This window comes from Acipenser ruthenus, chromosome 3, assembly GCF_902713425.1.
Source record: "Acipenser ruthenus chromosome 3, fAciRut3.2 maternal haplotype, whole genome shotgun sequence".
Taxonomy (NCBI): Eukaryota; Metazoa; Chordata; class Actinopteri; order Acipenseriformes; family Acipenseridae; genus Acipenser; species Acipenser ruthenus.
In genome coordinates this window covers 51,709,361-51,853,539 of record NC_081191.1, presented here as the reverse complement: position 1 = coordinate 51,853,539, position 144,179 = coordinate 51,709,361, and the positions used below count along the sequence as shown (strand labels likewise).

General features: G+C 40.9%; 1 protein-coding gene across 2 annotated transcripts; it reads right to left on the bottom strand.

Annotated features, from left to right (window-relative positions):
* Positions 1–27,869: 27,869 nt before the first annotated feature.
* On the bottom strand, positions 27,870–87,738 carry zbtb10 (zinc finger and BTB domain containing 10). Of its 2 annotated transcripts, XM_059013623.1 has the most exons (5): positions 86,697–87,737; positions 60,301–61,195; positions 34,973–35,056; positions 29,152–29,327; positions 27,870–28,549 (listed from the first exon to the last, which is right to left on the bottom strand). In XM_059013623.1, the coding sequence occupies exons 1-5, from the start codon at positions 87,441–87,443 to the stop codon at positions 28,163–28,165; spliced, it is 2,289 nt and encodes a 762-aa protein (XP_058869606.1). In that variant the 5' UTR covers positions 87,444–87,737; the 3' UTR covers positions 27,870–28,162. The 2 variants fall into 2 exon arrangements, with proteins under 2 accessions (XP_058869606.1, XP_058869615.1); XM_059013632.1 differs by lacking the exon at positions 34,973–35,056 and having other exon boundaries at positions 86,697–87,738.
* Positions 87,739–144,179: the final 56,441 nt, after the last annotated feature.

Sequence of the window (144,179 nt, the reverse complement as noted above, 5' to 3'; positions counted from 1 at the left end):
ACTGCTTACAGACGACAGCTGACAAAACACATGTCTTTGCTGAAGCCACCTGTTGCTGTAGATCAAAATTTAATTTCATCATCCCGTTGCCCATCTGCAGTTTTTGTAATAACATCTGTGAACTGATTGCCTCTGTAGCAACTTGCACAGTCACACGGCGTGCATGTGGTGTAATCTCTACCCCCTTTGGTTTCAAAAATAAACACAGATCACCTATAGTTTCATTAAAAAATCTGCCCCCACCCTTTTTGTCAGTTGCTACCATATTGATTAAGAAAATCTTTGACAGAGATAATAATAAATTGCCCTTTTACTTGGAGGTTAAATAACAAGATATGTAATAGTATGAGACTTGCAATCACTATAGTGCTGTTCTTGGCTTGTTATGGCCATTTGAAAGAGGTACATGATGCTATCACAATATTGTACATAGAGTATGGAACATGTTGTTTAAAGTTAAAGGATTTAAAACCAAAAAAATGTATCTTGTAAATCTTCTTTTGAATACAGTGCCATCTTCTATCTTACATTATTTACTATGGAAGAACCACTATTCATGAAACTAATATTTCATAGTAACAGGAAAATCTGAAAAATGACCAGTTTTGTATGAAGTCCTGTTATCAGTTTCCATGTTGTTTCTGCATAATTTTCTGGGATATTCGATATAAGAGTTCCAAAAAGCTGAGGGGAGTTCCATCAAAATGTGTGACAGCCTCTCCTTAATATGAACACTTGGTATCACCATATTAATAACCAAAAAATGTACTTATTTCTGACAGAGACAACAGATTCACAAGTGCCACAAGTACACTGTAGCCCAGAGTGCACGACTCTGTCCATTAAAATGATTCTTTTCTGAGCTATACCAATAAACATGTATTTGGAAATGTGGTATTACATGAGCTTACCCTTGCAGTTTGGGGGTCACCTTTGGTCCTGATCTATCATTTGAGACTGATATTAGGGAAGTTACGAAAGTATTGTTTTACCATTTGAGAAATATAGCCAAACTTAGACCAAATAGACTAGAGACTAATGCATGCCTTTGTTTCATCTAGAATTGATTATTTCAATGCACTTTTTTCTGGTATCTAAAAACTTGTGGTATTCCAATTGCAGTTTGTTCAGAATACCGCCACTAGAATTATGACTAAAACCAGGAAAAGTGAACATATTACCCCTGTTCTGGCCTCCTTACACTGGCTCCCTGTGCAGTATATAATTTATTTTAAGATTTTGCTATTAACTTACAAGGCCCTGAATGGATTAGCACCTAGTAATTTGCAGGAGTTACTGACCCTGTATCTTCCAAACTGCACTCTGAGATCGCAGGATGCGGGCTGCTGGTTATTCTTAGGGTCAACAAAAGCAACATGGGAGGTAGGGCTTTTTCTTGTAGAGCTCCTAAATTATGGAATTTGTTTGTCAAGGAAGCTGGGGCCGTTAAAGTTCAAGTCAAGACTAAAAATGCACTTTTATAAAATGGCTTTCTTATCTTAGTGAGTTTTAATGTAACTTTAAAATTGCCGCTTTTGTATACTGTATATACTGCCGAAGCGAGAATAAAATAACGCGGGGCACAAGGCCGCAGTGGGACGTAACAAAGAGGCTGTAGTGCACAATATATGTGTAATTACACATATATACAGTCACCTCCAAAATGATTGGCACCCTTGATAAAGATGAGCAAAAAAGACTGTATAAAATAAATAATACCAGTACTGAGCTATATTGTCATTTTCCAACATGTGGAATATATTTGACTTTATTAATGATTCAATGGAATCAACCAAAATTGCACATTTCTCAAATTATAAATTTATTTCCAAAAAAAATGGTGTAACAATTATTGGCACCCTTGTTTTCAGTACTTTGTGCACCCTCCCCTTGCAAGGATAACGGCACTGAGTCTTTTTCTATAATGTTTAATGAGATTGGAGAACACATTGGGAGGGATCTTAGACCATTCCTCCATACAGAATCTTTCCAGATCCTTGATATCCTTTGGTCTGCGCTTATGGACTGCCCTCTTCAATTGAAACCACAGGTTTTCAATGGGGTTCAAGTCCGGAGACCGAGATGGCCATTGCAAATGTTGATTTTGTGGACAATTAACCATTTCTTTGTGGATTTTGATGTGTGCTTGGGGTCATTGCTGGAAGATCCACTTGTGGCCAAGTTTCAGCCTCCTGGCAGAGGCAACAAGGTTTTTGGCTAAAATGTCCTGGTACTGGGCAGAGTGCATGATGCCGTTGACCTTAACAAGGGCCCCAGGACCAGTGGAAGCAAAACAGCCCCATAATATCAAAGATCCACCACCATATTTTACAGTAGGTATGAGGTTCTTTTCTTTCCTTCTTTCGACGCCAAACCCACCACTGGTGTGCATGGCCAAAGAGCTCTATTTTCGTCTCATCTGACCATAGCACCCGGTTCCAATCGATGTGCGAATGCCGTTTAGCAAACTCCAGGTGCTTACGTTTGTTGGTTGCTCTCAATAAAGGCTTTTTTTCTGGTAACCCTTCCAAATAACCTATTGGCATGGAGGTGACGTCTAATTGTAGATTTGGAGACTTGGTGACCCCAAGATGCAACCAAGTTCTGTAATTCTCCAACTGTGGCCCTTGGATTTCCCTTTGCCTCCCGAACCATCTGCCTCACTGTGCGTGGGGGCAAGATACACTTGCGTCCTCTACCAGGCAAGTTTACCACTGTTCCAGTGGTTTTGAACTTCTTAATTATTGCCCTAATAGTGGTAAGTGGTTGTGATAGAGAGAGAAATGATCAATGCTGTAAATCTCCCTCCCGATTAGAAAGAACGCTGTGTAAGGGGGAAGGTAAGCTGCCTCCTAGATCTCCCTCCATATTAGGAGGAGCGCGTAGCTGCAAGTACTCAGGATGATTCCATTGCAGTCAGCTGCGGGGCAGCCCTCTATTGGAGAAACCATGGCGACACGTTGACTGCAGGGAGGAGTTTGCTGGGTACAAAGGGGAAGCAGCTATATCAATTCCTCCTCTTGCGCTGAGAAACTGAGCCACCAGCCGGAGCGTTGTGTTTTTTGGATTACGTGTTGTTTTTTTTGTTTGTTAGATTTGACCATTGGAAGTCATACCCGCCGCGTAATCGTGACTGTGGCTGAAAAGTTGCCCTATCCAGTTATTTTGGGTCAAGACTGGCCACAATTTGATAGTATGATTTATAAAACGGTAAAACCAGTCTCCTGTAAGGCCATGGGAGCAGCAGGGGAAGCTATTGGGAATATTTTCCGCTGCACACTGACCTGTTCCATTCCCGATTTCACCCGAAAAAAACAAAAAGAGAGCGAAGGGTTGAAAAATGGGAAGGAACATCAATAAGACAAGGTTGGGGCTTGGTGGGGGATACTGCTCAATCAATCAAATGTAGGGGAAAGGGGATTGGGACTCAGTGTGATCTGCGGGGGCAGGTTACTGAGACTCTGTGGCGGAGTGTCCCGCCCCTATATATATATTTATTATTATTTGTATTTTTGTTTGCGGCGCAGATCAAAGCGCCACATATTTATTGTTGTGTTTATAATTTAAAAACCCAGTGAGGATCCGTGGCTGATCAGCTACTGATTATTTAACTAGCTGACAGTCACGCATCCTTACTAAACTCGTGCAGACTCTGGCCGTGGGGTAATAAGATAATTAACAGCTAGTTAACCCCTCGACCAGAGTATAAGAACCTGCAGCTGTCCGTGCTGCGGGGGAAAGTGTACAGAGGAGAGTACGGGGAGCGGAGAGAGCAAGGAGAGAGAAAGATTAAAAACAACTGCTAAGTATCGTGCTGGTGCTAAAACCAGCACGCTTATTTGTTTGATTATTTGTTTGGCCAACATGCCCTTTTGTTTTGTAGCGTTTTGTTGTTTGTTTGAATCTTTTGTTTTGTATTATTATTTATTAAATACGCTGACCGCAGTAGCGTTCAGCTTCACCCGCCCATCCACTGTTTTGTTTCTGGTACTTCCTGGTCCGTGACGTCACCACACCTCACCACTGCAAGCCTTCCTGCCACATATGGTGTGCGTGGGACAAACAACGCCTCCAAGAGCCGGACCAGGAAAGAAAAAGAAATAATATAAATAAAATGGAAAGCTGGAGCTGGAGAAACGGCTGCGGGGAACTGGAGGACCTCCTCGGTGGTCTGGAGGACCAAGGCTGGTGCCTTGCTTATGGGGTCTACGGGCACACCGTATCGATCTGCCCCTTCCAGGATGAGGAGGAGGAACTGGCCCAGGAGAGGAAGGCAGGGAGAAGGAGCAGGAAGAGAAGGGGGAGAGGTAAGCTGCAGCAACAGCAACCGCAGCAGGAGGAGATCGGGGAGGATGGCTGGGAGGTTTATATTGTGAACCTCGTGGGGGAGTTGTGCCCTGGCTGTGGGGCATATGGGCACACGTTGGCCATATGCCCCATGCAATACGAAGAGGTGGAGCGCGAGCATCCAGCGCCCAGAAGGGGGGAGCGCGAGCATCCAGCGCCCAGAAGGGGGGACCGCGTGCATCCAGCGCCCAGAAGGGGGGGGGCCCGTGCATCCAGCGCCCAGAAGGGGGGAGCCCGTGCATCCAGTGCCCAGAAGGGGGGAGCCCGTGCATCCAGCGCCCAGAAGGGGGGAGCCTGTGCATCCAGCGCCCAGAAGGGGGGAGCCCGAGCATCCAGCGCCCAGAAGGGGGGAGCGCGTGCATCCAGCGCCCAGAAGGGGGGAGCCCGTGCATCCAGCGCCCAGAAGGGGGGAGCCCGTGCATCTAGTGCCCAGAAGGGGGGAGCCCTGGCATCCAGCTCCCAGAAGGGGGGAGCCCGTGCATCCAGCGCCCAGGGGGGGGAAGCCCACAGGTCCAGAACCTAGGCCTCCAGCAGCAGAGGAAGAATACCTGCTGCCTCCGCCTCCGCCACCTCCACTGCTTCCGCCGCCAGGAGCAGAGCAGTGGGAGCTGCCTCTGCCTCAGCCACCTCCACCGCCAGGAGCAGAGCAGCGGGAGCTGCCTCTGCCTACACCACCTCCACCGCCAGGAGAAGAGCAGCAGGAGCTGCCTCTGCCTCCGCCACCTCCACCAGCAGAGGGTGAATACCTGCTGGTTCTATCTCCACTTCCACCAGCAGTGGGTGAATACCTGCTGGTTCCCTCTCCACTTCCACCAGCAGAGGGTGAATGCCTGCTGGTTCCGCCTCAGCCACCGTGGGAGGCAGGAGCAGAGCAGCGGGAGCTGCCTCTGCCTCCGCCACCTCCACCAGCAGAAGATGAATGCCTGCTGGTTATGTCTCAAGCGCCGTGGGAGGACAGCTTACCGCTCCCAGCTCCACCAGCAGAGGGTGAATGCCTGCTGGTTCTGCCTCAACTGCCATGGGAGGACTGCTTGCCCCTCCCACCTCCACCAGCAGAGGGTGAATACCTGCTGGTTCCATCTCCACCTCCACCAGCAGCGGGTGAATACCTGCTGGTTCCACATCCACCGTCATGGGAAGGACTCCTCCTGCCCTGCCTCGCACCGCCCAAGGATGCCTGCCTCGCACCGCCCAAGGATGCCTGCTTCACACCGCCCAAGGATGCCTGCTTCGCACCGCCCAAGGATGCCTGCTTCACACTGCCCAAGGATGCCTGCTCCGCATCGCCTGGTGCTGCCTGTTGCTCCAGCATTACCTGGAGAGCCACCAGTTACAGGGTACGAGGGAGAAGTGGAGAGCCCGCTGCCGCCTCCATGGCCAGGGGCTCCCCTCCCGAGTTCGCCTCCGGAGGGTCCACTGCTGCTGCCGTCGCCTCTCGAGGGTTCGCTGCTTCTGCCATCGCCCGCCGAGGGTCCACAGCTGCTGCTGTCGCCTCCCGAGGGTCCTGCTTTGCCTGGGGTCGCTATCAGTCCTGCCATGCGGCAGGAAATACTGTGGCTGGAGCCCCATGAAGGGGAGCTGCCGGCCACGAAGAAGGGGGGGGAAGTCAGGAGACCAACTTCTCCAGCCGCACTTTCGCGGCAGGAGAAATTGTGGTCGGAGCCCCTCGGAGGGGAGCTGCCGGCCATGAAGAAGGGGGGGAGATCAGGAGACCAGCTCTCCCCGCAGCAATTTCGCTGCAGGAGAACGGGTGGTCGGAGCCCCACGTAGGGGAGCTGCCGGCCATGAAGATGGGGGGGAGGTCAGGAGACCAGCTCCCTCCGCAGCAATTTCACTGCAGGAGAATGGATGGCTGTAGCCCAACGGAGGGGAGCTGCCAGCCATGAAGAAGGGGGGGAGGTCTGGAGACCACCCCCAAAATTTCCTTGGCCGGAGGAGCCGGCCTGTGCGCGGTCCACCGGAACGCTACGGCTGTTTGGGTGGGAGGAGGACATCCCACCTTGGCCGACACCTTTGGCCCGTTGCTGCCCTGTTCCTGGGCAGGGATTGCTAGCCGGGACTTTGGGGACTAAGGGGGGAGGTGGCCGAAAAGGCCATGTGTGCTGCGCACAAGGGGGGGGGGCATGTGTGGTGGAATGTCCCGCCCCTATATATATATTTATTATTATTTGTATTTTTGTTTGCGGCGCAGATCAAAGCGCCGCGTATTTATTGTTGTGCTTATAATTTAAAAACCCTGTGAGGATGCGTGGCTGATCAGCTACTGATTATTTAACTAGCTGACAGTCACGTATTCTTACTAAACTCGTGCAGACTGTGGCCATGGGGTAATAAGATAATTAACAGCTAGTTAACCCCTCGGCCAGAGTATAAGGACCTGCAGCTGTCCGTGCTGCAGGGGAGAGTGTACAGAGGAGAGTACGGGGAGCGGAGAGAGCGAGGAGAGAGAAAGATTAAAAACAACTGCTAAGTATCGTGCTGGTGCTAAAACCAGCACACTTATTTGTTTGATTATTTGTTTGGCCAACGTGCCCTTTTGTTTTGTAGCATTTTGTTGTTTGTTTGAATCTTTTGCTTTGTATTATTAGTTATTAAATACGCTGACCGCAGTAGCGTTCAGCTTCACCCGCCCATCCACTGTTTTGTTTCTGGTACTTCCTGGTCCGTGACGTCACCACACCTCACCACTGCAAGGCATCCTGCCACAGACCCCCAGTGCTGAAGCTACTTTAGCTCCGCTCGATATCCCGAAATTCTGGGACTGAGATGTGGACCTAGCATTGGAGCAAAAGAATGATCATTCGCTGGTAACCGGCCGTTGACATATCCCCACAACATTATTGTCGGGCATTTACTATATAGAGTATCCCAAGCCACGAGCACAAGTCAGATTGTAACACAATTACTTGTTCCCCAGTCTTTTCGACGTGAGATCATGCGGTTGGCTCATGATGTCCCCTGTTTGGGCCATTTAGGGATCGAAAAGACTCGGGAACGAATATTGGCTCGATTTTATTGCATGGGGGTGTTTAGTGAGGTGGCGTGATATGTAGCGGAATGCCCGGAATGCCAGCAAGTAGCGCCAGGGCGAGTTCGCCCGGCCCCGCTTGTCCCACTGCCCCCGATCTCAGTTCTCTTTGAACGCATTGCTATGGACATAGTGGGTCCATTGAGCCAGTCTGACTCTGGATATACGCACATTTTGGTAGTGGTGGACTAGGCGACTCGATATCCAGAGGCAGTACCATTGAGATACACTAGTGCCGCAGTAGTTGCTCGAGAGTTAGTACAGATTATAGCAAGAGTAGGGATTCCAAAAGAAATCCTCACTGATCACGGAACTAACTTCATGTCACAATTTTTGAAAGAATTATATAAATTAACCATTTGCGGTCCTATGTCGGACCTGGTCCGACATTGCAATTATTCCTATCCGGTCCAATGTCGGACCATGTCCGACGTCATCAAAAAAACGCAAAAAACTGGTTTCTAGTCGGGTTTTTTTCCCGGAAAAAGCTGAGAAAACCATTCAATGGCCGAGTGGGAGCGACAGGAGCCGAGACAAGCCGAAAAAAAGGGCGTATCTCATGAAGAGTCATACTTGCCCCTGGCATCAGATAGGGGCTGTCATAAGGAAACAAGCTGGCTGATACTGCATCCGCGCTCAGAGAATATTTGCAGAGCTTTCTATGAGATGTTATAGTAATAAAATAATGACTTGGATCGCATTATTGAGGAGTTTGGTGATAAAACGAGTGATCAGGAGATGATTGATTGGTATGTACGACTATTATTATTATTATTATTATTATTATTTATTTCTTAGCATATGTGAAAGCGATAGCGAACAAAAGGTTGGGGTGGGGCTGGAGATGCCTAGTGAGTGCTTTGTTGATATGCAGGGCCTTTTAAACCTGTTTGACTGTGAACAAAATACTTTTAAACAGCACGTCTAAAATTAACTGCGCGTGTGAAAATAAATTGGACCTGATGCGCCTGACACGCACTTAATAAATGGACTGCAAAGGGTGAAGAACATAGGAATATAAGAAAGTTTCCAAACGAAAGGAGGCCATTCAGCCCATCTTGCTCGTTTGGTTGTTAGAAGCTTATTGATCCCAGAATCTCATCAAGCAGCTTCTTGAAGGATCCCAGGGTTTCAGCTTCAACAACATTACTGGGGAGTTGGTTCCAGACCCTCACAATTCTCTGTGTAAAAAAGTGCCTCCTATTTTCTGTTCTGAATGCCCCTTTATCTAATCTCCATTTATGACCCCTGGTCCTTGTTTCTTTTTTCAGGTCAAAGAAGTCCCCTGGGTCGACATTATCTATACCTTTTAGGATTCTGAATGTTTGAATCAGATCGCCGCGTAGTCTTCTTTGTTCAAGACTGAATAGATTCAATTATTTTAGACTGTCTGCATACAACATGCCTTTTAAACCCGGGATAATTCTGGTTGCTCTTCTTTGCACTCTTTCTAGAGCAGCAATATCCTTTTTGTAACGAGGTGACCAGAACTGAACACAATATTCTAGGTGAGGTCTTACTAATGCATTGTAAAGTTTTAACATTACTTCCCTTGATTTAAATTCAACACTTCTCACAATATATCCAAGCATCTTGTTGGCCTTTTTTACAGCTTCCCCACATTGTCTAGATGAAGACATTTCTGAGTCAACATAAATTCCTAGGTCTTTTTCATAGTTCCCTTCTTTAATTTCAGTATCTCTGTCACAAAGACGGCCAGAGTGGGTGGCGTCAGACCGGAAGTAGGAAGGAATTCAAACAAAGACAGTGGTTGTGATGATGAGCTGAGTGCAATGGCTGCACTCAGCGTTTATTAACAAAATAAAAAGGTTTAACAGTACAAAAACAGGACACGGCACTGGTAGCCAAAATAAACAGACAGACAAAACGACTAGACACTAACACACAGGTGAAACGGAGACGAACAAACACGGTGAGAATACACTTATTATATTTATAATTACGCTGACGATTTTACTCCTTCTCTCTCACCCGTTCTCCACTCTCTGAACACCTAACCCTGAGTGCAAGAAATGTGCGTCTATATATACTATTGTGCTGGGATTCAATTACTAATTAATTATTCACTTGAATCCCAGCACGTGAATTAATTACGTGCAACCCCGTGCTCACATATTACATTTAACCAGCACGTGAAGTGATTTGTGCTCTCCTCGTGCCTAAATACAAATCTACACTTTTTAAATACACGTGAAACACAGACCCGTTTATATCCCGTGTACCAATCTATACACCAACATTAACACACGCAACATACAACACAAAACACACAAATGCACACAGGGGCGGGGCGCATTGCCACATATACCCCCCCTTGTGCGCAGCACACATGGCCTCAACGGCCACCTCCCCCCTTAAAAACCCAGCAGTCCAGGACAAAGTCTCGGGCTGGGAAGGGAGGCTTCAGTGGGCCCATGGCTGGCCATGCTGTCAGCACCCCTGCCGGTAGTGGCACGGCTGACAGCCTGTTGGTCCCGTCCTGCAGCGAAAAAGCTGCGGGGGCAGGTGGTCCCCCGACCTCCCCCTTCTTCGTAGCTGGCAGCTCCCTCCTGTGGGGCTCCGGCCACAAGAACTCCTGCAGCAAAACTGCTGCTGGGGAAAGTGGTCTCCAGACCTCCTCCCCCTTCTTCGTGGCCGGCAGCTCCCCTTTCTGGGGCTCCGGCCACCGTACTCCCTGCGGAGGTACGGGCAGCAGAGGCAGCTCCTGCTCCTCTGCTCCGGGCGGTGGCGGAGGCAGAGGCAGCTCCAGCTCCTCTGCTCCTGGCGGTGGTGGAACCAGCAGGCATTCACCCTCTGCTGGTGGAGGTGGGACCAGCAGGTATTCACCCTCTGCTGGTGGAGGTGGGAGGGGCAAGCAGTCCTCCCACTGCGGTGGAGGTGGAACCAGCAGGTATTCACCCTCTGCTGGTGGAGGTGGGAGGGGCAAGCAGTCCTCCCACTGCGGTGGAGGTGGCGGAGGTAGAGGCGATGGGGCTGATGCTGGCCACTCAGAGGGAGGCTGTGGCGGTGCTGGCTCCCTCTGCTGTGGCGGCTGGGCATGTGCGCGCCGTGCTGCCTTCAGCAGCATAGCTAGAGGCTGCTGGGGGACACCAGCATCCTGCCCTTCTCCCCCCCAAAAATTTTCAGGGGGTTGAGCCTGTAACTCCTCCCCTTCTGGCTCTTGGGACGGCACCAGCAGGTATTCACCCTCTGCTGGTGGAGGTGGAACCAGCAGGCATTCTCCCTCTGCTGGCAGCTTGGGTCCTACGGCTGTGGAAGCCCCGACTTCCCTCTTTTTGGGCTGTGGACGCACCGACTCCTCCCTTTTGGGCTGTGGACGCACCGACTCCTCCCTTTTGGGCTGTGGACGCACCGACTCCTCCCTTTTGGGCTGTGGACGCACCGACTCCTCCCTTTTGGGCTGTGGACGTTCGGGCTCCCCCCACTCAGGCGTAGGACGTTCGGGCTCCTCCCACTCAGGCGTAGGACGTTCGGGCTCCTCCCACTCAGGCGTAGGACGTTCGGGCTCCTCCCACTCAGGCGTAGGACGTTCGGGCTCCTCCCACTCAGGCGTAGGACGTTCGGGCTCCTCCCACTCAGGCGTAGGACGTTCGGGCTCCTCCCGCTTGGGCTGTGGACGCTCAGGCTCCTCCCATTTGGGCTGTGGACGCTCAGGCTCCTCCCGCTCGGGCTGTGGACGCTCAGGCTCCTCCCATTTGGGCTGTGGACGCTCAGGCTCCTCCCATTTGGGCTGTGGACGCTCAGGCTCCTCCCATTTGGGCTGTGGACGCTCAGGCTCCTCCCGCTTGGGCTGTGGACGCTCAGGCTCCTCCCCATAACTGCGGAAGGGACAGTGGGCGAACAGGTGATCCTGGTCGCAGAGGAGGCACCCCGGCGATGGCTTGTTACATCGCCGTGGATGCCTGGCCCTTAGGCGGCACTCCTCCTCCCTGTCCTTCACCTCTTTATCTGTCTCTGCCTCCCGCTTGGGCTGTGGAGGCAAAACCAGCAGGCATTCACCCTCTGCTGGTGGAGATGGGGACAGCAGGTACTCCTCTGCTGGTGGTCCTGCTACCTGGGCTGCTGTTCCGTTTATCGTTGCCTCCAGGTAGCTGAGGAGAAACTCCACACCTTCCTCCAAGGTGTTTGGGGTGTGTTCCTGCTGATAGGCCTCCCATCTCTCACTGTCCATCATCCACAGGGCCCGAACGACTATGGGCAGAGCCTGGGCCTCCAGCCCAGCATTCTCCAGGAACCAGTCCCGCCATTTTGTGGCGTCTTCTGCCATTATATATATATATATATATATATATATATATATATATATATATATATTTTTTTAACAAAACCCCTCCTGGTCTGACGCTTGGAGGCGCGGCTGTCCCACTTCTGACACCACGTGTCACAAAGACGGCCAGAGTGGGTGGCGTCAGACCGGAAGTAGGAAGGAATTCAAACAAAGACAGTGGTTGTGATGATGAGCTGAGTGCAATGGCTGCACTCAGCGTTTATTAACAAAATAAAAAGGTTTAACAGTACAAAAACAGGACACGGCACTGGTAGCCAAAATAAACAGACAGACAAAACGACTAGACACTAACACACAGGTGAAACGGAGACGAACAAACACGGTGAGAATACACTTTTATATTTATAATTACGCTGACGATTTTACTCCTTCTCTCTCACCCGTTCTCCACTCTCTGAACACCTAACCCTGAGTGCAAGAAATGTGCGTCTATATATACTATTGTGCTGGGATTCAATTACTAATTAATTATTCACTTGAATCCCAGCACGTGAATTAATTACGTGCAACCCCGTGCTCACATATTACATTTAACCAGCACGTGAAGTGATTTGTGCTCTCCTCGTGCCTAAATACAAATCTACACTTTTTAAATACACGTGAAACACAGACCCGTTTATATCCCGTGTACCAATCTATACACCAACATTAACACACGCAACATACAACACAAAACACACAAATGCACACAGGGGTGGGGCGCATTGCCACAATCTCCCATATGATATTTATAATGCACATTTTTATTGCCTGCATGCAATACTTTACACTTTTCTCTATTAAATTTCATTTGCGATGTGTCTGTCCAGTTCTGAATGCTGTCTAGATCATTTTGAATGACCTTTGATGCTGCAACAGTGTTTGCCACTCCTCCTATTTTTGTGTTGTCAGCAAATTTAACGGGTTTGCTACTATACTAGAATCTAAATCATTCATGTAGATTAGGAATAGCAGAAGACCTAATACTGATCCCTGTGGTACACCACTGGTTACCTCACTCCATTTAGAGGTTTCTCCTCTAATCAGTACTTTCTGTTTTCTAGATGTTAACCACTCCCTAATCCATGTGCATGCATTTCCTTGAATTCCTACTGCGTTCAGTTTGAGAATGAATCTTTTATGCGGGACTTTGTCAAAAGCTTTCTGGAAATCTAAATAAACCATGTCGTATGCTTTGCAATTATCCATTTTCAATGTTGCATCCTCAAAAAGTCAAGTAGGTTAGTTAGACATGATCTCCCTTTCCTAAAACCATGCTGACTGTCTCCCAGGATATTGTTACCATATAGGTAATTTTCCATTTTGGATCTTATTATAGTTTCCATAAGTTTACATATAATAGAAGTCAGGCTTATTGGTCTGTAGTTACCTGGTTTGGTTTTGTCTCCCTTTTTGTGGATCGGTATTACGTTTGCTATTTTCCAGTCTGTCGGTACAACCCCTGTGTCAAGAGACTGTTGCATGATCTTGTTTAGCGGTTTGTAAATAACTTCTTTCATTTCTTTGAGTACTATTGGGAGGATCTCATCTGGCCCAGGGGATTTGTTTATTTTAAGAGCTCCTAGTCCCTTTAACACTTCTGCCTCTGTTATGCTAAAGTTATTTACAATTGGATAGGAACAGGTCGACATGTGGGGCATGTTGTCCATGTCCTCCTTTGTAAAAACCAGTGAAAAGTAATCATTTAATATATTTGCTATTTTTTTTTTCTTCATCTATGAATTTGCCATTTGTGTCTCTTAGACATTTAACCTCCTCTTTGAATGTTCTCTTGCTGTTATAATATTGGAAAAACATTTTGGAATTGGTTTTAGCCCCCTTAGCAATATTGATTTCTATCTCTCTCTTGGCCTTTCTAACTTCCTTTTTGACTTGTGTTTGCAGTTCCAAATACTCTTTCTGTGTACTTTGTTTTTGGTCCCTTTTAAATGCTCTATAAAGTGCCTTTTTTCGCTTATTATTTGTTTTAATTGATCTATTAAATCATTTTTGCCATTTTGTTTTAGATTTAGATTTGTCTACTTTTGGGATGTAATTGTTTTGTGCATCTAGTATTACATTTTTAAAAAACAGCCATCCTTTTTCTGTGGATGTTTTCTCTATTTTACTCCAATCTACTTCTGTTAGTCTCTGTTTCATACCTTCATAGTTTGCGTTTCTAAAATTGCAAACCTTAGCTTTAGTCATTACTTTTGGGGTTTTAAAAAATACTTCAAATGAGACCATGTTGTGGTCTGAGTTTGCCAATGGCTCTCTGACCTCTGTTTTAGTTATTCTGTCTTCATTATTTGAAAAGACTAAATCAAGGCATGCCTCCCCTCTAGTCGGTGCCTTGACAAATTGCGTTAGGAAGCAGTCATTTGTCATTTCCACCATTTCAATTTCGTCCATCGTGCTCCCCACCGGGTTCTCCCATTTTATAGAGGGGATGTTGAAATCCCCCATTATTAGGCTTCTCCTTTTCTACACACATTTCGAATGTCATTGTATAATAGATTATTTTGCTCAGCATCTGAATTTGGCGGTCTATAGCATGCTCCTATTATTATGCCCTTTGAATTTTTGTCCATTATTCTGACCCATATTGATTCTGCATTGTTTTGTCCTGATTTAACACCTGGGCTTCAGGACTATTTCTTATGTATAGCACTACCCCTCCGCCTCTTCTGTCCTGCCTGTCTTTCCTATACAGTGTGTACCCACTAATATTATATTCGTCTCCATCACTCTCAGACAACCAAGTTTCTGTAACACCTATCACATTGTAGTTACTTGTTAGTGCAGTAGCTTCAAGTTCTAACATTTTGTTTCTGAGACTTCTAGCATTAAGATAAATACATTTAATAGTTGTCTTACCTGAGTTGTTGCCCTTGTTTAGATTTGGTCTCCCTTCTGTTTTTTTGTTTTCTCCCCCCTTCCTTTCTAGTTTAAATGCTTCTGGACCGCCTGAAGGATCCTTTCTCCGAGTAGATTGGTTCCCTTTCTGTTTAAGTGCAGTCCGTCCCACCTATATAGATAGTCCTTGTTGTAGAATGTGCTCCAATGTTCAAAAAAGGTGAAGCCTTCCTGTGTGCACCACGATTTCAGCCATGCAGTTTGATTTTGTATTTCCAGCTGTCCATATGGTCCTTTGCAAGGTGCCGGCAGTATCCCAGAAAATACTACAGTTTTGGTCTTGTCTTTTAATTTCCTTCCTTGCTCTCTGAATTTGTTTTGCAAGGTTCTTCATCTGTCTCTTCCAATGTTGTTTGTACCGGTGTGGACGACTACTACCGGGTCGTCTCCTGTTCGTTCTAGGAGCCTGTCCACGTTCTCAGTGATGTGCTTGACAGAGGCTCCAGGAAGGCAGCACACTGTTGTAGTAAGGGGGTCCAAACTGCAAACTGAACTTGCTGTGTTTCTCAATATGGAGTCCCCAACGATCATGACCTCCCTTCTTTTTGCTGCCTGGCCAGCACTGTTTATAGGGTCCTGGATGTTTTTCCTTTCATTCTCTTGATGTTGGTTTTGGTCATCTAAATGTTGAAGTGGCTAAAATTTGTTGGGTGTCTGGATTTCTGGTGGTTGTGTTTGACGAAGTTTCTTTTTTTCCCTGCTTCAAATTATTGCAAATTAAGTCCATTCAAACCTCTGTTTATCATCCACAGACGGACGGTTTGGTGGAACGTTTTAATCAGACTTTAAAACAGATGCTGAAGCGGTTTGTTAACCAAGAGCAGAAACATTGGGCTAAACTCCTCCCCTACCTGATGTTTGCAGTGAGAGAGGTGCCTCAGAGCTCAACTGGGTTTTCTACCTTTGAGCTCCTGTATGGGAGGCAACCACGGGGCATTCTTGATCTTGTGAAAGAATGGTGGGAGGAGCAAACAAAAACTTCCAAAAACATAGTCAAGTACGTAATCATGTTAAGAGACCGCCTGGAATTGGTTGGTCGTTTGGCACAAGAGAACTTAAAACTAGCTCAGCATCGCCAAGAGCAGCAGTACAACAAACAAGCAAGAATTCGGACCTTTCGGCCAGGTGATAAAGTACTGCTGCTACTTCCCACATCGGAATCAGTTGTATGCTAAGTGGCAGGGGTCATATGAGGTGATACAGGGAATTGGTAATCTGAATTATGAAATTAGACAACCCGATTACAGGAACAAGACTGAAATTTATCACATTAATTTGCTAAAACCCTGGAATGAACGTGTTCAAGGATACATATGAGCCTATCTGCAGTATTTAAGGAGATAGAAGCTGTTAAAACAGTCTATTGCCCAGTTTGACCATGAGCGGTCAAAGGTCAAAGTCCAAGACATTTTTAGAAAGCTCTTAATTGGTTTCCTATACATGTCCAATAATACATATCAGTCTATTTGAATTATTTAGGGAGATAGAAGCTGTAAATGCAGTCTATTGTCCAGTTTGACCAATAACGAGAGTTCAAAGGTCAACATCCAAGACAAATTTAGAAAGCTCTTTGTTGGTTTCCTATACATGTTCAATAGTACATATGAGCCTATCTGCAGTCTGTAAGAAGATATAAGCTGTTAAAACAGTCTATTGCCCAGTTTTATCATGAGAGATCAAAGGTCAAAGTCCAAGACATTTTTACAAAGCTCTTAGTTGGTTTCCTATGTGTCCAATAGTACATATGAGCCTATCTGCAGTATTTAAGGAGATATAAGCTGTTAAAACAGTGTATTGTCCAGTTTGACCATGAGAGGTCAAAGGTCAAAGTCCAAGGCATTTTTAGAAAGATCTTAGTTGGTTTCCTATAAGTGTGCAATAGTACATATGAGCCTATGTGCAGTATTTAAGGAGATATAAGCTGTAAATGCATTCTATTGTCCAGTTTGACGAACAACGAGAGATCAAAGGTCAAAGTCCAATACATTTTAACAAAGCTCTTAGTTGGTTTCCTATAAGTGTCCAGTAGTATATTTGAGCATATGTGCAGTATTTAAGGAGATAACAGCTGTTAAAACAGTGTATTGTCCAGTTTGACCATGAGAGGTCAAAGTTCAAAGTCCAATACATTTTTAGAAAGCTCTTAGGTGGTTTCCTATAAGTGTCCAATAGTACATAAGAGCCTATTTGCAGTATTTAGGGAGGTAGAAGCTGTAAATGCAGTCTATTGTCCAGTTTGACCATGAACGAGAGGTCAAAGGTCAAAGTCCAACACATTTTTAGAAAGCTCTTAGTTGGTTTCCTATAAGTGTCCAAAAGTATATATGAGCATATGTGCAGTATTTAAGGAGATAACAGCTGTTAAAACAGGCTATTGTCCAGTTTGACCATGAGAGGTCAAATGTCAAAGTCCAAGACATTTCTAGAAAGCTGTTAGTTTGTTTCTTATACATGTCCAATTGTACATATGAGCCTATCTGCAGTATTTAAGGAGCAATATACTGTCATGTGGCATTTTTGTGGGCACTGCGCCCACATTTGAAATCCGATCACCACAAAAATAGGGCAGCAGTGTGGAGTAGTGGTTAGGGCTCTGGACTCTTGACCGGAGGGTTGTGGGTTCAATCCCCAGTGGGGGACACTGCTGTTGTACCCTTGAGCAAGGTACTTTACCTAGATTGCTCCAGTAAAAACCCAACTGTATAAATGGGTAATTGTATGTAAAAATAATGTGATATCTGTATAATGTGAAATAATGTATAATGTGATATCTTGTAACAATTGATAAGGGCGTCTGCTAAGAAATAAATAATAATAATAATAATAAAAATTAATAGCAACTAAATTCAAACATATTGGAAGAGCTGAGCGAAGAAATCGAGTTGATCGTATGAAAACTGTAGGAGTAGGAGCTGTCCAGTTTTTAGCTGTCATTCTTGAAACAGCTAAATGTCCATATCTAGCTCTGGAAAGGTCAACGAATCCTGCGTTGACTTTTAGAGAACCAATGGTTTTCTATACATGTTCTATATACATGTTCTATGACCATATCTTGCCCCTAAAAGGAGTTATAAGCCGTTTAATTTTTGGGGGTCATGACCTGTTACCCCCAAATCCACCAGTCCGATCGCCACCAAAAGTAATAGCAACTCAAGTGAGATAGAGTGCAGCAGGTGTGCAAAGTTTTGAGTTGATCAGTTCAAAGCTCTAGGAGGAGATGCGTACGGAATTTTGTTGGAAACTGGAATAATAATAATAAAGAAACCAAGAGAAAACAAGATCAGCGTTTTACAACGCAGACAACTAGAATGGAAGTTTCTGGAGAAACTTCATCTGCGTTGTAAAACACGACAGGTCATGGTCATTTGTGGATATGGCATACTTGGTTTTCTATACAAGTTCTATAGTAAACATGACTATCTGCAGTGTTTAAGGAGCACTATACTGTCAAATCAGCAGTTACAAGATTTTGCCACCAGAGGGCAGACAGAGAAAGTTGGAATGTGGCATTTTTCTGGGCACTGCGCCCACATTTCAAATCCGATCACTACAAAATTTAATACCAACCAAATTCAAACATATTGGAAGAGCTGAGTGAAAGAATCTAGTTGATTGGTTGAAAACTATAGGAGTAGGAGCTGTCCAGTTTTTAGCTGTCATTCTTGAAACAGCCTAATGTCCATATCTGGCTCTAGGAATGTCATAGGTCAACGAAACTCACGCAGAATTTTAGAGAATCAATAGCTTTCTATAAATGTTCAATTGTAACTATGACCCTATCTTGCTCCTAAAAGGAGTTATAAGCTGTTTAATTTTGGGGGGTCATGACCTCTTACCCCCAAATCCAACAGTCCGATCGCCACCAAAAGTAATAGCCCCTCAAATGAGATAGAGTGCAGTACTTGTGCAAAGTTTTGAGTTGATAAGTTCAAAGCTCAGGAGGAGATGCGTGCAGACTAGAAAGTTGGAATGTGGCATTCTTCTGGGCACTGCGCCCACATTTCAAATCCGATCACTACAAAAATGTATACCAACTAAATTCAAGCATATTGAATGAGCTGAGCAAAAAAATCGAGTTGATCGGTTGAAAATTGAAGGAGTAGGAGCTGTCCAGTTTTCAGCTGTCATTCTTGAAACAGCAAAATGTCCATATCTGGCTCTGAGAAGGTCAAAGGTAAAGGAAACACGCGTAGACTTTTAGAGAAACAATGGGTAACTATGACCCTATCTTGCTCCTAAAAGGAGTTATAAGCTGTGACATTTTTGGGGGTCATGACCTGTTACCCCAAAATCCACCAGTCCGATCGCCACCAAAAGTAATAGCAACTCAAATGAAATAGAGTGCAGTACTTGTGCAAAGTTTTGAGTTGATCATTTCAAAGCTCTAGGAGGAGATGCGTGCGGAATTTTGTCAGAAACTGGAATAATAACTAGAATGGAAGTTTCTGGATAACCTTCGTCTGCGTTGTAAAACACGACAGGTCATGGTCATTTGTGGATATGGCATACTTGGTTTTCTATACAGGTTCTATAGTAAACATGACTATCTGCAGTGGTTAAGGTGCACTATACTGTCAGAGCTGCAGTTACAAGATTTGGCCACCAGAGGGCAGACAGAGAAAGTTGGAATGTGGCATTTTTCTGGGCACTGCGCCTACATTTCAAATCCGATCACTACAAAAATTAATAGCAACTAAACTCAAACATATTGGAAGAGCTGAGCGAAAAAATTGAGTTGATCGGTTGAAAACTGTAGGAGTAGGAGCTGTCCAGTTTTTAGCGGTCATTCTTAAAACAGTAAAATGTGCATATCTGGCTCTGGGAAGGTCATAGGGCAACGACACCTGCGATGACTTTTAGAGAACCAATAGTTTTCTATGACCCTATCTTTCTCCTAAAAGGAGTTATAAGCTGCTTAATATTTGGGGGTCATGACCTGTTACCCACAAATCCACCAGTCCGATCGCCACCAAAAGTAATAGCAACTCAAATGAGATATTATTATTATTATTATTATTTATTTCTTAGCTGACGCCCTTATCCAGGGCGACTTACAATTGTTACAAGATATCACATTATTTACATACAATTACCCATTTGTACAGTTGGGTTTTTTTTTTTACTGGAGCAATCTAGGTAAAGTACCTTGCTCAAGGGTACAGCAGCAGTGCCCCACCGGGGATTGAACCTACGACCTTCCGGTCAAGAGTCCAGAGCCCTAACCACTACTCCACACTGCTGCCCTTAGATAGAGTGCAGTTGATCACTTCAAAGCTCTATGAGGAGTTGCGTGCGGAAATTTGTTGGAAACTGGAATAATAATAATAATAATAATAATAATAATAATAATAATAATAATAATAATAATAATAATAATAATAATAATAATAAAGAAACCGAGAGATAACAATGTCTGTGTTTTACAACGCAGACAATAATAACTAGAATGGAAGTTTCTAAAGAACCTTTCTCTGCGTTGTATGTTTTGGATAGCATATAATTTTAATATTGCGGTAGAAGTGGTTTCAATAGCCAAAATTGTTTCATAAGCATTCATATCCTGTTATTTAGCATTTGACTTTAAACAAGAGGCCAAAGCTCAAAGTCCAAGACATTTTGAGAAAGCTCTTAATTGGTGCCTTATACATGACCAATTGTGCTTATGAGCATACGTGCAGTATTTAAGGGAATGTAATCTGTTAAAAAAAGGCTATTGTCCAGTTTGACCATGAACAAAAGGTCAAAGGTCAACGTCCAAGACCTATGTGGAAAGCTCTTAGTTGGTTTACAATACATGTTCAATAGTACATATGAGCCTATCTGCAGTCTGTAAGGAGATATAAGCTGTTAAAACAGTCAATTTTCCAGTATGACCAATAACCAGAGGTTAAAGGTCGAAGTCCAAGACATATTTAGAAAACTTTTAGTTGGTTTCCTATTAATGTTTAATAGTGAATAATGGTCTATGTGCAGTGTGCAAGGCTAATTAAGCTGTCAAAACAGTGTATTGTCCAGTTTGACCAATAACGAGAGCTCAATGGTCAAATTCCAAAGTATATTTAGAAAGCTCTTAGTTGGTTTCCAATAAGTGTCCAATAGTACTTATGAGCATATGTGCAGTATTTAAGGAGATAAAAGCTGTTAAAACAGTCTATTGTCCAGTTTGACCATGAGAGGTTAAAGGTCAAAGTCCAAGACATTTCTAGAAAGCTGTCAGTTGGTTTCTTTATACATGTCCAATAGTACATATCAGCCTATCTGCAGTATTTAAGGAGCAATATTGTGAAATCTGCAGTTACTTGATTTGGCCACCAGAGGGCAGACAGAGAAAGTTGGAATGTGGCATTTTTCTGGGCACTGCGCCCACATTTCAAATCCAATCACTACAAAAATTAATACCAACTAAATTCAAACATATTGGAAGAGCTGAGCAAAAAAATCGAGTTGATCGGTTGAAAACTGTAGGAGTAGGAGCTGTCCATATCTGGCTCTGGGAAGGTCACAGATGAACGGAACCCAAGCTGTCTTTAAGGGAACCAATAGGTTTCTATACATGTTTAATTGTACCTTTGACCCTATCTTGCTTCTAAAAGCAGTTATAAGCTGTTTAATTTTGGGGGGTCATGACCTGTTACCCCAAATCCAACAATCCGATCGCCACCAAAAGTAATAGCAACTCAAGTGAGATAGAGTGCAGTACTTCTGCACAGTTTTGAGTTGATCAGTTCAAAGCTGTAGGAGGAGATGCGTGCAGACAGAGAAAGCTGGAATGTGGCATTTTTCTGGGCACTGTGCCCACATTTAAAATCTGATCACTACAAAAATTAATACCAACTAAATTCAAACATATTGGAAGATCTGAGCGAAAAAATCGAGTTGATCGGTTGAAAACTGTAGGAGTAGGAGCTGTCCAGTTTTTAGCAGTCATTCTTGAAACAGCAAAATGTCTATTTCCGGCTCTGGGAAGGTCAAAGGTCAATGAATAGACTTTTAGAGAACCAATGGGTTTCTATACATGTTCAATTGTAACTATGACCCTATTTTGCTCCTAAAAGGAGTTATAAGCTCTTTAATTTTTGGGGGGTATGACCTGTTACCCCAAATCCACCAGTCCGATCGCCACCAAAGGTAACAGCAACTCAAGTGAGATAGAGTGCAGTAGTTGTGCAAAGTTTTGAGTTGATCAGTTCAAAGCTCTAGGAGGAGATGCGTGCGGAATTTTGTCAGAAACTGGAATAATAATAATAATAATAATAACTAGAATGGAAGTTTCTGGAGAAACTTCGTCTGCGTTGTAAGTTGTTTTGGAATGCGTGTAATTTTAATAGTGCGGTACAAGTGGTTTCAATAGACAAATTTGTTTCATAAGCATTCATATCTTGTTATTTAGCATTTGACTTTAAACAAGAGGCCAAAGCTCAAAGTCCAAGACATTTTGAGGAAGGTTTTAATTGGTGTCTTATACATGTCCAATTGTGCTTATGAGCATATGTGCAGTATTTAAGGAAATGTAATCTGTTAAAAAAAAGTCTATAGTCCAGTTTGACGAATAACGAGAGGTCAAAGGTCAAAGTCCAAGACATTTTTAGAAAGCTCTTAGTTTGTTTCTATAAGTGTCCAATAGTATATATGAGCATATGTGCAGTATTTAAGGAGATAACAGCTGTTAAAACAGTCTATTGTCCAGTTTGACCATGAGAGGTAAAAGGTCAAAGTCGAAGACATTTTTAAAAAAGCTCTTAGTTGGTTTCCTATAAATGTGTAATAGTGAATAATGGTCTATATGCAGTCTGCAAAGTTAATTAAATTGTCAAAACAGTGCTTTGTCCAGTTTGACCAATAACAAGAGGTCAATGGTCAAAGTCCAAGACATTTTTACAAAGCTCTTAGTTGGTTTCCTATAAGTGCGCAATAGTACATATGAGCCTATGTGCAGTATTTAAGGAGATAACAGCTGTTAAAACAGTATATTGTCCAGTTTGACCATGAGAGGTCAAAGGTCAAAGTCCAAGACATTTTTAGAAAGCTCTTAGGTGGTTTCCTATAAGTGTCCAATAGTACATATGAGCCTATTTGCAGTATTTAGGGAGATAGGAGCTGTAAATGCAGTCTATTGTCCAGTTTGACCATGAACGAGAGGTCAAAGGTCAAAGTCCAACACATTTTTAGAAAGCTCTTAGTTGGTTCCCTATAAGATTTAGATTAGATTAGATTGTTTATTTATTGACCCGAGTCCCCTATTTTTGTTTCAAAATTATTCATTAAGTGTCAAGAGGACGGACACTAGGTAATGATTAGACGGACGGACACTAGGTAATGGTTCAATTACTTTTTTAACTGAATAAAAAGAAAAAAATAACAAGTTATTTTTTTTTCTCTGTGGGATATGGTCTGCAACACAAGAACATAAGAACATAAAAAAAGTTTACAAATGAGAGGAGGCCATTCAGCCCATCTTGCTCGTTTGGTTGTTAGTAGCTTATTGATCCCAGAATCTTATCAAGCAGCTTCTTGAAGGATCCCAGGGTGTCAACTTCAACAACATTACTGGGGAGTTGGTTCCAGACCCTCACAATTCTCTGTGTAAAAAAGTGCCTCCTATTTTCTGTTCTGAATGCCCCTTTATCTAATCTCCATGTGTGACCCCTGGTCTATACCTTTTAGGATTTTGAATGCTTGAATCAGATCGCCGCGTAGTCTTCTTTGTTCAAGACTGAATAGATTCAATTCTTTTAGCCTGTCTGCATACAACATGCCTTTTAAACCCGGGATAATTCTGGTTGCTCTTCTTTGCACTCTTTCTAGAGCAGCAACATCCTTTTTGTAACGAGGTGACCAGAACTGAACACAATATTCTAGGTGAGGTCTTACTAATGCATTGTAAAGTTTTAACATTACTTCCCTTGATTTAAATTCAACACTTCTCACAACATATCCAAGCATTTTGTTGGCCTTTTTTATATCTTCCCCACATTGTCTAGATGAAGACATTTCTGAGTCAACATAAACTCCTAGGTCTTTTTCATAGTTCCCTTCTTTAATTTCATTATCTCCCATATGATATTTATAATGCACATTTTTATTGCCTGCATGTAATACTTTACACTTTTCTCTATTAAATGTAATTTGCCATGCGTCTGCCCAGTTCTGAATGGTCTAGATCATTTTGAATGACCTTTGCTGCTGCAACAGTGTTTGCCACTCCTCCAATTTTTTTGTCGTCTGCAAATTTAACGAGTTTGCTTACTATACCAGAATCTAAATCAGTAATGTAAATTAGGAATAGCAGAGGACCTAATACTGATTCCTGTGGTACACCACTGGTTACCTCGCTCCATTTTGAGGTTTCTCCTCTGATCAGTACTTTCTGTTTTATGCAAGACTTTGTCAAAAGCTTTCTGGAAATCTAAATAAACCATGTCGTATGCTTTGCAATTATCAATTGTCGATGTTGCATCCTCAAAAAAGTCAAGCAGGTTAGTTAGACACGATCTCCCTTTCCTAAAACCATGCTGACTGTCTCCCAGGATATTGTTAACATATAGGTAATTTTCCATTTTAGATCTTATTATAGTTTCCATAAGTTTACATATAATAGAACTCAGGCTTATTGGTCTGTAGTTACCTCTTTCGGTTTTGTCTCCCTTTTTGTGGATCGGTATTATGTTTGCAATTTTCCAGTCTGTCGGTACAACCCGTGTCAAGCGACTGTTGCATGATCTTGGTTAGCGGTTTGTAAATAACTTCTTTCATTTCTTTGAGTACTATTGGGAGGATCTCATCCGACCCAGGGGATTTGTTTATTGTAAGAGCTCCTAGTCCCTTTAACACTCCTGCCTCTGTTATGCTAAAGTTATTTAAAAGTGGATAGGAACAGGTCGACATGTGGGGCATGTTGACCGTGTCTTCCTTTGTAAAAAGCTGTGAAAAGTAATCATTTAATATATTTGCTATTTTTTTTTTTTCGTCTATGATTTTGCCATTTGTGTCTCTTAGACATTTAACCTCCTCTTTGAATGTTCTCTTGCTGTTATAATATTGGAAAAACATTTTGGAATTGGTTTTAGCCCCCTTAGCAATATTGATTTCTATCTCTCTTGGCTTTTCTAACTTCCTTTTTTACTTGTGTTTGCAGTTCCAAGTACTCTTCTGTGTACTTTGTTTTTGGTCCCTTTTAACGCTCTGTAAAGTGCCTTTTTTCACTGAATATTTTCTTTAATTGATCTATTAAACCATTTTGGCCATTTTTTTTAGATTTAGATTTGTCTACCTTTGGGATGTATTTGTTTTGCGCCTCTAGTACTACATTTTTAAAAAACAGCCATCCTTTTTTTGTGGATGTTTTCTCTATTTTACTCCAATCTACTTCTGTTAGTCTCTGTTTCATACCTTCATAGTTTGCGTTTCTAAAATTGCAAACCTTAGCTTTAGTCATTACTTTTGGGGTTTTAAAAAATACTTCAAATGAGACCATGTTGTGGACTGAGTTTGCCAATGGCTCTCTGACCTCTGTTTTAGTTATTCTGTCTTCATTATTTGAAAAGACTAAATCAAGGCATGCCTCCCCTCTAGTCGGTGCCTTCACAAATTGCGTTAGGAAGCAGTCATTTGTCATTTCCACCATTTCAATTTTGTCCGTCGTGCTCCCCACCAGGCTCTCCCATTTTATACGGGGGAAGTTGAAATCCCCCATTAGTATGGCTTCTCCTTTGCTACACGCATTTCGAATGTCATTGTTTAACAGATTATTTTGCTCAGCGTCTGTATTTGGCGGTCTATAGCACGCTCCTAGTATTATGCCCTTTGAATTTTTGTCCATTATTCTGACCCATATTGATTCAGCGTTGTTTTCTTTGTCCAGATTTAACACCTGGGCTTCACGACTATTTCTTATGTATAGCGCTACCCCTCCGCCTCTCCTGTTCTGCCTGTCTTTCCTATACAGTGTGTACCCACTAATATTATATTCATCGCCATCACTCTCAGACAACCAGGTTTCTGTAACACCTATCACATCGTAGTTACTTATTAGTGCAGTAGCTTTAAGTTCTAACATTTTGTTTCTGAGACTTCTAGCATTAAGATAAATACATTTAATAGTTGTCTTACCTGAGTTTTTGCCTTTGTTTTGATGTGGTCTCCCTTCTGTTTTTTTGTTTTCTCCCCCCTTCCTTTCTAGTTTAAATGCTTCTGGACCTCCTCAAGGATCCTTTCTCTATGCTGCTGTGTACTACATACCCATATTCAATATAGAGATAAAAACACTTTTTTTATTTTTTAACAATGAAAACAAAAACGATGCTAATAACAATAATAATCAGTAAACAGTAATTATCAAATAAAAATCTAACATCAAAACGTGTGCCATTATCGACTTGCTTTGTGCCATTTATTGAAATGTTCAATAGAACAGAACCCGGGGTTGCCTTCGCAACCACTGCACATTTTTCTTTTGTCTTTTCTTTTGTTTTCATTTTCGTAGCAGACCCTGCACCTTTTTTGCGGTCTCTGTTTCCCTTGTGTTGGAGGGATAGTCACAAATGCATGTACACAGCTACTTTGCGCAGGCATTGTGATGGATCTGACTGCCACACTGCCTGTACCTAGTGCTGTGTTTTGATAGTATTTCTTCACAGCACTGCCATTTCAAACCAAACAGCTTCCCGTTTGCAGCTGGCTTACCTGTAAAGTAGGTGCATACTCTTTTGTTTGTACAGCTTGTACTGTTCTTGGCTCCACATCCACTTCATCATCATCACTGTTGAGTGATAACTGTCGCTTGTATTGAAATCCTCTGAACCAACTTCACTCCCGTTGCTCATTATAGAAAGACCATGTACGTTGCCATGTTTCGCTTTCGCTAAAAACTATATAAACTACAACTAAACAAGTAAACAAAAAATAATAATATATATATACTTGTAAAGTTGAATGGCTTCCCGCAGTATATCTCAGTTTTCTAAACACCCACAGGTAGATTGGAATCGCTACATGACACGCAATTTGATACAAATGTCACCTGACCCTCCCGACTTTCATTGCACATTCCACAGTACTAGCACTGCCTTAGAGAATGAAACCTGAAACGCTAGACTGAGAAACCGATCATAGAATAGAATGGGAAACTTGACGTATGCAGGTACCACATGGTACTGTAAGTGGGTTTTCGTTTGATGTACGTGCGTACGTCATGGTGTTAAAGTGGATAATCCATCAAGACAGTGTTAGGAACCCAGAATTGTGTTTAAAGTTATACTGTAAACATAGAAGCTTTGTCACAATTTGTAATTAGGAATACTTTTTTTATTTTACTTTTAGCAAACAATATGAAATGCTAAACTGAAATTGCAAGCCCTTTTGTAGTGTTATGTTTAAAAAATAATACATTGCATACAACGTATAATGAATTACTGTACTCGCTAGTCGTCCTATATTTTAATTCTTTCTGTACATTGTCGACTTTCAACCTTGGGAAATACGTTGTTGTTGACAACAAGCACATTTGTTACTTCTTGGTGCTCACAGCTGCATGGTAAGTGAAAATAAATGATGAATTTAAAAAGCATAAACGTTTTTGGTTTGTTTTTTTCTATGTCCAAAGTAGCCTAGTTTGACACATTTGGGGCTACCCTGATAATAATTCTAACTCAGATCGGTAGTTCAAAGTAATCTCACTTTGACATGAAGGGATTGTCAGACCTTCTGGTTTCGGACCTTCATCTTCAGATTGGCTTTGGTTAAAGTGAATTTTCTGCATCGCGATGGGGTCATGCGCAAGACAACCCCAAGCCGAAACACGAAAAGATTTTGGGGTTCTAAAAATGTCAATTGGGGTCCTGGGAAATGTTGGTTCTGTTTGACTCGATTCTGTTTGGCTTACATAAATGAAACATAAATAGGGCCATAATACACAAAAAATCCACAAATAGATTGTTGGGTCCAAAATTAACACAGAACAATGTATAAAAAGGTGCACATTTTCCATTTAATATATTCAAAGTCTGTCAACATAAGACATCTCACAGGGGACAAAAATTAAATATTGTGAGCTCTTTGTGCCCCAGTAATACTAAAAGCATTTGCGCTACAATGCAATACAATATATATATATATATATATATATATATATATATATATATATATATATATATATATATATATATATATATATACACATATATATATATATATATATATACACATATATATATATATATATACACATATATATATATATATATATATATATATATATATATATATATATATATATATATATTTTAAATTTGCAAATTATATTTAACAGTGACAAGTAGCAATGGACAGTTTTTTTTTGGATCAAATCTTTTAACAAACATCAAACATTAAAGAAAAAAAATTATACTGTTTAATACGTCCATAATATCTGTATTTCTTAAAATAAATAGAACAATTAATTTCTTTTAAGATGATTGGCCTATCATGAATTAAAAATGCATGTATACACCCGATTCAAATTAATTACATCACCAAAATCCTGACTTTTCTTTCCTCTTTTTCCAGTGGGCCCACGATTCCAGTGTCCAACTCTTAATCCTGTGCATTTATTTTGAAGGCCCTTTGTTCAGCATATCTCCCTCAAAGCTTGTCTTGAAAATGTAACCACGATCAGTGTTAGCACTTTTATCATCGAAATTGACAGACATGTCGCCGGCATCAGCTTTGTCCCAGGGAGACTGGTCATTCTCAATCTGCTCTTCACCTTCATCCCCAAGGTCTTCCTCACCCCCCTCAATTTCCTCATAGTCCTCTTCTCTGGAGAACTCTAGATCCTGCATCTGGTCCAACCCCTCTTGTGAACCTTGATGCGAGTCTGCACAGTCTACACACACTCCATAGCGCCGAGACCCATGCCTGATCCCAACACTGGCTGCTAGCATAAAGATCTTCTTACAAACCATGCATTTGTATTTTTTGTCCTTCTTGTGTACCTGAAATAGAAAGTTATTAGATATAACTGATATAAATACAGATTATTTATTAAACATTTCTGTTGTATGTTCTACGTGTATATATTGGTATCAAATCGGATAAAACACGAGACATGGGAAATGACTGTAAAGAAAAGGACTATAACTTGATTTTGTTCAAATATTTCAGCAGAACGTATTAAAATGTTTCACCAAATTATTTTCATTTTAAATTAAACAGACTCAAGGGTCAAGCCACCATGGATATTAGAGACTTTTACAACACTGACTATCATCTTGAATTGCATCAACCACCCATCCATGGTTATCCCAGGATTGTATCTAAAAATAGTTGTTTGATGCAATACAGGGCATGCCCTGGTACTGTAAAAGGCTCTAATAAAATCCATCTCATCCTAGAAGGGTATACCAACTCCTGATTTATTTTTGTTTTTGTAGTATTTATTAACTCATGAATCCTTTAGTTCATCTGTGTGTGTGTGTGTGTGTGTTTGGGTGGTGTGGGTATCTGTATGCATGATGACACCTAGTTACATTGTTAGGTTGTGCTTAAATACATATCTTTCAAGGTTTTTACAAGCTATGGAATTTGAACAACTCACCAGGGAATGTCTCTTCACGTGTTCTCGTCGGGTGAACAGTTTTCCGCATATGTCACAACTAAAAGAACGCACTCCTGAATGTATGATCAGATGCCTCTTTAGTGTTCGTCTGTGTTTGGCGATGTAATTACAATGAGGACATTTCAGCTTGTTTACAGCTGAAGCTGAAGATTCATCTAGACAAAAAGATAAAAAAAAATATTGTGAGACACTTTGCGACAGTTCACTGTCTTTAGTTTTTTTTCCCTTAATATTTTATGGTGTATGCACTCATGTGGTTCTATTTCTCCGCTACGGAGTTGATTTTTTCACAAAATCTGCCTACTTGGCTTTAAGATCCTGAGTACCGGCCCTGCACAACCTTCATCGTTCCATTCAAATCATGTGACAATGTGACCTTTCAACCCCTACATACTCTCTATACCCATAACCACTCAATGATTGAAGACACCATAAAATAGTAGGGGAAATACAATAATTAAAAAGACATTTGAAGGTACTAAATGCACTTTCTACAAGTAGTTTCTCAAATTGACAGAGTGCAAATATTTTAACAGTCCATTCAATGATAGCCTTTTCACACTTGCACAACCGAGCCGAGCCAAGCCGCGCCCACCCATCGCGGCTCTGGTGTGTTCACACTACTGTTCAAAGTAGAAGCTGCACTGTGGAATGTGACGTCAAATTCAGTGGACACAGGCGCACAGAGGAGTGGTGTGGATTTGTTTTGAGAATGGATCATGAGGTCGTACTGTCCGAAACGGTAAAGTCTACCAAAAGATTTCACAGGAATTGAGAAATACGCAGGGCTACTAATTTTCCACGATCACAGAATCGCGGACAGAAATCGCGGAATTAGGCAATGGGAACGGAATTGGCATTTTGGGAATGGAATTCTGCTTTGCAACAGCACCTTAAAAAAATAAATAAATAAATACGCTGTTATTCTCCTTTTAAAAAAATGGTTTGCTTTGAAAACTACACTACCCAGAAGCCCAGCGATGAAGCTTGTATAAAACGTTTGTGTATGTTTATTTGGATCATTGGATAATGAGAAAACAGGTGGTTTTGTGGGTGTTACGCTGATGGACCATGTCTCTGCTGCGGCGCTGCCTGTGTGCTGTGTGAGTCGAGTTGTTTAAAAAAGCATCTAGCTGTTTTGTGAGAGTTCTGTTCTGTGGAATAATTTTGGAGTTGTATATACAGAAACGTGAAAAGTACCAGAAAAAAAAAAAAAACGATCGTCAACCCCCCCCCCCCCATTAAAAAAACGTATGTATTCATTTATTTAGTTATTATCGCAAATCTGTTACTCCGTCACCCGTTCAACACAAGGAAACGACACGGTGGTTGAAGTGAAACCTTTAGTTTTATAACTTATTATTTTTTTTACTTGTGTTGCTATAACATGGCTTTCTTTACTCTAGCTACTGTAGTATGAACAGAAAATGGTGAAAATTGTAAATTCAACAATGAGTGGATCAATAAAGCGCTATTTATTTTACCAACTGTACCGAACGCAAAGCCAATGCGTTTATTGTGCAATGAATGTGTCAGTAGTTAAGGAATACAATATCAAACCAAACAAGGAGCTTTCGGAAATACGTATCCAGAGGGCACAGTAGTTAGAAGCTCAAAAGTAGACTGATCTCTTCTTAACAGTTATACTATTAATATGTCACATACATTTTAAAATGTTTGTAATGATACTCTGTTAAATGTTCACACTGTTTTATTATTAAAGTACTATTCATATGGTAAAATGTGTAAGTCTTGTTCAATGAACATGAAGTTATGTAATATTTATTATTGCTTAAAAATGTGCACAATAAAATACTCTGGCCTGCCTACTCCTAACTTTTTTCCAATCTAGCCCCCTTTATTTGTTGACTGGCCACAGCAGAACATAAGAACATACATTGTTACTAGTGGACGGCTTTAACCCTTTGCTGCCGACACGCTCTAATTTTGTAACTATTGTTACGATGACGAAACATGATATATCTCAGCCGTCCAATCAACTATCTTCTTTTTTTGTTTCATTGGGTCATAGCCATGGCTACGGTAAATATCCCCAATAATTCGTTTAGGGCTGCGGTGGGTGTGGCTTTTTTTTATTTGAGTTTCATTTTAGAATCTGCCATTTTCTGACTTCAATGGAAAATTGTATTGACACTCATCCGTTTGAAACATCTATATCTCCCGTTCTACAAACCCCAAAGTGCTGATCTGTAACTCATCCGAAAGCTAAGAACTTTTTACTTTCGCCTCCGTCCAGAGAAACCTCTGGACGGAGGCGAAAGTAAATACGACATCCATCTGATCTCTAGCTAGCTAACTTAGCATATTTGCTGTTTCAATGTTATTTTTTCATTATTTTGTTTATTATTATTAGTGTACTTCGTTTCTGTGTGTGTAAACAATGTAGAAGTATTTAGCTGTAGTCATTGCTTTTATTTTATTTATTTATTTTACCCTATACAGTATTCGTAAGTTTCTTAAAAAAAAAAAAAAGAAAAATAATAATAATAAATATAATCAACATCTTGTGTGACATACATATTAAGACCTCTACACATAAATAAATAGCTTTAATCACAAACGGAATTATATTACATTTCCAGGTTTCTTCAGTTTCACTTTGTCTACATCCGCCATTTCGGCTCTTTTATGCACTACATTACATTGCATTACAAAACCTTATGTACCTCTGCAACTGTACAAGCAATTTCAATACTGACTAAATATTTGAAATCCTCAAAAAATTGCACATCTCCCATATACTCAAACTTTTTTTCTACATCTTTTGGAAATATATTATTATTAATATTTCAATATTTTTTTTTTGTTGATAAAACAAAATCTATAAAAACACCCTACAACAAAAAAACATGTTATCATTGGAAAGGTCTACTCAATACCTTTCTGTTGATATCTTGGGTTTTAATTTGTGATTGATGGTTATTAAAACTACAAGCGCTAAAATAGAAAGTTGTTGGATACATGCACAATTTATATTCATTCCTAAAACTACAGTATCTCTGGGAAAAATAAAAAAAATTAAAAAATAATAAAAATCAATAGATTTTTACTGTAAAAATGTTATTTATGTTCAAATTACATTGTTAATTCTTAATAAATTGGTAAAAATGGAAAAAACGGAACTGGTCATTTTTGAAAAATGGAAATAAACGGAATTGGTCATTTTGAAAAATGGAATTTGCCATTCCCAAGAATGGAAAATCAGGAGCCCTAAATACGGGACTAAACCGCAGTGCCAGTGCTTAATTTGTAAAGAAAGTGGTGCCGGGGTGCAAGCAGTGACAATAATACCGACCCTAAGAAGCGCATATTCAAAATCGTGACATGTTTATTTGAAAGAGTATTGTACGTACTAGTGTTAGATGTGTACATTCACATATTCTACAATGAAATTATTAAAGGCAACCGCAGGACAAATAATAAATAAATAAATAAATAAAAACGTTTATAGCTTAATGGTTTAAAAAAACAACCAAATTAAAAGGCATTCAGGAGGATTCCAGAAGGGCATTGATAAAAATAAATAAATAAATAAATAATAATAATAAAAAAAATACCCCAACACGAACATTGGTTTGACCCACAGTCTGCACTATTATCAGCAATATGTATGGAACAGAAGCCGCTGGTAGATTACAAAAACGATTAATTAAACTTAGGCTAGGCTGTTGTTAACTTAGTATGTTTTTATTCTCTATTAATTAAATTATATTAATTGAAAAAGGCAACAGAGAACCAGATTGTTATTTTTTATTGTTTTGGTTTAATATAATATAGCAGGCCAATGATCCTATTGAAGTAGGCTACAATATATTTTTTTCATTAAAAAGTTGTCGTTGAAATAATGTTCAGCTTTCATATTGTGTTGTGTACTACTCATTTAATCAAACCAAGTAGTGTAAGAAGTTGCTTGTATCGTTCATGATGTTTTTCAAATCAAGTAAGCTTAATCGTGTATAAAAAACGACAATAGAGTTGCAGCCAGTGTCATCTTACTTAAAGGCACTCAAGCTGAAATCGTAAAGTAATTTAAAAGTAGGCTACAAACGTGGCAGCGGACTGTCTCTCTTTAGCACGCACACAAGAACTTGCAGACTTGATGCAACTGTGTTGAGAATTAAAAAAAAAAAAAAAAAAAAAGCATTTTCTGAGATTTTTAACTAGAGGTACCGTGAATATGACTCTGCATGCCCAGAGGTTTCGGGGCTGTGCACCGGCACAAATTAAGTACTGTGTAGCGCGAAACAGTGTTGTGGAAAAAAAACCCATAATAATAGTAATTCTTGTTTGTATTTGTTTTTCACATGTTGCTGAATGCAAATACAAACCGAATAATTTAATTTGATATTATTAGTTAGATTAACTATTATTACTAATAATAACTTTAAAACATTACAGATAGTACGTGAAAAATGTCAGTAAACACTTCAGAAAAATAGATTTAAAAGTAGGCCTATTAAAAACAAAATCTAAAAAGTAACATTTAAAGATATTTTTCTTTACAACTTGTTTTTATACATGCAATGTTAATATACGGCATTTTTTAAAAATGACCACATTGAATGTGATTCAGATACTTTGCACATTTCCAATGTATGTATCTTATTTTTTATTTATTTTTTTCTGTTAACGACTGGTTTATAAAGGAACCAAAAAATAACATGTGCAATTACGGATCACTTTATTCATTAGAAAAAATACATGGCATACAAACAGCAGTAGATCTTGCAGTTAACACACAGTAAGTTTTTTTGTTTTGTGTCTGCTTTAAATGATACCTGTCAGCATTAAACAATTTAAAGGAGAAATACCTTATATAAAAAAAAAATAAAAAAAAAAGGTGGCAAAGCTTAAAGAATGCTGTAATATGTAAACTCAGGTTCATTCCCCACGTGGGACTGCACATCGAACTGCGTCCATCAAATCATAATATTGACCTTTTTTGCGGTCTGACACGCTTTATTGTTATGATCTTTATTTTCTTTTTGTAATCCTGTTTTATTTTTTTACAGCACTGTTTCGTGCTGTGGTTTAGACCCGTATTTCTGAATTCCTGTGAAAACTTTTGGTAGACTTTACTGTTTCGTGCAGTATGAGTTAACCCCGCCCCCAGCCAGAGTTTCACGGTTCCAGCCCGGCTTGGCTCGACAAATGACAAGTGTGAAACTAGCCATACCGTGAGGGCTCGGCTCAGCTGTGCAAGTGTGAGAAAGCTGTAAGAGTCAAACTATATAGCTTGATTGTGAATTTAACAATGACACAATAAATATATTCTAATTCTGAATCTTCATTTTCTTCTGACTAGACCATTTTTGTAAGTAAAATGAACAAATACCCCACCCAGTCATTTTACATTGGTCTTGCTGATTTTATTTCTAAATAGGTGACAATTCTGACTATCTAATATGGTATAGGCCTACCAAAATATTTAGTGAACAAATGACACCCCCCCCCCCCAGTCCTTTGTCATACATATCATGGATACATTTTGGACTTAGGAGACTGCTTGCTTATCATTTGCATACATCTGAAGAGTGGCTGCTTATCTGTACCACTGCCATTGTCATACTGTTTGATCACTAACAACTAACTATTCAGAGAAACCAGATAGATATTTACTGTAGTAAGCAAGAGATCGAAGTGGTGTAAAACAGGCAACAACTTAGGTCAGAATATAGTTTGTATTTAAACTATTAATTCTTGTCTTTTATTGGAACTTTTAGGTGATTCTCCAGTCAAATTTTTCTAATTAGATTTAATGAGATTTTAAATGCTTCACCGTTTTCCCAGTTGAATCTTTCATTTTTAATTTCTCGAGGCTGTGTTTCTTGTAACAAGCTGTACTGGATCTGGTTTGTTAATTCTGTAGGAAGAAAAAAAATGAATGGTTATTATTGCTGAAAAAAAGAATAATAAAAGAATACATTTGGCAGAACTTTAATGGGCTCTTGCATCTTATCTAGGAAAATCTAGAGAATATTTTATTTAGATTTTAAGCACAATTTTACTTTAAGTCCCCTGCTCCAATATGATCTAATGCAGCGGTTCTCAAACTGTGGTACACGTACCCTCAGCGTTTTTGCATTTTCATAAGACTTGCCATACTTAGACAAAGCTTTAAAATGCATTGGGAATTCCTTTTAATTTATGGTGTGAAATGGCATGTGATGCTAGTTTCAGAAACAAAGAGAGTGTTGCAAGACAATCATGCAGCTGCGGGATGTTTATTGCAAACCTCCAAGAGGTACCAACGGGAAGAAAGATACAGAGTCAAAGACGTACAGAGCCCTCGCCACCAATCACCGAACAGCAGAAATGTATTAGATTTAAGTCGTCTGTTTTTCATTTTTTCATTTTCAGCTACTTTCCAAAAATGCTTGGGTGTTTGTCAAAATATGTATAGCACTCAACAATACTTGCACATTAAAGTTGTACTTTCTTTTGTTTTGCTGTCCTCCACAACTAATTCCTTATAGTCACAGGCACATTCTTCCAGGGTTGTTGTGTGTAGGCATTTTTTTTTACATATTGCCACAATTTGCACTTCTGTTTTGAATCCTCCATATCTTAACTGTAATACAGCTTTTAAATCCCACGAACAAGTCTCCATTCGTAATTGTAATCTAGTTTTAAATCTTGCAAGCAAAGTCACAAATACAAATGTAGGAATTTGCTGCCACTCAGTAGTTGGTTTAAGTATTCAGAATGAATTAATGATAGATACAAGTCAGGATGGAGACGAATATAATATTAGTGGGTACACACTGTATGAGGCGGAGGGGTAGCGCTATACATAAGAAATAGTCTTGAAGCCCAGGTGTTAAATGTGGACAAATTAAACAATGCCAAATCAATATAGGTCAGAATAATGGACAAAAATTCAAAGGGCATAATAATAGGAGCATGCTATGGACCGCCAAATTCAGACGCCGAGCAAAATAATCTGTTATACAATGACATTCGAAATGCGTGTAGAAAAGGAGAAGCCTTACTAATGGGGGATTTCAACTTCCTCCATATAAAATGGGAGAACCCGGTGGGGAGCAAATTGAAATGGTGGAAATGACAAATGACTGCTTCCTAACGCAATTTGTCAAGGCACAGACTAGAGGGGAAGCATGCCTTGATTTAGTCTTTTCAAATAATGAAGACAGAATAACTAAAACAGAGGTCAGAGCGCCATTGGCAAACTCAGACCACAACATGGCCTCATTTGAAGTGTTTTTTAAAACCCCAAAAGTAATGACTAAAGCTAAGGTTTACAATTTTAGAGAAGCAACCTGTGAAGGTATGAAACAGAGACTAACAGAAGTAGATTGGAGTAAAATAGAGAAAACATCCACGGAAAAAGGATGGCTGTTTTTTTAAAATGTAGTACTAGAGGTGCAAAACAATTGCATCCCAAAAGTAGACAAATCTAAATCTAAAACAAAATGACCAAAATGGTTTAATAGATCAATTAAAAAAAAGTATGCAGCGAAAAAAGGCACTTTACAGAGCGTTTAAAAGGGACCAAAAACAAAGTACACAGAAAGAGTACTTGGAACTGCAAACACAAGTCAAAAAGGAAGTTAGAAAGGCCAAGAGAGAGATAGAAATCAATACTGCTAAGGGGGCTAAAATCAATTTCAAAATGTTTTTCCAATATTATAACAGCAAGAGAACATTCAAAGAGGAGGTTAAATGTCTAAGAGACACAAATGGCAAAATCATAGACGAAAGAAAAAAAAATAGCAAATATATTAAATGATCATTTTCACAGGTTTTTACAAAGGAAGACACAGACAACATGCCCCACGTCGACCTGTTCCTATCCACTTTTAAATAACTTTAGCATAACAGAGGCAGAAGTGTTAAAGGGACTAGGAGCTCTTAAAATAAACAAATCCCCTGGGTCGGATGAGATCCTCCCAATAGTACTCAAAGAAATGAAAGAACGAAATGAATGCAACATCGACAATGGATAATTGAAAAGCATACGACATGGTTTATTTAGATTTCCAGAAAGCTTTTGACAAAGTCCCGCATAAAAGATTAATTCTCAAACTGAACGCAGTAGGGATTCAAGGAAATGCATGCACATGGATTAGGGAGTGGTTAACATGTAGAAAACAGAAAGTACTGATTAGAGGAGAAACCTCAAAATGGAGCGAGGTAACCAGTGGTGTACCACAGGGATCAGTAGTAGGTCATCTGCTATTCCTAATCTACATTAATGATTTTGATTCTGGTATAGTAAGCAAACTTGTTAACTTTGCAGATGACACAAAAATAGGAGTGGCAAACACTGTTGCAGCAGCAAAGGTCATTCAAAATGATCTAGACAGCATTCAGAATTGGGCAGACACATGGCAAATGACATTTAATAGAGAAGTATTGCACGCAGGCAATACAAATGTGCATTATAAATATCATATGGGAGATACTGAAATTGAAGAAGGGAACTATGAAAAAGACCTAGGAGTTTATGTTGACTCGGAAATGTCTTTATCTAGACAATGTGGGGAAGCTATAAAAAAGGCCAACAAGATGCTTGGATATATTGCGAGAAGTGTTGAATTTAAATCAAGGGAAGTAATGTTAAAACTTTACAATGCATTAGTAAGACCTCACCTAGAATATTGTGTTCAGTTCTGGTCACCTCGTTACAAAAAGGATATTGCTGCTCTAGAAAGAGTGCAAAGAAGAGCAACCAGAATTATCCCGGGTTTAAAAGGCATGTCGTATGCAGAAAGGCTAAAAGAATTTAATCTATTCAGTCTTGAACAAAGAAGACTAGGCGGTGATCTGATTCAAGCATTCAAAATCCTAAAAGGTATAGACAATGTCGACCCAGGGGACTTTTTTGACCTGAAAAAAGAAACAAAGGACCAGGGGTCACAAACGGAGATTAGATAAAGGGGCATTCAGAACAGAAAATAGGAGGCACTTTTTTTACACAGAGAATTGTGAGAGTATGGAACCAACTCCCCAGTAATGTTGTTGAAGCTGACACCCTGGGATCCTTCAAGCTGCTTGATGAGATTCTGGGATCAATAAGCTACTAACAACCAAACGAGCAAGATGGGCTGAATGGCCTCCTCTCATTTGTAAACTTTTTTATGTTCTTATGACATTGCCCAGCTGCATTGGGAAAGGTGTTTTTCTTTGTAGTAGTAGGTTTTTGTTGGGAAAGTGGTGAAGTCAACTATTTTAAAAACCTTGTGAGGATGCGTGACTGATAAGCTACTGATTATTTAACTAGCTGACAGTCACGCATCCTTACTAAACTTGTGCAGACTGTGGCCGAGGGGTAATAAAATAATTAACAGCTAATTAACCCCTCGGCCAGAATATATAAACCTCCAGCTGTCCGTGCTAAAGCGGAGAGTGTACAGAGGAGAGTAAGGGAGAGCGAGCAAGGAGAGCGGTATTAAAATAGAAACAATTGCTATATATATATATATATATATATATATATATATATATAGAAGTATACTTGTTTTGTTATTGTTTATTTGTTTGGCCAACGTGTCCTTTTGTTTCTGTCTTTTGTGTTTGTTCAAATCGTTTGTTTTGTTCATTTAATAAAATAGCTGCGTGCTGTAGTGCTCAGTTTCACCACCACCATCCATTGCCTTTGTTTACTGTTACTCCTTCCTGGTCCGTGACGTCATCACGGCAACAGCTCGGCCACACAGCGCCATTACGACAGCGGACAGTGGACAGGGGACTCAAAGTTCTTTATCTACAATTCTACAATTCCAGGACTGATAATCAGCACATAATCTAAAATACTTAAAATAATTAGTTGTATTGTTTTTTTTCTCCTTATTTTGTTTTTAAAACTTTATATTTATTGGGTTTAAAAAAAATAACAAAAAATCACTGTGTCATTTCTGTCTGTGTGTGTTTGCTTGCTTGCTTGCTTGCTTGCCAGGCAGAGCTAACTTTGTAAGATCCTAACAAGAGTAACTACTGTACTAGCATATAACAAAAAAATAAAAAAATATATTTAAAGTTAGTTTCACTTCTGTTTGTGTTCATTTTAGTTTCTTTCCCCCCTTTTTTTAAGTTGTTTCTCCTCAGGAGAAAATAGAGACACTGCGTGCGATGTGAAACTACATCAGCAGTACATGTTGAATATTCTTTCAATATGTTTTGTTTGTTTTTTTTTTTTTTTTTTTTAGGACGTATCATTCTTGGCTGTAACGTTAGTCAATATTATTATTTAGCTGTTTTAATTTATTTTAACTCGGTAATTATTAGGGTGTTTTTTTTTTACTTTGCGTATATGTGTGTAAAGAAGAGAGAGAGGCATGATTTAGCTGCAAGTTAGTTATTATTATTTAGCCATGTATTTTATCATGATTTACTTTATTTGTGTATTATTTAGCCATTAATATTTTATTTTGTTTGTGCAAAGAACAGTGACGCATTATTTAGTTGTAGTTATTATTAATCAGCCATGTATTTTATTATTAGTTTACTTTATTTTATTTTGTTGTCAGTTTAATTTTTCTGTGTGTGGAAAAAAAGATTGAGAATTGTTTATTAATATTAATTGGTATTTTAATGTTTTGTGTAGGTGTGTGTAAGCCAGAAGATGGATGGAGACAAGCAGTTCCAGCATCTGTTTCAGTCTCTGAAGAGAAGGGCCCTGACTTGATTTATTATAGTTTTGAAAATAAACATCTTAAATCTTAATTTTGTCAAAGTTTATTTTACCTTGTAATTTGCATCTATTTAAATAAATAAATAAATAAATAAATAAATAAATAAATAAATAAATAAAAATAATATATAAATATATATACAGTGTACAAAACATTAGGAACACCTGCTCTTTCCATGAAATAGACTGACAAGGTGAATCCAGGTGAAAGCTATGATCCCTTATTGATGTAACCTGTTAAATCCACTTCAATCAGTGTAGGTGAAGGGGAGACAGCTTAAAGAAGGATTTTTAAGCCTTGACACAATTGAGACATGGATTGTGTATGTGTGACATTCAGAGGGTAAATGGGCAAGACAAAAGATTTAAGTGCTTTTGAACGGGGTATGGTAGTGGGTGCCAGGCATGCCGGTTCGAGTGTGTCAAGAACTGCAACGCTGCTGGGTTTTTCACGCTCAACAGTTTCCTGTGTGTATCAAGGATGGTCCACCACCCAAAGGACATCCAGCCAACAGTAGGCCAGTGGTCAAAAACGGCTTATTGATGAAAGAGGCCAAAGAAGGCTGACACAAATTATGCAGAGCAACAGACGGGCTACAGTTAGTCAACTGACAGTACAGTACAACATTGGTGCCGAAAGACCCATAAAAGAATGCACAACTCGTCGTACCTTGACACGAATGGGGTATGGCAGCCGACGACCTAACAGAGTTCCACTTCTTTCAGCAAAACAGAAGAACTGTTTGGACTGCCTCCAACTTTTTGTCCTGTCAAAATAATACTCTAGTGCCTGCACAGGGCAGAGCGTATGGAGCTGCCGCTCCCTGTCAGACTGGAAAGGAGGTGGATGGAAAGCCTCTAATTCCACAGACTGGTTGACATTTCTTGACACAGGGGTTGTACTGACAGACTGAAGAATTACAAACGTAATACCGATCCACAAAAAGGGAGAAAAAAAACGAACCAGGTAACTACAGCTCCGTGAAGTTGCCCCCCCTACAATCAGCACAAACGATGAGTCATATATCATTTGTTTGTGCCGGTTTGTGCCGTTGTAACAAACATTTGCGCTGCTATAGTTTTTAAGATATTAACGATTATTTTTTTAGGGCAGTGACGTCACTTAGCCCCCCTACAATGTCGGAAATGAATCAAACTTGTCGCATTCGTTTGTGCCGTTGAAACAAACGTTTTTGCTATTATTGTTTATGAGATATTAACAATATTATTTTAGGGTAGTGACGTCACTCAGCCCCCCTACAATGTCGGAAATGAATCAAACTTGTCGCATTCGTTTGTGCTACGTTTGTGCCGGTTTGTGCCGTTGAAACAAACGTTTTTGCTATTATTGTTTCGGAGATATTAACAATATTATTTTAGGGCAGTGACGTCACTCAGCCCCCCTACAATGCCAGAATTGAACCAAACTTGTCTTATTCGTTTGTGCCGTTGAAACAAACGTTTTTGCTATTATTGTTTCCGAGATATTAACAATATTATTTTAGGGCAGTGACGTCATTCAGCCCCCCTACAATGCCGGAATTGAACCAAACTTGTCGCATTTGTTTGTGCTACGTTTGTGCTGATCACTGCTGCAAAATGAATGTTAGTGCTGTTTTCCTTCAATATTTATTCACGATTCTTTTAGAGCGAGTGAGGTCACAGTCCCCCTATAATAATGGGTTTAAACCAAATATGGGTAATTCGTTTGTGCTGCGTTACTGCTGCAAAATTAACGTTACTGCTGCTTTCCTTCAGTTTGTATTGACACTTCTTCGATAAGAATATGTCACTCGGTAAGCAACGCTGCTTACACAAGTGAATACTAACAAAATAAATATGAATAGCAATAGAAGAAAGTCCAGTCTTTCTTTCATCACTGGCATAGCTTTATTCCGGTCAGAGCGAGATCCTAACACAATTTTTAGGAAAGTATAGAAAAAGTGTGTCCTCTTATTCACTTACTGTTTCGCAGTGTAATGAATCTGAAACAAGTGTACACTGAGGATGCATAGACAATGTTGCGATATTTTTGCTTTTTTGTGCATCTCAAAATTTTCAAGTTCTACTTATTATTCAGTCCTCTTGCCTTAAGTGTGTGTACATTATGAACACTGATATTCCGTGAAAAACCCCAATATGTACAATTACTTCCCTAGTGCTGTTTACACTCCCCTTCTACTCTGGAAACACATCACTAACCACCTGACCTAGCAATAACGAATGGAATTATTATTATTATTATTATTATTATTATTATTATTATTATTATTATTATTATTATTATTAACAGTATGTACAAAACAATAAGGCATCTTATAACAATAGTAGTATTACAGTATGGGGTCTAGGATTAATTATTTTTTTTAAACAAATCAGTTCAAGTAAAAGTCTACAAATTAAAAAAAATATAAAAGTTTTTCAGCACTATTGCTTTACATATTTTCAATGAGCTGATTATAGAGGTAAGTCATTAAAACAAAACAAAAAAAAAATATATATATATATATATATATATATATATATATATATACACAGGTGGGACGATTCTGTTATTGTAAAGGGGCTGTGACGTTGTCACACGAAAAATCATCCCCGAACCCAGCCACCCCCCCACCGAAGCCAAGTGGAAACTATTTTAAAGACAATTAAAGACAGTAAGTTTACCTTTGGTATTATAGTAAATAAACAAGATACAATAATGGTAAACAATGTCCCCGATATTTTCTTACCTTTGTTAAACTGATTAACCCTTTGCAGTCCATTTATTAAGGTCCAATTTATTTTCACACGCGCAGTTAATCTTAGACACGCTGTTTAAAAGTATTTTTTTTTCACAGTCAAACGGGTTTAAAAGGCCCTGCATATCAACAAAGCACTCACTAGGCATCTCCAGCCCCGCCCCACCCTTTCGTTCGCTATCGCTTTCACATATGCTAAGAAATAAATAATAATAATAATAATAATAGTCGTACATACCGATCAATCATCTCCTGATCACTCGTTTTATCACCAAACTCCTCAATAATGCGATCCAAGTCATTATTTTATTACTATAACATCTCAAAAAAGCTCTGCAAATGTCCATGATAGTCTCTGTGCGCTGATGCAGTATCAGCCAGCTTGTTTCCTTATGACCGCCCATATGGGATGCCAGGGGCAGGTATGACTATTCATGAGATGCGCCTTTTTTTTTTTTTTTTTTTTTTTTATCGGCTTGTCTCGGCTCCTGTCGCTCCCACTCGGCCATTGAATGGTTTTCTCTGCTTTTTCCGGAGAAAAAACGACTAGAAATCCGTTTTTTTGCGTTTTTTTGATGATGTCGGACAGGGTCCGACAATGGACCGCAAAGGGTTAAAGGCACCAGCAAAAATGGGTACTTGCTCAAAAGTAAGATTTCAAATAATTTTTGACAGATTCTATAGAAAACTAAAGTACTTTTGTGGTACTTGCCGTGTGTACTTCTCTGGTACTGTAGTACTTTTTTAGTATGCCTTTAAACCTTTGTAATGCTGGTCCTATTACAGAAGGTGCTGGTTCTGTCATTGTATTGTGTATAAAGTGTTGTTTAATACTTGGCACTTTTCATCCGAATTACTGCAAGAACCAAGCAGCAGCACAACCACGTGCCTCAAAGACATGAAGCTGAAAACTCAGTTTTACAATGTATGCTTTATTCTGTAAGAAAATTTACTATTTTTCAGTTACTTTTGTAACTGTTGAACACCTACAGACTATAATAAAACATTACTTTCACTCGCAGTTTTTCGCTATTATTACCTCAAGAAGACACTAGACAAAATATTAAAACAGAAGCCCTTTTTATTAAATTAAATTAAAATTGGAGCACTTTCTACAACAAGGACTATCTATACAGGTAGGACGGACTGCACTTAAACAGAAAGGGAACCAATCTACTCGGAGAAAGGATCCTTCAGGAGGTCCAGAAGCATTTAAACTAGAAAGGAAGGAGGAAGAAAACAAAAAAACAGAAGGGAGACCACATCTAAACAAGGGCAACAACTCAGGTAAGACAACTATTAAATGTATTTATCTTAATGCTAGAAGTCTCAGAAACAAAATGTTAGAACTTGAAGCTACTGCACTAACAAGTAACTACGATGTGATAGGTGTTACAGAAACTTGGTTGTCTGAGAGTGATGGAGACGAATATAATATTAGTGGGTACACACTGTATAGGAAAGACAGGCAGGACAGAAGAGGCGGAGGGGTAGCGCTATACATAAGAAATAGTCTTGAAGCCCAGGTGTTAAATCTGGACAAAAAAAACAATGCAGAATCAATATGGGTCAGAATAATGGACACAAATTCAAAGGGCATAATAATAGGAGCATGCTATAGACCGCCAAATTCAGACACTGAGCAAAATAATCTGTTGTACAATGACATTCGAAATGCGTGTAGAAAAGGAGAAGCCATACTAATGGGGGATATCAACTTCCCCTCTATAAAATGGGAAAACCCAATGGGGGGCACGACGGACGAAATTGCAATGGTGGAAATGACAAATGACTGCTTCCTAACGCAATTTGTCAAGGCACCGACTAGAGTCTTTTCAAATAATGAAGACAGAATAATTAAAACAGAGGTCAGAGAGCCATTGGCAAACTCAGACCACAACATGGTCTCATTTGAAATATTTTTTAAAACCCCAAAAGTAATGACTAAAGCTAAGGTTTACAATTTTAGAGAAGCAAACTGTGAAGGTATGAAACAGAGACTAACAGAAGTAGATTGGAGTAAAATAGAGAAAACATCCACAGAAAAAGGATGGCTGTTTTTTTAAAATGTAGTACTAGAGGTGCAAAACAATTGCATCCCAAAAGTAGACAAATCTAAATCTAAAACAAAATGGCCAAAATGGTTTAGTAGATCAATTAAAAAAAATATTCAGCGAAAAAAGGCACTTTACAGAGCGTTTAAAAGGGACCAAAAACAAAGCACACAGAAAGAGTACTTGGAACTGCAAACACAAGTCAAAAAGGAAGTTAGAAAGGCCAAGAGAGAGATAGAAATCAATATTGCTAAGGGGGCTAAAACCAATTCCAAAATGTTTTTCCAATATTATAACAGCAAGAGAACATTCAAAGAGGAGGTTAAATGTCTAAGAGACACAAATGGCAAAATCATAGATGAAGAAAAAAAATAGAAAAAAAAAAGAAATAAATAGCAAATATATTAACCCTTTGCAGTCCATTTATTAATTGCGCGTCAGGCGTGTTAGGTCCACTTTATTTTCACACGCGCAGTTAATTTTAGACGCGCTGTTTAAAAGTATTTTTTTTCCACAGTCAAACGGGTTTAAAAGGCCCTGCATATCAACAAAGCACTCACTAGGCATCTCCAGCCCCGCCCCACCTTTCGTTCGCTATCACTTTCACATATGCAAAGAAATAAATAATAATAATAATAATAATAATAATAATAATAATAGTCGTACATACCGATCAATCATCTCCTGATCACTCGTTTTGTCACCAAACTTCTCAATAATGCAATCCAAGTCATTATTTTATTACTATAACATCTCAAAAAAGCTCTGCAAATGTCCGTGATAGTCTCTGTGCGCTGATTCAGTAGCAGCCAGTTTGTTTCCTTATGACCGCCTCTATGTGATGCCAGGGGCATGTATGACTATTCATGAGATACGCCTTTTAATTTTTTTTTTTTTTTTTTTCTTAATCGGCTTGTCTCAGCTCCTGTCGCTCCCACTCGGCCATTGAATGGTTTTCTCTGCTTTTTCCGGAGAAAAAACGACTAGAAACCCGTTTTTTGCGTCTTTTTGATGATGTCGGACAGGGTCCGACAATGGACCGGATAGGAATAATTGCAATGTCGGACCAGGTCCGACAATGGACCGCAAAGGGTTAAATGATTACTTTTCACAGGTTTTTACAAAGGAGGACACGGACAACATGCCCCACATGTCGACCTGTTCCTATCCAATTTTAAATAACTTTTGCATAACAGAGGCAGAAGTGTTAAAAGTACTATTGAGATCCTCCCAATAGTACTCAAAGAAATGAAAGAAGTTATTTACAAGCCGCTAACCAAGATCATGCAACAGTTTCTTGACACAGGGGTTGTACCGAAAGACTGGAAAATAGCAAACGTAATACCGATCCACAAAAAGGGAGACAAAACTGAACCAGGTAACTACAGACCAATAAGCCTGACTTCTATTATATGTAAACTTATGGAAACTATAATAAGATCCAAAATGGAAAATTACCTATATGGTAACAATATCCTGGGAGACAGCCAGCATGGTTTTAGGAAAGGGAGATCATGTCTAACTAACCTACTTGACTTTTTTGAGGATGCAACATTGAAAATGGTCAACTGCAAAGAATACGACATGGTCTATTTAGATTTCCAGAAAGCTTTTGACAAAGTCCTGCATAAAAGATTAATTCTCAAACTGAACGCAGTAGGGATTCAAGGAAATGCATGCACATGGATTAGGGAGTGGTTAACATGTAGAAAACAGAAAGTACTGATTAGAGGAGAAACCTCAAAATGGAGTGAGGTAACCAGTGGTGTACCACAGGGATCAGTATTAGGTCCTCTGCTATTCCTAATCTACATTAATGATTTAGATTCTGGTATAGTAAGCAAAATTGTTAAATTTGCAGATGACACAAAAATAGGAGGAGTGGCAAACACTGTTGCAGCAGCAAAGGTCATTCAAAATGATCTAGACAGCATTCAGAATTGGGCAGACACATGGCAAATGACATTTAATAGAGAAAAGTATTGCATGCAGGCAATAAAAATGTGCATTATAAATATCATAGGGGAGATACTGAAATTGAAGAAGGGAACTATGAAAAAGACCTAGGAGTTTATGTTGACTCAGAAATGTCTTCATCTAGACAATGTGGGGAAGCTATAAAAAAAAGGCCAACAAGATGCTCGGATATATTGTGAGAAGTGTTGAATTTAAATCAAGGGAAGTAATGTTAAGACTTTACAATGCATTAGTAAGACCTCCCTCACCTAGAATATTGTGTTCAGTTCTGGTCACCTCGTTACAAAAAGGATATTGCTGCTCTAGAAAGAGTGCAAAGAAGAGCAACCAGAATTATCCCTGGTTTAAAAGGCATGTCATATGCAGTCAGGCTAAAAGAACTTAATCTACCTAGTCTTGAACAAAGAACAATACGCGGCGATCTGATTCAGACATTCAAAATCCTAAAAGGTATAGACAATGTCGACCCAGGGGACTTTTTTGACCTGAAAAAAGAAAGAAGGACCAGGGGTCACAAATGGAGATTAGATAAAGGGGCATTCAGAACAGAAGATAGGAGGCACAGTAATGTTGTTGAAGCTGACACCCTGGGATCCTTCAAGAAGCTCCTTGATGAGAATTTGGGAGGAATAAGCTACTAACAACCAAACAAACAAGATGGGCTGAATGTCCTCCTCTCGTTTGTAAACTTTCTTATGTTCTTATGTTTCTCTTTTACTGCAGGTCTGTGAAAAGTGCTATATAAATACAATTTGATTTGATTTGCAGTGTTCTACCCTGCCGGTATGGTACATGATGATTATGACCCTTTCATTACACAAATAGCAAGTATTTTTTAAGTTACACCAAAACGAAAAAACAAGACCATATTTGAATTTTTTCAATTCCAGTTAACGTTCTAAAAATTGAACACATCGAAAAAAGTAAAAACAAATGCATAGTTTGAGTTTATGAATTATGGGAAGGTAGCACTGTGATGACATTGCTGGTTGGCATGCAGTGCTTGTTGTGTATTTTCTCCAGTCTTGACAGAATATTTCCTCAGTGCGTTTACACTAGCAAAGTATACTGGAATCCGTCCTCTTGCCCTCTCAGTCCGGAATACGAACTCAACTTTTGTGAGGATAAGAGGACGGATTCCGGAACGCGTTTGCTTGCTTTTACACTACTAAAATATTGTGGAATACGTCGTCTTGTCCGCTCGTTCCAGAATATTTGTGATAGTATAATCGCACCTAATGACACAAACTACGGAGTGGACATTTTAGACCAGACGGCACGTCAGTACTCAGTAAAAAGCCGGTTCTCGCTTCGGCAGAAACATTTCAATCAGAAAACTGCAAAGCAACAGGCATATGCAGCTCAACCTGGATTCAGTGCTGCACCCAGTGACACACGCAAGAGAAAACAATGCCAGGTAGCTAAATGCAATAAAAATAAAACTTCTGATATCTGTGCCCAATGTGAAAGAGCAATATGTGGTAAATGCACAGGAAAAGTTGAGAAGCGTTATATCTGTGTGGACTGTGCTAGTAAGGTGCTACTTTGAAGTCCCTGAAAGCGCACACACGTTACATAATGGGAACTGAGTTTTCTTTTTTTTAATGTTACTTTAAAAAAATAAAAAAAAATAGTTTTTTATAGTTTTGTATATTTACACCTGTTTACAAACTAGTTTCTCTTTTGAAATGTTTATTTTATTATAGTTTTTCATTTTTTGAAGTAGTGCTTTATATGTGGTAAGTTAGAAAATAAACCCTTATGTTTATTTTTCATTTAAATACGATGTTTCGGATGTGCAGATGTTTGATATAAGAACAACATAAGAAAGTTTACAAACGAGAGAAGGCCATTTGGCCCATCTTCCTCGTTCAAGCAGTTCTTGAAGGATCCCAGTGTCAGCTTCAACATCATTACTGGGGAGTTGGTTCCAGACCCTCACAATTCTCTGTGTAAAAAAGTGCCTCCTATTTTCTGTTCTGAATGCCCCTTATCCAATCTCCATTTGTGACCCTTGGTCCTTGTTTCTTTTTTCAGGTCGAAAAAGTCCTCTGGATCGACATTGAATTTTAAATGCTTGAATCAGATCGCCGTGTAGTCTTCTTTGTTCAAGACTGAATAGATTCAATTCTTTTAGCCTGTCTGCATACGACATGCCTTTTAAACCTGGGATAATTCTGGTTGCTCTTCTTTGCACTCTTTCTAGAGCAGCAACATCCTTTTTGTAACGAGGTGACCAGAACTGAACACAATATTCTAGATGAGGTCTTACTAATGCATTATAAAGTTATAACATTAATTCCCTTGATTTAAATTCAACACTTTTCACAATATATCCGAGCATCTTCTTGGCGTTTTTTATAGCTTCCCCACATTCTCTAGAGGAAGACATTTCCGAGTCAACATAAACTCCTGGGTCTTTTTAAAAGATTTCTTCTTCAATTTCAGTATCTCCCATATGATATTTAAAATGTACATTTTTATTGCCTGCGTGCAGTACCTTACACTTTTCTCTATTAAATGTCATTTGCCATGTTTCTGCCCAGTTCGGAATGCTGTCTAGATCATTTTGAATGACCTTTGCTGCTGCAACAGTGTTTGCCACTCCTCCTATTCTTGTGTCGTCTGCAAATTTAACAAGTCATTAATGTAGATTAGGAAGAGCAGATGACCCAATACTGATCCCTGTGGTACTCCACTGGTTACCTCGCTCCATTTTGATGTTTCTCCTCTAATCAGTACTTTCTGTTTTCTACATGTTAACCACTCCCTAATCCATGTGAATGCTTTTAATCCATGTGCCTGATGCCAGCACAGGAGTAATGTATATATAAGAAATAAAGATTGTTTGATTGATTGATTTTTGCCAAAAACGTTGAGAACCGCCACAGTAAAATTAAGAATAGACTGTCCCCCGCCCCCGACAGTTCTCAAGCTGTTTCATTAATTCATCAAAACTTTATTTCACTGCCATTTGAGATCACTTCATTCCAAAATGCAACTTTTTAAAAATCCGCAACTTTGCTTCTACAACACGTTTGCCTCATTTGCATACAATGACCACAACAAATCAGAAACTGCAAGTGATTGATTACATTTTAGTAGTAAATAATGGCCATTTTTACAGTTGGAGTTAGCATTGCCTCTGGCCTCTTCTTAAACAGTTGCTCAGTTCACATCCATGTATTTTGTAAAGGGTTATGCCAAACGCAACTGTTACTGCAATGGCAAAGAAAATGTACAGTAATGTGCTCCTGTATGTTGCATTGGAATAGGAGGGTGTAACAGGGCCAGGAGCCCTGTACATGATAAGGTGGCAGGGCAAAGCCCTGCCATAAATGTATTGTTTATTTTAGAATGGGGTACCCGTCCACCCCTGGGCAATTCATTATTTTGTATTTGTTTTGTTGTTGTAGTATTATTATTATTATGATTTATTTATTTATTTATAAATGTGACAGCGAAGAGCTGTATATTTTGTTATTGTCTTACAGCGTGGATGGGAAGCCCCATCCGCATTAGAAAACCTCGTGCAGAAGGTGACCTGCATATAAGCCTGCAGATCTCTGCACTCATGGTGGGTGTACAGAGGAGAGTACGGGAGAGCGAGAGGAGAAAGGAGAAAAGAAAACTAAAAAATATACAAGATCTGTGACAGCGTTTGCCCAGTCTGACCTGTATTGGCTGTTTTGTGTTTGTGATTTGTTTTGATTTTATTTTCACTCTGTGAGTGTTTTTTTTAGTTAAACCTTTTATTTATTTTTGTTTGTTAAAAATAAACGGCGCTGCAGCGCCTTTGCACCGCTGTTACCTTGCCTTTGTTTTCTTCCTGCATCTGGCCTGACGTCACCACATCGGCTAGCCTGTCACACGTGGTGTCCAGCGTGGGATCACCAGTGCCTCCAGGACTCGGGCCGGAACAGGTACTGCAGGTTTTATTTTTTGTTTTGTGTGTGTGTGGGGAAGGAAGCAGCGGCAGAAGCAGCAGCAGCGCGGGGCTGGTTGCAAGCCCCACTGCGTATCTGGCAAGGTGGACATCTGCATGACCTGCTTGAGGGGGGAGGAGCGGTGCTTTGAAGTTGGCAAGGTCGGGCACGTGTCGCCTGACTACTACCACTCCCCACCTCAGGAAGAAGAGATGGAACCAGAGCCACGGCCACAGGAGGAGGTTGGCTGGGAAGCCCTCCTCCACAGCATGGGCGTACAATATTGTTGCTGCATCTGTGGGGAATGGGGTAATTTCCCAGCTAACTGCCCCTACCCACCAGAGGAATTCCTGCTGCGCCCATCCCCACCAGCAGAGGGAGAGTGCCTGCTGGTCCCCCTGCTGCAGCCAGAAGGGGAGAAGCCTCTGACACCTTCGCCGGCAGAAGGGGACGAGCCCCTGCCGCCTTCGCCGCCAGAAGGAAAGGAGCAGGAGTTGCCTCTGCCTCCACCACCATCACCACCTGGAGGAGAGGAGCAGGAACTACCTCTGCCTCCACCTTCCCCAGGGGGGAGAAGTGGAGCTCCCGCTGCCACCTTCATGGCCAGGGGCTCCCCAACTGCCGTCGCCTCCAGAGGGTTCGCTGCAGTCGCCCGGGGACGATTGCCTCGCTCCACCCAGGGAGGCCACGCACGCTCCGCTCAGGTTGGCCACATCCGCATCGCCTGGGGTTGCTTGCGGCTCCGCTTCGCCTGGGGTCGCTGCCAGTCCTGCATTACAGCAGGAAATACTGTGGCCGAAGGAGGGGAGGAGGGCATTGGGGGCACGTGTGCTGCGCACAAGGGGGGGGGGGGGGGGTGGATATGCAACAGGGCCAGGAGCCCTGTACATGAAAAGGGGGCGGGGCAAAGCTCAGCCATAAATGTATTGTTTATTTTAGAACAGGGTACCCCTCCACCCCTATGCAATTAATTATTTTGTATTATTATTATTATTATTATCAATATGATTTATTTATTTGTAAATGTGACGGCGAAGATGGGAAGCCCCAATCCGCATTAGAAAACCTTGTGCAGAAGGTGACCATCTCCCGAGTTAGTTAATTGTTGCTAATCGGGAGATGGTCACCTGCATATAAGCCTACAGCTCTCTGCACTCGTGGTGGGTGTACAGAGGAGAGTATGGGAGAGCGAGAGGAGAAAGGAGAAAAGAAAATGAAAAAAATACAGGATTAGTGACAGTGTTTGCCCAGCCTGACCTGTATTGGCTGTTTTGTGTTTGTGACTTGTTTTGGTTTTAACTTTTATTTTCATTCTGCGAGTGTTTTTTTTTTGTTAAACCGTTTATTATTTTTTGTTTGTTAAAAATAAATGGCACCGCAGTTACCTTGCCTTTGTTTTCTTCCTGCATCTGGCCTGATGTCACCACATCGGCTACCCTGTCACAGAGGGACATGCAATTTTTTTCTGCCCTTTTTTTTTTTTTTTTTTTGTAAAAGCCTATCGTGAAAGGGACTTTAATTGTCCCACTTTCAGCATCCAGGAAACCCAAAGCCTTTTCCCAGGTATATATTACATGTATGATAAATTAGGGGCAACCATATCCCTCATGTGTTCAAAAAAGCTAACCAAGCCTGATCGCTATAGAAAATAAAACCATAATGGAAGGACCATCTTACATTACATGTAGGTTATCCTTTTTATATAAAAGTAAACAAGCAAGTATGATCTAACTGAAAGCCTTGGTTCAACATACAGCTGGTTCATTTGTCCATATGGGGAGTGTGTAAAAGCTGGACGAAAGATAGAAATCTGCCCAGTCAGGGCAATAAAACAATGCGAAACATATTGAAAACTACTTGATTACTCAGTCTCTCTCGCAGTCATATTAAAAAACTAAAATGTTCATTTTTTTTTTTTTTTTTTTTTTAATAAATAAAAATTCTGGACCAAGACAAAACTGCCCTGACGGGGCGAAACATCTTAAACTATACCACACAATTAAAAAAGTATGAAAACTAGAATGATAATTATTTTTAATATGTAAACTCTAGAGATGGAGTAATTGTGTGGTATAGTTTTCAAGACGTTTTGCATTGTTTTAATTCCCCATCTGGGCAATTTCATATACTGTCACACACTCTCAAGGCTCTCGGGGACGCTGGGTCGCGGGTACCCACGTCCTTTACACACGCATGGTTTGTCGGGACTCTCAGGTTTGCAGAACTTTGTCATGTAGGTAATACTGTCACAGACGGTTCTGGCACGTCCTTTTTGTGCTATAAGTCATTAGATAATTTTGCATGGAAGGTCTCTGTTGCAACGATGTGCAGTCCTTTGATGGACCCAGATTGAGTTAAAATGTGTTTGCCCACTGACGATGGGAATGACAATGTAGAGATGGGAGCCCAGCTAACAAGATTTAAGTTTTTGCAGGTATTATTCTTTTAATGACTGTCACCGCTCCTGGAAGCGGGACGATCTTTGGGATACAAATTGAACATTTGTGAAACTGCAACAAATATTGTAAATGACTGTAATGTGTTTTAAAGAATATAAAACCAGTAGAAAATATTATTAGCTGATCTGTGTAAGGTTGTGCTGTTCGCAGAGACACTTCGAGCTGAGCCACGAGGAGAGTTTGAATCTTGCTGGGAACAAGCTGACTTATTAGATGCAAAAGAATGAAACACATTGCTAACAGTAATGTTGTAGGATTCTGTATTTTGTATCCTTTTGAATAAGTCTGTGTGAAGTCTGAAAAAGAGAGCTCCTGGTATCAAAAGGTCAGGCCGACCTGCTGAAAGTTCCAAACCTCCCTTATCAGGCAAAAGCATCTTTTTAAATTAGACTTAGAGCCTTAAAACATTCTGATCCAGCGAGAGCAGGGATTTTTGATGGTCAGCAATTTAAAAATCAAGATCCTCTCTATAATGAACAATCTTGTTAATATTAACAAACTAAATACCTTTCGGATAATAGAAGGTAGGAGCGGATTACTGTACAGTATTCTATATTCTAAAATGAGATCCTGAGTGTGGCCGCTTGGATCAAACTCATATTTAATGAGTTAACTACTTTCTGGTGTTTCTTTCAGTTTTCTAAACTCTGGTTTATCTGAGGTTTGAAAAACCAAGGCCTAACCTGCTGTACATAACCACACATTTAACACTTCTGCTACACATACTGTACTATAGGAAAATACAATCTCAACCTTTCGGACCACAGTGCCTCAAACTTGTAGATTATAAACTGTAATGTATTGCTCTTTGGGACCTTTGGTATATCATTTAGGCTGTAATACACAGGAGTATACCAATCTTTTCTTTTTAATTTAAAGTAGGAGGCTAGAAATCTCAAGTAGCAATTTAAAAAAAAGTCAAGATCCTCTCTATAATGAACGATTTCGTTAATATTAACAAACTAAATACCTTTCGGATAATAAAAGGTAGGACTTTACATTAAAAAAAACATTTTTCTATATCACAGAAATTAATTAGAACCTGGCAAGAAGAAATGGGAACAAAAAGCATAGGACAGGTTTAATGCGTTAAGCTACAATTTGGTCTAAAATAATGAGTATTAGAAAATGCTCACGGTAGTGTTTCATATTAAATCAACACTAAAATTGGTAGGAAGGTAGATCGTCTTAAAACCTGCTTCAACTGGATTTTATATGAACAGAGAAAAAAGGTCAGATGTAGTTCAGTCAGAATAATACTATTACATTAACCCTTTGCAGTCCATTTATTAAGTGCGCGTCAGGTCCAATTTATTTTCACACGCGCAGTTAATTTTAGACGCGCTGTTTAAAATGTATTATTTTCCACAGTCAAACAGGTTTAAATGGCCCTGCATATCAACAAAGCACTCACTAGGCTTCTCCAGCCCCGCCACACCCTTTCTTTCGCTATCGCTTTCATCTATGTAAGAAATAAATAATAATAAAAATAATAGTCGTACATACCGATCAATCATCTCAGGATCACTCGTTTTATCACCAAACTCCTCAATATTGCGATCAAAGTCATTATTTTATTACTATAACATCTGAAAAAAGCTCTGCAAATGTCCATGATAGTCTCTGTGCGCTGACGCACTCAGCCAGCTTGTTTACTATGACCGCCCCGTTATCTGATACCTGATACCATGTATGACTAATCATGTGATACGCCTTTTCCCCCCCCCCCCCCCCCCCCGACTTGTTTCGGCTCCTGTCGCTCCCACTCGGCAATTGAATGGTTTTCTCGGCTTTTTCCGGAGAAAAAACGACTAGAAACCCGTTTTTTGCGTTGCTATAATGATGTCGGACCCAGTCCGACAAAGGACCTGAGAGGAATAATTGCAATGTCGGACCCAGTCCGACAATGGACCGCAAAGGGTTGATGGTAGCCTGTATTTAGATAAAAATAACTGGACCTTCCACTGAAAGCTTAAACGACTTCATACCAGATCAAAGGAGTAAAATAAAATTATTGAAGTATCTGAATTGGAAATATATGTTAGTCATTTAAAAGTTAAACTGTTGAAAGAACATATTAAAAGTTTATTATAACAGATGCCTGACATTGCCAAAGTTGTAGACAAACACAGAAATTAATGAAAACTTGCAAGCCGAAGCAAGCATTTCATTTAAATTAGAAAAGTTGTCTACAGTATCAGTAGCAGACAGGTAGCGACTTTAATTGGGATGATGTTTGTGAGCCAAAAATGACTTCATTTGGTGAATTTGGAAAAGTGCTTACAGCAGAGTTTAATATTAATTAAAACACTAGTCTTGGCAAGTAAACGGGGTGTCTGGAACCTGCTTGTGCAGGCAAAAAATCCAAGAGTTGCAGAGTTAAATATGGCTGTTATATTTAACATGTCCATTATTGCTTACATTTAAATGGAAATAACTTAACTGAACACTGTATGCCTAGTACTTTCATACAAGGGCTTATGATAAACCCCTACAGTCTTTGTTCAATACTTTGTTAACACACCGGTATATGAAAGTAAACTAATCTGAAAAGTTGACAAGATATGCTGCTCAGTTGACAAGATATGCTGCTCATATTGTAGACCCAGGTTAATATAATCACACAGAAAGTTGATTTTATATATAAAACAGCATCTCAATACACATATAAACTTGTATCGTATTGTATTGTATTATAGCAAGGATGCTGTGAACTTTGGTTCACCTGACTTTTTAGAGAAAGGAGGAATTGAAAAAGAGAACTATGAGATCATGTTCCAATATTTTTGGAAAGAAGTTATATCCAATTAATTTTGAAGATTGTTACATAACTCCAATTAGTTTTAAAAAGGAGATAACCAGATCCTTCTAGAATATATGTAACACAATTTTTGTTCCTGGGTAGTAAGTGTTATTTCCTAATTGCTTATGCCTCAGAAGTATAGAAAATGGCTATTATTCCCCACAAACTTTGCTTTTGTGACCAGGACAGTGATATTTTGAAATGTACCTATTTCCAATGAGAAAACGGGCGAATTTGTGTCTTTTCGTTCACATAAAGTCAGAAAAAAACAACATATGAATCCAAATTAACATGTATTTATACTAAAGTAATACAAAAATGACTACAAAAGATTTAGAAGTGAGTAGTTTTTTGAGATTTACGATTATACTGTAAATCACTTTCACGAATCAGCCCCCAAATGTAGTCTCCCATCATGTTCTCGTTATACTGTCCTTGGTAGCGGCGTTCAAAGTCCAGTATATCCTGGTGGAAGCGCTCGCCGTGCTCCTCCGAGTACGCTCCCATGTTCTCCTTGAATTTATCAAGATGAGCATCAAGGATATGGACTTTGAGGGACATCCTACAGCCCATTGTGCCGTAGTTCTTCACCAGAGTCTCAACCAGCTCCACATAGTTTTCGGCCTTGTGATTGCCCAGGAAGCCCCGAACCACTGCGACAAAGCTGTTCCAAGCCGCTTTCTCCTTACTAGTGAGCTTCTTGGGGAATTCATTGCACTCCAGGATCTTCTTTATCTGTGGTCCGACGAAGACACCGGCTTTGACCTTTGCCTCAGACAGTTTAGGGAAGAAGTCTTGAAGGTACTTGAAGGCTGCCGACTCCTTATCTAGAGCTCTGACAAATTGTTTCATAAGGCCCAATTTGATGTGCAGTGGTGGCATCAGCACCTTCCGGGGGTCCACCAGTGGCTCCCACTTGACGTTGTTCCTCCCCACAGAGAACTCGGTCCGCTGTGGCCAGTCCCGCCTGTGGTAGTGCGCCTTGGTGTCCCTGCTGTCCCAGAGGCAAAGATAGCAGGGAAACTTGGTAAAACCGCCTTGGAGACCCATCAGGAATGCCACCATTTTTAAGTCTCCTATGACCTCCCAGCCGTACTCATCATACTTCAAGGCGTCCAGCAAGGTCTTGATGCTGTTGTAATCCTCTTTGAGGTGCACCGAGTGAGCCAGGGGAAGAGACGGATACTTGTTACCATTATGGAGCAGCACGGCTTTGAGGCTCCTGGATGAGCTGTCAATGAAGAGGCGCCACTCATTCTGGTTACAGGCGATTCCGATTGCCTCGAACAGACTGGTCACATTGTGGCAGAAGCAGAACCCATCTTAACGGATGAAGAAGCTGGAAAAAGGTTTGTGACGCTTCCTCTGATCTGTGACTTGCACACTTTCATCCAACAAGTTCCACTGCTTGAGCCTAGACGTCAAAAGCTCGGCATTGGACTTGGTGAGACCAAGATCTCTAATCAAGTCGTTGAGGTCTTTTTGGTTGGGGTAGTATGGGTTTCTCTCTTCAGCTCCACCTCTGAAATTGTCATCTGGATCTACAACGTCTTCCTCGCTCTCTGACTTGCTGCTCTCTTCTAAAGACGGCTGCTCTCTCTCCGGAGGAGTGGGTACGGGGAGCTCATGGCAGTGTGGCACTGGGGCGATGGATGAAGGAAGGTCCGGATACGTGATAGCAGGTGCATTCTTGCCAGTCCGACGTTTGGAAGGGTCCACCATGCAGAAGTAGCAGTTGCTTGAGTGGTCAGTGGGTTCCCGCCAAATTCTTGGGATAGCAAACTTCATGGCTCTCTTTTCCCCTCTGTACCATCCTACAAAAATACATTTATTTCACCCATGACTAATGTGTAAGAGATTCTCGCAACATTTTTCATATATGATATATTTTTTCAATAACATTGAAAATTGTAAAACATTTTAAAATTAAAAACTTTTACAATTTTAAAAATGTTAACAAATTTTATAACATAAAATTCCGAGCAACAATTGTCCATCTTACCTTCGAGAGTTTTTTTGCATTGCTCGCAGGTGAAATGAGGTGCCCAGGGTTTGTCTTGATCCCCGACAGGCATGCCGAAATATGCCTTGTAGGCCTCACACATCTTAGCAGATGCTTCCACGGAGTACTTTTTCGCTCTTGTCTTGATAAATTGGCCGCAGACATAGCAAAATGCGTCTGCCGGATGCTTGCAGCCTCTCTTGATGCCATCTCAGAAAAATGCAGATATGTATCCACTTAGGCAGCTGGAACTAAACTGAACTGGTGGGCTTAAGGCCCCTGTATTTATAATACTATTTATATTACTGGAAAGTTCTAGAAATTACTCCAAGTTTACTCAGCACTGAATCTATCTGGAATGTTCTGGAAAATAGGTAAATTTCAAAATATCACTGTCCTGGTCATAAAAGCAAAGTTTGTGGGGAATAGCCATGTTCTATACTTTTGAGGCATAAGCAATTAGGAAATAACACTTAATACCCAGGAACCAAAAAAAAATTTAAAAAAATTGTTACACGGTATAATCAACTCAAAGATAAGAACCGTCAAAGCAGATTGATGATCAGATTTAACTGGGACTCCTGATGTATTCAATGGACGGAAAATCCTATATAAGCCCAGAGCAAGACCCCATTCACCACCAATGATCTTGATCTTGCAAGCTGATGTGGTCCATGCTCTGAGGGTCTCTGAAAAACTGATTGCTGGTTTGGGTCAAAGTCAGAATTCTCTGCCTTTTGAAGACAGTTCTTATTTTTCACTATATACTACACTACACTTCCATATACTGGAAGATAAGCATATATTTGAATTTATATCTCGTTTATATTGGATGCATTGCTATAAAGGTATAGAAATTATGTTTTAGTCTTGAAAGTGATATATTGTATGTTGTAGGATTTAGCGGTGGGCTCTTTAGCTTTTTGCATTTTATAGCCTGAAGGCTAAATATAGAATAACCATATTTGTATTACTTTATTGAAGTACTAATGCTGTTAAACCTGTAAAAGCACTGGATCGCCCAGATTGCTTATTACTTGGGATTTACGGTGGTCTGCGCAACCAACCAATCCACTTTTTATTAATTATTTCTTTCTTATTATTAATTATTTCTTAGCAGACACCCTTATCCAGGGCGACTTACAATTGTTACAAGATATCACATTATACATTATTTCACATTATACAGATAGCACATTATTTTTACATACAATTACCCATTTAAACAGTTGGGTTTTTACTGGAGCAATCTAGGTAAAGTACCTTGCTCAAGGGTACAACAGCAGTGTCCCTCACTGGGGATTGAACCCACGACCCTGAGACGTGCTGAATAAATGGACCGCTAAGGGTTAATGGTTACATTTTTATTTCAGGGAATCAGGGTTATAATAATAACCTAATGTTCCCTTTCAAGTACAAAATATAACCATTACCATATGGTTGAGTGTACCAAAGCCGTCGCTAGGGCAATATTGCAGAACGACTGTAATGCTGCATGGCTAAGCAGAGAGGTTGCCTTGTGCGTTACCATATGGAACCCCAGTAACCAGTAGCTAGGGCAAAAAATTGAGGGAGAAACTCACCTCTATGTTATGTTGTAAAGGTCGACCCTGAAGTCGCCCTCAATACTAGTTCCAAAGCCTAGGTTTTGTGGATCCATGACATTAGTCTATAGAACCTTGTAACAGTATGGGGAGTAGCCCACACTGCTGCACTGAAAATGTCATTGACAGATGCTGGAATAAAGCCCACGAAGTTGCATGCCCCTGGTGGAATGGGCAGTGAGCTTTTCTGGAAGGGGAAAGTTGGCTCGCTCATAGGCAGTCCTGACTGAGTCTGTTATCCATTTAGATAGCCTCTGTTTAGACAGGGCTTGACCATGGGATTTCGCCCCATAACAGACAATAAACTGTTTAAAAAAAAAAAAAAAAAAAAAAAAGAAGAAGATATAATAATAATCTGCAGTGGGGCGCCAGATGAACAGATACGTGTCCTGGGGACGCAGAAGACTGCAAACCTGAGAGTCCCGACAAACTAAGCATGCGTAAAGGACGTGGGTACCCGTGTCCCCGAGAGCCTTGTCTACATACGCCTGCCCAGCCTCACTATATCTCTCAGCTGTGGAGGGAAATCAATGCTACAAAAAGGTAAAACTTCTCTTCTAATGATACCCATAAAATTCAGCTTTACCAATAAAATCACTGAATACAGAAGTGTACCATGCATGAAGACAATATCTAAAAAAAACTAGATCTTAACATCCTGACACCAAAAAGAAGACATCAAATCAAAAAGGTCAAAATGACATGTATCATTAGATTTTGCTCAAGGTGTTTCCATAACACTGAAAATATGAAGTAACCATCTCAAATGGTTAATGCGATTTTAGATGTTGAAACACAGGCAGTGACAGATTTACAAAAACATATAAGCTTAATTAATAGCAAAACAAACCAAAAACATTTTAAAAGACGGAGCACAACTACTTCACCTGCATTCTCTGATAAGAACTGAAGATCATCTTTAGAGTAGGATGCAGATGGCTGTACAAGCATTAACTCCTCAAAGCCTTCCTCAGGTTCGGGTGGAATATTGTAAACAAATCGCCTAGTTGCTTGATTTTTCCTCCGGCCACTACCAGGTTCTTGCTTTATCTCTTTCCGGGGTGTATGGGTGGCCGTTTCATTCCACACAAACACAGTCCCATGCCCCTGGGGCTCATTTTCAGCAGACTCTGAGGAGTTGTCATTGGCCCAGCCAAAGTTATCATTGATAGGCTCCTCTAGGTCACCAGGCTCCTCCATGTGGCTGCTTGCTTTGATTGACAGTTTGGACAGAATGCTAGTCGCCCAGAAGTTGCTGGGCTTCTTCTCTGATCCCTTGTCATCTTTATTGATTGCCCTCCTCCTGTTGTAGTCAACCACTACAGAGTCAGGGGCTTCAGACTTGATACTGATATTTAACGCGTCCTTTATAAAAGCACGGCAAGAATGGACAACTTCTGTCATCTGGAGGTAGCTGGCTACTGACATCACGTCAATGGCATTTTGGCTTGTGAGTAGGAGATTGCCAGAATACAGAAAGTCTAAGATAACAGAAAAGCCCTGAACAGCAGCAACGTCCAAGTGGGTGATGGTTGTTTGGTCACAGCTCTCATTCTTGGTTAAGCAATAGAGTGTCTTAAAGAAGCGGCTGCCAGCAACCAGGATGTTTTTGTGAGCTCTGAAAACCTGCCCGCTCACCACAATGTTGACATCACAAAGAATACCATTTTTTCTTTGTTCATTCAGTTCCTGAAGTAGCTGATAACAGTAAGAGTTCTCATTTGGCTTCGTTCTGTAACCGTCATATTCCTCATCCACTGATTCACCAGCTTTCTCTGACTCCTAGCAAAATAAACAGAGAAGAAAGGAGTCAATATGTGTACAATCAAACTGAAAAATATTATTACTAAAAAGAAGAGAGAAAAGCTTGTGCTTCATTCATGTTATATCCATTTCCCCACCATAGCTCTAAATACAAAAGTTATCATAAAGTATGACCATTTGCCATGACCATTTTTTTTTTTTACATTTATTGACAGGTTCCTCCATGTGTTCCTCAATTCTGATACTCTCAATAACTTATGTTAAAGAATGTCCTCCATAACTATAAACAAATTCCATGGTGTTAAATGAAGAAATAATAAAAATAAACAAAATTAAATCAATGACAAACGCTTCTAGTTGCTTTTTTTTAAAAACTTCTTCCGTCCAGGCGGCTCTCTCTTCTCCTTTTAACTTTAATCTGTAAAAACAGTCACCTATAGAGCTAGTAGTTTAACTATAATTATGTGATCAAGCAGGGGGAACCTGGGAAATGGGGAAGGGGAGCTCCCTTCTAAAGAAAGTTTAAAGAATCACTGTTCATTGCTGAAGAGCAACACAGCATGTCATCTTGAATGCGCTGCAAAAACAATTAAATGGCCTAGGCACTACAGGAAATTGCGGAGTCACTCTGCAAATTAAGGCTTTGAAAGAGACAAAAAACACAAATGATACAACCTAAGCTTTAATGGCAGACCTCGACGCACATACAAAGTCACTGAAGAAGCTACAGTCCGGACTTGAAATGTACAATCCACTGTGCAGTCGAACAAACACAAGTTAAACTCGGCAAACACCAACTTGAGCAATTGCAAAACAAGGCCACAGACATAGAAGACAGGAGCCGAAGAAAACCTACGGCTGGTGGGTTTAGCAAAATCCAAAGGAGGTTTGGACCCAATCAGATTTTTAAAGACCATGCTGCCAAAATGGATCCCTTCGTTGAGAGGTCGGCAGATTGAAATAGAAACAGCGCATAGATTGTATGGTGGTAGTGACTCTAATAGGAACCGTCCTCAAAAGAGGTGAGAATTTTGACTGAAACCCTTTCTTATCTATCCCTCTTCTCTCAAAGTTGTTCATAGCCAGCATTACCTCTTTAAATTTGCAAAAGAATCATCTCTACCAACCCATCTACTATTGTGTCTAACTTAAGTCAAATCCTTCTGCTGCTTCATCCTGCTATGGAAGACATGGAGACAGCAGCTGTGGCTTTTTGAACGGTCCTCATTGGGAAGCAGCCCACTGGACTGGGAGTATTGGATTCCTAAAAATCAAGAATGCTCTTGCTATATTTTGTCCACGTTCTTTTTGCTAGTGCTATGACTGGCAGCTGATCGACCAGCGCGGTTTTAGATCACTGTCACTGATATCTTGGGCTTGCAGTGGCCAACACGAATACTTTTTTTATTTTTTTTCTTTCTTTTTTTTGTAAAAAAGGTCTTGGAGCAGCTTTGAATAATGAACTAAATACTGGTAAATCTCTAGCTCCTTCCCCTCTCTGATTTTATTACTATTATTGTTACTGTAATTAAAATGTCATTCTTACCCCAAAGGTTAATTACTACTTGGGCAACTATATTAGCTTCTACTTTTAAATAGTATCTATAATGAAAGAAACAATGTTTTAATTTAACTACACGGCTACCGTTGGTAAAATTGATATCGAGATTGACATGCACTGCAGTGAGTCATGGCGCTAAAGAGTTTTGAGTTTTTCCAAACGCTGAAATCCTTCTGCGGTTTGTGTTTTGTATTTGTTGTTGTTTTATGTCGAGAGCTTGCACGTTTTGCGACATTCAGAATGGAAACTGTTTTATAAGTCAGACCCAGATGCCTTGCTACAATTTGCTTTTCAGAGTATGTTCATGAGGGAGGGGTCTGTTGCTGTCTCATTTCAACCATAATAACATTAGGTTATTATCATAACCCTGGTTGCCTGAAATAAATGTAACCATTACCAAATGGGTGTTTACTGAAACTGGAATAGATATACCAAAGCTGCGCACCAGTGCCTGTAACGTAGTCATGCCCGCCTCCGAAGGCATAAGAAGACTGCAAGCACAGATACCAGCATAATTTTTCCTTTAAGTATGCGCCAACCTGGACGCAGCGACCTTAAAGGTTAATGGTTACATTTCTATTTCAGGGAACCTGAGTTATGACAATAACCTAACGTTCCTTTTCAAGCATGAAATGTAACCATTACCAAATGGGTGAGTGTACCAGAGCTGTCACAAGGGCAATATTGCATAACGACTGGAATGCTACAAGGCTAAGCCAAAGGCTACCTTGTGCGTACCCATTAGGAACTCCAGTAACAAGCAGCTAGGGCTAAAAAACTGAGGGAGAAACTCACTTCTATGTTGTGTTGTAAGGGTCGACCCTGAAGCTGCCCTCAATACTAGTTCCAAAGCCAGGGTTTTGTGGATCCATGACATTCAGTCTATAGAACCTTGTAAAGGTATGGGTATTAGCCCACACCGCTGTATTGCAAATGTCCATGACAGATGCACCATGGAATAAATCCCACAAAGTTGCCATGCCCCTGGTGGAATGGGCAGTGAACTTTTCTGGAGGGGGAAGTTGGCTCGTTCATAGGCAGTCCAATAGTTATCTATTTAGTTAGTTTAGACTGGGATTGACCATGGGACTTCGGCCCATAACAGACAAACACCCGTTCAGATTGCCTCCAACTTTGTGTCCTGTCAACATAATACGCTAGTGCCCGCACAGGGCAGAACGTATGGAGCTATCGCACCCTGTCAGACTGGAAAGGAGGTGGATGGAAAGCCTCGCGATGAAATGCTGATACAGTTTTCGGCAAAAAAGCAGGATTGGTACAAAGTTTAACCTTTGTCCTGGCTTCTGCAAAATTAAGCAGACTTTCGCAATTGAAAATGCCTGCATCTCACAGAGCTGATAACCAGTCTCCTGGGTCAGTAAGGGGCTACTAATACCACCCTGGCCAGGTCCTGCCTGATTTTCTCCAGACACAACGGGACCATGGAGAGTGGTGGGAAGGCTTATAACAGTTGCCTCAGCCACTGGTGTGCCAAGGCATCTATCGCCAATGGGTCTCCGGCTCCTGTTATGGAGAACCAAAGGGGACAGTGGGCGATTCCTGGGAGGCAAACAGATCTATCTTTGCTCTCCCGAACCTCTCCCAAATGAGGCTCACCACTTTTGGGTGAAGCCTCCATTCTGAGGTGCTGGGAGCTCCCCTTGAGAGAAAGTCCGCCACCCAGTTTATCATCCTGGGCAGGTGTACTGCCCGCAGTCAGAGGAGGTTCTTGTGTGCCCAGAGCAACAGCTTGCGGGCTACACGATGGAGACTGGGAGACCTGAGGCCGCCCTGGTAGTTGTATAAGCCACCACGGTAGTGTTGTCCATCCTGACAAGCACATGTCTCCCTTGAACCTCCTGCAAAAAATTACGGTACCCTTGGTACAGTACATGTGCGGTGACTTGCACTGGGTCGGTACGGTGCCCTTGGTAAGATACCTTCAGCACAGTACACATGCAGTGACTTGCACCAGGTCGGTACGGTACCAGTGCGGTAACCTCGACCCCTGTTCAGTATGTGTACCGGGTCGGAAATGGAGCGGGCCAGTGATCTACAGGTCTACTCGGTTTGCGTTAACGCAAGCAGCAATATACAGGAATGGCCGCCTATATAGCTTCTGGCAAACCCAAACAGTCCAAACACATACAAGACTGAGGGAAGCAGGCTGTTAGAGCCCTAACAGCCTTTGTAATGGTGCTGCAAGCAGTCACCAAGGCAGCAGCGAGATACTGTAGCAGAGACTGCAAGCAATCTCAGCCGAAGTTCATATCTCGGTCGAAGCAGAGCTGCTGAGCCCAGCAGCTGTGCTCATGTTTCTGTGAAACAAAGACAGAAAAAACATGAAAAAAACTTAACAGAAAACAGTAATAATAATACAATTACAGTTAACAAAATAATAACATCATTTACCAAAACAAAATTTAAGGAGATCACAAGTCAGCCGACTCAAGTTGCTTGATCCCTGGGAAGTGACAACACCAGCTGCCGGTTTCATGCGGGACACAAGGCCACTACAGGACATAAACAGGCCATGTGCAAAAATGACATGTAATTAGTAAACTAATACAACGTCAATAATTATCGCATTAATTAGGATAAAACACAAATAGCGAGTAATACGCAGATAAAAGTAACAAGTACTTATCTGTCTACGGCTCTCCTGTCAGGTTCAGTCCTCTGAAAGGAAAAATGATGCTGGTATCTGTGAGTGCAGTCTTCTTATGCCCTGGGGGAGGACATGACTGCATCACAGGCAAACAGGAATATCGATATACCTTTGGAATATCGATTAAGGTTTCTGGGTCTTTAGGAGGTAAACACCCATTGGGTAATGGTTACATTTTGTACTTGAAAAATGAACAGATATTTTGTTGTGTCCTAGAACATACAGGGATTTAATTCTCCCATAAAACGTACAAAATGCCTTGACTTTGCATCGCAAATGAGTATCTATAGCCTTATTGCAAGAAACCATTTTCAAAATTATTATTTTTTTGAATGGCAGCCCATTCCTGTACTACAAACAAAACCAAGGGTATACTTATCTTTATACAGTGGTCGTCAAAATCAGCTATAAAAATGGCAAAATATGGCACGGTACTTTAAAATAAATGCAATATGCAGTTTAGTTAACCTGTCCTGTATCTCTGCATGCTAGAGGGAGTTATCAGACTAAATAAAACTGGTTGGTCACAGATTATGACTGAAATAGTGTTTTACCAGCAGGTGTCACGCTGAAGCTCAAAGCACAAAGCTTACATTGAGTTATTCATTTCTATAATGTACTCAGAGGTCACGTTAACGCACAATTTTGCATCCTAGACCTAGCAAAATAAATACATTGGACAGAATGGGAATGGGATGCAGACATGCATATCCATGGAAATCTATTACACTGCAACAAAATTACCATAAAATACTTGCTTGTTTAAAAAAAAAAAAAAAAAAAAAAAAAAAAAACTGTTCTGGACTGTGATGGTTCCACGTCCCATCCCATACGAACTGTGTACTGTGCACATTATTCAGTTTGAAATGCCATCGGCATTAGAGCATTAGAGCACTAAACGAATAAACAAATGATTATTTTGCACAACCTAATTTGCCTTTAGTTGCTTTGGGGATTATCGTGGGTTGTAAAATTCACCTTGAGCGTTTATTAGTAAGAGTAAAATAAATAACTTTATAAATACTTACCATTCGGTGCAGTCTTGGGTATGGTCGGCACCATTTTGTGGACAGAGGCTAATATAACTTCAGGTTTACACCAAATGATGAAATGAGAGCACAAATTAATTTTTACCTACCGTATAGTTTCAAATAGCGGGACCCTTGGATGCATCCAACAGTGGTAGGGGAGGTAAAAATTTAATAAATTAATTTTAATTCTAGTTATGGTTTGAAGCAATAATTTTCATATGACCTGAATGTTTAATGTTTATAATATTGACTGAAATGAAAAATAAAGTAGATTTTGTATAATAAACCACTAATGGGTTTTAGTAATGTTGGTTGTCCCAGGGGAGGAGTTTTCCTAATGGGTGGCTCTGTACAGGGGTTCAGTCTGGGAACAGAGGAGGGATAGGTGGTGTCAGGTACAGCTTATAAGAAGAACATAAAAAGAACATAAGAAAGTTTACAAACGAGAGGAGGTCATTCGGCCCATCTTGCTCGTTTGGTTGTTAGTAGCTTATTGATCCCAGAATCTCATTAAGCAGCTTCTTGAATGATCCCAGGGTGTCAGCTTCAACAACATTACTGTTGACCATCACAATTCTCTGTGTAAAAAAGTGCCTCCTATTTTCTGTTCTGAATGCCCCTTTATCTAATCTCCATTTGTGACCCCTGGTCCTTGTTTCTTTTTTTAGGTCAAAAAAGTCCCCTGGGTCGACATTGTCTATACCTTTTAGGATTCTGAATGATTGAATCAGATCGCCGCGTAGTCTTCTTTGTTCAAGACTGAATAGATTAAATTCTTTTATCCTTTTAAAACCGGGATAATTCTGGTTGCTCTTCTTGGCACTCTTTCTAGAGCAGCAATATCGTTTTTGTAACGTGGTGACCAGAACTGAACACAATATTCTAGGTGAGGTCTTACTAATGCATTGTAAAGTTTTAACATTACTTCCCTTGATTTAAATACAACACTCATCACAATATTTCCGAGCATCTTGTTGGCCTTTTTTATAGCTTCCCCACATTGTCTAGATGAAGACATTTCTGAGTCAACATAAACTCCTAGGTCTTTTTCATAGTTCCCTTCTTCAATTTCACTATCTCCCATATGATATTTATAATGCACATTTTTTATTGCCTGCATGCAATACTTTACATTTTTCTCTATTAAATTTCATTTGCCATGTGTCTGCCCAGTTCTGAATGCTGTCTAGATCATTTTGAATGACCTTTGCTGCTGCAACTGTGTTTGCCACTCCTATTTTCATGTCGTCTGCAACGAGTTTGCTTACTATACCAGAATCTAAATCATTCATGTAGATTAGGAATAGCAGAGGACCTAATACTGATCCCTGTGGTACACCACTGGTTACCTCGCTCCATTTTGAGGTTTCTCCTCTAATCAGTACTTTCTGTTTTCTACATGTTAACCACTCCCTAATCCATGTGCATGCATTTCCTTGAATCCCTACTGCGTTCAGTTTGAGAATAAATCTAAATAAACCATGTCGTATGCTTTGCAATTATCCATTTTCATTGTTGCATCCTCAAAAAAGTCTAGTAGGTTGATCTCCCTTTCCTAAAACCATGCTGACTGTCTCCCAGGATATTGTTACCATATAGGTAATTTTCCATTTTGGATCTTATTATAGTTTCCATAAGTTTACATATAATAGAAGTCAGGCTTATTGGTCTGTAGTTACCTGGTTCGGTTTTGTCTCCCTTTTTGTGGATCGGTATTACGTTTGCTATTTTCCAGTCTGTCGGTACAACCCCTGTGTCAAGAGACTGTTGCATGATTAGTGGTTTGTAAATAACTTCTTTCATTTCTTTGAGTACTATTGGGAGGATCTCATCCGGCCCAGGGGATTTGTTTATTTTAAGAGCTCCCAGTCCCTTTAACACTTCTGCCTCTGCTATGCTAAAGTTATTTAAAACTGGATAGGAACAGGTCGACATGTGGGGCATGTTGTCCGTGTCCTCCTTTGTAAAAACCTGTGAAAAGTAATAATTTAATATATTTGATATTTTATTTTCTTCGTCTATGACTTTGTGTGGCAGGCTGGCTCGCAGTGGTGAGGTGTGGTGATGTCACAGACCAGGAAGTAACTGAATCAAAACAATGGATGGGCGGGTGAAGCTGAATGCTACGGCACTCAGCTGGATTTATTAAATAAACAAACCAAAAACAAAAGATTTAAACAATAACAAAACACAAAACAAAAAGGCAAAATGGCCAAACAAACAGAAACAAGTACATTTTTTAATATAGCAATTGTTCTTTTTATATTCTCCTCGCTCTCTCTCTCCGCTCTCCCGTACTCTCCTCTCTACACTCAACCCCACAGCACGGACAGCTGCAGGTTCTTATACTCTGGCCGAGGGGTTAACTAGCTGTTAATTATCTTATTACCCCTCGGCCACAGTCTGCACGCGTTTGGCACGCGGTTTTTTTTTTTTTCGTAGTCAGAATTGATAAAGTAATAATTATCTATTATGTGTTCATTTTTAGCATAGGTGAAAGCAGTGTTAACATTATAACAAAATCATCTCCATGGCAGATTAAATTAGCATTTTATAAATACTGAATAAACTTATCCTGTTAGGTTATTGTCTGATCTTATCAAATGGTAATGCTTTTAACAGTTATTTAATTTTACTTTTGGTCTATAAAATAAACTTCACACTTTAAATTGTATCCATGTTGTTTTGTACTGTAGGTATGTGTACTCTACTGTCCAATACGATTTGTATTGTGTACCTTGCACGCATCTACATGGGGCGGTACAAACCTCAGTCATCTATCGTGATGCTCTATTAGCAATGGTTTCCCGCTTTACAAAGTATACTAATAATGTACATGTTAAAAAAAAACAAAAACTAATACCAGTAATTATGTACGTGTTCACTCAGGGTTGGTCATATACTGCAGTGTAAGGTATCAGAAAAAACTAGTAGCAAATTTCTGGGTAGCAAAATGCTACCAAATATAGTTAACTTCGAGCCTTGATATGCCGTCTATATGAAAAACACTACACAACATTTTTAGGAAGTTCGGTACTGCAGACCTGTCAACTCTCCTGTATTCACCGGGAGTCTCCCGTATTTTGGACCCTTCTCCCGGACATCAGCCGGGACAGATTTTCTCCCATATTTTGCTCAAAACTGTAATGTTACTGAATGGTGCTGCACAGACCAGAACAATATAATGAGCAATATAGGGCAGTAGTGTGGAGTAGTGGTTAGGGCTCTGGAGGGTCGTGGGTTCAATCCCAGATGGGGGACACTGCTGCTGTACCCTTGAGCAAGGTACTTTACCTAGATTGCTCCAGTAAAAACCCAACTATATAAATGGGTAATTGTATGTAAAAACAATGTGAAATAATTAATAATGTGATATCTTGTAACAATTGTAAGTCGCCCTGGATAAGGGAGTCTGCTAAGAAATAAATAATAATAATAATAATAATAATAATAATAATAATAATAATGTGAGGGTCTGGAACCAACTCCCCAGTAATGTTGTTGAAGCTGACACCCTGGGATCCTTCAAGAAGCTGCTTGATTAGATTCTGGGATCAATAAGCTACTAACAACCAAACGAGAAAGATGGGCCGAAAGGCCTCCTCTCATTTGTAAACTTTCTTATGTTTGTAAACGTTCTTATGTTCTAATAATGCAGTATAATTTTTTTCTAGCTGCCGCGCTGTACCGTTGTGGATTTACCAATCACAGCCAAGTGTTGACAATATGTGCTTGACAGGAAAAATCATGAATGAAAATGTTGACTATGGAGGTGTCCGAGCTAGGGGTGGGATTTTCAAGAAATATATTGCTAAAGCATTACAATTTCAGAGTACTCAAGTACGCCAGACAATACTCTCCTGAACATACTAGTATACATAAACCTCCCAAACATTGCCTAAGGATGTCAGGACTGCCCGGTCCCTGACCACCTTCCGGCACCTCCTCAAGACACACCTCTTTAGACAACACCTGTAAAACTCAACTCTTCCCTTCTGGACAATATTATTATTATTTGTTTATTTAGCAGACGCTTTTATCCAAGGCGACGTACAGAGACTAGGGTGTGTGAACTATGCATCAGCTGCAGAGTCACTTACAACTACGTCTCACCCGAAAGATGGAGCACAAGGAGGTTAAGTGACTTGCTCAGGGTCACACAACGAGTCAGTGGCTGAGGTGGGATTTGAACCGGAGACCTCCTCGTTAAAAGCCCTTTTCTTTAACCACTGGACCACACAGCCTCCTATATAGCACTCTGCCTGTATTTAATACTGCACTTAACCCAATCTGTAGTATTTTGTATTTCACTTGCACTCGTATCTAACCCTGATGTAACCATCAACACTGTTATCTGCTCTTGAATTATCCCGATATCAAATCATACTGTGTTTTGTATTTGCTCTTATTAGGCCTGAAGTCACTGTATTTTGTATCTTGCTCTTAATTGTACTGTAATTCTTGATATGTATTTTATTTTGTATACAACTAAGTTACCCTGGGTAAGGGCGTCTATAATAATAATAATAATAATAATAATAATAATAATAATAATAATAATAATAATAATAAAGGGATGCACTGAATCCAAGTTTTTGGGATTCGGCCGAATACCGAATCCATCTCAAACGATTCGGCCAAATTCGAACCTACAAAAACTGTCAAGAAAACTGAAACTGTTGAATGAAAAACAGACTGGCAGCTACTAACAAGGGATGCGCACAAATAGTATTTTTATTACTGAATGAGATATCAGTTTGAAACTTAGACAATTTAACACTAGCTTCCTCCCCCCACAACAGAAACGTCAAAATACAGAAATGTTTACTTTACCTTTGCAAGAAAGGTGAGCTGCATCTTTGCCATAACCCACTATTTTCTTTAATGACGTTTAAACCTGTGTCGCCTGATCTGAGAGTAGGGTTGCCAACAGGATCCAGAATCTCAGGACACTTTAAGGAAAGTCAGGTTTTGTAACTCACCTCTCTAAACTGCAATGTATTCAGTAAAGTGAGTGTTAATCTTGCGAACTGTCACTAAATTAATTTAATAGTTTTACTTAATTCTTACCAAAAGCACACATCTGCCTGCAAGGATCGTTTCCATCAAATCAGACCTATAGTACTGCAGCTGATTGGCTTTGTGAGTCTCTGACTGGGTGGGACTGTGTGAAGCAAGAAATATTAAATAAATAAAAACTTAAATAAAAGCTGCCGCAAGGTTAAATGAAAGAGTGCAGGTGAGTGCAAAGTTATATATAATAATGGTGTTGCACTATTTTGATAGATATTATTTAATATAAAAAATTCAAGCAATATGATTTATCGTTACGAGGCTCTCCGGATAGAAATCGCCACCACAATTAAACAATTAAATACATTTACTAAAACTGCTCAAGCAATTCATACTCACTTTACATGTCGAATACATTGCAGTTTAGAGAGGCGAGTTAAAAAACCTGACCTGCCTTAAGTGTCCCGAGATTCTGGAGCCTGTTGACAACCCTTTCTGAGAGCTATAAGGAAAAAATTACCATGATGAGTGACCCGAATTTCCCTGCGAAATAAAACCCACGTTGATTTAAATGCACTGTGTGTAACACAAATCAAATAGGCTACGAAATAGTTTCAAAATTATTTTAATAAAACACAGCAGTTCCCAAATGGTTTGACTTGTATTGGCACATTACAATAACGTAAAATGTAATTTACTAAAGCATATTGTTCAACAACATCTTGCACATCTGACAGTTGTAAATTACAAAAAATATATATTTCTGTGCACTGATTTTTTTTTTTTTTTATCTCTGTATGACCTCTAGAACACATTTGACAGACAAAACAACAAAGCACAAAAGTTTACAGCAGTTTGCCTTTACTGTATATTACAGATTTACTGCATAATTTTACTCCATGAAAAGTGTGATGTGACTGTGCTGTTGCATATGCAGGTATGTTTGCATTCAGCAGCGATGTGACGTGTTTAGTGCGTGCGAGTTCAAACGTGTTCTTGTTATTAAATACAACAGTTACGTTCAATACCAGAGCTGTGTCTTTTATTTAAATAAGAACTGCACACATTGTAGGAATGTATTAAAATGGATGTGCTTCTGGGCGGATATAGGATTCGGTGTATTCGGAAGAATCCGAACCCTGCTCAAAAAGTAGGTATTCGGGCCGAATCCGAAACCGAATCCTGGATTCGGTGCATCCAGAATAATAATAATAATAATAATAATAATAATAATAATAATAATAATAATAATAATGCCAAACTTTGCACAAAGGACATGAGGGATCCTTTCCTACCCAGAGGTTTATGTTCTGTGGTGATGGGAGAACATCATATGAAACTGATCCTGCTCTGTTCAGTGGCCACAGCAGCCTTGGCAGTAGACCAAACTGAAAGTACCAGTGTTTCAGTTTGCCCGGTAAAGCGCTGATGTCTATGCTCTTCAACCCTTCCACTGCTTGTTGTCTAACTTCTCCCACATGAACTGTGTCCTTCAGATCCCCGTCGTACCATCTCCCAAGACTTTTCACTGGCTTCTCAGACACTGTTGGTATTGCCTCACCATTAATGTAACCTTTTATCTACTACTTTGCCTTGAATTATAGAGATGCTCCTTGATTTAGTGGGCTTGAATTGCATTCGTGCCCATTCAATGTTATTTGTTAATTTGCCCAATAACCGATTAGTGCAGGCTACTGTTGTAGTCATGGTTGTCATGTCATCCATGTATATATTTTTAGGTAAAAAACTGTTCTTATTTTTTTGCGGATTTGCATTCCAGTATGTTCAGTCCAAAATCCAGATACAGAGCAATGTGCAAAAAATGTTCCTTTGTTTAGAGATGCCATTTTATACAAAAATATAACAAACGTCAGAAAAAAAATGGTAGTCATTAACTCTCTTACCACATGGACTGGATATCGTACCACGGCTACTACAGCATGAACACAGAATGCGCCACTGAAGTGTCAATCTTTCTGTTGCACCAATTACAAATACTTCCTTTTTATAATTGCTCTCACATGAAGGTAGTATGCATGAATAGTTTTGAAATGTATTTAACTTATTTTCTTATAAGTGACATTTTTTGAGTACTTCAGTAATAAATTAAAGTGCCCGAGTAATGATTTTTGTTTCAAGTGCTCGAGTACTTGAACTCACCCTTCGTCCAAGCACCCTGAAGTGTTTGTAGGATTGGGACAACATTAAATCTCTGAAATGATAATTGCAGGATAAAGAAAAAAAAAATATTGCAATTATAATGGCGTTTTCTCATTTTGATTCTGCAGGTTATAAAAATATAAAATACAGTAGTCCCAGGCTAAACCGAGGACAGGTTACCTGGGATAATCAAGTGTAAAAAAACACACACACACATTATACTGTTCAATTTATTTTCAATGTATTTCTTTTTTCACTAAAACACAATTTCTGTAATGTGTTTTGTACACATTACACTAAGAATGACTGTACAGTATACAAATAGTAAAATCAAATGAATACCCAGTGCATTTTTTTTTTTACTTTAGCCTATAGGTAACTGTCAATAATAATGGTATCACACAAAATAAAGCCTTCTTGTACACATTACTGTAGAATTTAAAAGATTATTTTAAAGCTGAAACTAAAGGAATTTAGCACACTTTCCTTTTACCCTACTACTTAATAATTAAGGATACGATTTGGTCACAGAGGCCACGAAAATCATGAAAATCGTGAATTTGAACAAAAGTGTGAAATCTTGGAAATTAATGTAAAACCACATTTGGTTAGGCACTGCCTTTATTTCCTTTAAAATGCAGTAGGCTATGTCATGAACTGAAAATACAACTATGTGAGAATCTGTAAATTGTTTGGTTGTGTATGCACACAGCATTTACGTGTAGCTATGTAGGTCATGAGATTTGTATTTCGTAGCTGAGCGAGCATGTAAATGAACAGATCGGATGTAAAATAGAAAAAAAACACCCACAGAAAAAGGATGACTGTTTTTTTTTAAATGTAGTACTAAAGGCACAAAACAATTACATCCCAAAAGTAGACAAATCTAAATTTAAAACAAAAATTGCCAAAATGGTTTAATCGCTCAATTAAAAAAAAAAAAATTCAGCGAAAAAAGGCACTTTACAGAGCGTTTAAAAGGGAACAAAAACAATACACAGAAAGAGTACTTGGAACTGCAAACACAAGTCAAAAAGGAAGTTAGAAAGGCCAAGAGAGAAATAGAAATTAACATTGCTAAGGGGGCTAAAACCAATTCCAAAATGTTTTTCCAATATTATAACAGCAAGAGAACATTCAAAGAGGACGTTAAATGTCTAAGAAATACAAATGGCAAAATCATAGACGAAGAAAAAAAAATAGCAAATATATTAAATGATTACTTTTCACAAGTTTTTACAAAGGAGGACATGGACAACATGCCCCACATGTCGACCTGTTCCTATCCAGTTTTAAATAACTTTAGCATAACAGAGGCAGATGAGATTCTCCCAATAGTACTCAAAGAAATGAAAAGTTATTTACAAACCGCTAACCAAGATCATGCAACAGTCTCGACACAGGGGTTGTACCGACAGACTGGAGAATTGCATACGTAATACCGATCCACAAAAAGGGAGACAAAACCGAACCAGGTAACTATAGACCAATAAGCCTGACTTCTATTATATGTAAACTTATGAAAACTATAATAAGATCCAAAATGGAAAATGACCTACAGTGCCGTGAAAAAGTATTTGCCCCGTCTGATTTTCTGCATTTTTCACATTGTATTTGGTCAGATTTTTTTGTGGGTTGTAGTAGTATGTAGAGGGAGTCTGATAGAAAAAATGACACCAAAGTTTGGTGCTTCTTTCATTTGTTTGGTGTGCAAGGTAATCAAACATGCAATCTTCAGGTGTGAAAAAGTTATTGCGCCCCCCCCCCCCCCCCCCCCCCCCCCCCCCCCCCCAGTTAACTCAACCCAATTAAAGGGATAATTAGGATCAGCTGTTTGAGTACTTTGGTTAACAACCAGGCCTGATTTGGGCCAGCCCTGCCCAATATAAATCTGACTAACTTTGGCCCTAACCATCAGAGTGAAGTTGTCAGCACACAGGTTCTAGAGGCACATCATGCCATGAACAAAAGAAATTCCTGAAGACCTCCTGAAAAAAGTTGTTCATCCCTATCAGTCTGGAAAGGATTACAACGCCATTTCTAAGGCTCTGGGGCTCCACCGAACCACAGTCAGAGCCATATTCAAATGGAGAAAGTTTGGGACAGTAGTGAATCTTCCCAGGAGTGGCCGTCCTGCCAAAGTCTCTCCAAGAGCAAGGCGTAAAATCGTCCAGGAAGTCACAAAGAACCCTAGAACAACATCCAGGGATCTGCAGGCCTCTCTTGCCTCGGCTAAGGTCAGTGTTCATGGCAGAGTAGCAAGGCTGAAACCATTGCTCACTAAGAAGAACATGAATGCTCGTCTCAAGTTTGCCAAAAAGCACCTGGATGATCCTCAAGAGTTCTGGAACAATGTTCTATGGACAGATGAGTCAAAAGTGGAACTTTTTGGCCGACATGGGCCCGTTATGTCTGGCGAGAACCAAACACTGCATTCCACAGTAAGAACCTCATACCAACGGTCAAGCATGGTGGTGGTAGTGTCATGGTTTGGGGATGCTTTAATGCATCAGGACCTGGACGCCTTATGACAAGCATATGACATGGTTTATTTAGATTTCCAGTAAGCTTTTGACAAAGTCCTGCATAAAAGATTAATCCTCAAACTGAACGCAGTGGGGATTCAAGGAAATGCATGCACTTGGATTAGGGAGTGGTTAACAGGTAGAAAACTGGACAAACCTCAAAATGGAGCGAGGTAACCAGTGGTGTACCACAGGGATCAGTATTAGGTCATCTGCTATTCCTAATCTACATTAAAGATTTAGATTCTGAAGAAGAGCAACCAAAATTATCCCGGGTTTAAAAGGCATGTCGTATGCAGACAGGCTAAAAGAATTGAATCTATTCAGTCTTGAACAAAGAAGACTATGCAGTGATCTGATTCAAACATTCAAAATCCTAAAAGGTATAGACAATGTCGACCCAGGGGACTTTTTCAACCTGAAAAAAGAAACAAGGACCAGGGGTCACAAATGGAGATTAGATAAAGGGGCATTCAGAACAGAAAATAGGAGGCACTTTTTTACACAGATAATTGTGAGGGTCTGGAACCAACTCCCCAGTAATGTTGTTGAAGCTGACACCCTGGGATCCTTCAAGAAGCTGCTTGATGAGATTCTGGGATCAATAAGCTACTAACAACCAAACGAGCAAGATGGGCTGAATGGCCTCCTCTCGTTTGTAAACTTTCTTATGTTCTTATGTTACGATGACAAAACGCATCATATCTCAGCCATCCAACCAGCAAACTTGTTTTTTTTTAAATTTATTTATTTATTTATTTTTTTAAGCGTGGGTTATAGCCAGGACTACTGGGCATATAATGATACCATTGGTTTAGGGCTAGGATGGGCGGGACATATATTATTTTGATTCTGCCAGCGCCATTACGACTGAGTGCACAGCAGATCTGAGGTCCAGTATCTCTGGTTTTACAATTCCAAGAGTGCTAATCTACACTCTTGGAATAAGCCATATTGTTGCTGGTTTTTTTTTTTTTCAACTTTATATTAGTTTTTTTGTGCGGAGTACATCTGCAGTGTTTTTTGTTTTTTTTTCACTGCGTCATGTCCGTGTGTGTGCGTGCTTGCGTGCATGCTTGCTTGCTGGGCAGAGCTAACTTTTATAACTACTGTACCATCACATTAAAAAAATTATGTAAAGAACAAATACATTATTTAGCTGTAGTCATTATTATTATTATTATTATTATTATTATTATTATTATTATTATTTAGCCATACATTTTATTATTAGTTTACGGAGTGTGTGTGAACAGAGACATTATTTAGCCATGTACTGTATTTTAAGAACATAAGAAAGTTTACAAAAGTTTACCTGTTAATTGTTCTTTTGTTTAATTTAACTGTTTTATTATTTAATTATCCCCTGCACCTGGGCAGTAATTGAGAATTGCGACCAGGTGCAGGGTATTTAAGAGGAGCAGTCAGTCTGCTCAAGGCTGTTGAGTAGAAGGAGGCAGAAGAGGTGCTCTGTCTCCGAGCAGTCAGAAAAGAAGCAAGTGCTGTGTTAGAGTATGTTCTGTGGTGACAGGTAAACGGCATAGCCGTCCTGCAAGTTAGTCAGGGAAATTACCTGTATAGTAAGTGCTCCAAACCGGAGTTAGATGTTTGTTTATTTTGTGTTTGTTTTGGTGTGTAATTACAAATAGCACAACCGCGCTTAAAAACTCTATTTCTCTGTGCTGGGTCGTAATGTTAAAGGGGCACGACCCCGTGAGTGGTGGAATCTTTTCACTATATATATATATATATATATATATTACACAGTGCCTTGCACTATAACACTTGAATGTATTTGTATTTGTATTTGCTTGCAATTGTAAGTCGTCCTGGATAAGGGCGTCTGCTAATAAATAAATAATAATAATAATAATAATAATAATAATAAAGTATTCAGACCCCTGACCAATTCTCTCATATTACTGAATTACAAATGGTACACTGAAATTTTGTTCTGTTTGATATTTTATTTTATAACACTGAAACTCAAAATCAATTATTGTAAGGTGACATTGGTTTTATGTTGGGAAATATTTTTAAGAAAAATAAAAAACTGAAATATCTTACTTGCATAAGTATTCAACCCCTGTGCTATGGAAGCTCCCAGTCCACACCGATGAAAGAAATTGCCCTAACGAGGACACAATTACCTTATCATGGTGAGGTTCCCCACAAAAAGTTAATAAAACATTAAAAATATTATCGTCTTACCTTAAGTCTTGACAGCAACCTTGATTAGAGGAAAAAAAAAAAACTCCAAAACGGGGAACACAAAAATAACTATTTACAAGTCCAACATAACAAAGTCTGTGCCCTCTCCAGAGCTTATTTTCTGTTTTTATTCAGAAATATTATGGCATCCACATTCTCCGGTTTCAAAGAAGAATGGAGTTTGTTCACAAGCATCCCTGCTTTGCTGAACACACGCTCGCTCGGGACCGATGTTGCAGGGATACTTAACATGCTCTTTGCCAAGGCTGCTAGGTTGGGAAAGCGTGTCTGGTTATTTTTCCATGTTTAATGGAGTTTCAGATGCATCATCATCTCTTGTTGGATTAAGGTTTCCTTGGAAGTAGTGTGTGTTTGTTGCCGTCCACGAAGTAACAATTCCATTGCTGTTCGGTCTTCGTTTTCTTTTTAGCAGGTAAGTCCTCTGTGCTGCACTCACTTGTACAGGCACGATTTCCATCATTTTTGAGGTTGTCCTCCACCAGCCTCACTCGTTTGGAAGACAGTGCTTCAGACACGTGGGCTTTGGCCTGTTCAGATAGGAAATCCAGATGGCGAAATCGTGGGGTCAAGAAATGACACAAAAAGTAGCGGCATAACCTCATTACTTGGGTCATTCAGCTGATGTAAACAAAATCGCTGAGAAATTACACACTAGCTTATCTCTCAAACTCCATGTAACTGGAATTAGCAAATCAGTTAAATTTGAAGATGACAGTGTCTCCTCTTCATCAGGAACTTCAGGTCAGTCTGTGCCGTAATGTTTTCCTCTGTACTCAAAAGTACTGTGGCCAGTTCGAATGGCTGTAGTAGAGGTAGTATCTCAGCCATTAGCTTCCACTGCTCAGTCGTGAGATCTAAAGTAGCTGTGTCAGACTTTTTGGTCAAATCTGGGTTTGACAAAACGGCAATAACTGGCTATTTTAATTCAAGAAGCCATTCAGACATATAATAAACCATGTTCCACCTTGTTTGTACGTCCTGTATTAACTTGAGTGGTGCTTTTTCTGTTTGTTTACTATTTAAAGCACTTGTTGCCATCTCACTCTTAAAAATGTGCAACCAGTCTCCTTGCTGCTGCCACCACTAACGTATGGACTTGTCATACATCCTCCAAGCTTTTCTGAATGCAGAGATTTGTATTGTGCCCTGCACAGCTCACACTTGCCATGCTACCAAAAAAAACATTGCTCTGCACACATTGGCCGCATTGATATGAACACAAGCTATTACTTTTGTAGCCACTTCAAACTCTGTGTTTATCTAATTGATCGATTCTGCTAAATTCACAGCTGTGTGTGTCTCATGTAATTTTCGTGTCGCTTATACTTTTGACTCGAGTTCAAGTTTTGCTTATGTAATGGAAGGTGACTTAAAAACGCTTCTTGTGTCATGCTTGTCCATACATCGGTAGTGATGGACATTGAATTATACTCCTGACTTAAATCCTGTCTAAGCTTTTCCTTTGCACGTTAGTAATCCAGAGTAATGAATTTGGAGATTGTCTTTTGACAGGGCATTTCACAGCCCTGAGCAAGATTCGCAATCAGATTTTTAAACGCAGCTCCCTCTACTATACTGACAGGTCTGATATCTTGTGTGACAATATCCACTATGAGGCCTGTTATTTCTTTTGCTCTTACGCTTTATTTCCAAAATAAGCTGTCACTGAAGGTGTTGCTTCCTTTTGTTTTTTACTTGTGTTCACGCTGTCGTATTTTGTCGGGTGCTGTCTTACTAAATGATCCCGCAGGTTGGTGGTATTGCCACAGAAGCTCATTAAAACTCCACAAACAGCGCATTTTACCTTTCCAGTTTGTTCTTTTGTAAAAAAAAAAAAAAAAAACTTCCAAAACATCCGACAGCATTATTTAAAATTCAATTAAATTCACAATTTAACAAGCACAATCTGATCCTGAAATGCAGCCTACCTTTAGTCTCTTCTCTAGGTTTTTTTTTTTTTTTTTTTTTTGTCACGCTTATTACTCTGAAAACGTACATGCTGCGTAGTGGGCTGGGAGTTTTTTTGTATTATTATTATTATTTAAAGGAACCAAAGGAAAGGAATAAGAGTGTAGATTTAAATGTTGCCAGTCCTAATAAAAAAAAAACAGTCCTATTAATGAACTGAGATCAATTTTTTTTTTTTCCAACCATCGATGGTTATTCCAATGATTCAACTGACCAATAGATCGATGCATTGGCCCAGCCCTATTTTTTACCGATTTTATCCCTGCTGTAATATATGTAAATAAACTCTGAAATATTCCTGGGAATTTTTTTTAAAAGATAAAAACAAAAAATGCAGACCACTACGTATACTGAAACTATAGGGCTGATATTTGGCTTGCTGTAAGTAAAAAAAAAAGCCACAGTAAAATGATCTCATACTTTCATATGAGAGAAGGTGTACAACACCTCTGCAGTGAAATTAGTGCAGTCCAGTGGAAGGTTTTTGTACTACTGTAGGTGCAAATCTGCATAAATAGCATATAATGACTATAGGGCTGATATTGGGCTTACTGTAAGTAAAAAAAAAAACTACAGTAAAATGATCTCATACTTTGACATATGCGAGCGGGACATGTGTACAACACATCTGCAGTGAAATTAGTGAGGTCCAATGGAAAGTTTTTTTTTAATACTGTAGGTGCCAATCTGCATGAATAGCACATAATGGCTATAGGGCTGATATTGGGCAACTTATAACTTACCCCAGTGACACACACAACATGAATATAGTTGTTGCTTGGACATATCAAAATACTGTATTGTAAATATATATTTAGTTTACATTTAAATCTATTAATGTTACACATGGTTTATTCTTTAACTCCTAATAATAAGCATTATAGTTTAACCAGCTTGGTTGTTTTACAATTATAATATATTCATTTAAAAGTAAAAGCATGTGTTCACTCACTCACAGATAGATTTACAAAAGAAAGTACAAATGGAGATTCTACAGAAGTGACTGGAAAGTTCTTGAATTTGCAGTTTGTTTATTTGAGTTCACACAGGAATAGTGATCAAGTGGGAACTCTCAAATATTTTCAGTGTTTTTATTTTATATTTTACAAAAGCAGACTCTGAAAAGTTGTCTTTGCAGACTGATTGTCTACAAATATTCCATAAACTCTCACAGGTTATTCCACGTTGGCCAACTGTGTAACTAAATATATAAATAATATGCCATATGTATAATGCATTATGTTGTTGCTTTTTATATTTTATGTATTTTGTTTAATGTTTTATACTGTAAATAGCTTAATTTGCATAAAAATATCCTCATGATTTCTAGATCATTACATTTAAGTATTATAGTCTCTAAGTGTGCTGAGTTATGCCAGTCTCTGCAGTGCTTCAAGTATTACTGTTATTATTATTATCATATGGGTTAAACTTTTGATAATACTGTGAAATGTTATATATACACAAGATAAGCTAATTAACAGAAATATAATTATAAGTCGCCCTGGATAAGGGCATCTGCTAATAAATAAATAATAATAATAAAAATAATATGTTGTGCAGCAAAAAGTTCAATAGTTAACAATAAAGGAGTGTTTATTCCAGTCTCCTACTGCTAATGATGTGTAATGCCCAGGGACAAAAAAACCCTGAAAACAGCCTTCTGCAGCTGGATTCTCTGTTACACCTATTCTCGACTGGCCAATGGCCTCCTCTCGTTTGTAAACTTTCTTATGACATAGTCCAGTTACATGAGGAAGAGGAAATGCCTAATAATTCTCAGTAATATACATATATTTTACATTCTAACTTTGCTTTAATAATTTACATTTTCATAATCGCATGTGTTTGAGCTATGTAATAAGAAATTTAGGTTTTTATTAGATTGTTTATTTATTGACCCGAGTCCCCTATTTTTGTTTCAAAATTATTCATTAAGTGTCAAGAGGACGGACACTAGGTAATGGTTCAATTACTTTTTTAACTGAAAAAAAAGAAAAAAATAACAAGTTATTTTTTTTTTCTCTGTGGGATATGGTCTGCAACACAAGAACATAAGAACATAAGAAAAGTTTACAAATGAGAGGAGGCCATTCAGCCCATCTTGCTCGTTTGGTTGTTAGTAGCTTATTGATCCCAGAATCTCATCAAGCAGCTTCTTGAAGGATCCCATGGTGTCAGCTTCAACAACATTACTGGGGAGTTGGTTCCAGACCCTCACAATTCTCTGTGTAAAAAAGTGCCTATTTTCTGTTCTGAATGCCCCTTTATCTAATCTTCATGTGTGACCCCTGGTCTATACCTTTTAGAATTTTGAATGCTTGAATCAGATCGCCGCGTAGTCTTCTTTGTTCAAGACTGAATAGATTCAATTCTTTTAGCCTGTCTGCATACGACATGCCTTTTAAACCCGGGATAGTTCTGGTTGCTCTTCTTTGCACTCTTTCTAGAGCAGCAATATCCTTTTTGTAACAAGGTGACCAGAACTGAACACAATATTCTAGGTGAGGTCTTACTAATGCATTGTAAAGTTTTAACATTACTTCCCTTGATTTAAATTCAACACTTCTCACAATATATCCAAGCATCTTGTTGGCCTTTTTTTATAGCTTCCCCACATTGTCTAGATGAAGACATTTCTGAGTCAACATAAACTCCTAGGTCTTTTTCATAGATTCCTTCTTCAATTTCAGTATCTTCCATATGATATTTATAATGCACATTTGTATTGCCTGAGTGCAATACTTTACACTTTTCTCTATTAAATGTCATTTGCCATTTGTCTGCCCAGTTCTGAATGCTGTCTAGACCATTTTGAATGACCTTTGCTGCTGCAACTGTGTTTGCCACTCCTCCTATTTTTGTGTTGTCAGCAAATTTAACAAGTTTGCTTACAATACCGGAATCTAAATCATTAATGTAGATTAGGAATAGCAGAGGACCTACTACTGATCCCTGTGGTACTCCACTGGTTACCTCACTCCATTTTGAGGTTTCTCCTCTAATCAGTACTTTCTGTTTTCTACATGTTAACTACTTCCTAATCCACGTGCATGCATTTCCTTGAATCCCTACTGCGTTCAGTTTGAGAATTAATCTTTTATGCGGGACTTTGTCAAAAGCTGTCTGGAAATCTAAATAAACCATGTCGTATGCTTTGCAATTATCCATTGTCGATGTTGCATCCTCCAAAAAATCAAGCAGGTTAGTTAGACACGATCTCCCTTTCCTAAAACCATGCTGACTGTCTCCCAGGATATGGTTACCATATAGGTAATTTTCCATTTCAGATCTTATTATAGTTTCTATAAGTTTACATATAATAGAAGTCAGGTTTATTGGTCTGTAGTTACCTGGTTCGGTTTTGTCTCCCTTTTTGTGGATCGGTATTACGTTTGCAATTGTCCAGTCTGTTGGTACAACCCCTGTGTCAAAAGACTGTTGCATGATCTTGGTTAGCGGTTTGTAAATAACTTTTCATTTCTCTGAGTAGAGGCGGTACCTTGGCCATTAGCTTCCACTGCTCAGTAGTTCTAAAGTAGCATCTAAAGTAGCGGCATCAGACCTTTGTCAAATCAGAGTTTGACAAAACTGCAGTTACTGGCCACTTCAACTCAAGCAGACGGTCAAAACATATACTGTGTTCCATCTTGTTTGCACATCCTGTATTAACTTTAGTGGCGCATTTACTGTGTTCAGCATTACTGTTTGTTTTCTATTTAAAGCACTCGTTGCCAGCTCGCTTTTTTTAAAATGTGCAACCAGTCTTCTTGCTGTTCCCACTAATGTGTGTATGGCTCGAACATCCTCCAAACTGTTCTGAATGCATAGGTTTATACTGTGCCCTGCACACCGCACACTTGCCACGCCATTAAAAAGTGCCCCAGTATGACCATTTACCTGCGTAAATAAAGGCATTGCTCTGCAAATGTTTCAACAGGGAATTGCATAGCCCAGAGCAAGAGTCGCTATCAGATTTTTAAATGCAGCTCCCTCCACGGTGTATCAATATCCACTATCAGGTCTTATTTCTTTTGCTTTTGGCTCGATTTTCTTTCCACAATACGATGCCACTGTAGTAGTTATTTTGTTTTTTAGTACTCATTGTCATATTTCGTTGGATGGAGCCTCACTAAATGGTCCTGCAGGTTTGTGGTATTACTGGAGAAGCTCAGCAAAGTTTCACAAATGCCGCATTTTACCTTTCCATTTTGTTCTTTAGAAAAAAAAAAAATTCCAAAAACGTCTGACGGCATTAGTAATTTTTAAATGTTAAAATTTAACCATTGTTAATCACCGAAAAAGCGGACCACTGAAGGTCAGTCAAAATACAGTCCTTTTTCTCCTCAAAAGGGGAGAAAAGTACAAGGGTTGACGAGGGGGGAGACTGAAGTAAGTCACTCGCCTGCAGCAGCGACCGCAAGTGAAAATGTCTCTGCTGAAGACATGCAGTCAACCAGCAGCTGCGGAGCTATTTATGGAGTCAAAACTATTGCCAAAACTATCCAGCCATTGTTTGTCATTTCATTAATTGGTCAATTTGTCCAGCAATTCGTCCATAAATTTGTCAATTCATACAGTAATTCATAAACGTATTTGTTAATTCATCTAAATTCATTAATTAATTTGTCAATTCATTAATACAAAAAGCTGTACAGACCTGCAAATTTCCAATCAACCAGACTAACTTCCCTGCAAACTTCCCAACAAATAGACAAACTTCCACTGTCAATCTCGCACTGTGCCGAAAACACTGCAACCTTTCTAGCCAATGGGAGCACAAACTAATATTTTAACCAATGAAAATCCAGCCTCACTCAAAACTGCTTCAGTCAATAATATTGCAGTTTATTAGAAGGGCGTTTCAAAAGATATTCTATTTAACAAGATACTCGACTCCGCTGATTTTCAATGGAGACTTCCGTCTCACTGCGCGCAAAGCATTGTGGTATATACATTTCTAACAGATGTGACAGCAGTCGTCATGGAAACGAGTTCAGAACCTGAACACTGCGGATTTAAACATACATGAATGTGGACAGGTATATCGCACCTGTATCGGTACTGTACCAGTATTGAAAAGTCAGATAGGTCAGAAAGTGGTTTCGTACAGGTATATAGTCAATATCCCGAAACAAACTGTGCTAGTATCTTACCGATACAAGTGTGAACAGGGCTTTAGATGCACACTCATAAAACAAACAATATAAGCCTTATCAAATCACCAAATTCTAACCTATTACCCTATCATTAATTGCATTGTGTAATAAATTCATTTTGCAGCTTTCACATTGATTCAGCACCCCACATTGTTCTACTTTATTAGTGAAATGTAAAAATGCTCCTTCTTATAATGTGTAGTAAAAGACCAAATACGTGAATATGTAATGCAATATTGTTTAATACCAGACAACATAGTATTTTGTTATTGTTAAAATGACACAAAAAAAAATGTAGTAGTAAAACAAACACACAATAAACGCTATTTGTGTAGGTTAAAAATAAGAATTAACCAAAATCGGGTCTCTAAACCAAAAAAAAAAAAAACATTTACACTGATGCTAGTTTGTAAAATCAAGCAATTGTCATAATGACAAGCGCAGACGCACAACACTCATCACTTATGAGAATCTACCAAGATATTTTCTTTGTATTAACACTATATGACAAACTTACTGAACTATACAATAAAATATTAACGCTGAAAGATTTAATACCAGTTGTGTTAACCAACATATGACTAAAGCAATTAGATGTTAACAGGGTTATACCACTTTCCCAAATTGCGTCTATAAAAATAACTCGTCAGTAGTGCAATACCTCAATGTAACACTGTTTACATGTGCTCGGCTATACAAATCTAATGTTCCAAATCCACCCTCTTCTATTATTCACTTGCATTTAGAAAGTATATTTGCAGTTTTTAAATCTGCATTGCACGAGAGGTTACTCAGTACTACATGCAATAGAAAATTCATTAACAAGCAAGTAGAAAACACTGCAAAGCTCATAATAAAAGCATTCTGACATGTCGCCTTTTATCACTCTGATGATCTAAAGGGGAATTTTAATAAAACTGTACATTAAACATCGATATCTACTAAATGTCAGTATAGCTTTTTACGTTCTAATCTAAAACATCAAAAGACCAATTAAGGGTATTGTGCTGTGTAAAATTAAGGGTATATAAGCTGTGTAATAAAAATATTAAAAACGCTTTCCGCTGTAAACATCGTTTCTTAGTGATACATTAATCAATGTTAAAAAATACATTCTGCTGGTTATTGCCTTCATAGCATTAGTCGTGTGGTACAAATCAGTAAACATCATTTTACAACGTATTCTACAAATCAACACTTACCTGTTTTGACGGATCATTCTTCCTATGATCAGCGGACAGGTGATGTCTAAGGAGCAAGGCCCTTTTATAATTCCGGCTTCCCTTGGCCAGCTCATCATTACAGCTGCTCCCTGTGTTGTGACACCAAGAGCAGGCCATGAGACCCGTCTCTTGGCAAAAATGTAGCCAGGGGAACTCCTGTAGCCAGGAACCCTGAAACAGACAGTGCTTTTGGAGAAGGGTCTGAGGTCTCATCTCTAACCCCGATTTCCTGCCCACAGTTTCCTCCCCATCTACCCTGTTAGACCCTTCTCGATCGTCCTCCCCTAGTACTGTGTTACCGCTACCTGAACCGACCCCGTCTACATCATCTAAGCCATTCCCAGCTCCCCAGCTGCCTCCTTCCCCTTGACTATCATCGCCACCTTCTAAAGACAGCCTGCCGTCACCGCTTATGATGCCAACCCCTTCATCAACCCCATTCCCAGCTTCCCAATTGCCCCCTTCCGCCTCATCTTCTTCAGCTTCAGGCCCAGTGCTACCGCTGATCGATACCCCGTCCTCCACTCCCTCCAGCGCCGATATTTTTTCTTCCTGGTCCACTTCCTCGTCCTGTTCTGGTCTATTCCCGTTTAAATTCCGTTCTTGCCAGACCTGGGCCTCCCCGCTGTTACTGTTGCTACTGCTGATGCCACTGGCACTGCAGCCGGTTGCAGCTAATCCACCACCTCGGAAAGCCAGCGACCTGCGGTTTCTTTCTCCGGACATTTCCTAATAAATTAGAATCTACACTTTCTTTACAAATTCCCTTTAGACTAATATGTATATATTTAAAATTAATTATATATTTCTTATTCTGAATGTATTTTGTGTTTTGGACTCCTGGATAAAGTATGCAGGTTATGCGGAAATAAATAAAGGTTTTAAACGCATAATCAACTTCTGGGTTCTGCTCTCGGCGTCCGCGCAGGCCCTACAGAGGTCGAATGGCAACGACTTTCCCCAGAATGCAAAGCGGTCAGAGGGAGGGGGATGAGGGGGCTCGCCAAAAGGAAGACGAGGGTGCAGCTGACTGCACGGGGTCTTTGTGTTTATAGTTGAAGCTGCGTCCATTTCTCCGTGGTTTGTTTTTCCGTGTAAACTTAAAACTGAAGTGTAAGGCCTCACTCCCAGTTTTTGCCTTGGCTTTGATCCAAGCATCCATAACCAACGGAGTTTCCAAAGCATCCATGTAGCTGAACTACCTACCACTGTTTATGTGCTCAGTTAGTTGTGGAAGTACTTTTAAAAAACATGAGGCTCGCCCCCCAAAAAAGAAATTTACTTTATCAGGAATAACTACGGTATTACGTCAGAGGCAATAAAAACAAATTCAGTTTAAATAAAAACAATAAATAAACACAATTCAAATACAAGGATACATTAACTCTCTCTCTCTGTCTCTCTCTACATATGTGTGTGTGTGTGTCATTAAAAATAATAATAATAATAATGATCTTTTCCCCTCGCCAGGGGACCCCCAAATGGCAGTTTCTGTGAAAAGTTAAAAGGGTTAAGAGCAGGCCCACCGAGAGGGCGGCGCCCTGAAGAAGGGGGAACTTTTTTTTTAATATATATATTATATATAATATTTTAAAACAACTAGCACTGCTCAAGACCCTTTGCGTTCCCACCACCATATTAAAAAGAAAAACTCCAGTACTGCACACCGAGCCGATGTGCTTCTGTTGTGTAATGATTGTGTATCCAGGCGCTGTCAAACACTTCCTTTCACACAATGATTTGAACTTTCGCATTTCATATTTTACTACACCAAAAAGCTTAAAAACTTAAAAAAAACTAAAGTTGCACAATATACACCACAGTATGAATTATTATATTATTAAGATCTATAATTTGCTCAAAACAACGTGTTGCAGCAGTTTGTTAGAAAAATGGTATCGTGTAAAATAAATAAAGTACTTTCTTCAGCTGGTGGTAAACACAATCCGTTATATTGCTTAAAATACAAACATATTTACCAATACTGGCTATTACTTAAGCGCAGAGATGAGTGGTTTATTTTTGGCACGGGATAAATAAAATAGTGTATAGCAACACTATTAAAATTTAGTTTATGCCAAAAACTTATGTTATTTGATGTTAAGTATGCTTCCAATTAATGACTATTACACATGGAGTTTGTACAAAAAAATATCCACTTACCTAAAAAAAAGTTTGAATACTGTAAATAACTTAAACATAACTACTTTGAGAAAGAGTAAACTATCCTGCTGCAGATTTTAATTGAGATATTGAAACTTCTACGCGTCGTTGACAATTTCCTTCAAACCCATTATCAAAATACTGTATCGGCTGAAATGATCTTCCTCAGACACTGCTAAGATTCCAAGTGTCATTGTTTGGTTTAGAAGCTTGGTTTACACTACAGTATACTACAAAGTCGGATGAATGTACAGAGGGGGGAGGCGGCGACTGCCGGACATACCAATCCTTCCCCGGGGCCTATGACGGCTCTCGGCGGCCCTGCTTAAAAGAAAGTGTTCATGCTTCGAGACATCGAAAGTGCAGCGACTAGCCTGACAATGTAATGTTGTTGAATTAAACATTCTCTTTTTACTTGCCAAAAGCTGCAATGATACTATGTTTTAGAATTTAATTTGCATTTGTTGAAATTCAAAATTAACGATAGTGTTGTTTGGTTGTGAAGTGTTTGTACTGTTCATGATGTGTGGGTGTCGTGCTTGTGTTGTGGATTGTTGGTGATGCCGTAGGTGAGTGGGCGTGCTAGTTTTACGGCAGTGAGATACGATGCTTGAGTTAGAAAACACACAATAAAGCGTCCTGTTAGTTTATTGTAACACGTTGTTGGAGTTGTTTGTTTTTACAATACAACAGATGTGTGTTACAAAAAGCAAGAGAGAAAGGTATGTTTTACTAAACGGGCAAGCGCCCAGGCCGCGACGCCAGAGGGAGGCCCACACATATACATAAATAAAATTGGAAATATAATTAAATGTACTATTTCTGTGCCAGCTACCCCACTCAAGCAGCCTTAGGACTAGAAACGTTTCATTTTCACTCAACTCAACTAAACTGTAAGCGTGCAGTGCAGTGACATTTTCAGAGCTCCCCTTTTTTCTTATTTTTTTCCTCCTGTTCCCTTAGTCCCGCCTCTTTCTCACTTCCGTTCTCCCTAGGGCTTCGTAAAGCCGAAAGCTATTCTGATCTCAACATACACATTATACAAATGTATGAATTAAAGACATATACCGGTTGTTTTAATTAAAACATTTTTTTGTGTGTTTTACTATTTTCACATTGTACAGTAATGCGTTAAATGCAGCAGCATGATTTATTGTGAATTACCGGTAGACTAAAGTAATAAGAAATACGCTACAGACGGGTGAAATTCTGCCGGTACTCACTGGTACTCTGTATCAAAACTTATTTTGATGCTGGTACTGGGTACCGGGATTTATTTAATCTGCTTTTCCTCCAACGTGGATGCATTCCATTCACTCACACAGTACACTTGCTCAATGTTTCTCAAATGCGCTTTCATTCAAGACAGTTAGTTTGTGCTGCTTGCATTCTGTTTCCTCATACTGCTTCTGTTTCTGTTAGCTGCTATTGTATTGGCCACCATTAACGTCAGTATAATCACTGCATGTTGATTGGCCGAGCTTTCATTCTGATCAGATTTCATTTTGGCATGAGTCGCAAATCTGCGTCCATTACGCTTTGTGTCAGTGCTCATTCATTGATCAATGAGAGAAGACTTTAACAGTGCAGCGTGAAAACAGCGGTATGAAGTAAATAACATTATTCAGTAATAATTATTTTCTTTAGTGTGGCAGAGAAACACAACAGATCTGAAATATTCAAAACAAACATTTGCTGCACATAATTTGAAGGCAAAAATCCACATCAGTGTTCACCATAAATTACATAGTTGATAAATATTAGAAATAATCATCATAACACGTTTTGCCTTGCACCAATTTACCACTTTGCCAGAATTTACGTAAAATTTTCTAAAATGGCAAGTGATGTGTGGGACAGTAGGGATTAACAATAACATAAAAAACAGGATCAAAGTGCAGCTACAGATTTGGTAAGCAAGTCAGAATCATGATACAGGTGGAGGTGTGCTTCACGCTTTTCAAACACGGGCCCAACTTGCAAGGTACATGTTAAGCATAGTGATCAACGTTAGTATTTTCTGTTATGAGGATTGTAATAAACGAAAACCAAAACATGGTGTTTTTTCTTTGTACAATGCCCCCTTTTCTAAAACATTTTGAAGAGTTTGTTTAAGTTAAATGTGAGTTTTCACTTACATGCATATCTAAAATAAAAAGCAAAAGTAAACCACAGTAATGGCATTTAATCCTGTACTTTAGAGTGCTGTAATCTGTCAAGTGTCATTTAATCTGTAGTATTTTGTATTTAATTATATCCTGATGTAACTATCACTGACACTGTTATCTGCTCCGTTATTGAATCATATTTTGTCATATACTTGTACTTGCTAGAACCAAAGTCATTGTATTTTTATCTTGCTCTTATTTGTATTATTACTTGTACGGTGATTCTTGAAATGTATTTCTGTTTACGACTGTAAGTCGCCCTGGATAAGGGTGTCTGCTAAGAAAGAAAGAAATAATAATAATAATAATTAATAATAATAATAATAATAATAATAATAATAATAATAATAATAATAATAATAATATTACTGTATGAGTCTTTTGCCACTTTGTTTCTTGTGCAAAAACCACACTACCAGGGATAAAAAAAAGTCTACTTTTATACTGTTTCTGCCTGAAAAATATTTTTCTCGAATAGATCGTGGTAATTCATCTACACAGAACATATTATTGTAAAATAAGTAATAAGTACAAAATAAATACAAGAAACAGGGATATATGTTCTAATCCAAGGCTATTATTGTAGCATGGCCAGGTCCTGTTGTAGGTGAATACCCAGGGTCTGGAAAGTATGGGGATGATTTCAGAGAATACTATGGTGAAGTCAAGTACATCATTAGTAGCAGTAGTGCCTGTTACATAATAAATTTGAGGGGTATTTTAGCCCCCATTGTGCATTGTTGACTTAGACCTTTTTGTATCATTTTTTCATAGCAGTTTTTTTATACCATTTTTTATAACATCATCCCTTTTTTAGGATATCTTGAAACAAAACCCCTTCTCTGCAGCAGTTACTGCATAGTGTAATATTTATTAATGCTTGTCATTTAAAGTTTGACTTAAATGTTATATTACAGTACATGACAGTGATACAAGCAGAGGTTTTTATTATTATTATTATTATTATTATTATTATTATTATTATTATTATTATTATTATATTAGTTTTATTATTATGGAGAGGGGGCCTGTGGCAAGATGGCTTTGTGGTGACGTCAGACCAGGAAGAGAATTGACACACAGGATTGCGAGGTAAGCGCTGCTGTGTGTTTTATTAATAAATAAGCAAATAAAACAGTTGAACAAAACACTTCACAGAAACAAAAAGGCATGGTGGTCAAAACAAATAATAACTAAAACAAGCACGCATAGCAATTGTTTCTTTATATGCATTCTTTTTACCTCCTCTCTCTCTACTCCCGTTCTCCACTGCTGAACACGTCAACCATGTTCAGCCAAAGCTGCAGGTTTTCATATTGTGGCAGAGGGATTAACTGGCTATTAATTACCTTGTTTATCCCTCTGCCACATTCTGCATAGGGTTTCTCATATGCTTAGTCAACAGCCAGTTTGTCAATAATCACTCACTGTTGAAAATGAAGAATCACGTGACCTGTTGGTAGTGATGGCAGCTTCACCTATTTTCTTTATTATTCAAGTTAAATCTCTGTATCTTGCCTAACTTGTCTTATTCAACTTCTGAAACGTTGTGCAATGCCAGATAATCAGATGAAAAGGTACTCAGCCCAGCTCTCATCACCAAGTAAGGGTGAAAAAAGTAAGTTGGACTCTGACACGGCCGCCATTAGAATAGGCACTATTTTGAGCATCACCTCACTCGACTTGAAGAAATGGGGCAGATCACTGAATCCAAACTGACCTCCATAGAAACGCAGTTTTCGGCCTTCTCTCTTCAGTTCAAGACTTTTAAAAATGAATTAGATGCTATAGATTTTTTGACTAAATCTATTCCACTGTGGCTCCCAAATCTGTCGAACAGGAATATTGAAATTATGAGAGCACATCGTATTTAGTGACAGATCCAAGGCAAATGACAGGCCCCGTAGACTATTTTTCAATCTCTTATGGTATACAGACCGCCAGGCCGTACTACAAGCAGCCAGAAAGAACACCCCTCGGATCCTGGACAGAAGTCTTACATTTTATCCAGACTATAGTTATATTACAGTGCAGTGTCGCAGGGACTTCTCTCAGCACCTCAGTGCAGCTCGATCCCAAGGCCTGCAAGCTTTCCTGCTTTACCCTGCTACCCTGAAAGTCATCCACAACTCGGAGCCACGTCTGTTCCAGTCACCAGCCGATGCTCAGCAGTTCCTGGATACCCTTGGAGTTTCTCCCACACGAGATCCATCTCCTTGTTGTTGGGATGGAGTGCAATGAGTTTGGGAAGAGGATTTCAGCTCGGCGCCTGGGACTAGATTAATTCCTGCCCTGAATCTGCTCTCTTGGCCGTCATCTGCTCTCGGCATGGGGATCCTGCTTTCTATGATCTCATCTGCACGCTGTTTTTTGCAGGACTATTACTTATTCGTGTTGCTTCTTTCCACAGACTTCAGTTGTGGAAAACAAACTACTTTATAACTTTATCTACTATTATTATTACTTTTTCTTCACTTAATATGTCAACGTATTAGCTATATATACATATCTATATTTTTCATTTTCTCTTTTACGCTAACTCATTGTTAACTTGAGCACTCTTTGCTTAAGCTAATTATTATTTCTTCAAAATTATAGTTTATTCTTGCTCTCCTCGGTACCATTATTATTATTTGCTATTATAATTGCGCTATATCTGGGTGTTCTTTCTTTATTTCATTGTTGTGTTTTCTTCTTCCTTATTCTGGTTTATATGTTATGACCGTAATAGGTGTGTGAAGTTGGCGATCCTTGAATTTTTTTTTTTTTCTCCTATCACGTATCTATAGTATATGTAATATTTGGCAAGGGGAGGTGGAGGGGGGAAGGGTATTTTTGCCCTATACCATCAGTGCCACGAGAGTTTATCTGGGGAGGGGGCGCCGGGTCTGTTCTTATCTGGGCCCATGTTCTGGGTTTTGTGATGAAGCTGGGAGAGTGGCATATTTAAAAACTATTATCTCAGGGAAAAAAAATGTTTTTGTTTCAGTTTATGCTCCGACGACGTTTGATGGAGGATTTATTTGTTTATTGACTAAATTACTGCTAGAATTGTCTGACATTTGTTTAATCTTTGGTGGTTACATGAATGCGGTTTACAAAAAGGGAGTTCTCAGCATTTAGCATCATCTGCTTTACAGAGGCTAGTTAGCGATTTAGGGCTGGTAGATGTCTGGCATGTAGTTAATCCCTCTACTAGAGAATTGACATTTTTTTCACCAAAACACAAATCCTTTTCTAGGATCGATTATATATTCACGTCAAGGACCCTTTGCTCTGAAGTACATATCGCAGAGCTGTTGCCTATTTCATTATCAGATCATCATGCAAACTTCTCTAAATTTGTATTATCTGATACCCCCAACTAGAGCCCCATGCTGGCGTTTTAATACCACGTTATTACAAAATGAATCCTTCTGGACGATGTTTCACTCCAAATTAGAGGAGTTCCTTAGTTTTAATCGTGGTTCCATTGATGATCCCCGTATTTTATGGGACTCAGTTAAGGGATTTATCAAAGACAATTCCACTTTATTTGCCTCAAAACTTAGCAAATCACGGCTTAATAAAATCAATGAATTGGAAACTAAATTGGCACTTTTAGAACATGATCAACAAAGCTCTTTTTCTGAAACTAGTGCAGTTGAACTTAATCTTACAAGAAAAGAACTGAATCTATTACTCAGACAGCGTGCAGAATTTCTTATCCATAGGGCCAGACAACACTATTACTTTAATAGTAGCAGAGCCAGTCATTTGCTTGCTCTAAGGCTACGCAATAATGAGCGCTTCACTGACATTTTAGCAGTTAAATCTACCCAGGGAGATATATTGTCAGACCCTTCTCAAATAAACTCTGCGTTCCGTTCCTTTTCTTCTAACCTATACAGCTCTGATACCTGCTATGATAAGGAAAAACGTCAGCAATTTCTCAGAAACCTCCAATTCCCACGGCTCTCGGCTGATGATTCAGCAGTGTTCAGACAGCCATTATCCTAAGTGGAGCTAAAAGATGCGGTGCAGGACACAAGAAAGGAGAAGTCACCTTCTATTCCACCTGAATTTGTTCTTACATTTTGGTCTCAGTTGGGCCTCCTCTTACTAGACATGATGCAAACTGCTATTGAAAAAGGTTCATTTCGAAGAGATGTAAATACTGCTATCATATCTTTATTACTGAAAAAAGATAAAGATCCCACATCTTGTGCAAGTTATCATCCCCTATCACTGATAAACTCGGACGCTAAACTGTATGCTAAAGTGCTCTTCCCAATTCGCTATTACATAAGAACATAAGAAGAACATAAGAAAGTTTACAAACGAGAGGAGGCCATTCAGCCCATCTTGCTTGTTTGGTTTTAGTAGCTTATTGATCCCAGAATCTCATCAAGCAGCTTCTTGAAGGATCCCAGGGTGTCAGCTTCAGCAACATTACTGGGGACTTGGTTCCAGACCCTCAAAATTCTCTGTGTAAAAAAGTGCCTCCTATTTTCTTTTCTGAATGCCCCTTTATCTAATCTCCATTTGTGACCCCTGGTCCTTGTTTCTTTTTTCAGGTCAAAAAAGTCCCCTGGGTCGACATTGTCTATACATTTTAGGATTTTGAATGTTTGAATCAGATCACCACGTAGTCTTCTTTGTTCAAGACTGAATAGATTCAATTCTTTTAGCCTGTCTGCATACGACATGCCTTTTAAACCTGGGATAATTCTGGTTGCTCTTCTTTGCACTCTTTCTAGAGCAGCAATATCCTTTTTGTAACGAAGTGACCAGAACTGAACACAATATTCTAGGTGAGGTCTTACTAATGCATTGTAAAGTTTTAACATTACTTCCCTTGATTTAAATTCAACACTTCTCACAATATATCCGAGCATCTTGTTGGCCTTTTTTTATAGCTTCCCCACATTGTCTAGATGAAGACATTTCTGAGTCAACAAAACTCCTAGGTCTTTTTCATAGATCCCTTCTTCAATTTCAGTATCTCCCATATGATATTTATAATGCACATTTTTATTGCCTGCATGCAATACTTTACACTCTTCTCTATTAAATGTCATTTGCCATGTGTCTGCCCAGTTCTGAATGCTGTCTAGATCATTTTGAATGACCTTTGCTGCTGCAACATTATGAGAGGCTCCCGTCAAAGGCTGTCCGCTTTCCCCTCTATTATTCCCTCTTTCACTCATATCTACCCCTATCACTGTTAATTCCACTCGGCATCACATTTCGTTAAAATCAGACGATGTGTTTATATGTTGAAAATGTTTCTCAATCGCTCCCCCACCTATTAACAACTTTTGACGATTTTGGTTTATTATCAGGTTATAAAATTAATTGGTCTAAGTCTACCTTAATGCCCTTGAACGCTGCGATGGGGAGAATTGTCTTGCCCCCAAGCATACCAGTGGTTAAGCACTTTAAATATCTTGGTGTAGAGATTTACCCCTCCTTACATTCAATCACATTGAATAACTTTAATCGGGTGGAGGCAGACTTAAACAGATGGATGCACCTCCCTAACTCGTTACAAGCTCGTATCTCTATAATAAAAATGAACATACTTCCTCGCATCAATTTTGTCAGTTTGCTTCCACTCTCTCCCCCCCAATAGGTTACTGGGATAATTTGCACAATATGATTTCCAAATTTATATGGAAAGGTAAGCGTCCACATATTAAGTTCTCTACTCTGCAATGTTAGAAATCCATAGGAGGTTTAGCATTACCTAATTTTAAATTTTATTTTTGGGCACTTGTATTGCGACCGCTAACACTATGGTTTGTTCCTAATACCCCTGTTTCATGGCGATCTCTAGAGGAGAATCTGGTATTTCCAAATAGGCTTCAAGATCTGATATACACAGGTATCCCTCTCAGACAGTGCAGATTATGTTTTGGCCCCATAAATACACATTTAATTACTGTTTGGCGCTGTAACAGGGGAGATCTGGACTGACTATCTGACACATGCGTGGGACTGCAGGTAGAGGGCAGCAGTCTCGTAGGATCCGCCAGTAGGTCATGACGATGACACGGAGAGATGGGGAAGAGGGTGTGTGTGCTTTCCCTCTCTCTGAGGGGCGGGCCTTGGGAGACTGCTCAGCCCATAAGAACTGCGCTTGGTTGTGCACTCGGGTGGCCGTGTTCGGGGAAATACAGTGGCGCTGAAGAGTGAAACAAGGATCAGGCGAGCCCGGCTGAGGAGACAGCCTTCCTTAAAAACTAATTTACAAAGTAAAATATATAATTATGTACCCGAGGGGACGTGTATAGATATATAGGGAACCCTGGCCAACCCCAGTGTATAGGGACAACTGAGTGTAGGACGGAGACCCATGCTGACTGGCTTAGCGGCAGTAGGGGCACTGCATAAGCAGCACTTTTGTTTGTAGTTTTATTAATGTGTTTTATTTTCCCTTTTTCTTTCGTCTTCTGTTTTCATTATTATTTCTGAGCACTTGTAGGTGCACGGAATGGTATACCTGTATTGGTAACCCCATGGTCCTGTTTTACTGTCGCAGTATACAGGCCACGGACAACAGCGCCCTCTACGGGCTAAAATAAATAAAAAGAAAATAAATAAATCTGGGCACCTGTGCGGTGTCTGCAAATAAAATCTTCTGTCTCCCGTGTCAGTGAATACCCCCACCCTTCCACACGTGGTATCAGATTGGGATTCACTGGCACTGCCCAACCCAAGCAGTGCAATATCCAAGGGAGTCAGAATGGACCCGTAGCAATTCACCGCAATGATGGACCTCCTGCACCAAACCCTGACTGAAATCGGGCAGGGGAGTGTAAGAGCTGCTGCGCCCGACCCAATGCTACAGCAGCCAACAAAAAAGACGGCAGAGGATCGGCCGGACGCTTACCTGGAGGTGTTCGAGGCGATGGCGATCTCTGCCGGATGGGCCCCGAGAGCATTGGGCTAGCCACCTCCTGCCACAGCTGACGGGGGAGACGCAGGCAGGCCGCGAACACCCTGGATCCGGTGGCAAGGATGGAGTACCTCACATTAAAAGCTGCCATCCTCAACGGTGTGGGTGCTACTCCAGAGGGATACCGCCCCAAATTCCAGGAGGAGAGCTTCTCTGCAGGGGAACACCCCAGAGCCATCGCACACTGATTGCAGGATTACACCTGGGGATGGCTGAACCCAGGAGCCACCACCACTGCCAGGCTGGTGGAGGTAGTTGTGGTCGAGCAGTTCCTGCAGTGCTTGGCTGCGGAACTGTGGGTATGGGTGCAATGGCAGGCACCCGCCACCCTAGAGTTGGCGATCCAACTGGCAGAGCAGTACCAGGTAGCGGAACCAACGCCCACTAAGCTGCCTGGAAACCACACTACACCAGCATCACCCCCTGTACTGGCCCCAGGGAGGGCGAAGGGACTAGGGGGGAGGGGTAGCAAGGTCTTTGGACAGAGTATGGCGGTGGGAGCTCCCGGCCCGAGAACTGGGGTGGGGGTCACCCACAGGCTGCTGCGGTGTTGGACCGGGGCCTCACGCGGCCACCCTACTGTCGAGCCCGCTTTGATGGTTCCTGTGTTTCAACCTCCTGCTGAAGCTTCCTGGTGAGAAACCAGTTCACTGATGTGTGGAACAAGCTGGGAGGTGAGCCACATCGACCGGGATTGCCCCGGTATGGGATGTGACGTCATTCGACCAGGTAAGACTGTTCCATTCCATCAGTCACTCCAGCAGACGGGTTTTGTGATTCCTGTGTCAGTGGATGATACACAAACCCAGGCTCTCTTAGATTCAGGGTGTAGTCAGTCCCTGATACAAGAGAGCTTAATCTCACTGGTGCAAAAGCAAATAACGGGACAGGTGCATATAAAATGTATTCATGGGGATGTGCGCACTTATCCCAAAGTGTATGAAAATCTGAAAATTGGCCAGCAGGTGACTTGAGTACAATTGGGTTTGTGTCCTCGATTGCCGGTACTGGTAGTTCTGGGACGGGACTGCAAGCAGTTTAAAGATTGGCTGGCTGCTATGACGGCCTCGTCCTCCTTATTGGCTAAGAAAGATTGGCGAGATCTTTCCCTTTTGTGACCCGGATTGCTATTGCCACAGATTTAGACCCCGCAAAACTAAACGGGAACGCCCGGCCGCTAACAATGAGGGCTGGCAATGGAGGGAGTCCGAGAAGTTTCAGGTGGGGGCGATTGGTGAAAAGACTGGGTGGGAGACCGCGGAGTCAGCACAGGGGTCTGGCTCGGCTGCCTCCGCTCAGGACCGACCTGATCCCGAGCTGGAAGCCATGGGAGCTGATTTTTTAGCTCGTTCCCGTGACTTCCAACTTGAGCAAGGGGGTGACGACTTGCTGGGCAGGCTCTTTTACCAAGCAGCTGTGGTTAATGGTCGTGTGGTCGAGCCCAGACGCACCGCCACGTACCCTCACTTTGATAGAGACCTTTTGTACCGTGTTGAAAAATGACCCCAGACGGGGGATGTGCGTCACCAGTTGCTCATTCCTCAGCCCTTTAAGGAGGATTTGTTGCAGCTTGCTCACGCTTTTCCCCTGTCTGGTCATTTGGGAAGGGACAAGACTAAAGAGAGGCTCGTGACACGGTTCTATTGGCTGGGGTTGGATGGTGACATCAGAAGTTTTTGTGAACGATGTGGGGAGTGTCAGAAAGCTAGCCCTAGAGCCGTCCCACAAGCTCCCCTGGTGCCATTGCCCCTAGTGGAAGCTCCGTTTGAGCATATTGGAGTAGATATAGTGGGACCGCTAAAAAGGAGTGCGGCAGGATACACACACCTATTGGTCATTTTGGATTATGCTACGCGTTATCCAGAGGCCATTCCCCTTCGATCTGCGTCTGCTAAATCTGTTGCCAATAAGCTTGTGAAGGTTTTCTCCCGGGTGGGGATCCCCAAGGAAATACTGACCGACCAAGACACCAACTTTATATCCCAGCTAGTATGCGGAACATGTCAACTTTTGGGGATTAAGACCATTAGGACCTCGGTTTTTCACCCCCAGACTGATGGTCTTGTGGAGCGTTTTAATAAGACCCTCAAAAACATGTTGCACAGATTTATAAACAGTGACATGCGCTACTGGGACCAGCTGATTCCGCCCCTTCTCTTTGCTATCAGAGAGGTACCTCAGGCTTCTACAGGCTTTTCACCATTCGAGCTGCTGTATGGGCGGAGACCCTGGGGTGTGCTCGATCTGGTCAGAGAGATGTGGGAGGAGCAGCAGGACAATTTGACCAATACTGTCCGGTATGTGTTGGACCTGCGCAAACTTCTTGAGTCTGTGAGAAAATGGGCGCATGACAATTTGCAATAGGCTCAGCACAGACAGGAGACCCAATATAACAGGGGGGCCTGGTTGCGCACGTTTCAGCAGGGGGATAAGTTGCTTCTATTGTTACCCAAACGCCGGGTTGTGATGGTGGATTATGAAATCTGCCAGCCAGAGCGACGGAGAGAAAAGCACATTTACCATGTAAATCTGTTGATGCCTTGGTTACAGCAGGAGGCTTTGTTAGTGGCACAAGCAGATGACGTCACCGACCTGGGACCTGATCTTTCTGTGTTGGCGAAACAGGGGTCGGTACAGATTGCAGATAATCTGACACCAACACAGAAATGTCAGACAGGGTGCTGGTAGCGGAATTTCCTGATGTGTTTTCTCCCTTTCCGGGGCAGACTTGAGTAGCCCACGATCACATTGAGATTAAGCCGGGGATGCTAGTTCGCTAGAGGCCGTACCGCATACCTGGATAAGGGCGTCTGCTAAGAAATAAATAATAATAATAATAATAATAATAAAAGGCAGGTAGTAAAGGCGGAGATTGACGAGATGCTCAGACTGGGTGTAATATAGAGGAGTCCCAAAGTGACTGGAACAGTCAGATTGTTTTAGTGGATAAGTCGGACGGGTGAACTCGATTTTGCATTGACTTCAGGCGAGTTAATGAAAAATCGAAGTTTGACGCTTATCCCATGCCCCGGGTAGATGAGTTGCTGGAGTGTCTTGGCACGTCTCATTTTATGATGAGACTGGATTTAATGAAGGGGTACTGGGGTACCCCTGATCCCAGAATCCAGAGAGAGGACGGCGTTTGACTCCCTTCGGGTTGTACCAATTTAGGACCATGCCCTTTGGGTTGCACGGAGCACCAGCCACTTTCCATCGGATGATGGATCGCGTTTTGTGGCCCCATCAGCAGTACGCCGCTGCTTTCATAGATGACGTGGTTATCCACAGTGAGGATTGGCTGAGTCACCTGGGTAAAGTAGCAGCGGGACTGCAATCCTTGCGGGAGGCTGGGCTAACTGCTAACCCAAGGAAATGTGCCATTGGGAAGAGTGAGTCGGAGTATTTGGGGTATCGAGTAGGGAGCGGCCAGATCAGACCACTGATTGCTAAGGTGAAAGCCTTGGCTGACTGGCCGGTCCCTACAACCAAAACCCAGGTGCTCTCTTTCTTGGGACTAGTGGGCTATTACAGGAAGTTCATCCCGAGCTTCGCCACGCTCGCTGCTCCTTTGACAGACCTCACCAGGAAGGCTGCCCCAAATACGGTTCAGTGGACGGAGCTGTGCCAGAGAGCCTTTCTCGCTTTGAAGCGAAGGCTGTGTAGCAAGCTAGTACTATGCAGTCCTGATTTTAGTAGGAGGTTCACCCTGCAGACGGATGCGTCAGAGAAGGTCTCGGGGCAGTGTTGTCTCAGGTGGTGCAGGGAAGCGAGCACCCGGTCCTGTACATCAGCAGGAAGCTCCTTCCCCAGGAGAAAAACTATAGTACCATCGAGAAGGAGTAATAGAATATTCCTTGTTCTTCTTTGGTGCTTTTACTAAGTGATGATTCATCCCTTGACCTTTCACTGCAGCAGAAACGTATCTGGTTGGCTGGCCTCACAGCAGCTAAGAAGATGATAGCTCTGCGCTGGCAACCCTCATATTCCCTTCCTTGGCAGCGATGGATCCTCTCTTTTCTAGACGTTATATATTTAGAACTTTCTACAGCTCGGGTCCATCGCGCTAGGGAGGGGACTGTAGAGACCTGGAGAGCTGCTGCAGAATCTATTAGATTTGTTCTGAACCCGACTCCAGCTATCACTGACTGAATTAGGCTTTGAGGTCCTTTGAGGGGAGGGGTGGGAGGGGGTTGTAGCCACTGGTTGGTGGGTGGTTGGGAGGGAGGGAGGGGAGAACGAAAAAAGGAAAAAAAAAAAAACTGTTTTATATTATTATTATTATTATTATTTATTTCTTAGCAGACGCCCTTATCCAGGGCGACTTACAATCGTAAGCAAATACATTTCAAGTGTTACAATACAAGTAATACAATAAGAGCAAAAATACAATAACTTTTGTTCAAGCAAAGTACAAGTGTGTCAAACCACAATTCAATAATACAGCAGATAATAGTGATAGTGACATCAGGATATGATTAAATAGTGATAGTTACATCAGGATATGATTAAATACAAAGTACTACAGGTTAAACACTTGGCAGATTACAGTATTCTGAAGTACAGGATTAAATGCAGTAAAATAGGGGGCAGATAAGAGCAAAATAAAGCACATTTACATGAAGGGTGATAGTGTCCCAGGATACAAACAGAGGAGTTCTACAGGTGCTGTTTGAAGAGGTGAGTCTTAAGGAGGCACCGGAATGTGGTCAGGGACTGGGCAGTCCTGACATCTGTAGGAAGGTCATTCCACCACTGCGGAGCAAGGGTGGAGAAGGAGCGGGCTCTGGAGGCAGGGGAGCGTAGCGGAGGTAGAGCTAGTCTTCTAGTGCAGGCGGAGCGGAGAGGTCGAGTGGGGGTGTAGGGAGAGATGAGGGTCTGGAGGTGCAGTCTGGTCAAGGCATCTGTAGGCTAGTACAAGAGTCTTGAACTGGATGCGAGCGGTGATCGGGAGCCAGTGGAGCGAGCGGAGTAGTGGAGTAGCATGGGCGAAGCGAGGCAGAGAGAACACCAGGCGGGCAGCAGAGTTCTGGATGAGCTGGAGCGGACGGGTGGCGGACGCAGGGAGGCCAGCCAGGAGGGAGTTGCAGTAGTCTAGGCGGGAGAGTACCAGGGCCTGGACCAGGAGCTGGGTAGCATAGTTGGTGAGGAAGGGTCGGATTCTTCGGATGTTGCTCAGGAAGAATCGGCAAGTGCGTGCCAGAGTGGAGATGTGCTGGGAATAAGAGAGGCAGGGGTCCAGGGTGACTCCAAGGTTCTTAGCTGAGGAAGAGGGAGAGAGTGTGGTAGATTCTAGAGGAGCAGAGATAGAGAGATCAGAGGAGGGGGAGGAGGAGGGAAAGAAAAGGAGGTCAGATTTAGAGAGGTTGAGTTTGAGGTGATGCGAGTGCATCCAGGAGGAAATAGCAGACAGACAGGTAGAGATACGGGAGGAGATGGTGGAGTCAGAGGTGGGGAAGGAGAGGAAAATCTGAGCATCATCAGCATAGAAATGGTATGAGAAACCATAGGATGCGATGAGGGGGCCCAGGGAGCGGGTGTAGAGAGAGAACAGGAGAGGACCCAAGACTGACCCTTGGGGGACTCCAGTTAAGAGAGGGTGAGGTGTGGAGGTTGCTCCACGCCAGGTTACCTGGTAAGTACGGTTGGAGAGGTAGGAGGAGAACCAGGCCAGAGCAGTGCCAGAGATCCCCAGGTCAGCAAGAGATGATAGTAGAATAGAGTGATCAACAGTGTCAAAGGCAGCAGAGAGGTCGAGGAGAATTAGGACAGAGGAGAGAGAGGCAGCTCGGGCACACTTAAGTGAGTTGGTCACAGACAGGAGGGCGGTTTCAGTGGAGTGGGCAGAGCGGAAGCCAGATTGGAGAGGGTCAAGCAGAGAGTGGTTGGACAGGAAAGCAGAGAGCTGGCGGTGTACAGTCCGCTCGAGGGTTTTGGAGAGGAAGAGTAGGAGGGAGACAGGATGGTAGCTCTGGAGGGAGGTGGGGTCGAGGGTAGGTTTATTGAGGAGGGGAGTGATAGAGGCTTTTTTGAAGGCAGAGGGAAAGATACCAGAAAGTAGAGAGGTGTTGAGGAGGGAGGAGATGAAGGGGAGTAGAGTAGGAGCAGCAGCTTGAAAGAGGTGAGTGGGGAGGGGGTCCAAGGCACACGTGGTGGGTTTGTGACCCTGGAGCAGGGAGGAGAGGTCAGAGTCTGAGAGGGGCAAGAAGGTGGAGAAGGAGGGCGAGTTAGTAGGGGATGTAGTGGGTGTAGGGGTTGGAGCAGGAGGGGGTGCGGGGGAGGGAGAGGTGAGATTTTAGAAGAGAAGAAGGAGGCAAAGTCATTAACGGAGATAGAGGGAGGAGGAGGGGGGAGGGTTTAGGAGGGAGGAGAAGGTAGAGAATAGTTTACGTGGGTTGTTAGTGGAGGCTTGGATTACAGATTGGATTACAGATTGGAAATAAGCACATTTAGCAGAGGAGAGAGTAGAGGAGAAGGAGGAGAGGAGAGTGCGGTAAAGGTCTAGGGCAGCAGGGAGTTTGGTTCTCTTCCATTTCTTTTCAGCAGATCGCAGTGTGATTCTTGCCGAGCGGACAGCAGAGGAGAGCCAGGGATGGGGAGGGGAGGGGCGAGCAGGTCGGGAGGTGAGGGGACAGAGGGAGTCGAGGGAGGAGGTGAATAAGGAGAAGAGGGTGGAGGTAGCAGAGTCTACGGAGAGTTGTGAAAAGGAGTCGATAGGAGGGAGGTGAGAGAGAGCAGTGGAGGCAAGGACAGAGGGGGAGAGAGAGCGGAGGTTATGGCGAGGTGATAGTGGGGGTAGGAGGAGCAGGGAGAGGGTGGAGAGACAGAGAAAAAGAGATGAAATAGTGATCAGAGAAGTCCAGGGGGGTGACAGAGAGGGTGGAGGGGCAGCAGGCCCTGGAGAAGGTGAGGTCCAGTTGACGGCCAGCTTTGTGGGTAGGAGGGGACGGAGAGAGACAGAAGTCGAAGGAGTGAAGGAGAGGGAGGAATCCAGCAGAGTGGCTGGGGTTGGAGAGATGGATGTTGAAGTCACCCAACAGGACAGTCGGGGTAGACAGAGAGGGGAGGGAGGAGAGTAGATAGTTGAGTTCATCCAGAAAGTGAGTGAGAGGCCCAGGGGGGCGGTACAGAACAATGAGCAGGAGTTGACAGGGAGAGGTTAGTTGGACTGCATGAAATTCAAAGGTATTGACAGAGTGAGGTGAGATCGGAGGGGACAGGAAAGAGTAAGGAGGGAGAGAGAAGACCCGTCCCACCTCCCCATCCAGTGAGACGCGGGGTATGGGACAGGACGTAGAGAGAGGACAGGACAGCAGGAGTAACAGTGTTATCAGGGGACAGCCAGGTTTCAGTGAGAGCAAGGAAATCGAGCGAGAGGTGGGAGGCAAAGGCAGAGATGAAATCAGCTTTGTTAGCAGAAGAGTGACAGTTCCAGAGTGCATCAGAGAGTGGGCGGGAGGGGGGGAGAGGCAGAGAAATGAGGTTAGAGGGGTTGGAGGAGCAGCAGCGGAGGGAGGGCAGAGGACGAGGACGGGAGGACAGAACAGGAATGTGAGAGACAGTCATAGCAGGACAAGCAAGACAAAAGGCACAGTAGGAGCAGTAGGGTGGAGGGTACAGACTTGACTAGTAGATAGCTTCTTCTAGAGGCCCGTCAGGTTCGGATCTAGTCGAACAGCGTCTCAGCGCAGGCCTCCCCTCGCTGGACTCCCACAGCTAGACTCCCGGCTCTTTTGTTGAGGCTCTTCTGTTTGCTGGTGCTTCGTGCTGGCGCCGAAATAAGCTGCTTGATTAAATGTTACACCTGCTTGGCAAAAGAACCAACTAAACTGTGTGGAAACCAATCAAATAGCAAAATCAAATGCTAATCAATTTAGCCACTCACCTGGTACTACTCACACACTAACTCAGCCAATTCAAACACCACCTTACAATGTCACCAAATGTAGTAAGTTAAAATTACTAGAAGCAGGAACTAATCTATCTGCCTCTGTCCCTGACATGTTTTACTGTCAATAAAAAACATTTGAAAAAAATCCAGGCTGTAAACAATAACAATAAAGATGGTGTGTTTTTAAATACACAAAACAGTGCATTTAAATAATAATAATACAACAAATACAAAATAATACATATGCACAGGGGCGGGGTGTACCCCGTCACATACAGTGCCTTGCGAAAGTATTCGGCCCCCTTGAACTTTGCGACCTTTTGCCACATTTCAGGCTTCAAAACATAAAGATATGAAACTGTAATTTTTTGTGAAGAATCAACAACAAGTGGGACACAATCATGAAGTGGAACGAAATTTATTGGATATTTCAAACTTTTTTAACAAATAAAAAACTGAAAAATTGGGCGTGCAAAATTATTCAGCCCCTTTACTTTCAGTGCAGCAAACTCTCTCCAGAAGTTCAGTGAGGATCTCTGAATGATCCAATGTTGACCTAAATGACTAATGATGATAAATAGAATCCACCTGTGTGTAATCAAGTCTCCGTATAAATGCACCTGCACTGTGATAGTCTCAGAGGTCCGTTTAAAGCGCAGAGAGCATCATGAAGAACAAGGAACACACCAGGCAGGTCCGAGATACTGTTGTGGAGAAGTTTAAAGCTGGATTTGGGTACAAAAAGATTTCCCAAGCTTTAAACATCCCAAGGAGCACTGTGCAAGCGATAATATTGAAATGGAAGGAGTATCAGACCACTGCAAATCTACCAAGACCTGGCCGTCCCTCTAAACTTTCAGCTCATACAAGGAGAAGACTGATCAGAGATGCAGCCAAGAGGCCCATGATCACTCTGGATGAACTGCAGAGATCTACAGCTGAGGTGGGAGACTCTGTCCATAGGACAACAATCAGTCGTATACTGCACAAATCTGGCCTTTATGGAAGAGTGGCAAGAAGAAAGCCATTTCTTAAAGATATCCATAAAAAGTGTCGTTTACAGTTTGCCACAAGCCACCTGGGAGACACACCAAACATGTGGAAGAAGGTGCTCTGGTCAGATGAAACCAAAATCGAACTTTTTGGCAACAATGCAAAACGTTATGTTTTGGCGTAAAAGCAACACAGCTCATCACCCTGAACACACCATCCCCACTGTCAAACATGGTGGTGGCAGCATCATGGTTTGGGCCTGCTTTTCTTCAGCAGGGACAGGGAAGATGGTTAAAATTGATGGGAAGATGGATGGAGCCAAATACAGGACCATTCTGGAAGAAAACCTGATGGAGTCTGCAAAAGACCTGAGACTGGGACGGAGATTTGTCTTCCAACAAGACAATGATCCAAAACATAAAGCAAAATCTACAATGGAATGGTTCACAAATAAACATATCCAGGTGTTAGAATGGCCAAGTCAAAGTCCAGACCTGAATCCAATCGAGAATCTGTGGAAAGAACTGAAAACTGCTGTTCACAAATGCTCTCCATCCAACCTCACTGAGCTCGAGCTGTTTTGCAAGGAGGAATGGGCAAAAATTTCAGTCTCTCGATGTGCAAAACTGATAGAGACATACCCCAAGCGACTTACAGCTGTAATCGCAGCAAAAGGTGGTGCTACAAAGTATTAACTTAAGGGGGCTGAATAATTTTGCACGCCCAATTTTTCAGTTTTTTATTTGTTAAAAAAGTTTGAAATATCCAATAAATTTCGTTCCACTTCATGATTGTGTCCCACTTGTTGATTCTTCACAAAAAATTACAGTTTCATATCTTTATGTTTGAAGCCTGAAATGTGGCAAAAGGTCGCAAAGTTCAAGGGGGCCGAATACTTTCGCAAGGCACTGTATCTACCTCCCCCCTTAAAAGCCCAAAAGTCTTAGTCAGGGTCCTGGGCCAAGCACGGAGGCATCAATGGGCCCACGGGCGGCAATATTGTCAGCAGAAATGATGACCTTGGTGAGGCTGGCTCCTCCATCCAGGGCAATCCTGTCAGCGGAACTGCTGACAGTAGGGCAAGGTCCTCCTCCAGTGGCAAGGCAAGGACAACGCTGGCAACAGCAATGCAGACAGCAAAATTCATCAGGCTCCTCCAGCCGGGGCAATCCTGGCAGTGGCAATGCTGACAATGGCAAGGCTGTCACCGGAAATGCTGACAGTGGAGCGAGGTCCTCCTCTCGTGGCACCGCTGGCAGCGGAAAGGCTGCCAGTGGCAATGCTGTCAGCAGAAATGCTGACAGCGGAGCGGGGTCCTCCTCCAGTGGCAATGCTGTCAGTGGATATGCTGACAGCGCCATGGCTGGCTCCTCCAGCAAAGGCAGGTGTGGCAGTGAACATGCTGCCAGTGGCAACGCTGGCAGCAGAAAGGCAGACAGCGGTGTGGCATACTCCACCAGTGACCACAACAATTGCAGGCTTGGCAGCCCAAGGCGGTGCAGGCTCGGCAGCCCTAGGCGGTGCAGGCTTTGCAGGCTCAGGCAGGAGTTGATCCTTGGGAGGTGATGGCGGGAGCAACAAGTAGTCTCCCTCTTGCGGTGAAGGCAAGAGCAACAGGTAGTCTCCCTCTAGCGGTGGAGGTGGGAGTGGCAGGTAGTCTCCTTCTATCTCTGGAGACTGGTGCGGCTCTCCATCGGTCATTGGAGACTGGTGTGCCTCTCCCTCGGTCATTGGAGACTTGGGCTTCCCTTTCTTGGGTGCTAGAGACACGGATTTATCCCTCTTGGGCTGTGGATGCTCAGGCTCCTTAGCTCGCCTCTTTAGGTGGAACCAATCGTCTGAGGTGTCCACCTCTTCCCGTCAGAGCAACTCCCAGAAAAGGAGTTCCTCATATGGGCATTCCCCCCTCATTCTCCTGCCGCACCTGATTATAGAACCAGGTCTCGTATGTAATTTTTTTTTTTTCCCGGAGACCCAGTTCAAAACAAAACAAAAAAATTGGAACCACAATAAGAACATATGAACATAAGAAAGTTTACAAACGAGAGGAGGCCATTCAGCCCATCTTGCTCGTTTGGTTGAATCTCATCAAGCAGCTTCTTGATGGATCCCAGGGTTTCAGCTTCAACAACATTACTGGGGAGTTGGTTCCAGACCCTCACAATTCTCTGTGTAAAAAAGTGCCTCCTATTTTCTGTTCTGAATGCCCCTTTATCTAATCTCCATTTGTGACCCCTGGTCCTTGTTTCTTTTTTCAATACTTCTCCTGGCCTGAGTCTTGGAGGTGTTGTCAATCCCAAGCAGGACACCACGATGGCTTTGTGGTGATGTCAGATCTGGAAGAGAATTGGCACACAGGATTGCGTGGTAAGCACTGCTGCGTGTCTTATTAATAAATAAACAAATAAAACACTTGACAGAAACAAAAAGGCACGGTGGCCAAAACAAATAGACAAACAAATAATGTTGAACCAGGACACGTAACAATTGTTTCTTTATATTTATTCTTTTTACCTCTCTCTCTACTCCTGTTCTCCACTCCTGAACACGTCAACCATGTTAAGTCAAAGCTGCAGGTTTTCATATTGTGGCCACATTCGGCACAGGGTTTCTCATATGCGTGGTCAACAGCCAGTTTGTCAATAATCACTCGCTGTTGACCACACATTCTCACGATTTTATCTGGATGGGGCATTTTAACCCCATCCAGGCTGTAAACAATAATAACAATAAAAACGGTGTGTTTTTAAATACACAAAACAGTACATTTAAATTATAATAATACAACAAATACAAAATTATACATATGCACACGGTGCGGGGTGTACCCAGTCACAGGTCCCCTAAATGCATTCTTTGTCCACCCCACCCCCAAGCCTTTTGTGAAGTGATGCCCCTGCTTTGAACTAATTTCTCTCTCAAGCATAGCAGCGTAACCTGTGCAGACATAACTATAAATGCAGCATTTTCAGCAGCGTGTTGCAGTTTTTTTTTTTTTTTTTACTGACAAGATTCAATTCGAAAGGTGTCCAGGTCATTTTCAGGTAGTTGGTGATTCTCTCGTTTCTCCCACTGAATGCAAAACTACATTGTAAGGTTTCTGTCAGTAAGTGTTTTTCTTTTGTATTCTCATTTTCTTGCTCTTTTAAAAACATTTGTTAACATTTTTCTGTTGGTGCGAAGCTTTTTTTTTTTTTTTTTACAAATTGTCCATATTTTTGTTTTGAATGTACCTATTATTGTCTACTTTACAGTGCTTGTTTTAATTAGTGTAAATATGGCAGCTGTTGGAGGTATGGCACAGGCCTGGTTTTTGGTATGGAACCGCATAAGTCTCGCGTTTTGATTGGTCCTTGACTGTCACAGCAATATGTTGTCACCCGAGTGGGAAAGCTTTCAAAATATAACGTGGTATTTTGCTGTACTAATATAACTAACTATGCCCCGGGCGATGCGGAGCAACAGGCAGCCCCGGGCGATGCGGAGCAACAGGCAGCCCCGGGCGATGCGGAGCAACAGGCATCCCTGGGCGAAGCGAGGCAGGCATCCCTGGGCGAAGCGAGGCAGGCATCCCTGGGCGAAGCGAGGCAGGCATCCCTGGGCGGTCCGTGACGTCACCACTGCGAGCCAGACTGTCACACTTCCACACTATCCTCCTCATTCCAACTGTGCAGTATACTGGACATTTTTCGTATGAGATTTGCATTGCACAGATAAGTAGTACAGCAACCAGGTCTGTGTGTGCAGATAACTGGACACCTAGGCTTTCTATTGGTGTGCTGTTTGCTGGAAGACGTTTACAATACGTCAATCAAAAGAAGGATGAAATGGAGACTTACAGCAGCTGATGTTACAGGAATGTAAATAATGTCTCGATGTTGGTATTTAGTAATATTTTTTTCGACAAAACAAATGCAGTCCAGTAATCTAGACATTTGGAATTAAGGACTTTAAACCTGTCAGAATGCTTTACATGTGACACGCATAAAGTACAGAATGTATTTGATAAATTGCATATTGCTTCCATTCTTTGGGGAAATGTTTATTCTGGAATGAGTGCAGACAAGGTTCTACAGCTGTTAGATGACAGTGACATTGGTGTTGAGTATAGCGAGGATGAAGAATATCAGGCAGAAAGTGACAGGGATTCAGATTCATCAGACGATACAACAGCAAAAGAGGTAGTTACGAAGATGACAGATTGTGTGAAAAATATATACCAGTATAGTTAATTTAAGCTAGTCAGGATTTTGAGTAATGTCTAACTTTGCTTAATTGTACAAATGATCTGAAATAATAGTATTTAGTACATTATATTTAACATACACATATATATTATGTATTATTATTTCATATAATTTATATAATTGTATAGATGCTCTTTTTCAAATATTTTCTCCTCTGAAACTTTATATGATTATTTTATTATATAGCATCTTCCTTTCTATTTAGTTTTTGTATTTTTAATGTTTAGTGAAATATGTAAGAATACATATGTGCACATTTGAATGTGCATTTTCACTGTGATACTCATCACAGAAAAATATATATACACATATATATATAAAATATGTATGTGTGTGTGTATATATATATATATATATATATATATATATATATATATAAGAAAAAAGAAAAGGATATTTCAGGTACTTAAAACTTTTTCTCAAACATATATATATATATATATATATATATATATATATATATATATATATATCTCATAATATGAAGGCCATGAAATGTCAAACATTTTTTTTGTTGTTCTTCAGTGTTTTTCTTTGGTACAGTCTATATCAACATGACCTCAATATACATCAAGTTTTATGAGTTTGCTTCCAAATGTCCAGCATACTGGACACTTGATATTTTATGACACCACCCCATCAGATTTATATTATTGATGTATTTTGGGATTTAAGATGAAGCAATAGACAGGTTTCAAAATAAAACTTTGTTTTCTCTTAAGAATTCTGGTCTCGGGAAGCTAATGTAATCACAACTTTACATATAGACTGCCCCTGTTTTCATTTACGACCAGTTCCCTTCAACAACTTAAAATAAATCTTATTGTATTGTATTAGTCAACATTTTCCTTATCTATTCCAGATAGTTTATACTGTAGGCCAGGGGTTTTCAACCTTTTTTTTCAAACTGTGTACCCCTTCTAGCACCCCTTTATAATTTTTCCTCTACTGAATGGTACCTCAATTGCAATAAAATGGAGAATAATGTGATGACCCCCCCCCATGTTTAATATATCATTTAATGTCACAACAGTTTGGGTGACAAACTGCTGGTTTAGGACAGAATAACAAACAGTAGGCTTAATTCTTAAAATGTTTAACTTTTTTGTATTTGGAGGCACAGAATTAAAATGACAAGTATTTGGTAATCTCTTCGGAAACAGTCGTATTCGCTTTCTATTCGGCAAAGTTAGTATAAATAATACAAAATAGTGTGCGCTGTAAATGTTTTTTACATTACTTCCAGTCTTCGCATAATTGTGTGCCATTTAAAATGTTTACTTCAAGATAAAACTATAATAACTATGAACTGATAAACGTTTTTATTAAAGCCAACATAAAAAATATCCATAGGGATTCAGTATAACTTGTCGCTTTGCACTCTGTAGACTCTTGTGTTTTCTTTGTTTGTTTTGCAAGTAAGTAATGTGTCCGTTTCATTAAACACTAAAAACAAATTCAACCCGCTGCTATTGATGTTACTAAATTGCAGCCACGCCTAATAAATAAAACAAAAACCGTCAAAGCATGAGTATTATGATTAATAATTATGTTTACCATTATTATTTATACTGTAGTTCTATACAGAAAGAATGCAGAAAGATTGCGCTTCCCTGATTAGGAGGCTTGGTGGTCCAGTGGTTAGGGTTAGGAGCACACCTATTTTTTTGTAACTTTGACAACCATTTGACTGCCTTTTTTAACTTTGATGGCGTTTGATGGCATTTTTGTAAAAGTGACAGCCTTTTTACATAAAAAGGCTGTCATTCTAAAAATGATAGCCTTTTTACATAAAAAGGCTGTCATTCTAAAAATGATGGATCATTTTTCAAATGACGTCCATTTGACTGCCTTTTTCCTATACTTTCAATTTGATCTTTTTCATGGAAATAACTTTTTGTTTCAAGTTTGACGGCCTTTTGACGTCTGCTTAAAAGTGACGGTCACAAAAAACTTTTCGAAGTGACTGTCTTAGTTTTTTTTCAAATGATGTCCGTTTGTAAGTTAGACAGCCTTTTGATGGCCTTTTGTAAAAGCGTCAGCCTTTTTTAAAAATGACGGCCTTTTGACTGCCTTTTTTAACACTAGCACCGCCATAGCGGCTTTTTGAACGGCTTTTGCAATTCAAATTTAAATATCTCCGCGTATGTGAATATCTCGTGCATGTCCGTTCTTAAGTGGTACTGCATTTTTTAATTCTTAGTTTCAGCTGCAGAATCGTAAAAATGAAAAAGTTATAAGCACTTGCTTCTTCAACCGCCAGACCCGCAGTTTATGCGGCATATTGAAATCAATATAATATAGTCGACAATTTAGTCTGGGCTTTGTAATAAAATCAACGTCATTGTGAAATAACGTATTATAATCCAGTTGAGTGCTTGAAACACTGATGAAAGTCATTCTACATGTCATATATTATTATTATTTACACTACATTTCTCAAGCAGAACGACTGTGCCACCCTGAGTGTGACAAATGTACATATTCTAAGCTCTGCACAGATCGGTGACCATCGGGACTGATGCTAAACGAAAGCCAGAGACTGTTGCATTTTACAACACAAAGAAGTACAGTGTGGATATACTGGATCAAATGGCACGGCTGTATTCTATCAAAGGTGGTACTTGCAGGTGGTCTGTGGCTGTTTTTTATAATGTTTTGGACCTGGCAGGCATCAATGCTTTGGTTTTGTACAAGGAGTGAACCAGCAACACAATCACTCGGAGGAACTTCATTTTGCAGCTAGCCCTGGAGCTACGGCAGAAACATTTTGATAAGAGACACGAAAGCCAGTTGGCAAATGCCCCTCAACCTTCAGCCAGCGCATCGCACCCAATGGCACACAGAATAAAAGACAATGCCAGGTTGCTAAATGCAATAAAAACAGAACTTTTGATGTCTGCACCCATTGTGAAAAGGCAAGTCTGTGGCAAATGCACTGGTACAGTTGAAAAGCGTGTTTTCTGCATAGATTGTACTTAGAAAGCTGTTATAGAACTCTGATAATAGCACTCTGAACAGACAGATAGCCTTTGAACTCTGTTTCACTGTGACAGGCTAGCTGCAGGGAGGGACTTCAGGTCAGAAAGAAACACACTACTGGGCTGGGCTTGAAACTGAGACGCAATGGCTGCGCTCAGTGCGTTTAATAAACAAACAAAAGGTTTTAAATAGAAAACAGGACACAGCACTTGAGGCCAAAATAAATAGACAAACAAAACGGATTAACACTAAACAAACAGTGGACGGACAGACAAACAAACACGGTGAGTCTAAACAGTTGTTATTATTATTATTATTATTATCGTTTATTTTACCTCCACTCACCGAACACACAACCCCGAGTGAGTAAAACGTGCATCTATATATACTGTTGTGCTGGGATTCAATTACTAATTAATTATTCACTTGAATCCCAGCACGTGAATTAATTATGTGCAACCTCGTGCTCACATATTATATACTTTAAATGCACGTGAAGTGATGTGCAATCCTTGTGCCTAAATACAATTATACATTTTAAATAACTTGTGCTGCACACACCCATTTATATCCCGTGCAGCCATCTCTATACACCAACATTAACACACCACAAGCAACATATAACACAGAAATGCACACAGGGGCGGAACACATTGCCACAATCTGCTATATATCGAGGGCCGCGATATAGCGAGAGACGCATAGAAAAACAAATAGGCTAATAACAAATACTGTACAACCACTCCCTCGTTTTATCGGGGGCGTCAGGGTCCAATATAAATCCTCTACGCAACTTGCTTTTTCCCATTTTTTGTATAAAAAGCAGCACATCGTTTTAATTCGTACAGCGGCGAGTAATTGCTTCTCATCAACTTCAGTCTCCAATTAATTTCATGAGTCTTCCTCTCCTTTCTCAAATGCACAAACCCGCTGCATTGAAAGAATCCATTCCCGACATATGAGGCTTGTTGCTAGGGAGCTGACGTCACTGCCTTGTGACTTTTGCTAGTGCATTGCTGCCAGAAGTGAACACCTCGTTGGCTAAAATAAAAACTGCTTTAGCAAGTAGATTTTAATTTGCTTTGTGTTATTGTGCAATACGTGTGTATATGATAACAGTACGATATTAATGCTTTGTTTTTAATTGTTTTGTATATTTTTGTTTGTGATGTGCAGTACGAAATAAAATGAACAGTAATTCTAAGTGCCATGTATATTGCAGCCAAGGCATACACAGTTAGACAGTAAAAATGGGGCGCCAACTCCAGGACCGCGATATATCCAAATCAGCAGTATAGCAAGGGGCGATATAATGAGGGATGGGTGTATTTATAAGGTATACAGTTATACAGCGATACAGTGGTTTTGGCCATCTAAGGACAGGTACTGCATGGGAACCAAATAAACTAGACACTCAAGCTTCTGGATTGATTATCTGCATGCACTACAGGTACTCTGTAGCAATTTTCAGCCTCCTAGGCCATTCACAGCTTGTTTGACGCCTTCTTGTATTGCCTGTTTCTGCATATAAAGCAAAATGCTGTTTGTTAATCTCTTTTTTTCTTATAAAACAGGATCATTCCAAAAACACTTGAATCATTTAGGGACTACCAGTCTGACACTGCAGCCCTTTAAAGTATGGCTGAAAAACACTTCAAAAAGGGACGTTTTCAAGTACACTCCAATATAGTGGTTTGCGTCCATCTGTGAAATGGGAACCAAACCAGCTCATGCTTTTGTATTGATTATTTGCATGCACTGAAGCAATTTTCAGCCTCTAGCACTTTCACAGCCTGTTTGAGAGCCTGGCATAGATGGTCGGTTGTGCACAGTACATTTAAAGCCGTGTTCGTCTCTTTTTTGGTGTTAAAAATCAGTCTTTGCAGGAATCATTCCAGAAACACTGGGATCACTTACAGACTGCCAGTCTGTGGCAATGTGCCCTGCCCTTGTGTGCGTTTCTGTGTTGTATGTTGCGTGTGGTGTGTTAAATGTTGGTGTATTGTAGTTGGTACATGGGATATAAATGGGTGTGTGCAGCAGGAGTATTTAAATTGTATAATTATATTTAGGCACGGGATTGCACTATCACTTCACGTGCATTTAAAGTATAGTATGTGAGCACGGGGTTGCACAGAATTAATTCACGTGCTGGGATTCAAGTGAATAATTAATTAGTAATTGAATCCCAGCACAACAGTATATATAGATGCACATTTGTTTCACTGTGTGTTCAGGGCGAAGGAACGGGAGAGAGCGAGGAGATAAATTAATAGTGAAACAATTGCTACGTGGTACGTGTTTGTTTAGTGTTCGTCCCTGTATGTTAGTGTCTGTTCGTTTTGTTTACCTGTTTATTTTGGCCACAAGTGCCGTGTCCTGTGTTTTTGTTTCAAACCTTTTATTTTCTGTTCTGTCTGTTAATCATTAAATACTGAGCGCGATCACGCGCTCAGCTTCACCAAAACCCCAAGTCTCTGTATTACTTCCTGTTTCTGGTCTGACGCCACCCACTCCGGCCGTCTTTGTGACACAGTCTCATACCAGAGAATTTTTAATGGACTTCTCTGACAGAAATACAATGATTCTTGGTTGTAAATCTCCCTCCCGACCTGTGAGGGCGCTAAGCAGCGAGAACAGAGTTCTTTGGACGGGCTGGTCTGACAGTTCTTTCCCAGGGTCGGGAAGTCGGCCAGTCTGGATGAAGGCGAGACTCCTTTGCAAGAACGCATTGACTCGGAAGGGAAACGACGTGGCAGCCGCAGATTGGAGAGGCGGTTGCACTCGTTTACCAAGGGGTCATGTGTGACAGCATAAAAGGGGACAGAAAATCATAATCTGTTCCTTCGTTTGGTTTGCATATTAAACCTGTAAGGACCCGTGGGAGACCGAATGAGAAAAGTACTGTGAGTGTTTTGTTTTGTTTGTCTATAATTGTTTGTTTATTTATTATTAGACGGCTAAAACAATCCGGAGCTGTCGCCAAGGGCAAGCAATAAACCCGGAACAGCACTTCACTTTTGTCACGAATAAACTTGTATCACCCACCATGAGCATTACAGAACGCACCCAGGACTGGTGACCGTACATTGTATATTGTGGGAAAGATACGTGTGTTTATTATTTGGGACTGTAACCCGTTTATTTACTTCCAGTGTATTATACATTGTTGTGTATTGCCTGGAGTTATTGTTTGGTTACCAGACCGGGATTATAATCAATAAACCCTGTTTCCAACTGGATTACAAGTCTCTGTTTGTTCATTGCGCACTGCATCACTCCTGCACCTGTACACAATCAGCCACTTTGCCACACATGGTGTCAGACATGGGACATGGATCGCAACGCACTGGCGGAGCTGCTGGAGGCGCTGGACAGCAGACGGGACGCAGAGGACTGAAGGAGGGAGGAGCGTTACACTGCGCGTACCTGGTTGTGTTCGAGCGGGGAGGCTCAGGCAGCCTACCAGGCTATTATTAGTGACCTCAGCACTGCCAGTTACGACCTGGTCAAGCTGGCCATTCTCTGCCGCCACAACATTACGGCAGAGACCCACCGGGTACGGTTCAGGGAGTACCGAAGATCCCCGGAGACACGCCCCAGGGTGGTTGCAGAGCGGTAGTGTGACCACATAGTACACTGGCTGACCCCTGAAAAAAAACCCTGCAATTGGGGGGAGCAGTGGTTGTGGAGCAATTCTGCCTGTGGTCGGCGCCACAAGCCCACCCTGGAAGACGCCATGAAACTTGGCTGGGGATTCTGAGGACTCCCTAGTCCCGCCCTTCGGAGCAGCCGAGCCCCTCCTCTCTCTCCTCCATCATCACCACCACCACCATCATCCCCGGGACCCAGATCTCCGAGACTGTCGACCCCAATGGGCCCCCTTGCCTCCTCTTCATGGAGGCCAAGGTTGGCCCCCAGCTGGGGTAGAGGTGCTGCCATACCAGCAATGGGGCAGATATTTAACCATTGCTCCCTCTGTCCCCCCAACTTGTTTTAGGTGCAACCAACCGGGACATCTGGCCAGGTCATGCCCAGCTGCCATGGAGTGCGATGTGGCCACGTGTAATTGGGCACCTGAGATAGGTAAGTGCGGGGAAAATGGTCAGGAGGGGCCTTGTATGATTGATGTGGTTTTAGAAAATGTGAAAACCCACGTATTAGTGGACACAGGGTGTGAGCAAACCTTGATTAGAACAGCTCTCTTGGGTGGTGTGTCGTGGCGGCCATGAGATCAGGTGGCCATCTCCTTTATTCATGGAGACACAGTGGCATACACCACACTAAAAGTATATTTATCGGTAGGACCGATAAAACGTCACCTGATAGTAGGGGTGGCGGAATGGTTGCCACACCCAGTTATTCTGGGCCGAGACGGGCCAAAATTCAAAGAATTAATGCAAATAATGGCAGTCTCATCCGCACACGTAAACGTGGCAAGAAAAGGGAACGAATTGGTTATGTGTTTCCTTTTCAAGCTGAAATGTTCTCTCCTATTTTCCATCCTAGAAAAACGAATAAAGAGAGAAGGACCACAAAATGGGAGGGAGCATCATTGAGACAAGGCTGGGGTCTGGTGGGAGAGCTCTCGGATTGTAACAAACACTAGACAAAGGGAGTCGGAACGCAGTGTGACCGAGAGGGCAAGGTTACTGGACCATCCAGGGAAGATGCTACTCCAGCCCCTCTCAATATACCGGACATGTGGTACTCAAGCGCGGACATAATGTGGGGCCAACATAATGACCTGTCACTAGTGCACGCTTGGGGGTGGGTCAGGTCTATTGAAGGTAAGGATGTTGATGGTGCTGGGGTGCTAGTATTTCCACACTTCAGTATCAAGGAGCAATTACTGCATAGGGTAAACCTAGCCGCAGGCACAGGATAGCCTGTAACACAATTATTGGTTCCCCCGTCTTGTTGGACCGAGGTCATAAGGCTGGCACATGATATCCCTTTTGCGGAGCACCTTGGAGCTGACAAGACAAGGGAGCGGATATTGGCTCGATTCTATTGGGTAGGTCTTCATCCTGTTGTGTAGAAATATGTAGCCACATGCCCAGACTGCCAGCGAGTAGCGCCGGGTCATGTGTGCCCCGCCCCTTTGGTTCCACTTCCGATTATTTCTACTCCTTTTGAACGTATTGCAATGGACATAGTGGGCCCTTTGCTACTTTCTGACTCTGGGTATACGCATATATTAGTAGTGGTAGATTATGCAACACGATGCCCGGAGGCAGTTCCATTGAGATCCACTAGTGCCGCTGCGATAGCGAAAGAACTAGTGCAGATTATGGCTAGAGTAGAGATCCCCAAGGAGATTTTGACTGACCATGGAACCAACTTTTTGTCTAACACGTTACAGCAGGTATATCAAAATATTAAAAATACGTCCCATCAGGACATCTGTTTATCATCCACAGACGGACGGTTTGGTGGAACGATTTAATCAGACTTTAAAGCAGATGCTAAGATGTTTTGTAACACAAGAGCAAAAGCATTCGGCATTGCTTCTTCCCTACCTCCTTTTTGCAGTGAGAGAGGTGCTGCAGAGCTCGACAGGGTTCTTCCCCTTCAAGCTCTTGTACGGCCGACAGCCTCGCGGCATCCTTGATCTGTTGAGAGAGGGGTGGGAGTACGAAGGCTCATCCAAAAATGTAGTAAAGCATGTGCTCCTGCTAAGAGATCGCCTGGATTTGGTCGATCCTTTGGCCCGGGACAACCTCAAATCGGATCAGCAGCGGCAACAGCTGCATTACAACAAAAATGCACTAATTCGAACCTTTTGACCTGTAGACAAGGTAATGCTGCTGCTTCCCTCCTCAGAATCGAAATTATGTTCTAAATGGCAAGGGCCATATGAAGTGATTTGGGCTATAGGAAAGATGAATTAATCGCTGTAATGAACGTGAAATTTATCATGTAAATTTATTAAAGCCCTGGCAGGCAAGGGAGGTCTTATTTATAGCCCCAGGCAATGTAGAGGATGATTTAGGCTCCTGTCCAGAGACTCCTAGCACTAAAATCATTTCGATGGGGGAACAATTGGTTCCAGGTCAGCAACGGGAACTGCATCAGCTTATTGAGGAGTTAAGCGATGTTTTTTCTGACGTGCCTGGCAGGACTAACTTGGTTGAACATGACATTGTCTCTCCCTCAGGTGTCACAGTACTAGAGATGCCTTACCGGATCCCGGAAAGTCGACAAAGTGGCATTCGCAAAGAGGTATTGGACCTGCTCGAACTTGGGTTGATTTGAGCCTTCCAGGAGCGAGTGGTGTAGTCCAATAGTCATAGTGGCCAAGAAAGACAGCACCAATCGCTTCTGTGTGGACTTCCGGAAGGTAAACGCTATTGCCAAGTTCGATGCATACCCTATGCCTCAGGTCAACGAACTTCTAGATAGACTGGGAAAGGCAAGGTTGATCTCTACTCTGGACCCGACAAAAGGATACTCACAGATCCCCTTAACCTGCAGTTCTAGAGAGAAAACCGCATTTTTAACACCAGAAGGGCTTCACAACCATGCCGTTTGGGCTACATGATGCGCCCACTGCTTTTCAGAGACTGATGGACCAGGTTTTACGCCCACATCATGAATATACAGCAGCGTATATTGATGATGTGGTGATTTACAGCTCCACCTGGTGAGAGCATTTGGCTAGGATTGCAGCCATCCTTCAGTCTCTAAGGGTAGCCTGGCTAACAGCTAACTTGAGAAAATGTGCATTTGCCAAGACAGAGACTCAATATTTGGGATTTTTAATGGGAAATGGAAGGGTGAAACCCGTGGTCACCAAAATCCAGGCTTTGGTCGATGCGGCGATCCCCAAAACCAAAACTCAGGTGAGGTCACTACTGGGATTAGCCAGTTATTACCGCCGCTTTATCCCTGAGTATGCTGCAGTGGTTAACCCTTTAGTCGACCTCACCAAAAAGTATGCTCCAAATTTAATTAAGTGGTCAGCTTAGTGTCAGGGGGCATTTAATACTATTAAGCATAAACTGTGCCAGGCCCCCACCCTTATCACACCTGATTTCACCAAGAGATTCATCCTCCACACCGATGCGTCAGACGTGGGTTTGGGTACAGTCTTGTCCCAAAAGGTAGACAGAGTTGAACACCCGATACTGTATCTCAGTAAAAAGATGCTACCTCAGGAGCGCAACTACTCTGTAGTCGAAAAGGAGTGTTTGGCCATTAAATGGGCTACTCACTCCTTACGATATTACCTGCTGGGACAATCATTTGATCTTGTCACTGACCATGCCCCACTCAAGTGGTTAAGCACAATAAAGGATAGCAATGCCACAACTTCATAGCTGCTATTTACAAGTATAGCACAAGAGTGCATTTGCGTCCATCTAAGACAAGCTACTCCGTGGGAACCAAAAGAGCCAGATACTTCTGGATTCATTATCTGCATGTCCTACAGGTACTCTGTACCAATTTGCAAGTTGCTAAGTTGTTTTGTTCCTCAAATCTGCACTACAAAGTGATATTTTAAAGAATAGGGTATATAGTGTTTTTTGTCGCCTCCGCTCGCGCACGCAAAACTTTCGATGCAAAACTATGCTCCACACATGCCAACAGTCCCTATATGGTCGGGACAGTCCCAATTTCCTAGAAAATGTCCCGCGTCCCGATGCATAGGAAGAAAGTCCCGATATTTACCCATAGAAAAGATATAATTTATTCTGCACAGTAGAGTTAGTGAAAACCACACTGTGCTCTTCTTGCGGCTGACACATCTGCTGATCACTAAGTTATACAAAGGTAAGAACGCTTCATTATGTCTATTTTTACTGTCATGATGGTCATGTCGTGTTGAGTTGGGGGGATACGTCTATTATATGATAAAGAGGGGTTTTTTTTGCATCTGACTCCTCCCATGTATATGATGCTGTGGCAGAGTGGTTGCAGTACACAGGTGTGGTGACGTCTCGGGCCAGGAAGCAGTACGGACACACAGGCAAATACAGGGCTTAAACTGCCATAGCAGTGTATTTATTAAAAAATAATCAAAGTAAACCAAACAAAACAGATTCTTAAACACAAAATGAAAAGGGACGTGGGCCAAACAAAACCAAGATATAAATAAACTGTACAAACGAATACCTTCAGCAATACTGACATGGGTAGCAATCGTCTCTTGGCTTTCTTTCTCTCTGCTCCAACCCCCTGTCCACACTCTGAGAGTGAGATCTTATATAGCAGGTATCAGGAGCTAATGAGACAATTGGCAATCATTTATCTCCTGACTACCTGCATTCCACACGTGAAGGCAGGGAGAGGGAGTTGACTCTCTGCTGAGTCAACACAATATAAAATAGCAGACGGTTTTCATCCTGTATACATTTAAGCAATATAACAATATAATTGTAACAAACCCAATCCTTAAGCAACGTCCAATAACTAGTATTTTGTGACGGAATTACAAGTAAACTCCCCTGAACAATATAAACTCTCCAAAGCAGTAGGATTGCGCGACAGAACCAAGAAAAATTGCTGGGTAAGGCAGGATTGTTTACAACACATAGAAAATATTAAGAAAATTAAATCAGAAGACAGCACCAGAATTCACATAGCAGATGTTATTGAATATGTGTGGAATATTATACTTGTCAACAGAGGTATCAAACATTTGATGTACATGAGTTTTAATCAGACAGCATTTGGACCATTCACAAATGTTCAGCAGAGACCACATTAATACTAATCATATAGGACAGATCAAGCGTTTAGTAAATGTACAGCCTAGCATGCCCATGTTGATTAAAGTGCTTATCACAGAGTCCATCAGGCAGTCCTTATAGGAAAAAATGTCCATGAAACAACCACAGGCAATACTTTAAAAGTCCCAGGCTGTTATATCAGGTCCATATTGAGAATACAGGTTAAGCTAGAACAGTTTAAACACAAAACAAAAAAAACAACAAAAAACAAAATGAGACTTCTATGCAAGGTGCTCGTTAAACCCGATAAATAAACAAAATGAGACTTCTATGCGAGGTGTTCGTTAAACCCCGATAGATAAACCAAAAATGATAATAATCCCAAACAGTCAGAACAAAACAGATAATCCAGCATCGGAAAAATAAGATTCCTCCCCATCAGGGGATCTCACCCAGTTCTTCCTTGGTCCTGTCGAGCTTGGAGTTTCCAACCAGGTAAGGAGACAAAAAGTGATGATTTGGATAATAAATGGATTAGTCACCGTTGTTGCTCTTAGGATAAAAAATAAACAATTTGAACAATGTAGAATGATAGTTTCCATTGGGCAGGAGATTAGATAACTGGTTGCTTTCCAACTGGAATATGGCAGATTAGAAAAAATACACTGTTTCTAACAACCAACCAATCATTGCTTCCCGATCTCTCTTTTATAGACAGCAACCTTCTTCAAAAAACCCTGCTCTTTCCTCCAAACACTCTGCATCCACACAAAACCACACCTGAAAAAGAATCACCCCAGAAAAGGAACCACACCCTTCCCAGGAAGTAATAGCCATATTTAAAGAGCTCCCAATTAAGATACTTAGACAATGATAAATCAAGCTCAATAAGCCCTTTGCCAAGGCAATTAGCAACACCTGACTCTAATTAGAACTTCCATGTGGAAATTTAGGAAAAGATCATTCAGTTAAAACAAGAGAGACCAGTGCAGAGATAAACCCCTTCCCAAAAACTGACAGTAAATTGATATAGCTTCACCTAAGTTTTACCTTATGAATCTGAAAGGCCCACTTTAGAAACGAGGACAAAATTACTTATTTAGCAATTTAATAGAGAATTAACTTAACCTGGCCAGGTATTCTGATACTCAATTAAGAGCAGCAGGCAGCAAATTACTTATGCTGCATTCATGTAGCTAGTGCTACATAATAATAATAACTAGAGTTGCTTCCAAGCAGTTATCGTGAAATTTAAGCGCACTGGTTATTACTCTCTCCTCTGCTAAATGTGCTTATTTCCAATCTGTAATCCAAGCCTCCACTAACAACCCACGTAAACTATTCTCTACCTTCTCCTCCCTCCTAAACCCTCCCCCCCCCTCCTCCCTCCTCTATCTCCCCTGATGACTTTGCCTCCTTCTTCTCTTCTAAAATCTCAGATATCCGCAAACTCTTTAACACCTCTCCCTCCCCCGCACCCCCTCCTGCTCCAACCCCTACACCCACTACATCCCCTACTTGGGCAGCAGTGTGGAGTAGTGGTTAGGGCTCTGGACACTTGACCGGAGGGTTGTGGGTTCAATCCCCAGTGGGGGACACTGCTGTTGTACCCTTGAGCAAGGTACTTTACCTAGATTGCTCCAGTAAAAACCCAACTGTGTAAATGGGTAATTGTATGTAAAATAATGTGATATCTGTATAATGTGAAATAATGTATAATGTGATATCTTGTAACAATTGTAAGTCGCCCTGGATAAGGGCGTCTGCTAAGAAATAAATAATAATAATAATAATAATAATACTTACTCGCCCTCCTTCTCCACCTTCTTGCCCCTCTCAGACTCTGACCTCTCCTCCCTGCTCCAGGGTCACAAACCCACCACGTGTGCCTTGGACCCCCTCCCCACTCACCTCTTTCAAGCTGATGCTCCTACTCTACTCCCCTTCATCTCCTCCCTCCTCAACACCTCTCTACTTTCTGGTATCTTTCCCTCTGCCTTCTAAAAAGCCTCTATCACTCCCCTCCTCAAAAAACCGAACCCACCTCCCTCCAGAGCTACCGTCCTGTCTCCCTCCTACCCTTCCTCTCCAAAACCCTCGAGCGGACTGTACACCGCCAGCTCTCTGCTTTCCTGTCCAACCACTCTCTGCTTGACCCTCTCCAATCTGGCTTCCGCTCTGCTCACTCCACTGAAACCGCCCTCCTGTCTGTCACCAACTCACTTAAGTGTGCCCGAGCTGCCTCTCTCTCCTCTGTCCTAATTCTCCTCGACCTCTCTGCTGCCTTTGACACTGTTGATCACTCTATTCTACTATCATCTCTTGCTGACCTGGGGATCTCTGGCACTGCTCTGGCCTGGTTCTCCTCCTACCTCTCCAACCGCACTTACCAGGTAACCTGGCGTGGAGCAACCTCCACACCTCACCCTCTCTTAACTGGAGTCCCCCAAGGGTCAGTCTTGGGTCCTCTCCTGTTCTCTCTCTACACCCGCTCCCTGGGCCCCCTCATCGCATCCTATGGTTTCTCATACCATTTCTATGCTGATGATGCTCAGATTTTCCTCTCCTTCCCCACCTCTGACTCCACCATCTCCTCCCGTATCTCTACCTGTCTGTCTGCTATTTCCTCCTGGATGCACTCGCATCACCTCAAACTCAACCTCTCTAAATCTGACCTCCTTTTCTTTCCCTCCTCCTCCCCCTCCTCTGATCTCTCTATCTCTGTTCCTCTGGAACCTACCACACTCTCTCCCTCTTCCTCCGCTAAGAACCTTGGAGTCACCCTGGACCCCTGCCTCTCTTATTCCCAGCACATCTCCACTCTGGCACGCACTTGCCGATTCTTCCTGAGCAACATCCGAAGAATCCGACCCTTCCTCACCAACTATGCTACCCAGCTCCTGGTCCAGGCCCTGGTACTCTCCCGCCTAGACTACTGCAACTCCCTCCTGGCTGGCCTCCCTGCGTCCGCCACCCATCCGCTCCAGCTCATCCAGAACTCTACTGCCCGCCTGGTGTTCTCTCTGCCTCGCTTCGCCCACGCTACTCCACTACTCCGCTCGCTCCACTGGCTCCCAATCACCGCTCGCATCCAGTTCAAGACTCTTGTACTAGCCTACAGATGCCATGACCAGACTGCACCCAGCTACCTCCAGACCCTCATCTCTCCCTACACCTCCACTCGACCTCTCCGCTCCGCCTGCACTAGAAGACTAGCTCTACCTCCGCTACGCTCCCCTGCCTCCAGAGCCCGCTCCTTCTCCACCCTTGCTCCGCAGTGGTGGAATGACCTTCCTACAGATGTCAGGACTGCCCAGTCCCTGACCACATTCCGGCGCCTCCTTAAGACTCACCTCTTCAAACAGCACCTGTAGAACTCCTCTGTTTGTATCCTGGGACACTATCACCCTTCATGTAAATGTGCTTTATTTTGCTCTTATCTGCCCCCTATTTTACTGCATTTAATCCTGTACTTCAGAATACTGTAATCTGCCAAGTGTTTAACCTGTAGTACTTTGTATCTAATCATATCTTAATGTAACTATCACTTTTTAATCATATCCTGATGCAACTATCACTATTATCTGCTGTATTATTGAATTGTGGTTTGTCACACTTGTACTTTGCTTGAACAAAAGTTATTGTATTTCTTGCTCTTATTGTATTACTTGTATTGTAACACTTGAAATGTATTTGCTTACGATTGTAAGTCGCCCTGGATAAGGGCGTCTGCTAAGAAATAAATAATAATAATAATAATAACCATCACAACTGTGCTAACTGTGTCAATTTTGGCCCACATATTGGAATTATTGGTTAGTAGGCTATTTAAATTGTATTTGGATGCACACAAAATTCTAAATAGTATGCAGTCATATAGACTTTGAAAATAATGCATATAAGAGGCTAACATTGTTCTAAATTCTAGATCGCTCTTTGTTCGAGTTTGTGTGCGTGTGTGCGTGTGAGCGTGTGGTGCCCTATTCTTCATTTTGCAATATAAAATAAAGTCTACAGCATGTATTAGTTTTGGTATATTTTAATGCCACTATCATTGAATGTGCATTTTTTTTAAAGCAATAGAAAGTGATAATAGTGTAACAATTAGCTACCACTGGTGCCTGGGAAATACACAATTCACCATATTTAATTGTGACCAAACCGCTACTAGGACATAACATGTGCACGATTTATGAGTAACACCACTCGAATCCTATGCAGAGGAATTATAAACCGGACAGAGGAGAGAAGAAGCTGGAACAGAACCCAGAGAGACAGTACAAATTGAGCAGTTATTGTGCTCTGCAGGTAATAGACCTTTTGGAGAGTTGGCTCAAATACAGAACAAATTATTTCATGATAAATCACATACAAAGTTATATTATAGCACTCAATAGTTAACCATCTGGCCCAACAAACATTATATCCGGCTGAATCAAAAACATCACATTGCACACTTAAGAACATAAGAACATAAGAAAGTTTACAAACGAGAGGAGGCCATTCAGCCCATCTTGCTCGTTTGGTTGTTAGTAGCTTATTGATCCCAGAATCTCATCAAGCAGCTTCTTGAAGGATCCCAGGGTGTCAGCTTCAACAACATTACTGGGGAGTTGGTTCCAGACCCTCACAATTCTCTGTGTAAAAAAGTGCCTCCTATTTTCTGTTCTGAATGCCCCTTTATCTAATCTCCATTTATGACCCCTGGTCCTTTTTTCTTTTTTCAAGTCAAAGAAGTCCCCTGGGTTGACATTGTCTATACCTTTTAGGATTTTGAATGTTTGAATCAGATCGCCGCGTAGTCTTCTTTGTTCAAGACTGAATAGATTCAATTCTTTTAGCCTGTCTGCATACGACATGCCTTTTAAACCTGGGATAATTCTGGTTGCTCTTCTTTGCACTCTTTCTAGAGCAGCAATATCCTTTTTGTAACGAGGTGACCAGAAATGAACACAATGTTCTAGGTGAGGTCTTACTAATGCATTGTAAAGTTTTAACATTACTTCCCTTGATTTAAATTCAACACTTCTCACAATATATCCGAGCATCTTGTTAGCCTTTTTTATAGCTTCCCCACATTGTCTAGATGAAGACATTTCTGAGTCAACATAAACTCCTAGGTCTTTTTCATAGTTCCCTTCTTCAATTTCACTATCTCCCATATGATATTTATAATGCACATTTTTATTGCCCGCATGCAATACTTTACACTTTTCTCTATTAAATTTCATTTGCCATGTGTCTGCCCAATTCTGAATGCTGTCTAGATCATTTTGAATGACCTTTGCTGCTTCAACAGTGTTTGCCACTCCTCCCATTTTTGTGTCGTCTGCAAATTTAACGAGTTTGCTTACTATACCAGAATCTAAATCATTAATGTAGATTAGGAATAGCAGAGGACCTAATACTGATCCCTGTGGTACACCACTGGTTACCTCGCTCCATTTTGAGGTTTCTCCTCTAATCAGTACTTTCTGTTTTCTACATGTTAACCACTCCCTAATCCATGTGCATGCATTTCCTTGAATCCCTACTGCGTTCAGTTTGAGAATTAATCTTTTATGCTGGACTTTGTCAAAAGCTTTTTGGAAATCTAAATAGACCATGTCGTATGCATTGCAGTTATCCATTTTCAATGTTGCATCCTCAAAAAAGTCAAGTAGGTTAGTTAGACATGATCTCCCTTTCCTAAAACCATGCTGGCTGTCTCCCAGGATATTGTTACCATATAGGTAATTTTCCATTTTGGATCTTATTATAGTTTCCATAAGTTTACATATAATAGAAGTCAGGCTTACTGGTCTGTAGTTACCTGGTTCGGTTTTGTCTCCCTTTTTGTGGATCGGTATTACGTTTGCAATTTTCCAGTGTGTCGGTACAACCCCTTTGTCAAGATACTGTTGCATGATCTTGGTTAGCGGTTTGTAAATAACTTCTTTCATTTCTTTGAGTACTATTGGGAGGATCTCACCCGGCCCAGGGGATTTGTTTATATTAGGAGCTCCTAGTCCCTTTAACACTTCTGCCTCTGTTATGCTAAAGTTATTTAAAATTGTATAGGAACAGGTCGACATGTGGGGCATGTTGTTCGTGTCCTCCTTTGTAAAAACCTGTGAAAAGTAATCATTTAATATATTTGCTATTTTTTTTTTCTTCATCTATGATTTTGCCATTTGTGTCTCTTAGACATTTAACCTCCTCTTTGAATGTTCTCTTGCTATTATAATATTGGAAAAACATTTTGGAATTGGTTTTAGCCCCCTTAGCAATATTGATTTCTATCTCTCTCTTGGCCTTTCTAACTTCCTTTTTGACTTGTGTTTGCAGTTCCAAGTACTCTTTCTGTGTGCTTTGTTTTTGGTCCCTTTTAAACGCTCTGTAAAGTGTCTTTTTTCGCTGAATATTTTTTTTTAATTGATCTATTAAACCATTTTGGCCATTTTGTTTTAGATTTAGATTTGTCTACTTTTGGGATGTAATTGTTTTGTGCCTCTAGTACTACATTTTTAAAAAACAGCCATCCTTTTTCTGTGGATGTTTTCTCTATTTTACTGCAATCTACTTCTGTTAGTCTCTGTTTCATACATTCATAGTTTGCTTTTCTAAAATTGTAAACCTTAGCTTTAGTCATTACTTTTGGGGTTTTAAAAATATTTCAAATGAGACCATGTTGTGGTCTGAGTTTGCCAATGGCTCTCTGACCTCTGTTTTAGTTATTCTGTCTTCGTTATTTGAAAAGACTAAGTCAAGGCATGCCTCCCCTCTAGTCGGTGCCTTGACAAATTGCGTTAGGAAGCAGTCATTTGTCATTTCCACCATTGCAATTTCGTCCGTCGTGCCCCCCATCGGGTTTTCCCATTTTATACAGGGGAAGTTGAAATCCCCCATTAGTATGGCTTCTCCTTTTCTACACGCATTTCGAATGTCATTGTACAACAGATTATTTTGCTCAGCGTCTGAATTTGGCGGTCTATAGCATGCTCCTATTATTATACCCTTTGAATTTGTGTCCATTATTCTGACCCATATTGATTCTGCATTGTTTTCTTTGTCCTGATTTAACACCTGGGCTTCAAGACTATTCCTTATGTATAGCGCTACCCCTCAGCCTCTTCTGTCCTGCCTGTCTTTCCTATATAGTGTGTACCCACTAATATTATATTCGTCTCCATCACTCTCAGACAACCAAGTTTCTGTAACACCTATCACATCATAGTTACTTGTTAGTGCAGGTAGCTTCAAGTTCTAACGTTTTGTTTCTGAGACTTCTAGCATTAAGATAAATACATTTAATAGTGGTCTTACCTGAGTTGTTGCCCTTGTTTTGATGTGGTCTCCCTTCTGTTTTTTTGTTTTCTCCCCCCTTTCTAGTTTAAATGCTTCTGGACCGCCTGAAGGATCCTTTCTCTGAGTAGATTGGTTCCCTTTCTGTTTAAGTGCAGTCCGTCCCACCTGTATAGATAGTCCTTGTTGTAGAATGTGCTCCAATGTTCAAGAAAGGTGAAGCCTTCCTGTGTGCACCATGATTTCAGCCGTGCATTTTGATTTTGTATTTCCAGCTGTCCATAGGGTCCTTTGCAAGGCGTCGGCAGTATCCCAGAAAATACCACAGTGTTGGTCTTGTCTTTTAATTTCCTTCCTAGCTCTCTGAATTTGTTTTGCAGGGATCTTGGCCTGTCTCTACCAATGTTGTTTGTACCAATGTGGACGACTATTACCGGGTCGTCTCCTGTTCGTTCTAGGAACCTGTCCACATTCTCAGTGATGTGCTTGACTGAGGTTCCTGGAAGGCAGCACACTGTTTTAGTAAGGGGGTCCAAACTGCAAACTTGATAAACTCATTATAGTTTGCACATAAATAGTAATTATTGCACATCAATAGTAGCCCAGTTATATTGCACATCTTAATTATGTATATTACACATAAGTTATTTATATTGCACACCTTGGTTAATATTGTGATAAGTGAAAAAAAAACCTCCATACATCTTTTAAATACACTGGCTGCTTCGTTGCCACCTATTGAGAATTTGCGATTGTGGTTTTATCAGTTTAGTCTTAATTATAACTATGAACGTAGTTATGAAATAAAAAAATAATAACATAGATGCCGTATCAGTACAGTATACCCATTCACTTGAATTCCGTATGTAGATACTACTGAATCAGAGATTATTTATTTGTAAACACAGCCCTATAAATACAACTTAATATAATTAAAATAAAAGGTAGAATGTAACTGACGCCTGTTATATGTTTACATTCTGCCGAAATTATACTCATGGTAAGTTTAATAAAACAAATTTGTTCATTAGTTTTACAAACTGCGTATAACTTTTATTTCGAGACTTTGAATTTTCGCATTGACTTGTCAACACATTGTGGCGGTAGGTTTATGATAGAAACACTTTAAAACATACAAATAACCAAACGAATATCATATTAAACATCATTTATATATTGATATGAGTAGTCTGTCAGCCTCCCTAAGAGTAGATCCTGCAGCTGCCACACGTCTTTTAAATGGGTTAAAAGCGCGGGTTTGTTGGAACAGATTCAGGATCTGTGACTGTTTGACCACAGTTCAGTCGTAAAAATAATTATATAACGGGTTTTAAGCAAACTGTATTCATGTGACTTGTAAAGCTCATGTATTATGTATTTTTTTTTTTTTGTTTCGATTGTCTTCTGGTTTAAAAAGCATAGTGCATTATTTGTTTATTTTTATTTTTTCGCGTGGATGCAGCTGCAACAGTAGTTTACAGTATGTGTCTTTATATACTGTATACTGTGTGTACGTGTGAATTAATATCATCCTTTCCACTGTAATTAAGTTACATGAGTTAGTAAAACTGTTTTTGTTAAACACGAGCAAAAAATGGCCGTTTTAAGAAAGATTTTTTTCTCTAGCTTGTTGACTGTACCATGTTAACAGCTGTCCCCAGTGGTGGGAATGTGTCATTTCAGGGTAAAATTTGGGCTAACTGGCATGTCACCCATATTGATTGGCTCATGGTGGTCATGTTTGTTGATGTAGGAACTTTCCTGACTAATTTTTTTAGAGGACAGTACAAAGATAACGTATAACCAAGATTCACATCAATCGGCCAAAGGGCTTATGAGGAGTTGTTGTTTAAGCGTTTCACGCAAAATCCAACATAGCTGCCACACCATGTGACCGATCCATTTTTCCTTAAGTAGAATCAATCGTGGACATGAGCGCACTACGTACACATTTTTTCACAGCTGTACTATTTACCGTTCATGAGAACAAGACTTTTGAATATTGTCCAAACTTTTCATTAAATCCAAGATGGCTGCCACACCATGTGACCAAAGGCCGCCATATTGACCACAACACAACATCACATAGTCCTCAACATCCGTGTCATATTTTGTGCGTTTTGGTGCAGCCGATAAGAAGTTATACGCAGTTTTATAGCCAGTTGCGTATGTTGATGATGTCATGCAGCGTGGACGCCATGATTTTCACAGTAGCAACTTCCCTTGAACAAACGTAACAGATGACCATACTGAGATGTTTTATTCCAATTTTTGTTTCAATCGGATAAGCAGTTTCAGAGAAGATGTTTGAATTTTGATGATTTTATATTTTTATGGTAATCTTATGTCATTAATCAATGTGATTGCCAAACCACACTACCAATCAGCTTCATATTAACAACAGTTAATCATGGACTATCCCTCAACATGTATAGCAATTTTCAGAACTCTGCAGTAAGCGGTTTCTGATACATAGGCGTTTTAACAAATTCCGCAAAATCCAATATGGCTGCCTAACCATGTGACTTGCGCAAATTTGCTGAATATCACCGACTATCATCCATAGGCATCTACCAGTGTACCAAATTTCGTGAGTTTTTGAGCATGTTTTGGCAGAAAAAAAAATTATAATAACTAGAGTTGCGAGCAACTTTACGGCTTCCAAGCTGTTATCGTAAAATTTAAGCGCATTGGTTATTATAGATGAAGCTTTATTATCACAACTGTGCTGTGTTAATTTTGGCACAAATATTGGAATTATTGGTAGTAGCCAATTTAAAATTTATTTGGATGCACACAAAATTCTAAATAGTATGCAGTCATATACTTTGAAAATAATGCATATAAGAGGTTAACATTGTTCTAAATTCGAAATCACTCTGTTTGAGTTTGAGTTTGTGTGCATGTGGTGACCTATTCTTAATTTTGCAATATAAAATAAAGTCTACAGCATGTATTGGTTCTTGTATATTTTAATGCCACTATCATTTAATGTACATTTTTAAAGCAATAGAAAGTGATAGTGTAACGATTGGCTATCAGGGGTGCCTGGCAAATACACAATTCAACATATTTAATTGTCACCAAACCGCTATTAGGACACAACATGTGCATGATTTATGAGTAACACCACTCGAATCCTATGCCAAGGAATTATAAACAGGACAGAGGAGAGAAGAAGCTGGAACAGAACCCAGAGAGACAGTACTGGGTCTTGTATATTTTAATGCCACTATCATTTAATGTGCATTCGTAAAGCAATAGAAAGTGATAATAGTGTAACGATTGGCTATCTGGGGTGCCCGGCTTCGTTGCCACATATTCAGAATTTGAGATTGTTGTTTTATCAGTTTAGTCTTAATAATTATAACTATCACTGTAGTTAGAAATTAAAAAAAAGACGCCATATCAGTAAAACGAGAAGTGCATTTTTTTTTGTTGGCTTCTGTTCCGTTATGACAGCGTTGTAAAAAAAGGCGTTTACAGCACAAAAAGTTGTCCCCAGTGGTGGGAATGTGTCATTTCAGGGTGAAATATGGTCAAAACTTGCATGTCACTGAAGCTGATTGGCTCATGGCGGCCATGTTTGTTCATGTAGGAACTTTTCCTGAATAACTTTTTTTAGAGGACACTACAAAGATAACGTATACCCAAGATTCACGTCAATCGGCCAAAGGGTTCATGAGGAGATGTCGTTTAAGCGTTTTACGCAAAATCCAACATAGCTGCCACACCATGTGACCGATCAAATTAGTAGAATCAATCGTGGACATGAGCGCACTATGTACAACAAATTTCACAGCTCTACTATTTACCGTTCATGAGAAGAAGACATTTGAAAATTTCCCAAAATTTTCATTAAATCCAAGATGGCTGCCACACCATGTGACCACATCACATAGTCCTCTACATCCGTGCCAAATTTCGTGAGTTTTGGTGCAGCCGTTTAAAAGTTATAGGCATTTGTAATTTGGGTGGAAGGAACAACAAAAAAAATAATAATAAAAATCCTTACAACAATAAGCTTCCCGGCCATTCTGGCCTGGAAGCCTAATAATCCTAACAAAAACAATTGGCTTCCCCAGCCTACAGCTTGGAAGCCTAATAATCCTAACAAAAACAATAGGCTTCCCCAGCCTATGGCTGGAAGCCTATTAATAATAATCCTAACAAAAACAATAGGCTTCCCCAGCCTACGGCTTGGAAGCCTAATAATGAAAAACATACAAAAATACCCTGGGGTGGGCACTTTGCCACAGATGCATATGACCACCCCCCCCCCGAGATGAGCGTCCCGCTGAACAGTTTCCAAATGTTGGCAAGTATGATGTTCCGATACACTCAGGCTGATACTGTGATCACAAAACACTTTGAATGGACTTAATCGGTGCTTCTGTTGCATAAATAAATATCATATACACTACATAATGTGCACGTTTCCGATCTTATATACACAGTGCCGTGAAAAAGTATTTGCCCCCTGTCCAATTTTCTGCATTTTTGCATATTTTTGACACTGAATGTTATCAGATCTTCAACCAAAACCTAATATTAGATAAAAGGGACCCTGAGAGAATAAATAACAGAAAAAAATGATACATATTTCATTTATTTATTAAAGAAAGTTATGCAACACCCAATGCCCCCGTGTGAAAAAGTAATCACCCCCTTAGACTCAATAACTGGTTATGCCACCTTTAGCAGCAATAACTGCAACCAAACGCTTCCTGTAGTTATTGATCTCTCACAGTGCCGTGGAGGAATTTTGGCCCACTCCTCCCATTACGGGCAGCAGTGTGGAGTAGTGGTTAGGGCTTTGGACTCTTGACCGGAGGGTTGTGGGTTCAATCCCCAGTGGGGGACACTGCTGTTGTACCCTTGAGCAAGGTACTTTACCTAGATTGCTCCAGTAAAAACCCAACTGTATAAATGGGTAATTGTATGTAAAAATAATGTGATATCTTGTAACAATTGTAAGTCACCCTGGATAAGGGTGTCTGCTAAGAAATAATTAATAATAATAATAATAATAATAATAATGCAGAACTGCTTCAACTCAGTGACATTTGTGGGTTTTCGAGCATGAACTGCTCGTTTCAGGTCCTGCCACAACATCTCAATTGGGTTTAGGTCTGGACTTTGACTAGGCCATTCCCAAACTTTACATTTCTTGTTCATCAACCATTCTGATGTAGACTTGCTTGTGTGTTTTGGATCATGGTCTTGCTGCATGACCCAACTGTGCTTCAGCTTCAGCTCACGGACAGATGGCCTGACATTCTCCTGTAGAATTCTCAGATACAGAGCAGAGCAAAATTCATGGTTCCTTCAATGATGGCAAGGTGTTTAGGTCCTGATGCAGCAAAGCATCCCCAAACCATGACACTACCACCACCATGCTTGACCGTTGGTATGAGGTTTTTACTGTGGAATGCACTGTTTGGTTTTCGCCAGACATAACGGCACCATGTTGGCCAAAAAGTTCCACTTTTGACTCATCTGTCCATAAAACATTGTTCCAGAACTCTTGAGGATCATCCAGGTGCTTTTTGGCAAACTTGAGACGAGCATTCATGTTCTTCTTAGTGAGCAATGGTTTCCGCCTTGCTACTCTGCCATTAATCCCGTTTTTGCTGTCTTTCTGATGGTACATGAACACTGACCTTAGCCTGCAGATCCCTGGATATTGTTCTAGGGTTCTGTGACAGGATGGCTTGCAGTGGTGAGGTGTGGTGACGTCACGGACCAGGAAGTAACAGAACCAAAACAGTGGATGGGCGGGTGAAGCTGAATGCTACTGTACTCAGCATATTTATTAAATCATAAAACAAAACAAAAGATTTAAACAAACAACAAAACACAAAACAAAAGACGCGTTGGCCAAACAAATAGAAACAAATAAGAGTGCTGGTTTTAACCCAGCACGATACTTAGCAGTTGTTTATTTTATTCTCCTCACTCTCTCCGCTCCCCGTACTCTCCTCTGTACACTCTCCTCGCAGCACGGACAGCTGCAGGTACTCTGGCCGAGGGGTTAACTAGCTGTTAATTATCTTATTACCCCTCGGCCGCAGTCTGCATGAGTTTAGTAAGGATGCGTGACTGTCAGCTAGTTAAATAATCAGTAGCTGATCAGCCACGCATCCTCACGAGGTTTTTAAAATATAAAAACAACAACAAATACGCAGCGCTTTGAACTGCGCCGCAAACAAAAATACAAATAATAATAAATAAATATATAGGAGCGGGACACTCCGCCACAGGTTCTTTGTGACTTCCTGGACGATTTGACGCCTTTCTCTTGGAGAAATTTTGGCAGGACGGCCACCGGGAACATAAGAACATATGAACATATGAACATAAGAAAGTTTACAAACGAGAGGAGGCCATTCAGCCCATCTTGCTTGTTTGGTTGTTAGTAGCTTATTGATCCCAGAATCTCATCAAGCAGCTTCTTGAAGGATCACAGGGTGTCAGCTTCAACAACATTACTGGGGAGTTGGTTCCAGACCCTCAAAATTCTCTGTGTAAAAAAGTGCCTCCTATTTTCTGTTCTGAATGCCCCTTTATCTAATCTCCATTTGTGGCCCTTGGTCCTTGTTTCTTTTTCAGGTCAAAAAAGTTCCCTGGGTCGACATTGTCTATACCTTTTATTATTATTATTATTATTATTATTATTATTATTATTATTATTATTATTATTATTATTATTATTTATTTCTTAGCAGACACCCTTATCCAGGGCGACTTACAGTTGTAAACAAAAATACATTTCAAGAATTTTGAATGCTTGAATCAGATCAACGCGTAATTTTGGTTTTTCAAGACTGAATAGATTCAATTATTTGTCTGCATACGACATGACTTTTAAACCCGGGATAATTCTGGTTGCTCTTCTTTGCACTCTTTCTAAAGCAGCAATATCCTTTTAGTAACGAGGTGACCAGAACTGAACACAATATTCTAGGTGAGGTCTTACTAATGCATTGTAAAGTTTTAACATTACTTCCCTTGATTTAAATTCAACACTTCTCACAATATATCCGAGCATCTTGTTGGCCTTTTTTATAGCTTCCCCACATTGTCTAGAATGAAGACATTTCTGAGTCAACATAAACTCCTAGGTCTTTTTCATAGGTTCCTTCTTCAATTTCAGTATCTCCCATATGATATTTATAATGCACATTTTTATTGCCTGCGTGCAGTACTTTTCTCTATTAAATGTCATTTGCCATGTGTCTGCCCAGTTCTGAATGCTGTCTAGATCATTTTGGATTACTTTGCTGCTGCAACAGTGTTTTCCGCTCCTCCTATTTTTGTGTCGTCTGCAAATTTAACAAGTTTGCTTACTATACCAGAATCTAAATCATTAATGTAGATTAGGAATAGCAGAGGTCCTAATACTGATCCCTGTGGTACACCACTGGTTACCTCGCTCCATTTTGAGGTTTCTCCTCTAATCAGTACTTTCTGTTTTCTACATGTTAACCACTCCCTAATCCATGTGCATGCATTTCCCCGAATCCCTACTGCATTCAGTTTGAGAATGAATCTTTTATGCTGGACTTTGTCAAAAGTTTTCTGGAAATCTAAATAAACCATGTCATATGCTTTGCAATGATCCATTTTCAATGTTGCATCCTCAAAAAAGTCACGTAGGTTAGTTAGACACGATCTCCCTTTCCTAAAACCATGCTGACTGTCTCCCAGGATATTGTTACCATATAGGTAATTTTCCATTTTGGATCTTATTATAGTTTCCAAAAGTTTACATATAATATAAGTCAGGCTTATTGGTCTGTAGTTACCTGGTAACTGGTTTTGTCTCCCTTTTTGTGGATCGGTATTACGTTTGCAATTTTCCAGTCCGTCGGTACAACCCCTGTGTCAAGAGACTTGTTGCATGATCTTGGTTAGCGGTTTGTAAATAACTTCTTTCATTTCTTTGAGTACTATAGGGCAGCAGTGTGGAGTAGTGGTTAGGGCTCTGGACTCTTGACCGGAGGGTCGTGGGTTCAATCCCAGGTTGGGGACACTGCTGCTGTACCCTTGAGCAAGGTACTTTACCTAGATTGCTCCAGTAAAAACCCAACTGTATAAATGGGTAATTGTATGTAAAAATAATGTGATATGTTGGAACAATTGTAAGTCGCCCTGGATAAGGGCGTCTGCTAAGAAATAAATAATAATAATAATAATCTCATCCGGCCCAGGGGATTTGTTTATTTTAAGAGCTCCTAGTCCATTTTGGAATTGGTTTTAGCTCCCATAACAATATTGATTTCTATATCTCTCTTGGCCTTTCTAACTTCCTTTTGGACTTGTGTTTGCAGTTCTTTTTCTGTGTACTTTGTTTTTGGTCCCTTTTAAACGCTCTGTAAAGTGCCTTTTTTCGCTGAATATTTTTTTTAATTGATCTATTAAACCATTTTGGCCATTTTGTTTTAGATTTAGATTTGTCTACTTTTGGGATGTAATTGTTTTGCGCCTCTAGTACTACATTTTTTAAAAAACAGCCATCCTTTCTCTGTGGATGTTTTCTCTATTTTACTACAATCTTTTTCTGTTCTTTCATCTCTCTTTCATACCTTCATAGTTTGCTTTTCTAAAATTGTAAACCTTAGCTTTAGTCATTACTTTTGGGGTTTTAAAAATCACTTCAAATGAGACCATGTTGTGGTCTGAGTTTGCCAATGGCTCTCTGACCTCTGTTTTAGTTATTCTGTCTTCGTTATTTGAAAAGACTAAATCAAGGCATGCCTCCCCTGTAGTCGGTGCCTTGACAAATTGCGTTAGGAAGCAGTCATTTGTCATTTCCACCATTTCAATTTCGTCCGTCTTGCTCCCCACCGGGTTCTCCCATTTTATATGGGGGAAGTTGAAATCCCCCATTAGTATGGCTTCTCCATTTCTACACACATTTCTTATGTAATTGTATAACAGATTATTTTGCTCGGCATCTGAATTTGGTGGTCTATAGCATGCTTCTATTATTATGACCTTTGAATTCTTGTCCATTATTCTGACCCATATTGATTCGGCGTTGTTTCCTTTGTCCAGATTTAACACCTGGGCTTCAAGACTATTTCTTATGTATAACGATACCCCTCCACCTCTTCTGTCCTGCCTGTCTTTCCTGTACAGTGTGTACCCACTAATATTATATTCGTCTCCATCACTCTCAGACAACCAAGTTTCTGTAACACCTATCACATCGTAGTTACTTGTTAGTGCAGTAGCTTCAAGTTCTAACATTTTGTTTCTTAGACTTCTAGCATTAAGATAAATGCATTTAATAGTTGTCTTACCTGAGTTGTTGCCTTTGTTTTGATGTGGTCTCCCTTCTGTTTTTTTGTTTTCTCCCCCTAAATGCTTCTGGACCTCCTCAAGGATCCTTTCTTCGAGTAGATTGGTTCTCTTTCTGTTTAAGTACAGTCCATCCCGCCTATATCAAAGATTCACTACTGTCCCAAACCTTGGACAATATGGCTCTGACTGTGGTTTGATGGAGCCCCAGAGCCTTAGAAATGGCTTTGTAGGGCTCCCGAGTGGCGCATCCAGTAAAGGTGCTCCGCGCGGAGTGCAGGATGTGCCCTATATCCTGGAGATCGCAGGTTCGAATCCAGGCTATGTCACAGCTGACCGTGACCGTGAGTTCCTAGGGGGCGGCGCACAATTGGCTGAGCGCTGCCCGGGTAGGGAGGGCTTAGGTCGGCAGGGGAATCCACGGCTCACCGCGCATCAGCGACCCCTGTGGCCGATAGGGCGCCTGTGGCTCTGCAGCGGAGCCGCCAGATCTGTGTTGTCCTCCGGCACTATAGGTCTGGTGGCATTGCTGTGGATCTGCAGTGCGAAAAATGACGGCTTGGCAGGAGCACGTTTCGGAGGACGCGTATTCCAGCCTCCGTTTCCCGAGTCGGCGGGGGGGTTGCGAGCGGTGAGCCGGGGATACAGATAATAATTGGGCATGCTAAATTGGGGTGAAAACCGGGGTAAAATAATTGGCGACGACTAAATTAAAAAAAAAAAAAAAAAAAAAAAGAAATGGCTTTGTAAGGGTACAGTAGCAGGGTCCCCCATCAGGGATTGAACCCACAACCCTCCGGTCAAGGGTCCAGAGCCCTAACCACTACTCCACACTGCTGCCCTGCTCCAGGCTGATAAGCATCAACAACTTTTTTCCGGAGGTCTTCAGGAATTTCTTCTGTTCGTGGCATGATGTGCCTCTAGAACCTGTGTGCTGACAACTTCACTCCGGTGGTAAGGCCAAAGTTAGTCAGATTTATGTTGGGCAGGGCTGGCCCAAATCAGGCCTGCTTGTTAACCAATGTACTGACCCTAATTATCTCTTTAATTGGGTTGAGTTAACCTGGGGGGGGGGGGGGCAATAACTTTTTCACACCTGAAGATTGCATGTTTGATTACCTTGCACACCAAACAAATGAAAGAAGCACCAAACTTTGGTGTCATTTTTTTCTCTCAGACTCCCTCTATATACTACTACAACCCACAAAAAAATCTGACCAAATACAATGTGAAAAATGTGCAAAAATGCAGAAAATCAGACAGGGGGCAAATACTTTTTCACGGCACTGTAATGGACAATTTTTGTATGTATTTTGCAATAGGAAATCGCGGTGGTCTCTTATCATACCCATATCTCCACGACCCCTGGGCCAACAAACTGGAAGTACTCTCTTTAGATGCACAACAGTCTTAGCTAAAGAAAATGTGTTCCTTTGGGTTCGTACGACCCCCGACTGCCATTTGGCGGGCCTAAATATGACCTGTTAACGTTCCACCAAATCCGCCATTTTTTAATGGGATTTCCCATAGGAAATCATGGTCGGGGGAGGGGCTCCTCCTGTCGTAACCCATAAGTCCACAAATCCTGGGCCAACAAACTTTAAGTTTTAGCCTAAGAAAATGAGTTTGTACAACCCACAACCTCCATTTGCCGAGCCTTACCCGATGGTGTTTTTATAATGGGATTTTCCATAGGGAGGGGGGTCTTCTCTTATCATACCCATATCTCCACGTCCCCTGGGCCAACAAACTCAGGAGGGCACTCTTTGCGTGCACAAGAGTCTTAGCTAAAGAAAAACATTGGCCACGTGTTCGTACGACACCCCAGTGCCAGATGGCAAACGTTACCCCGAGACATTTATGTTCATAAAATGTGACTATTTTTTAATGGGATTTGCCATAGGGAATCGCGATCGGGAGGGGGGGAGGCTTCTGTCGTACCCCATATCTCCACGACCCCTGGGGCAAGGAACTCGGGAGCACTCTCTTCATGTGCACGTGACACTCAGCTAAAGAAAAACACCACACCACCGCCAGATGGCGGGCATGGCCCCGAGGATGTTTTTATGGGATTTCCCATAGACATTTTTCAGGGTGCTATATCTCGGGTTCCGGGAGTCCCCGAGACGTGTCCCCAGCTGGAAAGGACCCCAATTTAGACTTTTTTTGCCAACCTGGATCTCAAAAGCTATCGGAAATCCAACCTCGACACGCCATCATGCTGAAAATGTGAACATTTGTTGAAAATGTAGCATTTGAAAATGGGTGGCTCCCTGTGAAAGAGGGGCCCCAGACATGACCCTATGAAGTCTAACCTGGGTTATAGGCCCCAGGGTCATGGAGATATGACCCAGAGAAGGGTTGTTTTTGGACTTTTTTGATGGGACGTATTTCTGATTCTGTGGGGGTTAGGAACTTGATTTATTTTGCGGCAGGGCTCCATGGTTCTAGGTGCCAGGACGGCTCGGCAAAGTGATTTTTGTCGTCATGACTCAAGTTTTTGGGTGAACCACCTCGTTTTGAGTCTAGATCACTTTGAATTGTGGCTGTAGGTGCTCTGGTTCGATATCCCTGAAAATGTGTAACACTGCCATAGAGATGAATGGGGCTGAACACCCGAAAATATTTTTGCAAAGAACTAGGCATGTTATATTCAGACTGGTCCCCTGAATCTAGAGTCATTTGAATGGTGGTTCTAGGCGCTTCTGTTCCAGAAATATGCACTAAAAGGGATGGGTTTTGTGCCACCTAAGGACAGTTGCTTCTGGATTCATTATCTGCATGTACTACAGGTGCTCTTTTCAGCCTCTAGCACTTTCACCATACAATTTTTACATATAGGGTGATATGAAAAAAAACATGCTTTCAAGCCTATTTCTGGAACCGTGGCATGTAGACGCTCCATTCAAATTGTTTTTTGATCAGAGGAGCAGCCAGAGTTTGCATGCCCAATTTCAGAGCAATCCTTTACAAAAACTTTTTTTGTGTGTATGTCACTTTAAATAAACAAACGTGTTGCATAGAGGCTCGACCGAGGGCTCTTTGGATAGCTAAGACCAGTGGGCACCTAAAGAGACCCCCCTTGCACCAGTGATTGCAGGGTTAGGGGTCAAATAAGAGCCCACCCCACCTCCCATGCATGTCTCTGGTAAAAAAAAAAAGATTAAAGTTAAAAATTCCAAGTTTTTAAGCATATCTTTGGAACCGTGGCACGTAAACGCTCCATTTAAAGAGCTTTGGCATTGCAAGAACAGCACCAAGAGCCCCTCTTCCTTAAAGTTAAACACACACACACAAAAAATATATATATGTGTGTGTTTAACTTTAAGGAAGAGAGGGTCTTGGTCTGAATTCTGCTCCTCCTACATGGCACAAAGCAACCCCAGCTCAACGGAGGAAGCTGGTATTCAATGAGGTGCAAAAGCAGGAGGATAGGATGAGGTGTGTAAAGTCCATTTCCCAGGCCAAGCAGGGAGAATGTATGAGATTGGAAAGTGTGGAACAATGCAAGATCGGCTGGCAAGAGTAGGATCAGTTTCCTCATCAGATCAACATATGATGTACTCCCATCACCACAGAACCTAAACCTCTGGGTGGGTGAGGATCCCTCATGTCCTTTGTGTTCATCACCTGCAACATTAAGGCACATTTTGACAGGATGTAAGGTGGGTCTTAGCCAAGGATGGTTTACTTGGCGCCATGACCGGGTGCTGCGATGTTTGGCCTTAGCATTGGAAGACAAGCGTAACATGACCAATAAGTTGCCACCAGTTCCATCAAAGCATTCCACACAAAAGACAACATTCCTCCGCCCAGGACAGCAACCACCAAGAAAAGGTGTTAAAACCAATCCTCGCCCAGAACAACTGGAAGCTGCTAGAGACTGGAAAATACTGGCAGATGTTGGTCAATGGCTTATTTTTCTACCTGAGATTGCCAAACTAACCTTCGCCAGACATTGTCTTGTGGTCTGGATCAGCATGCCTTGTTCATCTGGTAGATTTAACAGTGCCACGGGAGGATGATGTGGGTGAGGCATATGAGAGGAAGAAACATCGGTATGCTCAACTAGCTGCTGAAGCGGAACAGCGAGGATGGAGAGTCCGGGTTTACCCAGTGGAGGTGGGTTGTCGGGGATTTGTGGCACACTCTACAACCCGGTTTCTCAGAGATGTCGGGTTCAGTGGCCAAGAGATGCGTCGCACAGTGAAGAACTTATCTGAAGCAGCAGAAAGGAGCAGCAACTGGCTGTGGTTGAGATGGAGAGATTCTGGCTGGGGATCTCAGGAAAGAAAGCAACACTGATGTACGGGTGTGACAGAGATCTAATGATTCTTGGTGTTAGATCTCCCTCTCGACCTGTGAGGGCACGGTGTAAGAGGAACAGAGTACCCTTAATTAAATGGCATTTATTCCGTAGGGTAGGTGGAAGTCGGTCATTTAAGAAAGGGACTGAGCTACGGTATCCAAACTCAATGACCCCGACGGTAAACGGTGTGGCATCCGAGGATTGGAGGAGCGGATGCGCTCGTTAACTTAGGGGTCATGAGCGAGGATATAAATAGGGGGGTAGCGTACGTGATCTGTTCCTTTGTGAATGGTTAGAGAAAGAACCAAAAGGAAACCCTGCAATTGTGAGAACAGTGAGTGGTGTATTTAGTCTGTCTTGTAACATTGTTCTGCTTTGTATCGTTTTAAGACTACTAAGACTATCCGGAGCTGCAGCCACAGGCCAGCAACAAATCCGGACACCAGCACTTCCCTGTTTCACAACGTACTGTCTTCACCACAAGCACTTAAATCACGCACCGTAGGA

What these genes read in the sequence shown, in the direction of transcription:
- zbtb10 (XM_059013623.1), bottom strand. Translation starts at nt 87,443, where the DNA reads ATGTCCGGAGAAAGAAACCGCAGGTCGCTGGCTTTCCGAGGTGGTGGA. An exon ending in AAGATTCAACTGGGAAAACG is followed by an intron (nt 29,328 to 34,972) that starts GTGAAGCATTTA and finishes CTTTTTGTCTAG; the next exon opens with ATGAATCTTCAGCTTCAGCT. An exon ending in ACGTGAAGAGACATTCCCTG is followed by an intron (nt 28,550 to 29,151) that starts GTGAGTTGTTCA and finishes TTTCTATTTCAG; the next exon opens with GTACACAAGAAGGACAAAAA.